General features: G+C 39.0%; 7 protein-coding genes across 9 annotated transcripts; 3 read left to right on the top strand and 4 right to left on the bottom strand.

Annotated features, from left to right (window-relative positions):
* Positions 1-2,147: 2,147 nt before the first annotated feature.
* LOC117290149 (uncharacterized protein K02A2.6-like) lies at positions 2,148-4,844 on the bottom strand. The gene has a single exon (XM_033771404.1). It carries the CDS (start codon positions 4,842-4,844, stop codon positions 2,148-2,150), a length of 2,697 nt encoding a protein of 898 aa, XP_033627295.1.
* A 1,939-nt stretch (positions 4,845-6,783) lies between these two features.
* Positions 6,784-11,835, top strand: LOC117290148 (monocarboxylate transporter 11-like). Its single transcript, XM_033771403.1, has 4 exons — positions 6,784-7,018; positions 10,803-10,946; positions 11,374-11,684; positions 11,800-11,835. The coding sequence occupies exons 1-4, from the start codon at positions 6,784-6,786 to the stop codon at positions 11,833-11,835; spliced, it is 726 nt and encodes a 241-aa protein (XP_033627294.1).
* Positions 11,836-16,293: 4,458 nt separating this feature from the next.
* LOC117290068 (tetratricopeptide repeat protein 22-like) lies at positions 16,294-21,221 on the bottom strand. The gene is made up of 2 exons (XM_033771315.1): positions 21,032-21,221; positions 16,294-19,231 (listed from the first exon to the last, which is right to left on the bottom strand). The coding sequence occupies exon 2, from the start codon at positions 19,177-19,179 to the stop codon at positions 16,558-16,560; it is 2,622 nt and encodes an 873-aa protein (XP_033627206.1). The 5' UTR covers positions 19,180-19,231; positions 21,032-21,221; the 3' UTR covers positions 16,294-16,557.
* A 4,631-nt stretch (positions 21,222-25,852) lies between these two features.
* On the bottom strand, positions 25,853-32,068 carry LOC117290069 (tetratricopeptide repeat protein 22-like). Its single transcript, XM_033771316.1, has 2 exons — positions 31,885-32,068; positions 25,853-28,824 (listed from the first exon to the last, which is right to left on the bottom strand). Exon 2 carries the CDS (start codon positions 28,804-28,806, stop codon positions 26,470-26,472), a length of 2,337 nt encoding a protein of 778 aa, XP_033627207.1. The 5' UTR covers positions 28,807-28,824; positions 31,885-32,068; the 3' UTR covers positions 25,853-26,469.
* A 1,802-nt stretch (positions 32,069-33,870) lies between these two features.
* LOC117290092 lies at positions 33,871-45,364 on the top strand. 3 transcript variants are annotated; one of them, XM_033771343.1, is made up of 5 exons: positions 33,871-33,938; positions 34,328-34,524; positions 34,971-35,033; positions 38,118-38,182; positions 41,431-45,364. In XM_033771343.1, exon 5 carries the CDS (start codon positions 41,439-41,441, stop codon positions 44,385-44,387), a length of 2,949 nt encoding a protein of 982 aa, XP_033627234.1. In that variant the 5' UTR covers positions 33,871-33,938; positions 34,328-34,524; positions 34,971-35,033; positions 38,118-38,182; positions 41,431-41,438; the 3' UTR covers positions 44,388-45,364. The 3 variants fall into 3 exon arrangements, with proteins under 3 accessions (XP_033627234.1, XP_033627232.1, XP_033627233.1); XM_033771341.1 differs by having other exon boundaries at positions 41,391-45,364; XM_033771342.1 differs by having other exon boundaries at positions 33,881-33,938; positions 34,331-34,524; positions 41,391-45,364.
* Positions 45,365-49,594: 4,230 nt separating this feature from the next.
* LOC117290654 (matrix metalloproteinase-24-like) lies at positions 49,595-78,494 on the bottom strand. Its single transcript, XM_033772172.1, has 10 exons — positions 77,884-78,494; positions 59,685-59,950; positions 58,414-58,548; positions 57,783-57,925; positions 57,223-57,381; positions 55,224-55,399; positions 53,327-53,468; positions 52,815-52,928; positions 51,899-52,045; positions 49,595-51,160 (listed from the first exon to the last, which is right to left on the bottom strand). The coding sequence occupies exons 1-10, from the start codon at positions 78,112-78,114 to the stop codon at positions 50,877-50,879; spliced, it is 1,797 nt and encodes a 598-aa protein (XP_033628063.1). The 5' UTR covers positions 78,115-78,494; the 3' UTR covers positions 49,595-50,876.
* A 3,315-nt stretch (positions 78,495-81,809) lies between these two features.
* Positions 81,810-141,859, top strand: LOC117290381 (leucine-zipper-like transcriptional regulator 1). Its single transcript, XM_033771749.1, has 21 exons — positions 81,810-82,019; positions 84,203-84,265; positions 85,073-85,132; positions 96,755-96,834; positions 104,140-104,248; positions 106,845-106,928; positions 107,959-108,013; positions 122,080-122,219; positions 123,298-123,444; positions 126,842-126,896; positions 129,293-129,403; positions 131,597-131,689; positions 132,145-132,246; positions 134,181-134,361; positions 135,054-135,118; positions 135,578-135,694; positions 136,963-137,131; positions 138,239-138,423; positions 139,592-139,689; positions 140,231-140,417; positions 141,487-141,859. The coding sequence occupies exons 1-21, from the start codon at positions 81,910-81,912 to the stop codon at positions 141,655-141,657; spliced, it is 2,382 nt and encodes a 793-aa protein (XP_033627640.1). The 5' UTR covers positions 81,810-81,909; the 3' UTR covers positions 141,658-141,859.
* The last annotated feature ends 2,320 nt before the right edge of the window (positions 141,860-144,179 follow it).

The following is a 144,179-nucleotide window of genomic DNA, read 5'->3' as shown; positions in this document are numbered from 1 at the left end:
AATTAATAATTTAAACAAAATTACGTTTAGAGTAAAGCTTATTTCAAAGCTTCAATTTTATATAAGATTTAACTCTTTTATCCTTATACTTTACACACCCCCCCCCCCTAAATTAAGAACTTTATATAGTACGTTTTTCGCTTTGGATTCAATTAATACGTGCCTCTCCGTTTATTACAAGGAAATATTTGTATATACTTTACCTAGCCTTTTATAAAACGAGTTGAGTGCGTCCCGGTCTGTGTTTGTCCATCACATTCATGATGCACATAATATGTGTTTTCCATCAAAACGGTTTTTGTGTGGTCATAATGTTCTCACCTCCGGGTCTGTTTACACAGGGCTACTTGTATGATTTCAGATTTCCCCTTACACACAAAACTATCGGTAGAGACTCTTGTTCAAAAACATTTCCCTTCACTGAATATAAATATTTGTATTTCCCCGGCATACACCATTTCCAGAAGACGACAACCAATTGTGGGACATAGATAACCCTTTCACACCCTCTCCTACCCATTTGTTATTATTATTATTATCTTTTTAGAAAGAGCTGATTAATTTGATGTTTGTTGCGTTCCCCCTTACATAGTTATAAAATGGTACTCTTCTACAAATGTTTGGCAAGTCAGTCAACCCGCTGGTGAGTGTTATTTATTCCTCCATGGTGGTGTGAACTAGAAAATAACAACAACTAATATCCACAATCTACACAATCATAGGTTTTGAAGTAGGCCTGCACCGACCGGACGCAAAATTCGGATATCCCAAAATCCCATCACCGGTTGCAAAATGTGACCGATTGCAAAAAGCCACCACCATTCCCTAAAGTTGACTGATTGCAAAAAGCCACCTCCGATCCCTTAAGTTGACCGATTGCAAAAAGCCATCACCGATCCCTAAAGTTGACCGATTGCAAAAAGCCACCACCGATCACTAAAGTTGACCGATCGCAAAAAGCCATCACCGATCCCTGAAGTTGACCGATTGCAAAAAGCCACCACCGATCACTAAAGTTGACCGATTGCAAAAAGCCACCACCGATCACTAAAGTTGACCACCGATTGCAAAAAGCCATCAACGGTCGTGAATATGCATGACCGATCGCTATATACCATCACCGATCATGAATATGCATGACCGATCGCTAAAATGGACCACCGATCGTGTTTTATCACCGCTCGCTAAAGTTGATCACCGATCGCACAGGACCACCACCGATGACAAATTTGATCACCGGTTGCAAAAGACCATCACCGATTATTAAATGCCTCTTTTGCGTTCCATAGTATATTGAGGTCGTTAAATAGGTAGACGAAGCCGTTTCTCACAATGTGTTTTGCTATCAACATCTCCCCATTACTCCTTACCAAGTAAGTTTTTGAGTAATGAACAATTTTACAGAGTTTCCACTACCTTTAACTGCTCTATTCCCATAACCGTATGTTTCCGTTAATTTATGATGGCCATATGTCAAAAGATGATCCAGACTACTTTGGGCCTGTTTTTATACTCGTCAATTGATGCTTTGCGATATTATGGCGCGCTTCATCCTGGGATTGTTCCGTTAATAACAACTGTAATGTGCTTCAGAGACCCGCCATGTTTGTGTATCAAACTGTGTCGATTTATTGATCAATCTGTAATCACATTAACATTCACATGAGGGCGCTATAACAAAACTGTATACTTATAGTATTCAATAGTACATGTAGTTGAATACATGACATCCCCCTTTTACAGAATAGTGTTAACATTGAAACTACTGTTAAGTAAATAAAATTACATTTTTGACTCTCCCTGTCCTTGGATGTGCTGTTAAAATATCTAGTGTCTTCAACAAGTTTCTAATTTCAAACACTTTAAATTTCAACAATCATAATAAACAATTGTTTATGCATTTAAACAACTGGCTATTGTAGTACCATACTGTTGATTCTCCTTACTGCAACTTTAATTTAGATTTTAACATTTCTCTTAAATGACAACTCAATTTTCAATTGTTTTATCTTAACATTTAACTTTTATAAATTTCTCAAAGCTGTGTACTCACTAACAGTTACCTTGAAATCAACTTTGTTGTTGCCCGAAATGTTAACTCTGGTTTTACATAGTAGACAAGTCTGGTTTACATGTTTACTTATTTCTTAGCATTCTTCTACATATCTTCTTGGTTGTCTGATCATTCTACCACTCCTGCTCTGTTGTACAACTGTTTGGGGATTTTCGTCCAGCTGTTGTGATCTTTTGTGTGACACATGATCTAGGTCTGGCGGTTCTAGATTGGGAGGATCTTCTTTGGTTTTAAGAAGATGTTTTCTGTTTCTTCTTAGTTCTCCCATGGGTGTTCTCACAATGTACGATCTAGGTTCTTGTGTTTTCTGTGTCACAACAGCTGGTTTCCAAGTTCCATCTTTTTGTTGTACTCTGACAGTATCACCTATGTTCAGATTTGGTAGTTTGCTGGAGTTTCTGTCATGGTACATTTTTTGTACTGTTTGCCTATTGATCAGTTGTTGTTGGATATCAGTCTGAACTTTTGGTTGCAACAGTTTGGCATGTGTAGGTAGAATGCTCCTCGTTCTCCTACTCATAAGCAACTGACATGGTGACCCAAGGTGTTGATCTATGGGTGTGTTTCTGTACTCCAATAGACTTAGATATGGATCTTGGTTGCTTTTGTTTGCTTTCTTTAGCATTTGTTTCACAGTTTGAATGGTTCTTTCTGCCATTCCATTGGACTGTGCATACCCAGGGCTAGACTTCACATGATTGAATTGCCATGTATGTGCAAATTCCCTGAACGCATTGCTACTGTACTGCGGTCCTCCATCTGAGATCACATGATCTGGAATTCCGTGACGAGCAAATGTGCTCTTTAGTACAGTTATGACACCTTTGCTGGTAGTGTCATCTAGCAACATTATTTCCGGAAATTTCGAATAGTAGTCCACTACTATCAAATATGTTCTTGAACCCAGATAAAATAGATCGGTTCCAACTTTGGACCATGCACGTTCTGGGGTCGTGTGCGGAATCATTGGTTCTTTCATGTTTGATTTTCTGTGTTCTAGACAGATTGCACACCTGCTGCACATGTCTTCTATTTGTTTTGACATCCCTGGCCAATATAGAGTATCTCGTGCCCTAGCTTTGCACTTGTTTATGCCCAAGTGACTACTGTGTATCTTGTTCAGCATTTCTTGCTGCAGTGCCTTAGGAACGATTAATTTGTCTCCCTTGAACAGTAACTCTTCAGCGACATGGATTTCTTCTCTAAAGTCCCAATTAGATCTTATCTCATCAGGCACTTCCTGTTTTGTGTCTGGCCAACCATTTAACACTGTGGTTGTGACCATCTGTAGTGTTTTGTCTTTCTTTGTTGTTTCTCTGAACTCACAACGTTTTACGTCACTCATTGGTAGGTTAGAGACTAGCATGTGTACCTGCATTTCTATTTCATTTTTGTCATCTCCAGTTTGTTCTGTTGGCAGGTATGCTCTTGATAGCGTATCAGCTATTATCATTTCTTTGCTTGTGCCAGGTTTATGCACAACTTTTATGTCATACTTCTGTACTGCTAACAGCAGTCTTTGGATGCGTGGTGGCGCTGTTGACAGAGGTTTCTTGGTAATTGCTTCCAAAGGTTTGTGATCACTTATTACGGTCACGTGCCTGCCATATATGTACTGGTGAAATTTTTGGCAGCCAAATGTAATGGCAAGCATTTCTTTTTCTATTTGTGCATAGCCTTTTTCCGCTTGTGTTAGTGCTTTGGAAGCATAGGCCACAGGATTGCCTTCTTGTGTCAACACAGCTCCCAACCCATCCTTACTGGCATCTACTGATAATTCTACTGGCGTATCTACATCAAAATACTTCAATGTAGGAGTCGATGTTGCAAGGTTTTTTAGTTTGTTGTAGGCATCTTCTTGTTCTTTTTCCCAGTGCCATTCTGTCTCCTTTTTCAACAGGATTCTGAGCGGAGCTGACATTGCGGATAGAGATGGGATGAACCTCCCTATGTACTGAATCATTCCCAGAAATCTTTCCAAGTCTTTTCTAGACTCGGGAGTTGGCATTTCCAGAATGGCCTTTACTTTGGCTTTGTCTGGTTTTATGCCTTCACGGGATAACTCACGTCCCAAGTACTGGATTTCTGTTTGTGCTATTTTGCACTTTGCTTTGTTCAGTTTTATATTTTTCGCTCTTGCTATTTCTAGAACCTGTTTCAACCTTGCATCATGTTCCTCCCTACTTTTCCCATACACAAGAATATCATCTATGTAGCATACTGCTCCATCAACATTCTCTAGTAATTCAGACATTCTCTTGTGAAATACTTCTGATGCACTATGGATACCGAATGGCAATCTCATAAACTTGTACCTTCCAAAAGGTGTGTTAAACGTACAGAGATCTGAGCTCTGTTTGTCTAATGGGACTTGCCAAAACCCATTGTTTGCATCCAGTATGGACAAATACTGTGCCTTGTCTAGTTTACTGACTAACTCTTCAATCACTGGTATGTGATAGTGCTCACGTCTTATTGCCTGATTCAACTCTTTGGGATCTAGACAAAGTCTGAGCTTGCCATTTGGTTTCTCTACAATTACCAATGAATTTACCCAGTCTGTAGGGTAATCAACTTTCTCTACAATGTTATGTTCAACCAATCTGTCCAGTTCTTCTTTGAGTCTGTCTCGTAGTGCGAACGGTACTCGTCGCGGTGGATGTACTACCGGAGTAGCATTCTCATCAAGCTTGATGTGATGACATCTCTCGAAATATCCCGTTCCGTCGAAAACATCTGCATATTCATTTGTGATGTCTGTTTTCTCCATGTTGTCTATACGCTTGATAAGCTGCATTTTAATTGCTGCATCCAGTCCGAGTAAGTTTTGTCCACTCTCGACCACTACGAACTCAAGTTTATGTGAGATTCCACGATGGCATACTTTGATTATACACTAGCCGACAACTGGTATTTTCTCACCACTATAGTTGATCAGTCTCACAGCAGTGTTTGTCACTTGCGGATTCCTTCTAATTTGCTTTAGGGTGTTCTGCGAGATGATGTTTGCTTGGGCTCCAGTGTCTATTTTCAGTTGTAGACGCTTGTGGTTCACCTTCAGATTTACGAACCAGTCTTTTGTCTTGTCTTCGTGTTTGTCTGTCTCTTCATGTGTACCCACAGGGCCTATGAAGAGTTCTTCCATCTGTTCTGAAGCCGCGTGTATAGCTGCAGTATTTGGCGTAGCCTTCCAACCACTGCGTGCCCTGCAGCATTTGGCATAGTGATTGGGTTTCTTGCACTTGTGACAGGTCTGTCCATAAGCTGGACAGCTTCTTGGAGGGTGTGATGTCCCACATCTGCCACATGTCCTTTTCTTTGTTTCTATTGTGCTTTGGGTTTTTGCCTCCTTCTTCTTTTGTTTGGGCCTAACTCCAACTTTATGCACAGCTGTTGCCGCATTATTTTCTCATGTATTGCTCAGGCTTTCTATCTGTGTTTTGCTTGCTTCTGCAGCACGGCATATCTCTATTGCTCTGGTCAAGTCTATCTTGCTTTCCCTAAGCATTCGCTCCCGAACAACATCACTGGTCACGCCACATATTATGTTGTCGCGTATGAGGCTTTCTGTCAATTCCCCAAATTCACAATCTTTGGCCAGTGTTTTTAGTTCAGTTACAAAGTGGTCGACTGTCTCACCTTGATGTTGACTTCGCTTGAAGAACTGATGTCTCAGGAACGCTTGTGATGTGTTTGACTTGCAGTGAGCCTCAAACCTTTCTTTGATTTTTACAAGCTTTTCTTTGTCGTCCGGTTGTTCCCACTTGAACGTGTTGTACAATCGCAGCGCGTCTTCTCCCGCTATGGTTAAAAAGAGTGCCGTTTTCTGATTGTCAGGCTTATTGGTCTTTCCGGTGGCGAGCATGTACATGTCAAATCGCTGCAAAAACCATTTGTAGTTGTCCGCTAGGTTTCCCTGCAATGACAACCCTTTCGGCAGCTCAATTTTGTCCATTTTTATGGACTTTTGAAGTGTTTCACTTCTGACACCATGTAATGTGCTTCAGAGACCCGCCATGTTTGTGTATCAAACTGTGTCGATTTATTGATCAATCTGTAATCACATTAACATTCACATGAGGGCGCTATAACAAAACTGTATACTTATAGTATTCAATAGTACATGTAGTTGAATACATGACAACAACCGATATAAAATGGAAAATAACGGCTAAAATATGACCTGCCGTCGATTTCACAAAACTCTTCCTAACTTAAGACTAATCTTAGGACTTAGGACGAGTCCCAACCCTGCACTGTAGCATGCAGACCTTAAGATTAATCCTAAGTTTTAACTCTTCCTAACTCGAGATAAGACGAGTCCTAACTCTTTGTGAAATCGACGGCAGAACAACTTTCTATACGGTATTCTGAAAATAAGGTGTTGTGTACTGCGAAGGTCGACACTATTGTAGTTTTTCTCAAGGTATTCGCTCCGAAAAGACGCCGCTGTAAACCCACCCGTATACCCTGTGCGTGGTGCGTGCGACACTATTGAATTTGTAGTGTCCTGTATTGTGTACCAAGTCACTGGAATGTGTCGGGCGATGTTTATACGCACAGTGAACACGGGTGGGTTTTTATACAGCGGCGGTCTTTTTTTGGAGTGAATAATTCGACTGCCTTGGTTTTTATACAGCGGCGGTCTTTTTTTGGAGTGAATAATTCGACTGCCTTGAGCAAGGCTAGTGTGTATGCGTCGTTTCAAAATGGATGACAGGAGCTGCTGTACACGCTTTTTCCACTCTTCAATGGACACCTTCCGAGATGGCGGTCTTCATGGTTGGATCACTGTGTTAGGTTTATTTACAATCAAGATAGCGTGGAATGTTATTTCAAAAGGTCTTGGTATGATGTTACCAACCTTACAAGAACAGTTCCTCACTTCGACTTGGTTAATTGGATGGATGTTTGCTTTGGTAGACGCAGGTATACAATTCTCAGGTTAGTTAGTATTATGCTTACTGGTGTTTACGGGCATTGTGCATCGAGACTTTTTTTAGGGGGTTGGGTTTCAAACCTACAGCCGAAACACCTTTTTCGTCCAGGGTGCTCAACCAAACGGGCAAAAAACCTCTTTAATGTCTTTTAAAAAATACTCTTTATTTTTCTTGTCACCTTAACCGCATCGATTTGGACACAAACTTTGCTTGACAGCAGGGAAACAAAAAAGGGTTTAGTTTGCTCTTCTTAAATTTGTGTTTCTTCTCTGGCGTTTCCCTCAGGAAACTCGGAAAAACTGAACCAAAATACGTCGACCCTATTATGATAAAACAGTTTGTATAAAGTATTTTGTCTTAAAGGCAGTGATGGACACTATTGGTAGTTACACAAAATAATTATTGGCATAAAACCTTACGAGTAATGGGGAGAGGTTGCTATAAAAAAAAAAACATTGTGAGAAACGGCTCCCTCTGAAGTGACGTAGTTTTCGAGAAAGAAGTAATTTTCCACGAATTTGATTTCGAGACCTCAGGTTTCGTTTGAGGTCTCGAAATCAAGCATCTGAAATCCCACAACTTCGTGTGACACAGGTGTTTTTTCTTTCATTATTATCTTGCAAATAGACGACCGACTGAGCTCAAATTTTCACAGGTTTGTTATTTTATGCATATGTCTATACACTAGTCTATGACAATTACCAATAGTGTCCACTGTCTTTAATAGATCTCAAGTGAGATCTTCACGATCAAGTTACAAATGTAGGTTGTCACCGAAAATCGTCACCGAAAATCAAAGCACCATCGAAAGCTAACGAAAAGTTATGCAGGGTTCAAGGCCGAGTTATAGTCGGTCGGTCGGGCGATGGAAATCTTAATAATAAAACACAGCATTTGTAAGGCGCACTTTCTCTGTATAAACGTTCATAGGCGCCGGTCCAGGTCATCTTGACGCACGATCATAAAAAACACAGTTTTTAGGCCTCAGCGATGACTATAAACTCAATTGGTCGTCGAAGTTGCGAGATATGAATGATATAAAAACACCCTTGTCACACGAAGTTGTGTGCTTTCAGATGCTTGATTTCGAGACCTCAAATTCTAAGTCTAAGGTCTCGAAATCAAATTCGTGAAAAATTACTTCTTTCTCAAAAACTACGTCACTTCAGAGGGAGCAGTTTCTCACGATATGTTATATTATCAACATCTCCCCATTACTCGTTACCAAGTAAGGTTCTATGCTAATAATTATTTTGAGTTTATTACCAATAGAGTCCACTGCCTTTAAACATTTGTGTAATTTCAATTTCATCTTGAAATAGTGTTGCTAATTTGGTCCCCAAGACGTTGTTTTCAAGGAGAATAAAATGAAATGTTTAATGAGATACTACTGCACAAACACTATTTCGTTACAGTGTCTTTAATCTTTATGAATTTCTTTTTTCTTCGCTCCAAACTTTTAAAGGAAGTTAGGATAACTCATGATGATCATATGGGTCAACCTCCTTCAAAGAAAGTTGTGAGATATCTTCCTCATCAGCCAAATTATTTATGTCAAAGGATCACAGAGCATGTTTTGGGAGTTAGTAGATGGCTTACTTTGATCACAGTTTGTTCCAGTAAAGCCTGTAGCGCATGTACAGACATAGCTACTGGTTCCAGTTTTTAAAACATGTTGCCCCATTCAGACATGGGCTTGAAAGACAAGGCGGTGTTGGGCTTGTCACTGTAAAGCAATATTTCTTGGTGACATGGAAATCAGTCAAGATTTCTATCGCGCGACCAGACATGGGACCCCAAAAATTACATATGACCATTAGGATATAAAAGTCAGTGCTGTGACACCACTAGTCGGGGCTGGTCAGCGCTGAACAATTTAAGCAAAACGACCAGCACTAGTGCATAGTTACAACTTTGCCGACCGGTACTTTTTTGTCAGACAGTGACAAACAAATCTGACGATCATTTATCATAGACCGATGTATCTTAGACATGGACCCAATAACTGATATTGACCATTAGTGATCGAAGTCAGTGTTTTGACTACATTGGTCGGGGCTGGTCAGCGCTGAACAATTACCCAACAAAAACGACCAGCATTCAGGCGTTCGTACAACTTGCCGACCAGTCTTTTTTTGCCAGATGTTTTCTATTCAATGTAATGGAAGCTCCAAACACTCTCCTGCCCTGCCGTGGGAAAAATGATAAACATTCCTATTGAGATCCTCTATATTAATCCGCACGTTGCTGCATATCTAGGTTTATTAAAACCATGGAGGTCGAAATAGTTCTACCTCCATGTTAAAACGCACTGTGCCCAAGGTCATAAATAATAGAGCTGCGTACGCACAAAAATTGCTTAGAGGCAGTGGACACATTGGTAATTTTTTTATGTCAAAGACCAGTAGACTCACTTGGTATATCTCAACATATGCATAAAATAACAAACCTGTGACAATTTGAGCTCAATTGGTCGTCGAAATTGAGAGATATGAATGATATAAAAAAAAAAACACCCTTGTCACACGAAGTTGTGTGCTTTCTGATGATTGATTTCGAGACCTCAAATTCTAAATCTGAGATCTCGAAATCAAATTCGTGAAAAATTACTTCTTTCTCAAAAACTACGTCACTTCAAAGGGATCAGTTTCTCACGATATGTTTAACATATCGTGAGAAACTATCAATATCTCCCCATTACTCGTTACCAAGTAAGGTTTTATGCTAGTAATTATTTTGAGTAATTACCAATAGTGTCCACTGCCTTTAAGCTAAAAAATCATTGCTTTTAGTAAATTTACCGGCCAAGACTCCACTCAATTGCTATAAAGTAAACAGCAGCTAAATATTAGTCACAACCAGTGTAGCCAGTATGTGTAGAATAAGCAATCTCTTTTGTGTTTAAGCAAAATATGCTGAATCAGCTTTACAAAATTGACCCCTTGACACTATTTGCTGTTGTACGTGGTCACGAGCAATGGAGAGCTGCTGATAGTGAAGTATTGTAGTTATTGATAAAGAGGTAATTTATCATTCAAATATTAAAATACTTGTTCCAGCCATTGCTCTCGACCAATAGGAATGAAGAAACTGTCTTATAATCACACTGGTGTTATATTATCCCCATGTGATGCCCTCTCGACCAATCATAATGGATAAACTGTTTTAGGTGTTTATAAATTGTTGTTGCATAAACAGGCACTCATTTTGCTTGCATGGGGCTATTAGTTCCTGTGATATCCACAGATTTTATTGTTGGAATTTGAACAATTTATTTTCATGTGTACAACAAAGCCGTTGACAGGGAAAACATAAATAGACTTGAATTAAACCAAAGTATAGTTCAGGGGTCAATGTAACAGGTGTTGTGGTTAAAAAATAACTTTAACAAATAAAAATAAAAAAGGGCCTCACTTCACTTGGTTGAAGTGAAAATTTAAAACCGATTCGAAACTTTAAAACCAAAAGGGCCGATGCCAACACTGATCAAATTGCATCAACTAAAAATAATACAAAATAATATACTCATGAACCACTCAGAACTCATTTACAATCTATCATCGGAAAGTTCTTCAAAAGTATTTGTGAAAACGAGTTGTCTTGGTACCAAAGGGGGTAAACTCGAGTGAATGGGTAGTGTCTGCAAGAAATTGAGTGGAATTTAACCAACGATGAATTGTAAAATTACTGGCTTAGATGTTTAACATCCCTTTTAATTATTTTGGGTACCACCTTATAGTGTCACGAATTCATTGAGTCTTATTACAAACGTTTTGTTCCCCCTAAAGGCATCCTAGCAACTCCACTAAAAGAGAGATTTGGCGCGAGAACCGTGGTGACAGTGAGTGGATTGGTCGCAGGTATCTCCATGATTGCTGCATCATTTCTACCCAGTTTATACGCCATTATCGTAATCCTTGCCGTATTAACAGGTAATTGAATCGATGCAGAATGATCTTGTGTACAAAACAAAATATTATGTTTAATAGTTTTGGGGAGACTTCATGAATACGAATACAAACAATCCAATGCTGGCACCAGCTGAAAACAAAATCGTAAAATGCAAATTAAGTGGGTCGATGAAACCATGTTTTATTTTTATTACAAAAGGAATAATCCTATCGTGAAACTTCATCTGTACTTGTAGTTGGATACAATTTTTTAGGTAAACTTCATGAACACCGAAGTGTCCGTCGAAAATTTCAGGTGTGAAAACAATCATCAGTGCTATGATCAAAAGTTTTTCCTAAATTGTAAGGAATAATCCTGTTTTATTTATTGATTTGTGAATTGACTGTGTTTTGCCTGTTCAACTTCTTTTACGATTAGTTGTTAAATACTGAGTGTTTTACTCTTCAGGACCGGCTGTCGGCATCTCGTTCATCGTAACGAAACATCTGGTTGGAGGCTACTTCAGTCAATCCATCACATTGGCCTATGGCATTGCGAGTTTGGGCGACTCATTTGCATTCGTGGCTGCTGTGCCTTTGATACAACTCTTTCTAGATATCTACGGCTGGAGGGGAACTATGCTACTACTTGGAGCTTTATTCTTGCACCTTGCTGTCTGTGGAGCTCTAGTTAAACCAACTGCTGCAAGTTGCAGTCATAATGGTTATGAGGCAGCTCACACGGACGAAGACCAAGAGGCCATTAAGAACGACAAAGTGGTACCAAGAAGTTGCTTTAGCTGTTCTTGTTTTACCACACTCAACTCATTTGCCAAAGATACATTCCGGCTTGGTTTATTATCATCGATATCTTTCTGGCTGGTTGTATTTATAGTCTGCGTTTGGACAATGGTTTATATGTCTTGGCTAATATACTATGTGCAGTACAGTACTGTGTATAAAGATTTCACACTGGAAGACGCATCGCATTTTATTGTCTCTTATGGAATTGGAAGAACGGTAGCTTGCATTGTGATTTGTCCACTGATTAATTCTGTGCAGGCTGTCAGCACTTACACGTGGCTTGCTATAGCTCAGCTTTCAGTTGCCATTTATTATGCTGTCGATCCATGGTTGACGTCCTATTGGGCGGTGATTGCGAATGCTTTCATGTTCGGGAACGCTTTCGCAATGAGTTCAATACTCATGGATGTTGCCACTAAGAAGGTATTCGGTAAAGAACAGATGGGGCATGCACTGGGATTGTTAGGAGTTGCATCTGGTTCGACATTACTCCTTCTTTTATATTTTCCAGGTGAGTTCATGTCCTTGTCTGCAGAGATAACACAAACAATACTGCAAGAAAGTTTTACAATTCTGCACATTATTCTGTTGAAACACAACTTTGATGTCTAACCTTCAAACCAAATATGTCCAGATGGTCCAGATCAAGTCCTGATGGTCGAATCTGACTTCCAGAGTCAAGATGGTCACATATAGGTCCAAAAACGAGTCCAAACAGGGGGAGGGCTAAAGGTCAGACAAGTCTAAGTCACAAGGCATACAACTCTGGACGAATGCACAATCCCCCAAAATAGTTCACATAGGGTATCTGCCCTCGACACTACTTATATATCTTATATGTGTATGTTTTCTTTATGCTTTTGTATCCACCAGGCTTGATTTATGATACTATTGGAGACTACAAAGTGGTTTTCGGTCTAATGGCTGGTGTACAATTACTGGCGGTTGCTGCTGCACTGTGGTTGCACTGGAGGCAGAAAAGTCAGCGCAGTTCATCTGAGGCACAACCATGATTGTCACATCAAAGAGGAATACTTTACGTATACCTCTTAATTGGGATCAAGGATTGGACATTCAGCCCCCTCCCCCTCCTTAATTTTATTCTGGTGAATTTGCAGTGAAACCGCCAACGACGAATGTGAGACTTTGGAACGCTAGGTGGCAGCAGACTTACCATATAAACTTCTATTGTTTACGTAGTTAACAGATTGCGCACATTACCGAGAACAATGGTTTTTACCTGGTAAGTCTGCTGCCACCTGGCGTCCCAAAAGATCAACATTGGTTCACTTAAGATTATCTAGGATCGAAAGTACCGTATTTTCCTGCGGATAAGACGCTCGGTGGACAAGACGCAGGACCCTAAAATGACCCCCAAATAATCAAACGTCAACAGACAAGGCCCTAGTAATGAGCGTACACCGTACACCGTAGACACCGTACACTGATCTAGTTGACTATAGAGGAGATTATTATCAGGAAAACATTTCAGGGTTTAAAAATAAACTATGTGGCGAGGTTGAGCTGCACGGTACGCGAGCAAACAAGTGAACATCAACAAATAAGTAGTGTTGATTCAGGGTGACGTCGCCACTTTGGCTTATTGGATGCTCACGTATGACGTCTGGCCGCACATATGAACCTGACGTAAAAAAATTGTAACTTCACGTATGCTAAAAAAATGTTAACGACACAATTTTCTGACGTTCACGTTACGCGGAACGTGCAGCTTAACCTCCCTAATATTGCTTTTTTTAAAGGAGGAACACATTGCCTTGGATCGGTCGAGTTGGTCTATAAAAAGCGTTTGTAACCGTTTGTTATCAAATGCATTGGTTAGAAAGATGATGTAAAAGTAGAATACAATGATCCACACAAACATGCCTCGAAATTGCACGGTTTTCCTTTTACCTCGTCGACTAACACGGTCAGCCATTTATGGGAGTCAAATTTTTGACTCCCATAAATGGCCGACCGTGTTAGTTCGCACAGTAAAAGGAAAACCACGCAATTTCGAGGCAAACTTGTGTGGATCATTGTATTATACTTTTAAAACATCTTTCCAACCATATGCATTTTATAAAAAACGGTTACAGACGTTTTTTATAGACCAACTCGTCTGATCCAAGGCAACGTGTTCCTTTAATATCTGCAGTAACGTTATTTGTTTAAAGCCATTATACACTTTCGGTAAACAGTATTTCCCAAGTCCCACACTTCGTGTATCACAACTTATATATAAAATAATAAACCTGTGAAAATTTACGCTCAATCGGACATCGGAGTCGGGAGAAAATAACGGGAAAACCCACTCTTGTTTCCGCACGTTTCGCCGTGCGTTTAAAATAAATCCGTCATTCTCGCGTACGAGAATTGATATTGTTTTAATGTTTTCTCAAAAAGTAAAGCATTTCATGGAGAAGTCTTTCACCATTACGTTCTGTAAACCCTGTAAATTAATTACAAACCTGTGATTTTTTTTCTTCTTTTCTATACCGAAAGTGTAAGGGCTTTAAACGTTTTCATCTTGACAACTACTTCTGTTTTGAAATGCATATTGTTTAGTATTAGATAATGCTGTGAAAACATTTGTTGATACTTTAGTTTCTCAATAATTTTCCCCAACAATAACTAAACCAACAAGAATAACTATAAATTGTGCTGCTTTAATTGACAACATTCTAACAAATGACTTAATGAATCATTCTGCCGGTGTTATGGAAACCGACATAAGTGACCATTTACCAGTATTTCTGATTGTTGGTAGCTCGAATAATAATGTGACAAACAGACAGAAATTTAAAAAGCGTCTAATTAACGGTTATAATACTCAACAATTTATCCAACAATTAAATACAACTGATTGGAAAACAATAATTTCTCAAAACAATATCAAACGATACGTATAATAATTTCTTAGACCAAATGAAATGCTGGTGCCCGTGACCATACGGCTCCATTATTTTGTAATCTTAGATTACTACAAATTGTTGACCTTTACCAACTAAATTCGGGTAAATTTATGTATAAAGCTATGAATAACGCATTGCCAAGTTGCATTAAGTCACTTTTCACACTAACTTCAAACATCCATTCTCACTATACTCGTAGCACTGCCAATAAAAACCTGTTCGTTTCCCGCCAGAGAACAGCATTATACCAAAATACGTGGCATTATGTTTTGGAATAATTTGAGTTACTAAATTAAATCTTCAATCACTCTTCCTGCATTCACAAGAAAATTTTTAAAAAAACTTCTTGATGCTTATTCGTAGGTTTGAAGTATATTGTTAACTTACTCACCATCTATTATATTGGCCTCTGTCGTGTATTCTGTTTGTCTAGTCTGTCTTGTGTTTTCTTTCTTCTGTATAGTATTTTATGTTGTTTGTCTGTCCATAGGTTAAGGCACAAAAGCCTCTGCTTCACCCTAACCTAATTGTTGTCCTACTTTAAAAGCTTCCTATGTAATATAAAACTATCTAAATCATTGTAAACTTTCATATCCTAAGATACTAAGTAATAGTGTAAACTACTCATAATTTGAATATATTTATAAAACTTGTAAAATGTGTAAGTAAGTGTAGATGTAGGGCAGCAATGGAATAAATGTGTGCCAATACAGTATTCATTGTTTATTAAAATACAACATTACAGCGGCTAAAAGCCGAAATGTACAGTTTACCAAAAAAACGTCAATATGGTTTTATGTTTTTATATTATTTATTTCGACCCAACTATACCTCATTAATACCTGTCCGAACCGGAAGTTCAACTGATTTGTAAATTGATATCACCGCATAAATGTCAAACCGGAAGTCCAACTGAACAATACATACATGTATATTGCCGTATACTACTTCATCATAAACAAAATTATCATAAAGTTATAATATTTTACTAAATTTAAGTTTTATTATTTTTCTGCTAACGACAAAACCCGAAACATAGTTTGTGTGCTATTAAACTAAACAATCAGAATGACTATTTGTCTTCTACCGAAGAATGCTGTAAGCTCCAAAGGACTACCTCTCACAAATTGGAAGGCTAATAATTTATGCGCAAACTAATATTCTTACCCTTTACAAAAGTGAGCAGTGCTCACCCAAGCATGAATTATTTTCGGACTTTTAGGTGTCATTAAGTTGAGTCCATGGGCTATCCATACATCTAAACCTTTTCCCCAAGAATCATATATTTTTTATTCGGCAGCCATTTCAAAAGCGTAAATATTTTTTAGACACCCTGAGCACTGGCATCAAAACGTTTAAAGGAACATTACAGAATTGTTTTTTTTCTAACAAAACAGTTGCTGGCAGTGTAAGCACTTTATGTAATCCACCATATACATAAACTGACAAACCTGTAGAAGTTTGAGATCGATCGGGCGTCTGGGTCACGAGAAAATAGTGAAAAACCGGTCACACATTTTGCATGACATTGATGCAAAAAAAAATGAATAAAACGCTCACTGAGCGATAAACTCCAAACGCAAAGTTAAATTATTGATTTCTCATCAAATATGACATTTTAGGCAGAAATATTTCAAGGGATGTTTTCTATTATCATCATCATTAGACCGTGTAAGTTTGATGTAAATCTATGATCTTCACGATTTTGTTTTCTTACCAATTCTGTAATATTCCTTTAAAGACACTCGTTTCTATGGTTACCACCAATCAAATATCTATTTGAATAATGTTCAAGCCAAATTCCTGTACATGTTTCAGTATCTTTTGGATCAAATCTTCAAAATCTTCCACATAGGGGAACAAAATACAGGCACACTCACTGCTTCTTGTGTTCCAGTTTACCACACAACCGGTATATCCTAACTTTCTCAGGGGCATCATTGTTTCAGTCCTTGTCCCATATTATAGCTAGGGGCACCCTTCGTGTTTTTAATGGACTGCGCCAGTCTATTCCAATCTACTCTCTTAGCACTGGCATTAAAACTTGTCATGACGCTTAGTTCATCAGGTACCGATAATCCATCCCTTTCTATTGGAATAACATTCATACCACATTCCTTTTTTAATTTGAGTGTCTGTTGCACTAAGTACTGCTCATCTTTAAAATCTTCCCCATAGAGGACCAAGATACAGGCACACTGCTTCATCAGATCAAGTTTACCCGAATATACCCAAGACCCCAGGGTTGCATCTTTTTTATACGTGCATCCCTTTAAGTCTCGCATAATCGTTAACTCATGGAGAATGGTGTCCTCAACCCATTTTTCGTCACTCTCTCCGTGTGCAACATAGAAATCAAACAAGAACTTTTGATCTTTGTCAGGACTCACCGCGCCTGATGGAGACCCAGCAGGTGGCTGAGATTGTGCTCCTGGTTCTTGGACATCCTGACCTGATGGGACGCTGAACTCCATGCCCCCAAATCTACTCACCAGTGGCGCTATACCTTCCTCCTCCTCCTCATGGGTGTCTGACCCTTCAAACTGGGAAGCTGCCAACCTTACATCACTTCTGCTGCCGGGAGGCTCCTGATCTGATGACTGTTTGACATTCGTGCACCTGATTCCACTCAGTGGCGCTATACCTTCATCTTCATCCGTGGTGTTTGTTCCTCCAACCACTGCCGTCGACCCCACATCACTCCTGTTTCCACGAAGCTCTGGTTTCTCTGAAAGTGGCTTGAACCGATCCATTAGGTTCACCTTCAATGAAGCTTTTGGCCGATGTGGTTGGGTTGGATTTGCCCATACGTGCTCAATGGTTCCTTGCTGACTCGGTGGTGTGTTTAACCATACTTTCTCAAGGGTTCCACCTTGTCTTTTCGGTGGTGTTAACGGAGATGGAGGCTCCTTGGACTCCAGTACGTACAAAATTCCCTTATTGTCGACAATCTTCTCACAAAACTCTGTGAATAACCGTAATTCATTTATGTACTCATTTCGCAAGCGGCCAAAACAATGGGTTATTAGCTTACCCCCTCCGTATTTATTTATCGCTTTCCTCAAAGAATCTGCCATCTCATGAAAAATGTCATCTTCTTGTTTGCTCTTCATTAGACAAAGGTAGCTACGAAACAGCTCATGGTAGTAACCTGTGAAAGTAGTGACAGCAGGCTCAAGATCTACCGCCATTTGGTGGCAACGTATTGCCTGCCGATACTCGCCTACGTCAAAGAAGATCCGACCGCGGGACCGGCTGACATTTTTGAGGACCTTCTTTTGATCGTTACATTCCTGGGCTCGGGCGAGTAAATCGAAAGCCTTTTCGATACACTTACGCTGTGATGGATCCCCCGATGGATAATGTTTCACTTTGTGGCAACAGACATCAGCTAAGTCCATCAGATTCCACGAAGTGTTGCGAAATTCTATCGCTCTCTCCAGGTCAGCACTTGCCATTTCCAGGAGCTCAAGTTTCGGCGGGGTACATCGTGTGCTGTCTTCCTCTGACTTCCTAAGTTTCCACTGGTAGGTTTTCAAACGAATCGTTGCCCTCGTGCTGAAAGCGTAGAAATTGTAGTCGCTGTCATCCAGGCTGATTGATCTATCCAGCAAATCGAGCGCCCTCTTGGTACATGTGTCTCTTTTCAAAGAGTACACAAAGTTTGCATAGCGGGCAAGAAGTCTTGGGTTATCGGGACTTATCTCCATTGCTTTCTTCATACATTCCTCTGGATCAGACTCGATGTAATGTCTCAATTCTTTCAATTGATCAAGGCTGTGGCTCAGAAGTTTTGTTAGGTTTATCCGACGAAATATGTCGGCCATGTTACGCCAGCTTTCCCACTGATACTCGGGGTCGCCAGGACTCCTTTGAGTTAATCCGTAAAATAGTTGCACAGATTCTTCCAAGTAGTCTTGAGTCTTTTTCCGATCCTCCTTATATGTGAAGGAAGTAAAGAGTTTGTTGGCGTTTTTAGCGATCATAAACTCCCAGAAATCTCGTTCCGGTGTGTCAACAGCTTCACCTGCACATACGAGTGCCTGCTTGAAGATCTGATTGGATTGCTGGTATCTCTCGTTACTAGCATCATCTGTGTGAATGTCAGCTGCAGCGAACATGTAACCCTGCTCAGCTAGACATCTCGACCTTGCTTTAATAACGGTTTGATCTGCTGGGTCTAAAACCTGGGCACTGGCGGCGCCCTCCGCAGCGTGAGCATTCCAACCTTCAAGTTGACTTTGGAAGGTCTTGGCTTCGTTCATTCTGTAAAGTTTAGTCAACACGTGTTGCATATTGGCCATCGCGTTCAGATTATCTGGGTCCTTTTGAAGAACAGCGCGGAAGTCTTCCAGTGCATCGCCGAAACGTTTGAGACTGAACTTGAACACACCAAGGAGGTTTAGTATGGCGAGCTCTTCAGGTCTGTCTAGCCGTGATTTCAAGTCATGTTCGACATCCAGAAGTTTCCTTTGAACAGCACCTTTGTCGATGTTCTTGTCATTGATTGGAAGAGGCAAGTCAAAAAGTCCCGGAGAAACTTCTGCGTGAACTTCCATGATTTGGTCGAGATGACAAGATTCAAGATGGATTGAATACGGGCACACAAGTCTGGATAGACAACAAATAGAAATAAACGATTAGACCCTAAGGTTTAGTTTGTCACACGAAAAAATAAGTATGTTGTTAAAAGGGGGGGGGTGGGTATGTAAGTGAAGGAGAAACAATTACTATATTGCTTGCTGAAGCAACATGTATTCTTTTCCGACGCAACATGTTCAAGATTTGTATTGTCGAAGACCAGTATCCACACTTGATGTGATCCAAAGTGCATCACATCATGTACCTGACATAACAAACAGTAAATTAATGCAGCTTGTAAGGGGAAAATAATTAGAGTTTTCAAACATCGATGTTTGGTCTTGCAAGATCAAAGTAAATAATAGTTTTATTTGTTATTATTAAGAAAAACAAGATATCGGTTTTAAAGGCAGTGGACACTATTGGTAATTACTCAAAATAATTATTAGCATAAAACCTTTCTTGGTGACGAGTAAGTGGGAGAGGTGGATGGTATACAACATTGTGAGAAAAGTGCCATAGTTTTCGAGAAAGAAGTAATTTTCCACGAATTTGATTTCGAGACCTCATAACTTGAGGTCTCGAAATCAACCATCTAACGCACACAACTTCGTGTGACAAGGGTGTTTCTTCTTTCATTATTATCTTGCAACTTTGATGACCGATTGAGCTCAAATTTTCACAGGTTTGTTATTTTATGCATATTATGTTGAGATACACCAAGTGACAAGACTGGTCTTTGACAATTACCAATAGTGTCCACTGTCTTTAAGGTACAGCCGATTTTCATGAAACTTTCAACGACTAGTTTTCTTTTTATTCAAAATCTACTCGATACAAATATCAAACAAAATCAATTGTGAAGTGAGTACATTTTAGTGTTCTTTTTTCCCCCGAAAATGATCAAACAATTTTTAAAATTAACAAATATGTTTATGTCACCAAGCATTAATTAAAAAAAAAAAAAATTCTTAGGACACCGTTGAAGACACTTTTTAAAAAGACATTAAAATTTCCCAGACAAAATATCGATCCATATTAGGCACTGTGACGACGACATTAAAAAAATCCTTGGCCTGCCAAGGGAAAAGGAGTAACATTATCTAAACTACACATTGATATTTCACCAAATCGCCATGAAATTCCTTCAAATGTTTCTTTTACAATTAATAGTCTCACCTGGAACAGCTAGATACTGATGTAAGGTTCCAGTGACGACACCAAGTTCGAACATAATAGTTTGTAATAAAGTTTCCGAAATGTCACAAATTTCTATTTATTGGAACATGAAAATTAAAAGACTGTATTTGTCATTGTTTTTATTATTGGTTCTTTTTAGCCATTGGTAAAAGAAAAATACATAGACATGTGGTCAAATAAAAGATAAACTGTGTTGCGAAGCAATTCACCGTTGAAAGGCGCCCTCATGCGGTCAAAAATACGTTCAATTATTTATTTATTAAGCAGATTGATTTTTCTTGTTCTATTAAAATATGTCTTCAAGCAGCAACACTCAAAGACATGAACTTAATTTTGCCAATTTCACACTTTATTCGTTAATAATAATTGCAATTAATCCTGTTTACTTGTTATCTAGGTAATCGTGAGCCTGAACTTGGTTGTGCATCTTCATTTTCACTGTACATCCCAAACTACACCACAACCCATAAACCACAAAATTGAAACTATAGATCGAGTATCGACTGTTATGAGATGACACAAACTCAATGGATTTAAAATTTAATTTAGGCCAAATGGGCCGTAGTGTAGCGCTAGTGGTCCCAAACAATTACAACACTAAACAAACAACGAGATTGTGAACATTTTTACCTAGCAGAACACACTTGCCTCTGCGTGTAGAATATCCAACCACTGTCCTCCTGACTGTCCAATCTTCTCAAAAATCAACTGCTTATGGGGACTAGCCTCACCAATTTGGCACTATCCTGCTGTAATACACACAACGAACCGACTGGTTTTTCCGGAAGTAGAACCGCAATATCCAAAAATTAAAAGTGTTAGAGTGGGAATTTATGATTACATCATGAGCTATTTTCGTATCAACTGCACAACTTGTCAAAGTCTCTCAATGCAATGTGTGCAACACGTTCACCCAGTACGTATAATACCAAGTTCATGAAGCGTGTAAACCAGAACATCTGACGTCACACTTCGAGGCTCGTGAATGAAAAGAGAGTGGCCTCGAGCCTGCGTCAATGCTCTGATGGTCATGAGGTGGTACGGGACGGGAATGTATCGCCGTTGAACATGATCATGCATTTATTTTGCAGTCAAATTCTACATAATACCCGTTTACATAATGGATGTTTAAATGTCTCTAAGGAATAGCACTGGGCTACTTGTCATCTCGCCTTGCTCTCTACCAACTGCCACGCTCAAGCTTGCGATCAGCTTCTGACAACACGCGCCTAACCGAAAACCCTAAGAACACTCTCATCTGCACACAACCGGACTTTCTCCTTTATTGCTCGAGGAATATGGAACAACCTCTCAGTATACGCATCAGAAATTGTAACCCTTTACCATTATTAAAAAAATCTATCAAAACGCACTTGTATCAGATGTAATTATTTTGTTGTATTTATAGTTCCATTGGTCTTTCTCTTTTCAGCGCTTTGATCGTGATGTAAAGGCGCTTTATAAATATTGAGTTGTATGTATGTATGTATATACATGTTGTATCCGATGATATCATTGGTTCTTTACAACCAATACCTGTTCTGGAGGGACCAGTCTCGACGCGTGTAAGTATGTACGGTTTCTACTGTCGTAGTGCCCATTGTCAGACCAGACTCGCTTGTTTGAATCTACGTTAATTGTTGTAACAATGCCTCGTTGTACAGCGCCCTTATAGGCAGAATCTGTATTTTCATAATCACTGCTTTCAAATACATGCAGTTTGTAAACAGATAAGTGAGGTAAATGCACCTTTTTACCAGATTATACATTTTGCTAAAGTAAATCATGTTTCTGCTATTACAGTGAACAGTTATCTGCTTAGTAAAGCCAGGCCAATCGCTTATCGGTCTTTCTGTGAATATTTTTCGCGCCTGAGTCTGGAAGTACCGAAAATAAAGTGCCGACACACTTTGTGCAAGGGTAAAACCAAAATTTAATATACTTTATCCCGGATGCAAATTTTATATCTATGAATTCATATTATTGTATACTCAGAGTTCGGGTGGTTTTTCTGGTTTTATTTGTACTAGAAAAACTTTATATATATAGTAATAATATTGCTTTAGTTTGCTCGTTTTATTACATTATATTTATTCATATTATAGGTTTTCCCAGTAAATTTCAATAAAAATCCATTCATTTTAACTCCTGGCTCATTCAATTTCGTTTTGAAAATGAATGCACTTTGAATCAGCATTCAAGAGTCAAAAAGAGTTATTAAATTTCAACAGTTAAGCATTCACTGGTCAAATAAAATCACTCAATTTCGTTGGGCCGCAAGACTCATTCAATTTCGTTAAAGCCAGCAGCAAGAGCTGGTCAACCATTCAATTTCATTAATGGGCAAAACATTTTCAAATGTTTGCATTCAAATTCAAATTATATGTTATGTGCTTATACTCTTTCGTTGCTGCCTACTATAAAGGCAGATACTTTCAGGGAAAACTCATTTCTACACTGGTTTGACGTTTAACCCCAACGGTTTTGAATGAAAAATGGCTGCCCGTGGTCGGTACAGAGCAAGACAACATTAAGAACCCCCTAATATAATTCTAAGCTTTTTGTTTCCTTAAAGCCATTGGACCCTTTCGGTAAACAGTATTGTCCAAGGCCCACACTTCGTGTATTACAAATCATATATAAAATAACAAACCTGTGAAAATTTGGGCTTAATCGGTCATCGGAGTCGGGAGAAATAACGGGAAAACCCACCCTTGTATCCGTGCGTTTCGCCGTGTCATGACATGTGTTTAAAATAAATCTGTAATTCTCGTTAACGAGGATTGATATTGTTTTACTGTTTTCTCAAAAAGTAAAGCATTTCATGGAATAATATTTCAAGAGAAGTATTTCACCACTACCTTCTGTAAACCCTGTAAGTTATTTGTAAATCTGTGAACTTTTGTTTTTTTCTGTACCGAAAGGGTCCAATGGCTTTAACAAAACTTGTTAGTTTTCTAATTTTACATGTTCCGACATTAGCAGAAACAAAGACAACAACATAAATACCAGTGGAACAAAATGTCAAGGCTAAAAGCAAAAGATTTAGTTTGTATTTCAAAGTTATCGGATATAGGCTTTAACTTTAAGGGTAACAAAGCAAAAGCAACAATTATTTCAATTAAGAAATACAAATGATGTAAATATAATAAAAAGTACATGGAAACACCTCTTACAAAGGACAACTTGTGTGTTCGAAAAGCAGCTTTAATTTCCAGTTTACTCATAAAGCCATAACTCATCTTTAATTTGAATGCAAAGAAGTTGAAATTCGTTGCACATAAATGCAAAAGAAAACTCAAACTCGCAGCAAAATCACGTTCGCTTCGGTGTGTCCTAAAAATGCGTGAATTTGAATGCATGTCAATGAAATTGAATGATTTTTTGCTGATATTGGCCGGGAAAACCTATATCTACCTACTTACTACTTTTTGGGTGGCGCATAAGGGAAATTGACATTTTTAAAACGAATAATTCGTTGAAAAATTTCGAAAAAAACAACAAATAATATTAAAGAAAATAGTTCAAACAGTGGAATGTAAACCTTATGCAATGTTAATTTTCCTTTTGATTAAAACCATTATCTTCAAAGCCCCCTTATCTCACTCAAAGGTAATGGTAATTAAATCAAATTAATTGTAATTAAAAGTTCATTGCTTCCCTACTTACTTACAGGTATTAATCAGTCTATCAAATTGGGAATGTGTTCGTTGAAGCAAAAATTAATATAAAAATCAACGCATACTCCATGCAATAAATCTCCTGTAACTATAGTTTACTTCTTACACGATAATAGTTACGAGTAGCACATTTACAGGCAAAGCAATAATTATTTTCAAAGAACACAGAAATGTGAAGCAAACAGCTCTTTGTTGCAGGCACTTTGTGAACATTCCTTGTTCTGTACAAAAAGGAAACACATAAAACACTGTGTGGACGTGTCGAAGTCCACATAGTGGTTTAAAGGCAGTGGACACTATTGGTAACTACTCAAAACAATTATTAGCATAAAACCTTAATTTTTTTTATTTTTTTTTTTTTTTTTTTTTTTATATAATCCCAGGGATTCTCATTTATTTTCCTCACTTTCTCACGAGTAATGGGGAGAGGTTGATAGTATAAAACATCTTGAGAAACGGCTCCCTCTGAAGTGACGTAGTTTTCGAGAAAGAAGTAATTTTCCACGAATTTGATTTCGAGACCTCAGAATTAGATAGCGAGGTCTCGAAGTCAACCATAAACGCACACAACTTCGTGTGACAAGGGTGTTTTTCTGTCATTGTTATCTCGCAACTTCAACGACCGATTAATCTCATATTTCCACAGGTTTGTTATTTTATTCATATGTTGATATACACCAGTGAGAAGTGAGAAGACTGGTCTTTGACAATTATCAATAGTGTCCAGTGTCTTTAAGTCCCTACGTGTGGACCTTTGTTTTGTTCTAAGGTACACACGTACAGCGATAAAGCTTTGCTAAAGCTACGTACAGCGATAAAACAGGAGCATCAAATGTACAAACCTTAATAGGCCTAATCAATCTGGGCTCTATAAAGTGTGCAAGAAAATGTGTATAGAAAATTGCACCTGAATGCTGAGGGCACATTTGGTATCCTACATTATTATTATACTAATTGTTTTTCTTCTTTCAGTTTTTCAATTAGAAATTGTCACTGATATCGGTCCGTAAAGGATCACACTTCCGGTGAAAGGTTTGTTCTTTGAGAACACGGTGTTTGAATATAAAAAAAATATGCTCTTCCAACCAACGAATAGCTGTCAAATCGACACAGACTAAAACATAGCAAGGACACAGTTTCAAATTTCTAGAAATAAAATAACGGAACTAACATACTCACCAGTGGTGATTATTACGTATAATAGCCCGATATAAAAAATGTATAACGCCCCAGCCACACTCACGAACACAAACCGGGTTATACATGTATTGTACATACAGGTTTGGGGCAACATTTGGGTCTGGGTACATTGAGTAACAGAGTTTTTGCTTGGAAAAATAATATATCGGTTTTGTTACCTTAGCTTACAACATAACACAACATAAGTTCTGCAGTTTATGTTTTCCCAAACATTTAATTTACAAACAGTTTTATTTCAAGGCACTGCACACTTTTGGTAAAGCACGGAACAGTGTAAGCTTGGTTTTCTTTCATTATTATCTTGCAACTTCGACGACCAATTGAACTCAAATTTTCACAGGTTTGTTATTTTATAGGCATATGTTGAGAGACACCAAGTTACCAATACCAATAGTGTACAGCGTCTTTAAACGAATTGGACACCTTTATTATTCCTTGTCAAAGAGCAGTATTCTCACTAATTTGTATTATTCATAAATAACAAATCTTTGAAAATGTTGACTAAATTGGTCATCGAAGTTGCAAGAATGACAGAAAACACCCTTGTTGCACAATTATTATTTGTGTGCTTTTAGATACCTTAAAATGCATCAGGCCTGTGTGCTTTTAGATACCTTAAAATGCATCAGGCCTGAAGTATTTTGTTAAGTGAGAAGTTTCCTCATTCTCAAAATTTTCCGTATTTCAGAGAGAGCTAATTCTCATACATGTAAATACCATCAACACCTCTCCTTTGCTTGTTTTATACAAAGTACGTTGTTATGCTAACCATTACTTTGAGATACCAATCGTGTTGGAAAGGGAATATACAAAATAACGATCCACACCAAACATGCCTAGAGTTCCTGTGACTTTCCTCTTACTTTGCAATTTTGTGGGATCCAATTTGTTGTTAAATAAATTGCGGACCTTGTTAGTTTAGAACTTAAAAGGAAAACCACACTATGATGAGGCATAATGGTGTCGATCAATATATTCTACTTTTAAAACATATTTCCAACCAAACTCATTTCACCACAAGCGTTTTTTATCGGTCAAAGCGCCAAATCCAGGACAACATCTCCCTCCTATGTTCAAGGACAACAAGTCAATCATATCAAATCCAAGATTATCTATAGTCCACCTGTTCAACTTTATTCCAGAAAGTCATTTTATTTTGGTCATCTATAATTACTCTGTGCGTCTGTTTCATGCGTAAACCTGCTGTTCGATGGCATTTGCCAGTTTATCCCAGTCAACTGCACCGATCGCGTCGAATGTGTTGAAGATATTAACCTCAACCGGAACCTTAGAGTTATCTCGTAGGATCGGTATTATGTATCGAGGATTCTCCCGGTCCTTTCTCATCTCCAGTGCGTAAATCATTGAGTGCTTACACTCCTTTTGAAAGTCCTTGTTGATGACCAACAATATGCTGGCACATTTAGTCATCATTTCGATTTCATTAGAGATCTTAAATGTTCCGGGAACAGAATTCCTGTCTTGAATATAACCTTTCAATTTTCTTACAGCTTCCAGTTCGTTTAATAGATCGTAAAATACCCATTCTTTTTGGTTTTCCGGGTATATCACGCAGAAGTCGTTTTCAAACTGTTGGATTCTTGCCTCGTCTGGTGCCTTCCTGATGGGCTGTTTTTGCTCTTGTGGTTGCTCTTCGAAGCTCATGCGTGCTACCTTGCTTTCGAGAGACTTCACTTCTTTCTCTGACCCGGTGTCCTCTGCACCAGCAGGGACACTAACAGCACCACCTTCAGCAGCAGCTGCAGCAGTTGTGGCAGCAGCACCATCAGCAGCAATGCCAGCAGCAGACGCTTCCGCTTGCTCGACACGCCATGCTCTGGAAGATGGAAGTGTCCTGACCCAAGCCTGGTGGAGTTTGCTCTCTTTTCTTGTGTCAGTAGATACAGTCGTTCCAGATACAGTCCTTGCCTGAAGTAAACGAAAAACATCATTGTATTCATTCTTGTACTTCGTGCAGTACTCTTCAATTAAAAAAAGCTCTCTTTTGTGATGTTGCCCCAGCTTTCCAATGCAGAACCTGCCCATATTATTGCGCCCGTATTTGACAAGAGCTTCTTTCAAGAAAAAGGCTGTCTCCGCAATAATAGAACGATCATCAAGCTCTTCATCCTGTAGCATATTCAGGTATACATCAAACAGCTCATTGAAATTGCCAGTGTATTTGCTGTTTGAAGGTTCACAGTCAATCGCTTGTTTGAAGCAAGCTATCGCAGAGCGTTTCTCACCAATGTCAAAAAGACAGCGACCTCTGATACTGTACAGTTCCTTTTGCATATATCCATCTTGACAATCTGATGCCCTTGTCAACTGCAGGAGAGCCTTCTCAACTAGGTTTCTAATCTCATTGTCCTGTTGGGTGTGGTTCCGTGCAAGGAGGTAGTATACTTCTCCGAGATGCATCAAGTCCCAAGGAGTGACATGCATGGACATTGCTTTCTTTAAGTCACTTTTAGCAACTTGGAGGGTGTTCCTCAAGAAGGCCAACTCTGCACTGTCTTGCGTCTTAGGCTTCTGCTGTGACATACGATGCTTGTAGAATTTTTTACTGATCATGGCCCGTGTAGTAAATGCATAAAAGTTAAACTCTGTACTATCTAAATTTATAGACTGCTCCAACAACTCAAGTGGCTTCTGAATTTCCCTATTTAGTGAGTACAGGAAGTTAGCGTAGCGGGCAAGTAGTCTTGGGTTATTGGGTGTGATCTCCATTGCCTTCTGCATACATTTCTCTGGGTTCTCCTGAAACTCCTCAAGGCTTGGAGGTATCTGTGTTTTGGAAATTTTTCTGATTTTCAATGCCCTAAAAATGGCTGCTAAATGACGCCAACTGTCCCATTGAAGTTCTGGGTCTTCTGGAATCATCCGAGTTATTTTGAAGAAAGATTTTACGGCATCATCAATGTACCCACCTGCCTCAGGGTCGTTTTCATACCACAGCCGATCAAAAAGTGTATGCTGAGCAATCGCCATATTGAAAATCCAGTCATGATACTCTGCTGGCTTCACATCATCACCGGCCAGCGTCAGTGCCTCGCGGTAAAGTTTGTTTGATTGTTTGTACCTTTTCGCGCCCTTGGTATCGCTGTGGACATCGAAGGCATAAGCATACGCATGTTCAGCCAAACATCGGGCTTTCAGGCAGTTAAGGGCCTCAGGATCTTTGGAGTGAATAAGTCGAGTCCACTCATCCTTGGAATCCTGTGCCTCGGACAATCGGAAAAGCTTCTCCAACACGTACTGTAGATTAGCCAAGGCGTTGAGATTCTCTGGGTCTTTGTTGAGAACCTGGTGAAAGTACACTAGAGAATCCTCGTAGCGTCGAAGCCTTGTGGTTAGAATACCCTGTAGGTTGAGGATGGCTAGCTCCTCGGGGCGGCCAACTCTGACTTTCTGGAATTGACTGAGGACTCTGATCTTCGTCTCTACAGCTGCTTTGTCGATGTTGATGTCTTTATTGATGGGAAGTGGGAGCATAAAATGCCCCGGAATAATTACCGACGCCATAACGGACACCAAACTAACCTGCCGATGAAATAGAAAAATAAAGATAAGACAACACTGACATTGTCTTTGTCAAACCATCGCCCCAAAAATTAGGTTTAAAATGTAAACAAAAACCACATTTCAGTTATCACAAAATGTCACAACATTTCATCCACTCTATTAAAATGATGTGGAATGATATTGTAAAATCTATTTTTGACAGATATTTGAACAATGCGCGATAATTAATGTTCGATATTGTGTCCTTCCTACGAAAACTCATATTGGTCTCAACGTCACTAATGATCGGAATTCCAAATGTGGAGACCACCTGTTTCGCAAACCACAATCAAAAAAATATATCTGGCAACCATCCAGATATTCAACGGACAACGTATATGAATATACTACAGACAATGTTATAAATCATACCGCACCACAATAGATCATTTGATGGGTGGAACCCGCGTCACGTGTCATACTTCATTTGTTTTATTGGCATCTGCCGCGCGCAACGCGCACGAGTGACGCTCACAAAATTAATATAGGAGTTATTTATTGGTAATTATAGGATGCCCATGACAATTCACAGCGATTCTGAATTTCCCCGCCCGACAAAACTTTACCACAATGGTCAAGGTTCGTGTAGGAGTCAGCTACGTTTTTGTCTGGTTGTTTGCGGAGTGGCAAGTTTCTGTTTCTGTTTCGTGTTGACAGGGGAAAAAAAATCAAATGACAATGATTTACATGTTGGTATAAAACAAACGTTGATTGCATTTCGTTCATGCACAATTATCGTATAGAATGATATTATGTGAAATATGGGCTATTCCATTTCTCTCGGCTTCGCCTCGTAAAATTGAATAGTCTAGATTTTATCACGTGAATCTTATTATGTGACAATTCACTCACCACATGCAACCCCCGTATTTTTGTTGTTTTGGTAATCGTCAAAAGAGCATTATCGAGGTGTCCCGGGCGCAATTTTCTTTGAATCGATTTCGAAGACAAGATTCCCCAATGACAGCACCACAACAAGGGCAATTATGATGTACAAAAAACAATATTGCTGCCAGGCGAAAGAAATTTGGTATGAGCTGAGACGTGCCTTCCCCTTCCATGCAATTTGAATCCCAAAAATGACGGATCATCGAAGAGATTGTCATTCTCTTCCCGTCCACAATTTCTTTTTTCGGTATCAAAATTGCCATCCTCAAATATTTTCCTGGCCTAACAGCAAAAAGTGAAAAATATGAACAAAGTATATTGAAAGCAAACACAAGAAATACAAGATGAAGAGATGCACAAAGATTCTAAACCCTCTATAAACATAAAAGGGGCCTCTTGGACGCCGACAGACCAAGACACCATGTGCCCGGAAACTATGGTAGATTCGGTTATCACAGGCCTACAACAATGTACATGTACATGTAGTTACAAAACAATGTATTTTCACAAGGACGTGGTCCAAATCCCTTCACGTCAAGCAAGGGACAGCGGTACCAACCGACACGCTGGCCGAGCACCGAAAAACGCTAAGCACCCTCAGAAATGCTGAGAAACGATCAGCTAAGCACCCTCAGAAATGCTGAGAAACGATTAGCTAAGCACCCTCAGAAATGCTGAGAAACGATTAGCTAAGCACCCTCAGAAATGCTGAGAAACGATCAGCTAAGCACCCTCAGAAATGCTGAGAAACGATTCCTGCATCTGCATGTCTTGTTCTCTGATTCATGTCAATATTTTAGGGGTGAAACATTTTAAGAATGGCTTTACAATGGATTGTCGTATATAAAGGAAAGATCGGACATATTATTTATATGCAAATGAAGTCGACCCTTACAAAAAAGTTCTATAGAACTCTATAGAAGGGTCTATAGAGCTCTATAGAGCTCTATAGAAATCCTGAAAATCTATAGAAAGGCAAAAATAAATCTATAGAATAATTATTTTCTATAGATGTCTATAGAAATGTGAAGGCAAAATCTCTATAGAGAAAATTCTCTATAGAATTCTCTGTAGTGATATTGCAGTAAAGAAAATGTTCTGTAGAATTCTCTGTAGTGCTATTGCAGTAAAGAAAATTTTCTATAGAATTCTCTGTAGTGATATTGCAGTAAAGAAAATGTTCTGTAGAATTCTCTGTAGTGCTATTGCAGTAAAGAAAATTTTCTATAGAATTATCTGTAGTGCTATTGCAGTAAAGACATTAATGTTCTATAGAATTCTCTGTAGTGCTATATTGCAGTAAAGAAAATGTCCTATAGAATTCTACAAAGCGCTGAATTTCTCTAAAGAGAAAGTCTTCTTTAATAGATTTTGTACTGATTTTTGAACTAACTGAGCGAATTGACTCTATACACTGCCCTATAGAACTCTATACACTGCCCTATAGAACTCTATACACTGCCCTATAGAACTCTATACACTGCCCTATAGAACTCTATACATATCTATATACATTTCTATTAAACATTCTATAGAGGTTGCTATAGATGTCTATAGAAATTGTATAGAAAAGTGGCCCAATTTTCTAAAGAAACTCTATAGGTTGTATAGAATTTCTTTAGAAATTGTATAGAAATTGTATAGATTTTGTATAGATATGTGTATAGATATTGTATATATTCTGTATAGAAATTTTATAGAAATTATTTACAAGGGTTCTATACCCTTTTCTATAGAAATTTGTATAGAATTTCTATAGTTTTTTTTTTATAGAATTCTATAGAGTTTTTTTGTAAGGGGACTGGGGTGTAAACCATGGGTAGGCCTATATTATGGCTATATTACATTATATCACATTCCAAACAAGAATGACGCCTACTACTATACACCGTTGGCTCGACGAACATAACACATAAGTCACAAACGGGACACCAAATGCCAAGCCAGGGTGTGTATCTTGGGATATCGAATGTCCAGAGCGTTCTCGTGTAATGTTTAGCCTTGGACAAAAAACAATGGTAGGGATGTTATTCCTAACTCGCTTACGCATGTAAACAAACGTGAGACGGAGTGTGTCACAGTGAATGGGGTCCTGATCACCTGTCCCAGTGGAAAAAACAAGCGGGAATATAGGGCCGATATAACACTCACCTCTTTCTCTAGAACCCAAACCACGAACAGGACGAATATTCAGGCTCCGTAAATCTGTTGAAATCCACCTCCATGAAAGATCAACACATATTTGGTACTGAAATGATCGCTTCGTGTGCATGAAAGCAGTACATAACCATGCACCCAGCCAGTAGTTAATAGTTGCTCATTCCTGGGATTTCCCACTTCGTCGTACACACACCATGGCGCGCGCGCCTAGCCTCCCTATAGATTGAATGACCTTTGTACCCATAGTCTTTCTCCTCGTGTCTACACAAAATAAATATAATATGTTTCACGTAACCCGACTGCGCTATAAAACAATCGAGCAGAACATCAAATTTATTTCGATTGAAAACTATACCTCTCAAATAGGATGTCTAAAGGTATATAACAGTGCATTATGTACCGATATAATGTGGACATGGGATAATGTATGTGCCCCCTCCCCCCACAACAACCCAACCCAACCAAGAACCAACCCAAACCCAAGTATTTACGCACATCAAAATGCACCCGCGCGCACTTCCAACTGATCGACTTTAACAAGTCTACCCGACCACACCGGGAAATTCCCCGATGAGAAATCCACGCTATGGAGGCCTTTAAAAGACATGAAACATATGTATTTGTGAATAGTGGTGAATTTCGGCAAAAACATTAAAAGGTAGGTACAAATTTCGTTTGATGTATTTTCAGGGCGAACATACAACAATACACAACGCCCACCTGTCGTCACACCATAGAGTAAGGACAGAATCGACACGGCAAATTGTGTACACTGCTTCCGGACTACGGTACAAACATGTACATGTAATCAGTACATGTATGTACCGTTCCTCCATGCATGTACATACCATACCAGTGTGGTGTTGTGCACAAAACATGGATTCCTGTTTATGCGCCGCTTCAATGTTGGGATCATGCAGGCAATATAATTGTTCATCATGTTTACGATTCATTTTATTACATTCTGATGATGACATCAGGGACCATAATTAGGAAAAGTTTCCGCATGGCGCCACCACTTTTTCATTCGATATGAAATAATATAGTATCTAATTTACCTCATTGATATATCCCTTTTTGTAAAAATGAGTGAAAAAGTGGTGGCGTCATACGGAAAGTTATCCCATAATTAATAATAATATAAAGTTCTGAACAGGAAGGTAGGTTTGTTAAATCATAAATCAACGTTGCTTTTTTTATGAAGGTTTTAATACAATAAGTTATCCCAATAACAGTTAGGGCCTATGTTAGTGTTTGCTTTTACTTCATACTTACCCTATATTTTTATACTTTGTGTTTTGTTAGTTAATCCTACCTCTAGCCAATCCATGGTACTTCTAAGTTCTACAAACAATAAGGCTCCTCACAAATCACAGGGAAGCCTTTATTCATTAATTTCTAGTAGAAGTATAACTATTGTTTGCACTCTCTGCATCAACTATGGTAAACTTAAAAAATAATGGAGGCCTCCTAGCGGCCGTGTTGAAGACTATGGATTATGGTGGGATAGTGAGTGAGCGAACTTTGCAGTTTAACGAAGGAGCCAGCCAGAGATTAAGCCTAGGTCATGTAGGTGTGCTCCTAGAACTATTTCGGTTTCGTCCGGCTATCGTCTCTTACGGGAGACGATAGCCGGTCGAAACCAAAATAGTTCTAGGAGTAATGTAGGTGTAGCTGGCTCTACACTTTAACAGGAGTCAAAATTAAGTGTATTTTCATGGTAGCCAGCAAGGGGGGGGGGGGCTAGTAACCAAGAGTTTGTAGCAGCCCTGATTAGATTTTAGTAGCCCGACAAACACATTATGTCTTGAGACACAGCACAAACTTTACAATACACCATCAGCACAGTTCAGTTCATTGCTGTTCGTAACATTGATTTTTGCATTATTTTCCCACTAGCTCGTCGGGCTATCAAACTGGAAAAATGAGTAGCCTGGCTGTAAATCTGGTAGTTCCGGGCTAGTGGGAATTTCGACCCCTGCTCTAACTTTTGTACACAGAGGAAAAGCATGAATTGTTGTGTTGCCTACAAATTATTAGACCCAGTAAGTAATATGGTAATAATAGTAGTAGGTATTTATAAAGCGCCTTTACAATTAGATCAAAGCCTTAGATCAAAGGGCTGTCATATTCCATTTAGAAAAAAAGGACATCTGTTGAATAAGGGCAGTACTGTAGCGGTACTGCCGGTATGCGCCCCAACTTTACCCTTACGGGGCCCTGTAACCCAATGTTTGTTGGTACAGTATCTGTAAGAATACGAACCGCAGACGTCAACTTTTTGCTTAAGGAGGTCAGCGGAACTCGGGGCCCCAGTTACTGGGTCTTACTTAGTCCAAATGAATGTCTGGACTTCCGTTTACAATTGTTTTGTTATACTGTGTTGAAAACACAGAAACACTACAACTATGATTTTTTTTTCTGCTTGTATCAGTAGGAAGGTTGTTTGAACATGCAGACATTAGCTGGCAAGCCATCTCACAGAAGCAACAGTAACGTGGATCCCGCTCCTACATCCTCACTGCAGTAAATTGTTTACTCACACAATCAGGGACTGGAACTTCTTGGAGACGGACCCAGCCCATCTCACCGTCCCTGAATGCTTCCAAGAATGTACTGAGAGTTTTTCAGGTCAGTTTTACCTTGCACCTGGGCTATACTTTTAATTGTAGATTCTTAATGGTTTCAAAATTATGTGATTTCATTCACGGTGCTGTATTTTGTAGTGTAGTCTTCATTTGTGAGCAGCACTTCCAAGAAAGAAGAGTAAGGATAAAGGATGGAGGTGTGTTAACAGTTTAGTTGACTGGATGTAGACCAAGTGAATATTTTCTGTATAACTGGCTAAACCCAGAGCACTGATTGGTTAAAAGTTTTATTACATAATGTCAACTGTTGCAACAACAACATCCCGAAATGCTCTGCCAAGGGAGGGTGTTGCATATTTATTATAAAGCATTGAAACTCCAATATTCATATTTTATGTTACATTTTTTTTTAGTCTTTGCATTTCCTATATTTTTTAGTGTTCCTCCCTCATCAAAATTAAACAGTTCTTCATCATCTTCTCTACACAGGTATCTTCAGGCGTAGTTGTTTTTGAGTTGGTTTCATATTCCCAAGTCAAGAGGAAAAATAAAGTAAGTTTTGATTTATTCACATTTAATTTGTTCAGCATAAACATGCATTGTACATTACACCCATAAAATGTGCTTCATTAAATCATTGGTCAAAGCATTGAGCTCACTCAATGATAGCTGATATAATAGATGTTAAATTTGCATCGGGGATAAAGAATATTAATTTGGGTTTTTACCCATACACCGATGTGTGTTAGCACTGAGTACTCAGTACTTTCCTGAGTCCTGTGAAAAAAATATCACAGCCATGTTACTCGGGTGGGATTCGAACCCATGGCCCATGCAATTCTAGAGCAGTGTCTTACCACTGCAATTCTAGAGCATTGTCTTACCAACTAGACTACCGAGGTTGCCCGGTAGCTAGAGGCAGTTCGAATCCTATGTTTGATAGCTGAGTTAGACCGTGCACACAGTCTTGGTTATTCTTTAGACGCAGCATTAATTCATTCATTTTGCAGTTGTTCATTTCAGAAAGTTTTGCTGGTCGATATTGCATTATCCACATGGCAAACTTTGCTATAGGCCTACATACATGTACATCTAGTCTTGCTCAAGGCAGTCGAATTATTCACTCCGAAAAAAGACCGCCGCTGTATAAAAACCCACCCGTATTCACTGTGCGTAATATCGCACGACACGATGCTCCCGTACACTATATGCATGCGTCGGCCGTCAGGCCGACAGCCTTGTAGGGTCTGTGTTGAAGCCACTGACCTCATTACTATAATAAGCGAAGAGTTCCCACGGTCAGCTCATTACCATAATGCCCGCGAAAGACGAGACATGTCTACATCACACACCCTCACCACGGACGCTCAGTGAGCATGACGTGCGTGATTGGACGTCAAAATGAATAATTCATTTGCCTCACATCCTGTGTTGTCTGATAGGTCAGACGAAAGATATACATATTCATGGACTGCATACTAGCATATCTGAGAGCCCCCCCAATTTTTTCCACTTGTGGAAATTTTTCAATACAACACAATAAACCCGGAAGTTACAGACCCAACAAGGCTGTCGGCCTGACGGCATCCGCATGCGGTTAGTGGTACGAGTGCGGATGACTTGTGTGCACAGTAGCCGTACGATGTGACGGTGTGTATAAGGGTGGGTCATGCGGTGTGATCGCACGCACCACTGACAGGGTATACGGGTGGGTTTAAAGCGGCGTCTTTTCGGAGCGAATAATGCGACTGCCTTGAGCAAAGCTAACATACATCAAATAATATGGCATATAAATCAATTGTCGCAAGCATTCATAAAATGGTCTTACAATTTAAACCTGCGAATAGTAACAGACATATGTCCAATTTAGTGACTAAAGCTATGACTGTTGCTAAGGGTTTTGCAATGGATGCCCTATATACTTCAATGTATGATGCACGGTGAGTCAGCCATAGCCGTAGCCTAACGTCCGTCGATATATCGAAAATACTCAAAAACTCGATATTTTTTTGACATCGAAATCGCCGATGTCACTTTTATAATCATATCGTAATATCGGATTTTCGATATATATCGAAAATTTCCATGTTTTGAAAATTTCGATGTTCTTAAATGATATCGAAAATACCAAAAGAGTGTCCGATTATTTAAAAGAAATCTGTGTTTGAGTTGCCCTATTAAACAAAATACGTTTTACAACCAAGTATGTCTGCATGTTCTTTGTGTTTTCGCCATCAGCCGCCGGCCCGCCGCAGAAGTTCACGACCCCGCGGCGAGCGCACGGTAAAACCTCAGAAGAAACCGCCGCTGCTGCCCCAGCCTATCGGCTGTTTAAGATGCAACTTCCCATTGTGCATGTGATCAAAATCAATGCGTCTTCATCACAGCATTATTGACTTTGCAAAAATACCCCGCAAAAACTTCCCCGAATCAACAAGACAAAACAAAACAAGGAAGAAAACAATCTTACGTTATACAGTAAAATAATCTTTCTATAAATCCAAGGTATCGTAATGGCGTCATTTTGGTCAAATAAAGCCTACACGTTGTGTTGTTTTCGGTAAACAAGCTAACATTTCCGAGGTATGCTTCGCAGACCACGCTGTCGGTGGCTATTGCGTGCGTACCAGCGAAGACTATGCTGTTGTACGGTTTAAGCGTGCACACCAGCGTGTATGGTTATTGCAATTCGGGGGGAAAACCCGTTTGCCCAAGCATGCGCAGACACATGCAGTCTTTGGTCAAGGCGGTATCGCGTGATGCACTGTGTTATTTCGACAATAGAGGGCGTTCTAGCATTCAATGTTTCTTGCCTTTGTTATAGAATGCAAAGTAAAAAGACTACGAGCCTTTATTGGAGACTATGTGACTGCATGCTGCGTGCGTTGTATATTGTGATCGCTGAGTGGTAGGTCTGTGTTTTGCGGGACTTTCTAGTGATTTTTGTTTCGATGATTATCTCAACCATTTTCAACCGTAAAGGTAGTCCGCGCGCCCTTTGGACAACTTGATTGACACTTCTACGTCAATGCATCGGCAACTGACACCTTAATGTCGGCGAGTCACGCAACTCACAAAGGCTCTGTGTCATTTTGAGACGGCCAATCATGGCCAATCACGAATCGAGAATTGTGGTGAGCGTTCACCAATTGGCCAAGCCAGCGGTAGCGGCGATCATACTTTGTTGTAAAACCAGAAATAATCGGGGTGGGACTACGCAATCTGAAATTGTTTGGACTACAAACAAGTTCGGGGGATCAGACAAAAACAGGTTGAAATGTAACCCTATTAAACTGTCAGTCTATGGTATATATATTTCTACCTCCATGAGTATACCAAGTGCTGTTTTAGGCTTCCATCTTGCGCGCGGGAAATACTCGATATATCGAGTATACTCGATATTAAATTTTCGATATATCGGTAATGGGAAAAAACCGACATCGACGGACGTTACCGTAGCCATTGCTGTAAATCAGACACAGCCATTGGGTAGGCCTATTTATAACATGTTAACAGCCAAAATCAAGTTCTGACATGTCTGATGGTAGCATCATTGGAGTGTGTTGTCAATTCCTAGTCATGACACTTGTGTTCTTGAGTAAAGCATTTTAACCATAGTTGCTTCTCTTAACCCAGGTGTATAAAATTGGAGCCTCTGACCTGAGGGATGAGATGCTATTGCATTGGATAAACTCGTAAGGGTAAGTGCTATAATAAGCAACTTCAGGGTGGCTTTGGTGGTGAAATGCATAAAAACACTCGCCTCTCACCAATGTAGCCCTGGTTGGATTCCTAGCTTAGACCTAAGTGAGTATGAGTTGTGCGTTATGGTTTCTCTCTGTGGCTTTGCTCCATGTTCAAATATAGGTTGATGTGGCTGGCTGCCTAAAGCACCCTCGCATGCCAGCAGCTAGTCTTGGTGCAAGACGTTTCACGTTTCCCTTTCACGCAAACCGCAGCCAATTCACCGACAGCTTTGCACCGACTCACCTGACTTAGTCCACTCACCGCCCCGAAGAAACGTCTTGGTCCGTTTGCATGTTTGAGTTTATGACCTCACATACATATTCAACGTGTGGGTCAACAAAATACTACGCACGCGCACAACTGGAAACAGACAAGCGGGCCAGCCTGGTAACTTGCATGCTCCCGTGTCGAGTAAAAGCCTCACTGCATCATGCGGCGGGAACCCGGGGAAATACACACCATGTGCGTTTTGTTGCGCATGCAAATCACTGATCTTTATGTTATTATTTATTAGAGATCAGCGGTTGCGATCGATTGTTGAAGGGAAGAAATTGTTAGTCAATGAAAAGTTACTATAACAATTGCTGACCACACGGCAAGACTCGAGGAGTCGAGTGTTTTATTTGCAGATGAGAGAACTTGTAACTTGTATGGGTATATTTGCACATTATTTCAAAAATAAAGAAAGATATCCTGCATGGCTATCGGCACTTAACTATAAAGCACAGTTTTGGGAGAAGAGATCACAATCGTTCGCCAAAATTGTCCTCCATGAATACCTTGTGAACAATGTCACGTCTAATTGTGGCCAAGTGCGTAGGCAAAGGATGTCTGACATGTACATGTACCTTCTTGTACACATGCACACAGTACACAACCGAATGACAACGTGGTGTTGTGGCTGGGCTTCTTATCTTCGCGACGACGTGTCAAATTACTCATAGGCTTAGATATTTAATGGTATTCGACCACCGGTTGATTTTGACCAAGCTGTGTGAGTATGATACGGAAGTTTTGTATGTACATTGTGTTAGTTTTTTCTGCATAAAAATTACTTTCAGGCACTGCGACCCTATAATTAGTTTTACCTACAAAGTTACCCTTTGGACTAAGACTAAAGATCCCAGAAAATCCCATGTTCGTGTACATCGATCTATTTTTGTTAGCTCGCTAAACATCCTCGCTCATAACATTTTAGATTCCATTCCCCTCAATTAATTGAAACTTACAAAAATTCTCAAAATCTTCCCCAAAAACGTATTTTAGGGCAAACTAAAATTGGCACATCGTTCAGCAGCAATTATGTTTACAAAAATTAAAAGACGAAGGTAAATATACAAGCCCTACACACCAACTAACATACGAGGAAGCCTGCCTGTTTCTGGTTGCGTTGCACCGGAGATGTACAGATACCAGACTGTGGGAAATTATACTGATACTGCTACGTCAGAGCAGGCCCAGCGCAGCACGGCATGGTTGGTGTTGCCGCTAGTTTAGTTTTTTGGCTCGAACGCAAGAGGGCGGGCATGCAGCAGAAAAATGGAGACAGATATGCGTCGCTGAATCAAAGCTGGATTAGAAAGGTTAGATTTTGTTGCTAAACAGAGATTTGTTTGTAGGCAAATTTGATTGGATATTAAGGAAGGGACATGTATACGAGATCTTAACTGATTGCAGAGTGAGTCTTCGGTGGAATTAACTGCGTAACAGCCATTTTGGTTTTGTACTTTTTGGTCGAACCTAGATTGTTGTTTGGAACGTTTCATCTCGTTTGATATTATAACATATAGCACGACATTGTGATTGACACCAACTACACGTTCAAAAATAAATCGTGATGTATACATGGATTGTGCATTGTGATGCACTGGATGAGAAGCGATAAATAAAGGGCATTAAATGTACATGAGCAAAGGAATCGGCAAAATAGTCACAAGCAGTGGTTATTGTGTTTAACGTGTTGCAGTTAAAATCCGCCGTTACAGTTGGAATGTGCTCAGAATTTCCCGAGCGATCAGCAAACGGACCAAGACGTTTCTCCGGGGCGGTGAGTGGACTAAGTCAGGTGAGTCGGTGCGGTTGGTGAATTGGCCGCGGTGTGCGTGAAAGGGAAAAGTGAAACGTCTTGCACCAAGACTAGCCAGCAGCTCGAACGTAGCAGGGTCCTTGGCCTCGCCATTCAACTTCTCAGCTGCAACTCTCCTGGGAGTTGAGAAAAGTTGAGGATTGCTCTATAAACATCCGATGAATATTTGATAAAGCACCTTGATCTGGCTGCTAGTTATTTGCTGCTAGAATATAAATGCTTCAAAAGTAGCTTGTTTTTTATATGCTTTATTTGGGTTTGAAAATAAAATGACTGGAGTGGGACTTGAACCAACGACCCTCCGGGTTAACATACCGGCGCTAAATCAACTGAACTATCCATCCCTATGTTGGCAGGCTCCCTATTATTTAGTCAATATCTTTATTCGAGCGTGCCAGTCAGAAGCAATTCAACCGTTAGCTGCCATGTATAGCCAGTGATCTCACCCAAGTTTACAATACAACCTGGGACTGGGACTGGGACAAGACCTTTAATCATGGTGTGACTATCTTTTGCAAATATAGAAACAATGATAGTTCTTTTTTGCATATCTGAGGCAAATTGGAAGAAAAGGAAGTTCCGACTAGTCCTGTCATTTCATCTTCGATATCCCAGGGCCATTTTCATTTTGCAAAGGGCACTTGGATTGTAAAATCTTTAAGTCATTTTGAAACTTTTGAAGGGGCACCAAGGCCAAGACATGGGGCAACAGAGGCAATGGCCTCCTGTGCTTGTGGTCGGCGTGTCATTCCAGGCCTATCCCACTCATCTTCAACCGATTTCTTGATCGTACCATGTTATTTTATGTTGTCTGTACATTTTTCATTTCCTAAACATATGGCATTCCTGTTCCAACTTTTAGTTTTTCACTTCTTGTGTGTCTGCTAGGTGTCTCAACATTCAACCATATTCAACATACTGGTTTCTCATTTTCGACCAATTTTTTGATCCAACCCTGTTTTTTTATGTTGTCTGCACATTTTTGATCCAACCCTGTTTTTTTATGTTGTCTGCACATTTCTCGTTTCCTTTACCTGTTCCAACTTTTAGTTTTTCACTTCTTGTGTGTCTGCTAGGCAGTGTCCCAACATTCAACAAGTATTTGTTTCTCATCAGAGATCGACATGGAGAATGTAGACGTTATTCCGGGACTCTTTAAACTTGAGCTCCCAATCACTGACAAGAACATCAACCAAGATTCTGTGAAGAGAAAACTTCTTGACATAGAGCAAGACTTGAGAACAAGGTTAGGTAGGCCAGAAGAACTTGCTATCCTCAATCTCCTTGGTCTTCTTAAATTTGCTCTCAAACGCTACGATGAATCCCAGGAACACTTTCTCGCGGTCCTTGAAAAGGATCCCGATAACCTCAACGCATTGGCTGATATGCAACATGTATTACAGGCACTATACAGGAAGAAGGATGCTAGATGCTACCAAGATAAGTGGGAAGGTTTAATTGACCAGGATGCAAGACAGAAACGCATCATCAAGGCTCGAGCAAGATGTCTTGCTGAACAGGCTTATGTGTATGCTGTTGATATGCATACAGATGAGAACTGTAACAAGAGGTACGAACAATCCAATGTCATCTTTAGAAAAGCCCTCCGATGTGCAGGGGAAATGGTGGACACATCAGAAACGGATTTCTGGGAGTTTTTCATTGCCAAAAACTTGCATAAGCTTTTCACTGGGCTGAGATACAGAGATAACTACTCCAAAGCTAATAAACTAATGGAAAGGGTTGTCGGTTTGTTCTTTAAGATAGCAAATAGGAACCCGGGTGATTCTGAATATCAGTGGGAAAGCTGGCGGCATTTAGCTGATATAGCAAGAATGATAAAGACTATAAAACATTTCACTTACAGTCATTTTCAGCCTCAACTGTTAAAGGACTGTATAAATGATCCTGTGATGTGTATGGAAAGAGCAATGATAATCAGTCCAGATAACCCAAGGCTTCTTGCTCGTTATGCAAACTTTGTGTATTCGCTAAAGAGAGAAAATTGCTATAAAAAGGCACTTGAAATGCTATATACATCAATCCGTCTTGATGACAGCTGCTATAACTTTTACGCTTTCAGCACAAGGGGCATGATTTATGTAAAAAGCTATCAGTGGCAAATGCGAAAGTACAAAGAAGGCGGTGGACGATTTTTTCTGCCACACCCTAACATGCTGGAAAATGCCAAGGCTGACCTTGAGAAAGCAATTGAATTTCGCAATACAGCATGGGATTTGCTAAATTTGGCCACTGTTTATCACCATCTCGCTAAATGTGATACAGTGGTATCCCCAGATAAACAACGACAGTATCTTGTACTAGAGTTAGAGACCCTAAAGCGATGCGAGGATTGCGGTGATCACAGTGAAAGACGACAAAAGTTGCAACAGACCTTTGGGAGATGCTTCTTTGATTTGGGTGAATACCGTGAGTCTATTGATTGCTTTAAAAAGGCTGTGGTTTTGGAGTCAGCAGGGACACAATATTCAGGATATTTTCGAGAAATGTTTTGCAGTTACCTTTCACTGCTGAGAAGTGAAGACAGAGATGAAAATGCTCAGCCTATTCTAGAGGACATGGTTCAGTCCATGAGGAAGGCCATGACAAAGTACGGATCCGGCAGTTTGACTAGATATTGCTTTACTCTTAATCTAAATGAGGAATATGATCATGAACTGCAGATGCTGTATAATTACTGTAAGAAGATTGACGATAATATGGATATTTTGGTTTTACTGAGACCAGCTGAGATGTCACCACAATTTGCACCTGTTGGACCCGGTGGTACTCTCAAGGGGCCATGGGAAAAGCCGATCCCACAATCAACATTGGATAATTTGGCTAGAGAGTCTAGAACACAAGCATCTGATGCTGTGACCAAGAAGAATGCAGGTGGTTCACTGGGTTTAGGATCAGACACTCAGGGGGGTGGAAGAGGTTTAGAGACACTTGTGAGTGGAGTTGAGGGTATGAAGGTCAGAAATTTATCGGGTCAAGTGCTTCCTGGCTACAGAAGTGATGTCACCAGATTGGCAGCTTCCCAGTTTGAAAAGTCAGACACCCTGAAGGAGGATGAAGGTATAGGGCCACTTATGAGTGGAATCGGGGGCACGAAGGTCAGAAATTCATCAGGTCAGAAGCTTTCTGGCAGCAGAAGTGATGTCACCAGATTGACAGCTTCCCAGTTTAAGGGGTCAGACACCCTGAAGGAGGATGAAGGTATAGGGCCACTTATGAGTGGAATCGGGGGCACGAAGGTCAGAAATTCATCAGGTCAGAAGCTTTCTGGCAGCAGAAGTGATGTCACCAGATTGACAGCTTCCCAGTTTAAGGGGTCAGACACCCTGAAGGAGGATGAAGGTATAAGCCCACTTATGAGTGGAATCGGGGGCACGCAGGTCAGAAATTCATCAGGTCAGGAGCCCCCTAGTGGAAACATGAGATTGGCAGCTTCCCAGTCATGCCAGTTTGAAGGGTCAGACACCCAGGAGGAGGAGCAAGGTATTGGGCCACTGGTGAGTGGAGTCGGGGGCATGAAGATCAGGGTCCAATCAGGTCAGGATGTCCAAGAACCAGGAGCACAATCTCAGCCACCTGCTGGGTCTCCATCGGGCGCATTGAGTCCTGACAAAGATCAAAAGTTCTTGTATGATTTCTATGTTGCACACGGAGAGAGTGACGAAAAATGGGTAGAGGACACCATTCTCCATGAGTTAATGAAGGGGCGAAACTTAAAGGGATGCACGTATAAAAAAGATGCAGACCTGGGGTCTTATGTATATTCGGGTAAACTCGATCTGATGAAGCAGTGTGCCTGTATTTTGGTCCTCCATGGGGAAGATTTTAAAGATGGGCAGTACTTAGTGCAACAGACACTCAAATTAAAAAAGGAATATGGTATAAATGTTATTCCAATAGAAAGGGATGGATTATCGGTACCTGATGAACTAAGCGTCATGACAAGTTTTAATGCCAGTGCTGAGAGAGTAGATTGGAATAGACTGGCGCAGTCCATTAAAAACACGAAGGGGGCCCCTAGCTATAATATGGGACAAGGACTGAAACAATGATGCTCCTGAGAAAGTTAGGATATACCGGTTGTGTGGTAAACTGGAACACAAGAAGCAGTGAGTGTGCCTGTATTTTGGTCCTCCCTGGGGAAGAATTTGAAGAGGAAGAGTACTTAGAGCATCAAACACTGATACATCGAAAGAAATGTGGCTGGACTATTATTCCAATAGAAAAGGATGGATCGGTGGTATCCAAAGAAATGGGTGTCTTTAGAAGTTTTGATGCCAGAGGTGGGAGAGGAAATTGGGATTCACTGGCAAAAACCATTCAAAACAAAAGGGGTGCCCCTAGTTACACTGAAACAAAGGAAGCATACAATGGTTGAAACAAGAGATTATGGTCGTATCACCCAGTAAAGGTTGATCTTTGTAGCTACTTAGTTGTGGATAAGTAGCAGTGGTGTAACCAGAGGGCAGGGTGAGCCCCCTCCCCCAGTAACCCGCTCAATCAAAGTACTTCTGTTTAATATTATTTGTTTTATCTATCTATACACTAATCATCTTGAACATGTGACCTACTGTACGACTTAACGTCCTATCCAAAGGTTGAAGCAAATGTTTAATTGTTTTGCTAAATGACGCAAGTGTCAAGACCAGGACTCGAACCTACACAATGGTGATCACAAACACAAGAGCTTGAGTCCAGAGTGCTTGATGACCACTCAACTATGTCAAGAATGGAAATTTGTAAATGGCTATATCAGTAATTGGCTAAATAGAAGCCTCATTTTATGTTCACCTACATTGCAAGGAACGCTTTTGTTTTTAATTGTTTGGGTGTACCACCCTCACTGGAGGTTGCTCAGTACTTTGCTTAGAGGCACTGGACATCTTTGGTAATTGTCAAAGACCAGTATTCTCACTTGGTGTATCCCAACGTTATGCATAACTCAAAAAGTCTGTGACATTTGGACTCAATTGGTCATCGAATTTGCAAGAAAATAATGAAAGAAAAATACCCTTTTTGCACAAAATGTGGGTGCTTTTAGTTAAAGGCTTCAGGCCTGAAGTCTTTTATTACTTGAGTGAAAAATTATCTCTTTCTCAGAAATTATGCTACATCAGAGGGAGTAGTTTTCACATTGTTTTATACAATCGACAGCTCTCCATTACTCGTTAGTATGTATTATGCTAACTGCCAATAGTGTCCATGCTTTAAATATTTGTACATTGTTGTATTGTTTTTGTTCTTGTACCATAGATTCTTTCAGTGTGCAGTTTTGTTTTATGTTGCTGGCCAATAAAAAGAAATACAAATTATACAGTTATTATTGTTATGTACCACATGGATAACAAAGGCAAATCAACTATATAAGAAATATGACACTTGACTCATGTAATTGAATTTGTAAGCACTGCTGGCAATATTATTTTTTATAACATTTTAAAATTTCACTTTTATTGTACAATAATGTGGTTAAAATCATTATACACAGTTTTACTTACTACTTATTCCAGGATTTTGAAAACTATTTAAAATCATCGCCTAGAAATGGATCTGTGGGAGAACCACCAAAATAGTTTCGAATTATTGTAAATATACCCTATACATTGTATGGTCTCAATCATGTAGGTTACATACATGTAAATGTAGGTGTGCTTTAAATAGGGCTTTGGGATAGCTGTGTAATCGCACGTGGCACTAATGCTGAAAATAGAAGCCACAGTAAAGTATAGCCTACCCGGGTCTCGGACATTGTGTCAAATTTCGCTAATGTACGCAAGCTATTCTCACGTGTACCTACTGTACTACTGCAGATGCAGTGATCCTGTTAGGGTTAGTGGTAGAATTTTGTGTTCTGGATGTTTTGATGTCAATATAGTGCTATATACTTTTTGCTTGAAGCCAAAATGGCCGCCTGCATGAAATCCTCCAACAGTTTAATTTAACTTGCACTGAAACTTGCACTGAAACTTGCACAGCTACTGGTTGTGAAGCATTCATTGTCTATAGGTTCCATAGATGCCACAAAACAAGTTATTTATACACTATTGTTATTAAGCTATTTAAAAGTTACATATTGAATTATTTCTGGTACAGTCTCACTTGGTCACAAATGAATGCTTGTTGTGAAATTCCTTCAGACAATTCTGATGTTATTATTTCACATGGATCACTGGGAAAGCCTTTGCTTGTGTCGAACTTCACGATGAAGTAACACTATTTGTCGGCGACTTATCAAAAAGGAATTAACAATTAAGTAGTTCATGTATATTGCAAATTCCAGATGTTGAAATGTACTGAACAGAGTAAATTACTAAAACAAAATACACAGACAAAAGTTCTTTTTAAAACATTGGCAGTTGCCAAACACGGAGATAAAAGATTTAAAGATTTAAAAAAAGTATCACTGCTGAAAGAAAAATGATTATGTAAGCTTGCATGTATTTTGGTAAGTAGTTTGATGAATTCAACTACATGTGAGCATTCACCAGTGACCAGGCAAAGACCCTGTACCAGTACTTTTTCCAAACTTTAACTCGCAAATGGTGTCAACCGTTTCTTTGAAGCTACTATATTATGAAAAGACAAAAACTGTCTTATATCTCAAATGTTATAACTATGTGCAAAGAATTATCAATCTCATCAATATGACTGTATGTTTTATTTGTACTTAATTAACTTAAAATGTACTATTAAAGTACTGTCACAACCTGCCCCGCAGTTTGTGTGAAGTATGAATTTAAACTAATTTAAAGCTAAATTAAATGCCTGCTTTTAATTTAAGTAGGGCGCCACCAGCAGACCCGAGATATATTTTGTTCAATCCTTTATTGAAAAACGTATTGAATGTGTAGGATGTGTTACTTAAAAGTACCATTTGTCTGTAATAGTGGAAATGAAATCATGAAATTTTTAACTCTCTGATATGAAAGACCAAAGAAGAAGAAAAAAAAAACAGAAATAAGGTCAAAGCTATCTGTGAAATATATTGTGCCTGCATGTATACATAGATCAGATTTGGTTTTTGAATATAATATTATATTCCAAAACAAAATCTTATAAAATGTAATTTTTTTTTAAAGAAGATCACAGTTCAAGCATAGGGCAATTGTTCAAGTACTACCATGTGAGTAGTTTAAAAACATTTCAAACAAGCAATTAAAACAATGCATAAAGTTAGACATTCCAAAGTATCAAGTACTAATTCAGGTGGAAGGAGCGAGTTATACAAATACTTTATTCAGCCCAATTTCCCTTAATGTTTAGATAGGGCCGAGGACCAATCAAACTTTACTCCAAGTCATTGTTAGTGGTCCGGCTGGCTAGTCCAGTGTTGATCGATGAAAAGCTACTCTGTTTCAATGATTGGAAATATGGACTTATGAAAAAGCTGAGGGACTAGTGAAATAACTCGCTAGCTTTTCCTGCTAGCTGGTCACTGAAAATGGATAAGGGCAAACCCAGTTACATGTACTACATTGAAAATGTTTACCAAAATACTACAGGGTTGATAATTCATAAAGGCATTGGACCCCATGCCCCTGAGCATTGCATTGGGCTCTATGCCCTTTGTTAATGTTCATCCTAGAGATGCCCTTACAAAAACAAAGTATCAGCCGTCGATTTCACAAAACTCTTCCTAACTTAAGACTAATCTTAGGACTTAGGACGAGTCCCAAGCCTGCACTGTAGCATGCAGACCTTGAGATTAATCCTAAGTTAAGACGAGTTACTCGTCCTAACTCGAGATAAGACGAGTCCTAACTCTTTGTAAAAACAACCCCTTGTCTCCCACTATATGATGACCCCCAACCTGGTGGCGCCCATGGTTTTGTGACTTACGCATTACTCTAATTAATAAATATTTATTTAATTATACTGTAGATATCCAAGATTTCTAGCTGAAGAATTTACATGCATGATTGCTACGCAGCCTTACTCCTAGTTGTACACCTTAAAATGCATAAAAACTTTATACAATACACTCATATTTTTATGAGCTATTTTGTTAAACATCACACAATATGAAATTATATTCGTAAATCTTTCAGTTGTTGAAACGGAAAAAATATAACTTATCAAACTAATTACAATAGTTACATGTGCTTAAAACAGTCTGTACAAATATTAAACAAAATGGTTCAAATCAATTGATTGAGTTGATTTCATTATAAATACTTCTTCAGTTAATTCAAGTAGCTGAATGGTGAGACAAAGTTGACTGATACCCAAAGCTAGACACCTCTCCCTGTATCTGCAAAAAGTTCCCTGAAAATAAACCAATCTTTCCATGTTCTAATGAACAAAATTGAAAATCTCCTTGATTGTTGAAACTGTTTCCCTCTAAATGTAATTCCAAATATCTCCCAGATATTTGCACAGAATCTCCCCGACTTCAGGATGCAAAAGTTGACAGTTCTGTGATTAATTTTTTTGAAAAATAGATTGGTCAAAGTCAGTTTTATGATCCAGTTCTTTGTTTGAATAGTTAGAATCCTTATGACATTGAATATTATTACAATGTTCGTGTAGTTCCTCAATTACTCTTGTCAGTCAATGTTAGACTTATAAGTCACAATCTGATTTCAGCCAAGTCTTTAGGTTAGACCAATCCTGTACCTCTACCTTACAAACACGTACTTTATTTAGCACAGTGCCTGATATCTGGCAGAAGTTGATCCCACCCACCAAATAAAAATTGTATAAATAAATAAAACAAGTGCGCATACTTTGACACAATCCTTTCCTCTTTACAAAAGTACCCCCCTAAAATCCTGTAAAGATTCCCAAGACACAATAAAGACAGAACAGGAGGGGGTACACCATGCCACATATTGTGCACCAATAGAATATTGTTATCATAAATCCATTAATAGCACCACACTACTGATACACAACGGTATTAAATACCCACATTGAATACATCAATCACATTAAGAACTTGTACACCCTCTCCTTGCTTTACTTGTTGAAAGGCAGGCTTTTCTTTTGTTAAATAATCATTGTGTGGCCTGCCAACAGGTGTTCATTTCTTAGTAGGGCCTATGTCCATTTAAAGCCATCTTCTTTCAGTCTCACTACAATGGGCTGTGCAATACATTGATATCTTTTTGTTTTTACCCATAACAGCGATGTGTGTTAGCACTGTATACTCATAGGCATATTACTCGGGTGGGATTCGAACCAACGACCTTTGCAATTCTAGAGCAGTGTCTTACCAACTAGACCACCGAGATTGCCTGGTGGCTAGAGGCAGTTCGAATCCTATGTTTTAGCAGCAGGTACTGCAAACGATTTAATAGATGTTAAATTTACATCAGGGGATAAAGAATACCTCTCGATACCTCTCGTTCCTTACCCCTGGAAGGGAATCAATTAACCATGGTGATTTTGCTAACCTGAAAAGACTGCTCAGAGGGCTCCCTTCTTTAAAACTTATTTTGGTCCAATCCACTTCAAATGCATCATGTTTTTACATCGTCACCCTACACTGCATATAGTTAGAAATGAAACAAGATCTATATCAAAGAGGAATGAGAGAGGACCAGTTGCTCTTTGGCACGATGCCTGTTTGATTGATCGCTCTGTGTATGTCACAGAATCGATCAAGCACAGGAAGATATTTTAAACCAATTTATTTGGATATTTCAAAAGTGCTTCTCTGTGGCATGTTTGTATAAATATTCACACCAAGTTTTCATATTTTTTCAAAAGGAAAATATTTGGCCAAAATGCCCCTGATAAACAATTTATTTTAAAACAGACACTACCAAATGTAATGCACAAAAATCTTGAAATTTCTAGGTTTGCAAAATGTCAAGTGAGGTTTGTGGAGGCACCATGTACAGAACCATCGCAGCTCGTACATGGTGTCTCCGCAAAACTCAACTGATTGAATATCCCCCTTGCAAAGTTTCAAAAATGTAATTCAAGTTTCTTTAACTCTATTCTCTTTCAGGTTTGGTTAGAAGGTAATGAACCATAATATGGAAAGCCACTGACAAATGGCTGGGCATTTAAAATGTTCAAAATAAAAATCAACACTTTTTTATAATTTGTTTAAAAAGAAGTCTGCTAAAATTGAAGATTTTTATTCAGTGATTCCACGGGACAGTTTTACTTTTTGCTGCACAAAATCTGAAAGGAACATTACACAATTGGTTTTTGCTAACAAAACAGTTGCTGGCAGTGTAGGCACTTTATGTTATACACCATACACATAAACTGACAAACCTGTATAAGTTTGGGAACGATCGATAGAATAATAAATTATTATATACAAAGCTTGTTGTCCATCCACTTTTTGCAAAAACAGAAAAAGTGAAATAATTGGCACTATATTTGTGTGTACAAAGTTAGAAATAAAAGTGTTAAACCATTCCTCACTACCCTGTACTCTCCATCACATGTTATTATTTGTTATTTTTAACACACACCAAGTATTGGAGACTCTGCAGCATTCATTTGCTATTAAGCGAATTAACACACATGTTTACGTACGAATCATGGACAAAAGTTTTTTTGTTAAATTGTCACTGACGTCATCAAATCACACACCACGACAGTAGAACCACCAGTGAGATATGAACTCCACAGGCAACAGCTCGGGTTGCATGTGAACCCGGGCTCACTACAGCATCTGTTTTGGGTGGTTCGATTACTGGCTCATCCTCTTCACTGGTCTCGACAAGATTTTCTGGATTGATGCATCCCATCCAGTCCTCGCTGAAAGATCGTGGGTATCCTTTGTCCACCTTGCCTCTGCTCTCGTCAAAGCGCCAATATTTCTTACTTCTCACAAAATATGTGTACCAAGTTTTTGTTTCAACTGTTGAAAAATCAAATAAAAGTCACCTTGGTAAATATTAAAAGTTTCCAAATTTTTTACATCTTGTTTCATTTTCCTGAACACCTAAGGTTTTTTACGTCTAATTGTATTTTAAATAAACACCGATGATCTAAAAAAAAAAATTACAACACAAAGAGAAAGGTTCATAATTACCTAGCAAGTACATACCAAGTTCTTTTTTACCAGACTTTATGAAGCTTTTTGGTCAATAGAGGGCGCTACCTAAGAGGGACTGTAAAAACTTCAAGTGTGTTTATAACCCCACATCTGTGGCCTAAGTTTTTGACCACAGAGTGGAGCTATAATAGTACCAAGCTACTTTGTCGGTGTCAAAGGTGTTGTAATTGACTTCTTACTTTAATAATATAAGAATCACAGATGGTATATATGATTTACAGTTTAAGTAATCAGAACCACCAAAGCTTGCGTCGGTTTGGTGCTTCACCACTTGGCCTCGAAAGGCCGTTGTACAATCTTCAGCAAGATTTCAAATATATTACTTATATGAAATTGGGCACAGGTAGCCATGATCTACCTTCCAGTGTTGTTGACTCGATTCGGTGACTTAGATTTGAGTCAGGCTTGAGTTACCAATTTCAATGACCTGCGACTTAACTTGACTTTGGGGAAGAATTACTTGCCACTTGACTTGAGGGAAAATGACTTGTGACTTTATTTGAAAACAAAATGACTTGGTTATACAACACTGCTACCTACCATCTATAAACCTAAAGGCAGTGTCCATATTGCTGGGGACGGCAGAATCCCAATTATCGGCAACTTTTTTAGGATATCCACTGTCCACCTCTTTCTTTATCTCGTCATACCTCCAGTAAAGGTCACCCTTGAAGAAATATGTCTTCCCTGAAACAACAGGAACAAAATTATCTTAATAAAAGTCAGGAACTGAAAACCGAGAAATAAAAAGATAATTGAAACATTTGATGAAAATATTTAGGATTTTACGAAACTTCCCAAAAAGAGGGAAATTTTCCAATACCAACTTGAAGATAAGAATCAACCCTGTCAAAATGTGAAGTGATTAGGTAAATTTATTTTCTCTAGAAACACTACTGCCTCTTTATCAAGAAAAGCATCTGCTTAACTCATTCTTAAATTGCAGACGGCAGAGGAACAAGGATTTTTTTTCTTAGTCCCCTCGGTGTTTGAGTGTCGTCTTCTTCTTATCGTGTCCACACACACAGAGATATATATTGTGTTTCAGCTAGAACTGATCACAGTTCCTAGCACTATCATTGTACTCTGCAAGGTCCTCAGTTCTGCATTCTTGCTCCAGTAGGGGGCATCTCAGGAGGAGCTCCTTAGTTTGTGGCTCTGTCTTACATATGCAGGTCATGTCTTCAGAGTCTAGATATCCCCACTTCTTGAGAGACTTCTTGAGTGTAAAACATGATTTTGTTCATGTTTTCCAATGTCTGGCAAATAACAATGTTTCAAAAGGATCATGTCCACAGAAATAGATCTAAACATTCACAGGCATTCTCCTCACCTCCCCAATCTTTTTTAACATTTCCTAAAAATAAACTTCCTTTTTGCGGAGGGGTGGAGGGTCGGAATGTCCCCAATTTTTTCTAGCAAAGCAAGAGAATAATTACGGGGTGTTTTTGCTTACCAGTGTCTCCCCAAGGCAAAGCAGCATCAATGTCGTCTGGTAGACCAAGCTCCCTAATAGGATGAGGGAAGGAAGGGTCGCGGTTTGTGGAAAAGTACTCCCAGTAACTTGAACCTGGAAGGATATAAGACGTTATGCATCAAGACGCCGCCTAAATCTGTAATTTTTTTAAAGCAACTTTCTTGTGAGGATGATTATTAAATAAAGCACAACTCAGTTTTCAAGTTCTACAGTAATGCCATTTCTTGAGAATTACTGAAATCTCACTTTGAACAATTTAGTTAAGGTTTATAGTTTTGCCAGAGAGTATAATTATAGTCATATCAAGTATAATGTATGACATTGAGTTAGTTTCATTACCATAGTTTTGGGGCCATTTGATGTATTATATCAAGCCATTTATTTGTACTTTTTTTAAATCTATGTGGGTGGAAAGGGGGAAAGGGCTCTGTGAGGGGGTCGAGACTCCCGCCCCTTGCCCCAAGCTATTCTCAACACAAAACAAATCTTACCTTTAAAGAATAATATTTTGTCATCAATTCGTTCATATGCAGCATCCAGTTTAACGGGCAGCTGATCCCAAAATCTGGATGTGTCTATTGGATAGCCCTCCAGAGGTTCTCCTTTCATATTCATCCTCCAAAAACTCTTACCCTGTTTACAAAAAGTATATAAAAATTAACAACTTAACATTCTTCCTAACAAAGTACAGTATCTTTGGTTGGATTAATACGATTTGAGGTTTTGCAGGCCCCTATTGTTGGAATAGGTTGGTACAAACCTGGATTGGGATCAGCTGAGGTTGGGGTGTATGCGAGGGACAACTTTATGTATAGAGCTGTTTAAGCACTATAACCAGCTAAGCACCAAACTGTTGTGCTCACCACAAAAAAAATATCAGCTAAGTTATAATGTCATGATATACAGACTAATTTTACTTAGCAGAAGGTTGGTATTTTCACCTTTTGATTTGACAACCCCTGGGGTTATAGAAGTTTGCACTTTTGGAAACTTCAGTGTTATGGCGTTGGAGAAGAAGATCAATGAACATGGTTTGTTGTTGTCTGGACAAAATGAAACAATTTGTTTGACCAGGCAACATAAAAAGCCCAAACATCAGATAAAGGTCTGCAATATGCAGAGTTTCTGTCGTCGGTTCACTCAACTAAAAAATGTACCAAAACAGTATCTAGGGAATCCTCGTAAGGTTATTGAGTTTAACGTTTCCTTGTAAACTTGAGCTTGTGGGTTCAATCCTGGGTCTCAACTGACTTGCCCTTATCGCTGAGTCAAAGGAAATAATTACTTTCATGGGAAATTTCTTTCAAACAGTTCGGGAAGAGGTAATAAATCAGGCTTTGTAATTCGGTGAATGGTTGGGAAATGTTTCAACCGGAAAGTACCAATCACCTTGTTTCATTTTTTTTCAAATTATACATTTTTATTACTTTGTTAATTTTGTGGCGTTGAATTTTATATTGATGTAGTTCTATGTTTAGCTACTAACTGTATTTTAGATGGTGAGTATTTACTTCTAGTGCGCAAAATTAAAAAATTTAACTTAGTTTCAAGGAGTAAGAAGAAGAAAGATTGTGGACTACTGAGGCACAAAATAACAAATTTTTGACACAATTGGCTATCAAAGTTGCAAGAAAATAATTAAAGAAAAAACACCCTTGTTGTATAGAATTGTGTGCTTTCAGATTCCTGAGAAAGGCTTCATGCCTTAATCTTTTAATCAGATTAGATTGGTATGGTGAAAAATGACCTGCTCTTTCTCTAAATCTGTTATTCTAAAGGGTGTAAATTCTAAAAATGTTGTTTAGTAGCAACAGCTCTCAAGTGCCCTTTACCAAATAACAATTTGGGGTGATCAATTTATGGAGTAATTACCAAAGGTCTACCCTCCTTTAAACTGTCAAGGAATTACCACTTAATATGAACCTATTTGTACAAAAAAAACAATGAAACTTAAAGGCAGTGTACACTATTGGTAATTGTCAAAGACTAGCCTTCACAGTTGGTGTATCTCAACATATGCAAAAAATAACAAACCTGTGATAATTTGAGCTCAATCGGTCGTCGAACTTGCGAGATAACAATGAAAGAAAAAAACACCCCTGTCACACGAAGTTGTGAGCGTTTAGATGGTTGATTTTGAGACCTCAAGTTCTAAATCTGAGGTCTCTAAATCAAATTCGTGGAAAATTACTTCTTTCTCGAAAACTATGGCACTTCAGGAGGGAGCCGTTTCTCACAATGTTTTATACCATCAACCTCTCCCCATTACTCGTCACCAAGAAAGGTTCTACGCCAATAAATATTTTGAGTAATTACCGATAGTGTCCACTGCCTTTAAAGAGAGAGCAAGAACTTCTCCAAAAACTTATTCTCAAAATATGAGTTTACCTTAAATAACATAAGTTCTCCTCTTATTTTGGCTATAGCATTGTAGGAGTTTGCACAATGTGGATCTGGGCCAGGCTCCGGGGTGTTAGGGACAGGGAGATCGGGCCTTGGTGGTCCAGGGGGAGCTCCTGCTATAGGCACATCGGGTAGAGATGGTATTGATCCTTGGCGGGCACCTGAAAACAAAAGACGGGTGTATGATGAAGTATTCTTCTTTCATTGGCTTTAATATACAGGGACAATTTGATCACATGAAGGGCTTTATCTGTTTTTGCCATGGAGGATGTTTTTTCCTTCATATACAGAAGAAAACAACAAAAGACTTTTGTACACAAACTCTTGGAATCAGAAAACCCTGGCAAAAAATTCAAAATCCTTCAATCGCTGTTGCTTATTTTAATGTTAGCAATCGAAAAAAGCAGCTATTTTGAAGTCTTTGAGAAAACATTTTTGGTTTCATCAAAACATAACACCTGATTTAATTAAATTTCCTCAGGATTAATTGTGTATTTACTGAAAGCATTTGAGGATTAGAACAAATTGACTCTTCCAAAAACAAATGAAGTTATCTCCCCTAGAGCGATAACAAATTAAACACGTAACAGGTGTTCTCTTCATCAAACCCATCTCCTCTCTGTCAACTGCTGGGTACAGGTTTGTTAAAGCTTCTTCCATAGCGTGTGTGACCCTTTCCTTATTCCATGGATCTCCAGACACCAGTCTGGCAAAGCCATCAATCATTCATACTCAGATGTTTGCTCAGGAAAGGATTCATAAAGGATGAATTTGAAAGCTTGAATGGAATCTTCATGGAAAGCTCATTACAAGCCTGTATGCTTCGTTTTTTAAAGGGCAAGGGCACCAAGGCATTTTCTCCTTGGTACAGGGCACACAATGAGAAAATTGTAAATTTCTACTTGAGCATTTCAAGGGCACCAAGGCAATGACCAGGGGACACGGAGGCTATTGCCTTTGTTGCCTCCGTGAAGTATCAGGCCTGCAAGCTTGCAGGCCTGTCATCTAATAATTTGTAAGAGTGCGTCCAGGAGGTCAAATTAATCTATCACGATTACGGAAACGTTTGTAAATATTTATTTCTCTTAAACTAAGTGAAGTAGAAGATGTCAGTGATGGCATTTATACTTGGGGTGAGTTTTTGTGGGTCAGTCAATGCTGCGTATAATTTTTTATCTTCCTAAATATCATTTCCCTTAAATCGTTTGTTTGTTTTAACTTTTGTTTTGTTTACTTCATCTCATCAAGTTTACAGATCATAGGAATGCAGACGACAAGCAATGTTTGAGAAGAGTTAAATCTGAACTGCCTTAAACATTAAAGCCAGGAGTGGAAATATGCCAGAAGTCTTGGCCACGGTGCCCTTTCAATAAGTTTTCCATAGACTTCAAGATTTGTTAATGGAATTCGTGCCAAATGCAAAATGAAAATGGCCTGCCCTTGCTTTCTCAAATAGATGAAATTCCAGGCCTATATAAAGGGAATGTATGTGTTTTCTGGAAGAGTAAATTCATTCCCATCCTCTTGTTTTCAATAAACACACAATATCATCAAATTCCACAGACATGTTAAAGGCAGTGGACACTATTGGTAAATACTCAAAATAATTATCATCTCAAAACCTTTCTTGATTACGAGTAATGGGGAGAGGTTGATAGTATAAAACATTGTGAGAAACAGCCACCTCTGAAGTGACGTAGTTTTCGAGAAAGAAGTAATTTTCCACGAATTTGATTTCGAGACCTCAAGTTTAGAATTTGAAGTCTCAAAATCAAGCATCTGAAAGCACACAAATTCGTGTGACAAGGGTGTTTTTTCTCTTATTATTATCTCGCAACTTCGACGACCGATTGAGCTCAAATTTTCACAGGCTGGTTATTTTATGTATATGTTGAGATACACCAAAAGAGAAGACTTGTGTTTGACAATTACCAATAGTGTCCACTGTCTTTAACACGATGATTTAGCATAAGTGATGCATTACCATAGAGGCTTTGTATTCCCACGTGGTCATCGTAAGGTAGCTCGTAGTTAGGTTTGTAACCTTGGTAGAATGCCGCCATTAGGGAAGTAATTTCCGACGAGTGTCCCAAACCCAGGCTGTGGCCAAACTCGTGCGCAGCAACGATAAAGAGATTGGTACCTGTAAGATAAATATTTGTAAAAATGGAGAATTTGAGGCTGGGCATGATGGGGAAAAAATCTTTGTGGCATACATGTGGTGCAAGTAGGAAAAAACACCTGAGAAAGCGTTATGTGTAGTTATCTGTGTGTAGTCTTTTTGATCTTTGGGTTTTGTTTGTCGTCCTTGATTTTAAAACCCTTCAATAATCCATGAAAGGGTTAAGGTGTCATCCTATTTAGATCTTCCGTAGCATTGGAGGCAACATACCCTTGTAAGTTTTAATCTCAAAGGTCCAGAATTGGGAGGGGTCGAACATCAATTAGTGGTGAGAAGTTCATGCCCCTAGCTGTGCACCCAAAACAAAATCAGCAAAAAAAAATTTTTTTAGGACGCATCCAGAAGTCAGTGTGACAGTATACCTTCATATGCATTGACAGTGAATTGCTCATCATCATCAAAATGAGCATCGCCTCCGAGATCGTCTCCAGGAAAGAAAGCATGAGCCAACGTTCCTCCAGGGCCATCAAAGGGATAGTCGTCCTGATGGAGTCCCACAGAGAAACTGAAAAAAAGGAAGTCAAGTTTAACATAATGAGTTATTGCAAAAACTGTTAATGTCCTCATGTATCGACAGTTGCATTTAGGTATGTTGAGAGGTCATTCAAGGATTGATTGGAGTAATGAAAAATTAGAATGTGTTCAGGTGAATGGTGTCAAAATGTTTTGTCACCTCGCTGGAAAAATTGATGTGACCAACAGTAGGAGGGGTAATACTAAGAATAATAAGCGTATGGTATCTGGACGTTCACTCTAGGTATTGCATGGCTACTTCTCACTGCCTCACAACCAGCATTTTTTTTTACAAACTTGTTTAACTTTCAAACAATGTTATTTCAGGCAGTGGCTGCCAATAATGTATTTGTTTTTAACAACAAACCAGGATAATAATGATAATCATAATAACTAAAATAACTTTAAGAAATTTTGATACACACATTTTAAAATCATGCTGCTGTTTTTATTAAGAATAATTTATTTTTAAAAACCCACCTGATTTCAATGTCTGCACTGCCAACGTGGACTCTCCTAAATGTGTTTGGTATGGCATCACCCCAGATTTGCAATGCATTCCTTAATGCATCAATTATTTCCGAGGTTGTTAAATCGGGCGAATAGTTCCTAATTCTGTTGATATAAAAAATATTATAAATGAGCAATTTATCAATAAGGGTATACAGAATTTGTAAAGGTGTACTCTATCATATGGTTTAACTTTAGTTTGAAAACTTACTGATCCCTTGTGAATTATTTCCCATTGAAATGTATTACCATAGGCCTACTGTAAAACACAATAAAAACTGGTCTACAGGGAAGCATTCAATTAACAGAATTATTTAACAGGCTGAAATGAGCTGTTTGCAAAGATAAAAAGTGTGAATTTTATCGAGTTAAATATTAAACAGGGGACATGTTAAAAAAAAAAGATTTAGGTTAAGAAAATCCATAATGAAATGTGAAAAGAAAGGGGCAAGGGAAAGTAAAGCGAGGGCATATGGGGAGGGAAAGAGGGTGTTTGGAAGGGCTTAAATAGTAAAAGGGTAGAGAGTTACAGAGGAAAAGAGAAGGGATCAGGAGGGTAAGGGGAGAATAAAAAGGAATAAAACAAGGGGATGGGAAGTCATAATTGAGAAGACTGTATCTTAAAAAAAAACGCAACAGCTTTTTGGGTTGTTCACTAACTTCACATACTTTATGGAGGTAAAACAATACAATGCTTGAAAAAATTGTGGCAACAACAATTTGCCTGCCAAAGAAAACAATACCGCCCTCTATTGAATTTTGAGTTGTTGCCGTGTCCGAATTTGCGGCTACATGTACAGCTACGGCTACGACTGTTTCCAAAGGTGTATGTCCTACACCTCAACACACGATGAAGCGGCAATCTAGCCGTAGCTGTAGCCGCCAATTCGGAAACTACCTGCCTCGAGCTCGGTCCTAGGTTTGAACCAAGATTATAGAGCGCCAAAGGCGCAAGATGCGGAACTCTGGCTGAAATTTGAAATCCCACTGGACGCCACTCTATAATCTTTGGTTGGAACCCCTACTTGTACTTTTCGAAGTCCCACACCGAAAAGTGTTACGTTTCCAAAATGACGGCGGATTAAAGTTGGTGGCATGTAGCGGAAAATAATTGGCATCGAAAAGAGCAATTTGCGGACGGGTTTTGAACTTTACACTTACAGTGAAAGAGCTAGTGGCAAAATTTTCACCCAGATCGAGTGTTCAACAAAAGTTGTACTTAAAGCGCCATGATAACTTACTTCCATGTAATTTCTCGACGATCCCATTTAGCCCCTGTGTGAGCGTATCTCCTCTTTCTGGTGCCATCTTCATCGGGCATGATATCGGGTAGACCACACCGTGGTAACTCCATCAATGATGAAGTCGACTGATCTAAAACACCCGTGACAGGAAGACGGTAAAACTCCTGAAATGCTCGGATGCCTTCGTTGAACTCTTCATGAGATAGTAGGCTCCCTGCCAATGGGTTGGGCTTCGGTAAGAACCCGTATTTTGTAAGGTAGTTCTGTGATTAAAACGATAACAAGAGAGAGAGGTAATGATGAGTTTTTAGCCAAAAATTAAAGATGGGAAAATGTTTGACTCACAGGAATTGGGAAAGTACCGAGGCCCATTACTGACACAATGTTTTCATTGGAGTATGAATAAAATCATATCCTTATCCGATGCAAATTTATTACATATTATTCAAATCATATCGTTGACTTATCTCATCCTTACAGTACCAAAGGTGTACCATACATTTTCGTGTAAAGCGGAGGCCAATACATAATTTGTGGGAATTTAATATGAAACCAATCAAATTGTGCGTAACTATTTTTAACTATTCTAAGTAATTTTTTTTTTCTTCGGGGGGGGGGGGTCTGTGGTTTAGCCATTGATTTGGTATCACCATGTTTTTGACACCATAATGCCATTTTAATTTCTGTGCAACCAATCCATGCGAGACTGGAGAGGTTTGAATTCCCATAAACTCTTTGATCGCTTGTAAAATTTAGTTTGGTCCAGCTTTTGTTTGGTCAAAATCTAGATAAGTCATCAAGAATGATTAATGGGTTGAGACCTGAAGGCGACACCCTATGAAGAAACCCTAGACACCCTATGAAGGCACCCCGGTCTGATTCCCTGTGCTTGCCCATCATTACAATCATCACTTATTTTGACAAGAGGTAATGAGGAACAGTCAAAGCGCTAAACTTCAACACACATGACCTACTTTAAAGGTGGAACATTGACAGTATTCTTAGGGACATTTGTAAGGAGATATCATCGTGTGCCCGGGAAAACTTGCAAATTGTTTGTCTGAGAAAACAGAGCGTGAAAGTTCGATCAGTTTTCTGCCATTCATAAGTCATTCAAGTAAGATTAAATTCTGCATGGGAATTGTAGAACACTTGCCTTTGGTGTAATTCTAGCAACAACAGAAACTTAACTGTATAGGCTAATGCAATTTGTTTTTCTTGGTCAGAATACATTTGCAGCTAATTTGCAAAGCGTTCATGTTGATATTAAATTGTGTCTCAAGAAAACAGACCGTTAAAGTTTGATTAGTTTTCTGCCATATAGTCTATGTCCAGATTTTACCAGAGAAGATCATTTATTTCTCAAAAAGACTCTAAATTTTTACTCTGAATGTTTGAATCTACCGAGCGTGGTATACTTTTCAGTCGTAGAATCGCGATCGTGAGTTTATTCTACGCCGAACACGTGGATCGCTGGGCTACGGCCCAAGATGTTGAATATCAGGGGTGACGTCCGGTCAAAAGACTCTAAGTTGACTCTGAATGTTTGAAAATTAAAGAGCGTGGTATAATTTTCAGTCGTAGAATCGCGATCGTGAGTTTATTCTACGCCGAACACGTGGAACGCTGGTCTGCGGCCCAAGATGTTGAATATCAGGGGTGACGTCCGGTCAATATAGGGCAAGCTTGCGCCAGCAATTCGAAGCATTTTAACATTATGTGAACTTTTTAAATGCTCAATGTTTATTCCAGACCCATGCCCTAGTTGGGTTTCACTTTTGTCACAGTGTCTATACAATAAGACTTTCTGAACCTAAAAAAATTACTGAAGTCCATGCCTTTCCCTTTCCTTTTATTTAGAGATAATCATCCAAAATTAGTAACCTGTAATATTAAAATAAGATAAAACAAGAAAACATATGGGTAAAGATCAATGCTTATTGGTTTTACCATATAAAAACACCTTTTGGGTAAGCTTACAATTATGTAATGTATAAATATGTTTTGCATAGTTAGGCCTACACCCAAGTGTTCCCATTTTGGGCCATTATAATAATGAGTGTGTGATATATAACAAAAAAAACTTCCATAATTTGAATTTATTTCAAATGAAAATAAGGTGAACTTGGCATCGTTAAGTCTAAACTGTGGACATCGTTTTTAAACACAGTAATAGCTCCATGGTTTAAAATACCCACAACCAACGGTCACGCAAAATGAGTCACCAACATTGCACGCTTTACTCTGTGATTGAATTAGGCAATACCGCCTCGAGAACAGCTAGTTATTCTTTGATCGCCCCGTGGGGAAACATTGTTTTACAAAAACCTCCCTTTGCAAATCAAGCGCATTCTAATCGCGTAGATGCACTCACTGTGAATGACGTAAAGCTGTGATTTTTGGTTTCCATTCTGTTAAAGAGGTAATTTTTAGCGAAGGGGAGGAAGGGGGTAAGAGAGTGGGTTGATTTAAAGTGGACACTCTTGGTAAAATTACTCAAAATAGTTATTAACATAAAACCTTACTTGGTAACGAGTAATGGGGAGAGGTTGATAGTATAAAACATTGTGTGAAACGGCTCCCTCTAAAGTGAGTAGTTTTCGTGAAAGAAGTCATTTTCCACGAATTTGATTTCGATACCTCAAGTTTAGAATTTGAGGTCTCGAAATCAAGCATCTGAAAGCACACAACTTCGTGTGACCAGGGTGTTTTTTCTTTCATTGTTATCTCGCAGCTCCAATGACCAATTGAGCTCAAATTTTCACAGGTTGGTTATTTTCTGCATATGTTGAGATACATCAAGTGTCTTGAGAAGACTGGTCTTTGACAATTACCAATAGTGTCCAGTGTCTTTAAGAACGGCGTTAAAGTAAAGTAGCAAAGGCGGCAATCGCGTCTGAGACATTGGCACTGTGTGTTGCAGGTGCAAGTTTTGCATGCACGGATGGATGTGAACCCTACACAAATATAGGCCTACATGAATGATTGTTGGGGTGTATAAGAATTGGGACAAGTGGTGTTCGAGGCACATGTAAGTTAGTTGAACATAAGGCAGCGTCCCGCACTTCTAAGTCCCCTTCTAAACCCCAGTCCGCATCCAGCACAAAACTTCCAAGGGACTTCTGAGCCTTCATAGACTGAACAACAATTAAAACTGTTTTTAATTGAAGTTTTCCGCACAAGTTCAAATTCCTAAAATATGAGCACGTACATGTTTTTTTTTGTTTTTGTCTTTCTTTAATTTTATTTACGCAATACCTTTTGCAGGTCTCAACACAACCGGAATACTCATATGACTCTGACTGTCTTTCCGTTCACTATTTCCTCCGGCTACCCTCGATTTAATTAATGATACATACAAGCTTTGAAAATCCATAAAAACTGGGTTTTCCAACGGTATCGCCATTGTCATAATATGGCGTCACTTGTAAATCTGAAAATATAAAACGTTTAGCGATGGTTTGCTTAAATTATCGTATGTTTGGGCTTCGTTTTGTTTTAGTAACGCCACATTTATATAGTTTTTGTACACGAAAGCGAAGGCGACGACTTCCTCCCCCTGTCAAAACACCCGGATCCCTTTTGCCAATTCCTCGGTTTCAATACAAACACCCAGGTGTTGTAGTCACTCTGTGAACATTCCTTTGTTCTGTACAAACCCTATTCTTCAATACTGCAAAAAACACTGTGTGGACGAGTGTAAGTCCACATTGTGTTTCAATTCCCTGCATGCGATCTCTTTTTCTTTTCAGGTCAACACTTCGTATGTAAAACATGTGTTAATGCTGTGAATCTAGATTGACTTTACACAAATAGTGCAAGTCTTTAGATGAAAGGACACCATGGGAAGTTTTCCTTTTGTCGAATTTGTCAGTTAGGGCAACACGAAATCACTATCTGGTCGATTAGCAATTTGAAAAAAAGAAACGCTTCAAGTGCACACATGCATACAACCCGGAAGTTATTGAAAGTACATTAGAGTGAGACCAAATAAAACACTACTGTGTCTATCTGATAGGCCTGCTATCTGATTACACTGTATAAAGGATTTATAGTCCAGCAATTCCAGAAAGAGAATTTTTAATAATATTTGTTGAAATATGTCAGCTGTGTAATCAGATTAAAGCGCGTGACTCATGTTCCCTAAATATAAATAAACACATGTCCATTGTTAACCTACAAAAGTGAGAAACAATTGTTCATCTTTGTGAGTTATTATAAAAAGGTTAACCTTGCTGAATCGGGTTGTTGATTACGTCAGCTGGTGTACACATGACTCATGCCAACAACTGTCTAAAAAGACTACACACTGTGAGCGATGAGGTAAAACATGATTGGAGAGACTGTTCAGTTCACTCATGGTGCTGTACACAGGGCTTCCTCTATGTGTTCTTGCACCCTAGCACTACTGGAGTCGATTTGGTTAACAAAGAGTTAGGACAAGATAATATATTAAAAACTTAAGGCTATAGTCCTAAGTTAGAGTCCTAACTCGAGATAAGACAAGTCCTAACTCTTTGTGAAATGCAGCCCAGGACACATTTGGTTGTCAAATACAAGTGTTCTCACAGTGTGTATCTCAACATAACAAACCTGTGAAAATTTGAACTCAATTGGTCGTCGAAGTTGCGAGAGAATAATGGAAGAAAAACACGCTTCTTGTTGCACAATGTGTGTGCTTTCAGATGCATATTAAATTTGTTATTAAAAGGTACAGGCCTGAAGGTTTTTTGTTTATATTTGAGGAAAACATTACCTCGTTCTCAAAAACTACGTTACTTTTCACAGGGAGCCGTTTCTCACAATGTTTTATACTTTCAACAGCTCTCCATTGCTCGTTACCACGTAAGTTTTTGCTTACAATTATTTGGAGTAATTACCAATAGTGTCCAGTGCCTTTAACAGCACACAGGGCTTCTTCCACGTTGGCACCCTAGAGGTACATTGTATAGCTTTAACCATGGAGACCTCCATGCTTTAACCTAGTCAGTGTTAAAGAGTTCATCCAGGTACCCGCGGTTGTCCCGAAACCGACCCATGACTCACTCCCTCAACATTCTGAGGGGAACACCATCGGCATTGTCTGGCGCAATGCCAGGGACTCTTCTTGCCCCTAACTTCATTTATGTACGGATCTATAAGTCTAAAAATAAACGAACTATCAAAGAAATATCAAGTCTGTCACCAACAATCGACTACGATTTACTAAGTAGGAATTAGGGATATCATTGGTTGAGTTCAGTTCGAGATATCATCGGCTTTGGATTAGCTGATTCAAGTTTGTAAACTTGGATTAAGTTTGGATCAAATTACTTATTGGCTAAAATTATCATTTTTTCATAATATTTGGTAATTGAATCATTTAACCTCGGTATACGAGGGGGTAGGGGCACGTGTCCCCAACACAAACAAGTTTCAAGTGCCCCCAGGTGCCTCCCACAAAATACAAGATACAATCAAAGTGCCATTAAAAAAGATCCTGTACAAAAGTGCCTGCCCCCCCCCCCCCCCCCACCTGCTTAAGAGAAAAGTCCTGGCTTCACCGCTGGTCTGACGTTCGTCATAAATTTTAGTTTGGATCAGCAACAATTTGGATTAATGTCACGCCACTTGACTTTGCTACAAACTCTTCGATTTGATTTGTATAATGCTATATCACTCGATGCAATCAAAGAGAAACACAAGCATTTGCGTTACAATTTTTTTTGTGTGTATATCACTAGTCCTCGTTGAGTTATCTCCAGGGTTTAGTCTAGACACGCCTAGTCCTGGCCTTACGTGTCCCGCTAATCCTTCCTGGTGCTAGTGTATAGGGTGAATTCTGTGGAGATGATTGCGCGCCCGTTCCCTGCCCCTTACACAAGACGAGCTAATTCAAAACCCCAGCAAATTCCCGGGAATGTTAACCCCCATCGCTATCCCATGATAATTTCACACCTTGTTTCAATCTCCAATTCCTGGCAGTCGATCAGAAATAACCTCTTCCATGACTTGGCAAGGGTTTACAAAAAAGACCAACCAAACACTCCCGGAAGTTTCACAAGAAATTCTTCCCTACGTGTGAAATGGTTACCTTGGTGCCCCATTCCAAGGGTCCATGGTGCTTGAAATATTACTTCACGAGGTTTGGCTCGAGAGTCGAGTTGAGGGTCTGTAAGTACAAATATTTCCTAAGTGGATTTCCGATTTCAGGAAATATTAGAGAGCGTAAAGCCAAACAACCAAACGCCTTTTGCTATTTTAAGTACTGACCCTTTGGCTGTTTAGGGAACGGTAAATTGATAAGAGCATTTCTTGGAGTAGAATTTACCCTACTGGTAGAATAGAAAGTTTATTTAGATCATGGAGGCAAAAAAGAGGAAGTCTTGTTAACTCACGTATCGCTGTGCCTTGTTCTAAGGTTACCCTATTTATTTGTTCAGTTGATTGTACATTTTGAGTGCCATCGATATGTTTAAAATCCCCGTCTTTTTTATTACAAGTTTAAAAACTAACACGAAAGCACTTTGATGGCCCCTATATGAAACCATTTAAAAGAAAAAGGTTTCGTTTAATGTAAAATCATGACTGACTTCCAAGAACAGGTTTCGTTTAATGTAAAATCATGACTGACTTCCAAGAACTGTCTGTGCGAGATATCATCGTGGTCAACCACACGGCAATATCGATGCATTGCATGGTGCCGAATGTATCAAGCGTGGTCTATATGGTTAATTATAAAATAATTTGTGGCAAGTCCAAGACATAACCTCGAAATCATTAGCAGGCCTATTACATGTACATTACAACGTAGGCATTGCAATTAATTATATGAGTCAGTTTGGACGACCCGTTAGAACTGGAAATTAAAACCCAGATCGTTCTGAAATATTATAATCACTAGCACACCTTCAAGATCTTGTTGAGTTCTTTGCTAAAAAAATATGCATCAACCTCTCAGCAAAATACAGATATATAGGCCTACAATATTTTTTTAGTTGGTTGGTTGTGCAATAGCAATAGAACGAAGATCGGGTGCCGCCATGCATGTATAAAAAGTATATCATGTTTCATGAAACATTATAATTTGCGTGCAATGACAATAAGTAAATTTAGTATGACTCGCATATTTAAATATTTATTTTCTCCCACATTTTTCAGTGGTATTTCTAATTGACTCGGTTATTAAAGATGAAGTGTACGTGTTCAGTCAATGTCGTGATAGTGATACCGTGTGGACCTAGATATGAAGTACAGTTGGTAATTGGTTCCGTGCGTTAAAGGGTTTTGGTACCTTTTGTAGATCAAGTTTTTGGCCATGACATGAATCCCTGCTCACTGTGCATGAAGATGTAATGTAATTTTCTTGTAGAACTTTGAGCTTCATTAGTCGTCACGTTTTTGAGAAAATAAGTGAATACCACAGAGCAATGTTTTCAGGAGAGTTGCGTAAATCCGATGCAAATGCTAAAATAAATTAGGTCTCATGACGAAAACAATGGATGAATTTGTTGTTACTCATTTTTATTTTTTTATTTTTTATACAGCACCACAGCAAGTAATGTTTTCAGGGAAGCTTTCTCCCATCATTTAAAGTCAGTGGACACTATTGGTAATTACTCAAAATAATTATTAACATTTTCACAGGTTTGTTATTTTATGCATATATGTTGAGATACACCAAGTGAGAAGACTGGTCTTTCACAATAGTGTCAAGTGTGTTTAAACCATGTGGACTTTTATGTCGTTCAAAAACTACCCAACCCTTTAACTTCATGGTTGGTGAGAGAGCGCAGTGCATCTTCCAAGAGTCAAGCAGTATACCAAACCACCAATAATGACAAGCAGACTTTTTAGATTAGATTAGATTTTTATTCGTCATGCCCAGCATGAAAATCACTTTCTCGATTTGCGCATTAAAGACAGTGGACAGTATTGGTAATTGTCACAGACTAGTCTTCACAGTTGGTGTATCTCAACATATGCATAAAATAACAAACCAGTGAAAATTTGATCCCCAATCGGTCGTCAAAGTTGCGAGATAATAATGAAAGAAAAAACACCCATGTCACACGAAGTTGTGTGCTCTCTGATGCTTGATTTCGAGACCTCAAATTCTAAACTTGAGGTCTCGAAATCAAATTCGTGGAAAATTACTTCTTTCTCGAAAACTATGTACTCACTTCAGAGGGAGCTGTTTCTCACAATGTTTTATACCATCAACCTCTCCCCATTACTCGTCAACAAGTAGGGTTTTATGATGATAATTATTTTGAGTAATAACCAATAGTGTCCACTGCCTTTAAAAATACAGTTATTAAAAATAGCACAAAACATACGTGAACCGTAGACATTAAAACAGCAACAATATAATAAAAATATCACAGACTGGGATGCTTATGATAATTAGTGTCTATAATTATGGTGTATTTTTACAAATACGTAACAGCCGTTGACAAGGGCATTGCCAGGGATTGGGGAACATTGAAGGACAAAGATAATCCTTGCAGATCTTTAAACCAGAATAAAGTAATTTCAGCATGTGATGAAAAGGTCATAGGCATGTTCATGATTTACGTATAAAATAAACGTTTCAGTGTGTGGCAATGGCTTATTTATACACATTGATCAATTTTACAAACAACAAAGCAGATTTTATTAGACATAATTGATTGTTGCATACCAAATTATACCAAAACAAAGCAGATTTCACTATAAATGTGTAAGGACCTAATATAGACCCAAAATCCTCTTCAGGAAGTAATTGTCTGATAGCGAAGGTTTTAGGACCGGTAGTAAAACAAAAGCTTATCATTTGGGCCAGGCATTCCAATCTTATTGAAATCCAAACAATTTATGTTGAGACAGAACAGTATATAGAGTGGAGGATAATGGAGTATTTAGGGGCGTAGGGGGGCATGGGTCGATTAGGTCTTTAATGTTAATTGAAGATCCCATTACACGCACGTCCATTTAGGCAATATTTCCGACAGATATGTTTCAAATTTTAAAATGTTCCTATATAAGAAGTAGTCAGACATTGTTTGTAATTTTCAAATCTTCTCTTTTTCTTGCAATGCAAATGTTGCACTGTAGGCCTTACTTAAAGGAATACGTTGCCTTGGATCGGACGAGTTGGTCTACAAAAAAGCGTTTGTAACCGTTTTGTTTTTAAATGCATATGGCTCGAAAGATGTTTTAAAAGTAGAATACAATGATCCACACAAATTTGCCTCGGAATTGCGTGGTTTTCCATTTACTCTGCGAACAAACACGGTCGGCCATTTATGGGAGTCAACAATATTGACTCGATAAATGGCCGAGCATGCTAGTCGACGAGGTAAAAGGAAAACCGTGCAATTTAGAGGCATGTTTGTGTGGATCATTGTATTCTACTTTTACAACATCTTTCTACCCATATGCATTTTATAACAAACGGTTACAAACGCTTTTCAAAGACCAACTCGACCGATCCAAGGCAACGTATTCCTTTAAAAATGCATTGAATAGAGCGCCTTGGTGTGTTATACCATAGAGAAAGGACAAGTGCACGTTGCCTATTATCAATATGTCTTTGCCCCCAAGGGTTGATGCCCAAAAATATGTGTGCACTGAGAATGTAAACATTCTGCTCATTAGAGTAACATAAATAAGGTGTTATCTCGTCATCTGCTAGGCCAGCCCATGTGTTTGAGAATATTGAGCAACATCCCTCATAGGCTACATGTATACACGGTCTGCACTTCTTCCGCTGCGGTCAAAATGCAAGATGTAGATACCATGTCTTATTTGATAGACTGTGCAAGTCTCGCTCGTGGTATTTGAAGTTCAGTGTCATGTCCTAACATCATCCATGCCCCCCCCCCACACCACAATTGAAAAAACAAACAGGTGAAATCTTAATTCCATAAACTGGCGGCGTAACAATTTTTCACCGATGGATATTCACTTTGATTTTACCTAACAAGTCACTTTTTAAATGCATGGGTAGATCATCACAACACAGGGAAAGTATCATCTTAAAGGCAGTGGACACTATTGGTAATTACTCAAAATAATTATAAGCATAAAACTTTTCTTGGTGACGAGTAATGGGGAGCTGTTGATGGTATAAAACATTGTGAGAATCGGCTCCCTCTGAAGTGCCATAGTTTTCGAGAAAGAAGTAATTTTCCATGAATTTGATTTCGAGACCTCAGGTTTAATAGAACTTGAGGTCTCGAAATCAACCATCCAAACGCATACAAGTTGTATTAGAACTTCGTGTGACAAGGTTGTTTTTTCTTTCATTCATATCTCGCAAGTTCGATGACCGATTGAGCTCAAATTTTCACAGGTTTGTTATTTTATGCATATGTTGAGATACACAAACTGTGAAGGCTACTCTTTGACAATTACCAATAGTGTCCACTGCCTTTAATGACAATAATGATTAAAATTTAATAATAATCTAGCCAGTCCACTCATCACATCTCGGACCCTTCCGAACTAACTTGCTGATTTTGCTTTTTCGATAATGGACATTTTTGGTCATTCGCATGTTTGTACAGTGAATGTATAATGATATGTCGGACCTTGGAGGAAGGGTCGGACATTCGCTGTACAAACCTATGTGAATGTCCAATGTCCAATATTAATCTATCCTACGTCAGAATACATTATTGGAAATACTTTATTGTCTTGAGAACGTTGTAATAGCGTTCATGTAAGCATGGAGGAATGAGAACCCCCATGAGGAGCCAGGCCGCCTATTGTGAATCCACTTCTTATATAGACACCGCGGTAAGTTGACTGTCTCTCCTTCAAACAAAGTAGTATTTTAATTTGATAAGCTAAAGCATCCATCAACCCCTCTCTCAGACGTCTTCTCACAAGCTCAGCGAACTCGCATCGGTCAACTCGGTATTATTTTCTAGGTTCTTAAGTCGGTTTGGTTTAGTAATAGCCGTAATTTCTGTGCCTGGATTACCCATAAAGCTGAAGTTCATTCCAAGACGGAGGGGAATTTTGTCCGAGATATGACCTGAGAGAATATAGGATGCGTGCTCCTCATGATGAAAGCCATGTAAATCATCACCTTGATTACAAAAACAGCTGGGTGATTACGCCTAGACTTCATCCAAGTCCTTCAGCCAGGTCATCACGCTTAACTCAACGAGACGAGACAGACATTATTTATGAACAATGGCTCTATTTATGCCGTTCATAATGCCATACAATGTTCAAACATGATATGCCATTATGCTACATGGGTGGGCCGCTGGCAGACATGGTTGACCATGGGATGGGAAGGTGAATGCGTGGACGCCGGATAATATTCATTTATGATTCTTTTAGTTTTACTCAACAAACGAGTGCCAAGTCACCCGTGTATAATTTACACCTATGTAATGTAGCCTAGATAGAGTAATGACATCGTTCCTGCTAATTTAGACTTAGTAGTATACGGTGATCAGTGGAGGGAGTCGTTTGCATTCACGGGTATCCCGATTGAGGCCATTGCATCCTCATTGGTAGATGAGGGTTCAAATAAAGGTGAAAGTATGCCCCGATTGGGGTAGTAATTGAAGCATGGAGTAGAACATTAAACGTTTTAGTCTGACAGTTTACTGATAATGAAGTTCATTATACTATAGAACAATAATTTGTAGAGTAAAATAATTCCCTAATCCATATTCTGTATGAAAACCTTTTTAAAAAATGCACAGCGTATTTCAGGTTTTTTTAAATCATGAACAAGGACAACGTGTTTACATGCTGAAATTATGACGGTGTTCCTAATTTTGTCCTGACTCATCACACAACAGATTCAGCCAAGAAATGTTCACAGATTTGTTATTTCATGGATTGTATGCTATATGGTTGATTTAAAGACACTGGATACTATTGGTAAGTGTCAAAGACCAGGCTTCTCACTTGCTGTATCTCAACGTAATACACAAAATAACAAACCTGTGTACACTTGAGCTCATTTGGCCGTCGAAGTTGCGAGATAATAATGAAAGAAAAAAACACCCTTGTCACACGACACTGCGTCACTTCAGATGGAGCGGTTTCTCACAATGGTTTATACTACCAACCTCTCCCTATTTAATACTCGTAAGCAAGTAAGGTTTTATGCTAATAATTATTTTGAGTAGTTACAAATAGTGTCCACTGCCTTTAATACAAAACATGAATACTGTCTGTGTCTATTTTATCAGCTCTACATGTATATACCAGTCATGTGTAGGCCTATGTGTAATACCTTTAACGTTTATCCTAAACTAAAATCGGAACTTTATTAATATCCCAAATGAACGAAGGAAGATTCCAAGTTGGGTGAGAGATAATGAATTATAATCTTCTATGGCCGAACCGACACCTGCATAAACACAGAGGAAGGTTTTCATTAATTCATAATCAGCGGTTCCAAACGCGTTACTTCCACGCATGATTTGCAAATTTACTTACACCTGCAACAAAACAACGAAAATGCTGTACCATTCCAAAGCTTGCAGTGAATAACTTGACCACTTGGCTGTGACGAAGAATGCCACAAAATCGTTTGCTTCCGAACAAAAAAGATTGGAAACTGGTGAACGTGAAGTTAGGAAAAGGGAGGGTACAGGTTTGGTAACAAATCCTGAAATGAATTGAATGAATGTCCATAAAGCTAACTTGATAATAATAGAAGTAGGGGCATACAACAGCTTTCGATATAGTATAAAAGCATTTTGAGAATAATTTCACTTTTAAGTATCGTGGTTGTGGAAAATATATCAGTTCTCATCTTCCAAAGTTTGAATTTGAGAAACGTTGTCAGAAAAGTTTATCAGATTGTGCATTCCAATTACGATATAGGAACTATTGTTCCTGCGTGGATTAAAAAACCGCTCCTGGTTTTCATCGATATCTCAGAAACGTTACTACCTTTTGAAACGAAAGTTTCACAGGTTATTTGTTATACACATTTATTTAGGATTTAAAGAATCGCAAGGTTCTCAGTACATTTCCTTTAAAACCGCAGCACAAAACGACCAATATGAATAGGTCAACACCAAGTAATATGTTGAACAACCCGGACCACGATGAGTGAAGGGGTAGGCCCGTATTTTGACTAACCGGTGATAAATATTGCTCCAAGGCATTCACATGGGAGTCTAGATCTTTACGTCACCACTTTGTGTCTGACATTACGAACAGAAATATCCTATAGTATAAGTAGTATTACGCCGTCTACATCTTGCAGTCATCATAATATAAATCGACATAACATTGATAGAGAACGGAGGCAACGAAGACGATTGCCTCCATGCCCCCCCCCCCCGGTCATTGCCTTGGTGCCCTTAAAGACAGTGGACACTGTTGGTAATTGTCAAAGACCAGTCTTCGCACTTGGTGTATCTCAACATATGCATAAAATAACAAACCGGTGAAAATTTGAGCTCGATTAGTCGTCGGAGTTGTGAGATAACTATGAAAGAAAAAAACACCCTTGTGACACGAAGTTGTGTGCTTTCAGATGCTTGATTTCGAGACCTCATGTTCTAAACTTGAGGTCTCGAAATAATATTCGTGGAAAATTACTTCTTTCTCGAAAACTATGTTTCTTCTGAGGGAGCCGTTTCTCACAATGTTTTATACCATCAACCTCTGCCCATTACTCGTTACCAAATGAGGTTTTATGCTAAAAATTATTTTGAGTAATTACCAATAGTGTCCACTGCCTTTAAAATGCTCCAGTAGAAATTAAGAATTTTCTCATAGGGTGCCCTTTACCAAGGAGAAAATGCCTTGGTGCCTCTGCCCTTTCAAAACGAAGCCTTCAAGCTTGAGGTTGTTACTTGGAATGGGTCAAAACAAATTAGAAAAGGCTACAAAAATTTGATTTCTTATTCAAGCAATAATACGAACCAGATATGCAACGATAAAAATTATTTTGGGATTGTTTTGGTGAAGATAGTTGAAGGTTTGTGTTAAAAGTTATGCTAGATTTTGCGCTCAACATTTTTTTAAAGCAGTTCGCTGAAATTGGGCCATTGTCTGTTAAATGTGAAGGGTTGCACTTCACGAGTCGTTATAATTCCACCATCTCCATATTTTGGTGTCTGTAATCAGGAAATCTCGGAAGTTTATATACATGACTCCCAGCGGACTGATATATGCCCCTTCGCTCTCTGATTTGTCATCCTTCGACTTGGACTGACCTCAAAGTTCGAGGTCTCCAACTTGACTTAGGGTAAGGCCCGGGGCTTTTAAGGAACCATGATTGACGACTGTCGGACAGTGCCTCCATTGTGTCATAATATTTAAGACGGTGACTTTGAATGAAACAAAGTGGGAAAACTCGAAATTGCCAACTAAAGTGGTGTCAACGAAAAGACTTTTTCGGAAGTGACCCTGTCTGGAATTTTAAGTGCATGAGTTTGGTTATTGTTGTAACAATAATAATGGGCATGTCACTTTTCAGCATCACATTGTCGAGGGAAGAAAGTAAACATAAAAGTGATTAATTGTCCCATTAAACGACAAGCGTCTCAATCAATACCACCTCTCGACGCCATTTTAAATTATAGTTTAAACAAAATAATTTTGTCAACAACTTTTAAAAGGGAGGGTAGTTTTGTTGTCCCTTCCTCTTATCGCTGCGGTGTTTTGGTGTGCATGGGTGTAGTTTTTTTGTTTTCAATAGTCTGGTTTTGCTTGTGTTTTAATGTTTTCTTTTGTGTGATTTTTAAATGTTTCAGTGCAATCACCTTTTATATTGTATAATTATATTATTATCGTTGGCAGGGGTCTGGTTTTACACATCTTTTGATGACAGTTTTTATACTTTTGTTTTAACCTTGACAGCCCCTGTACAACTTGTAACTATTGTGTATGTCTAAAGATTTAAAATAAATAAATAAATAAATAAATAACTACTCCAAAAATTAATGACCATAAATAAACCTTTTGGTAAAAAGCACTGCATGTTCACACAGCAATTCAAGCCACGATTCATGTCAAAAGAATGTGGTTCTATAGAGAAAGATTTTCAAAAACATTTCAATCTGAGAAACGTTTCTGCAATCTGCATGCCATTTCTCAGATTGTGTTTTCCATTTACGGAATTATTATTCCTGCGTGGACATAACCAAAACCGTTCCACATTTTCGGCAATATTACACAATTAATTACAGAACAACCCTTTGAAATGAATTTTTAACAGGTAAGTTATTAGGATCGTCCTAAAATCCTATTTATAGGATCGTTCCCAAATTAGGAAGAGTTTTGTGAAATTGAGCCCACGCAGGCCCCTCATCAATAGGACGTTTGGTATGAGACAAGGTGGAGTTTTATTTTGTGAAACCCTTCTAAAGGTAGCAATCTCCCAACATCATCGCTCTTTCCGTTGTGGAATAAATGCCACATGGCAGACAAAATAAAAGCAAATGTTGTCTTGAAAAGCGGATGTGATCGACGCTTTCGGTGAAGTACCGGTTGTTCGTGACATACCAGGTCTGGTATTTCATGTTTAAAAGAGCAAGGCCATTATCATTTTGCGAAGGGCACTTCCATTGGAAATTCTTATAAGTCAATGGGAAACTTTCGAATATGGGCATCAAGGCCAAGACCGGAGGCAATGGAGGCATTGGCCTCTTCCATGCCTGGACTACATCCAGGTTTTACAAAAAAAACAAGTTATAATGGGGCAGTATACTTTCCAATATCTGTAAATAGACAGCAGACAGTTGGTAGACGATCCGTGACCTGACTGTGATAGGCATCTGTTTCATGGTAAGTTTGTTTGGATCGCTTTTATGAAGACAGACATAGCATACTGCTCGAAACGTCAATACAAATCGTCATGACAATGTCTTCACATGGTCTTCCCAACCACTCAATCAATACTGAACTCCTTCAACTTCCGTTTCGTCCCATTTAAAAAACTCAAATATATTTACGAAAAATCCTGAAGACAGACAGAGCCCGTTGTGCGAAACGTCGAGTAGCGACATAAGTAAGGCTTACAAAGAGGAAGAAAAAACCTGACGTCGATTTCACCAAACTCTTCCTAACTTGGATTACTCTTATAGGACTTAGGACGAGTTCAGTTCCGTATCCGAAACCGTTATAGGACGCAATGAACCCATCCTAAGTTAGGACTATAGATAGGCTACTCGTCCTAACCCGAGATAGGATTAATACTATAGCTTTTCGTGAAATCGGCTGCTGATCACTGAAACTAGTAACAGTAGAAGTCAATAATGAAATAAAACAGAATGGCACCAATTAACTGAGTAAAAAATTATTTTTAAATGCATGCTGAAAACAGACCGAGACCGCTGCTCGAATCGTCACGTCAATTTACAAACCAGCATTCGAAATCGCACAATGTTACCCCCCCCCCCCCCTTTATCCTATGCACTTTGAAAACTCAAATCTGTTCAATCTACTAACTCGGCACCCAATTAAATAGTTTGTCTCGACATAAAATTGGCGGCAAAATAATCGAAACTTCAGCTTTATACATCGAACTTTACACCCCCTCCGGGAGTCGAGATAAATTGAAAGAACGGGCGTCAAAACGCAACATCTGAATTTGGGGACAGCAAAGGTTCAGAACCTCATGGCCTACTGGTGAAACAGCCATTAATTTCCCAGGCCATAATAATATGTTAAAGGCAGTGGACACTATTGGTAATTACTCAAAATAATTATTAGCATAAAACCTTACTTGGTGGGGAGAGGTTGGTAGTGTAAAACATTGTGAGAAACGGCTCCCTCTGAAGTGGAGTAGTTTTCGAGAAACAAGTAATTTTCCACAAATTTTAAAATTTGAGGTCTCGAAATCAAGCATCTGAAAGCACCCAACTTCGTGTGACAAGGGTAATTTTTCTTTCATAATTATCTCGCAACTCCGACGACCAATCGAGCTCAAATTTTCACAGGTTTATTTTATGCATATGTTGAGATACAGCAAGTGAGAAGACTGGTCGTTGACATTTACCAATAGTGTCCACTAGCTTTAAGTCATACAAAAAAGTTGTGTGTTGGGAGGGGTGGCAGATCTGAAAGGGGGCAAATATAATTAAAGAGCTATGTTTATCCAACGGAGGAAATTCCACTTAAGAAAAAAATGCCCCTTGACTTGGAGCAACAATGTGCGGATTAGTCTACATGTATAGCTGCTACGATACCGGGTATAGTACCCTGGTGTAGAATTAGTGCGAATTCAACTTTAGAGGTTCATGGTTCATTCGGGCAGTGTTAGGAAGCTTCTTAACCAATCACGTCTACCGGCTGAAGGAAATTTAAATTTCCACGTTGGGTATCTTGAACCTTATTTAGATACAAGTTTAATACGTACAATATGTGATAGCAAGGGTGTAACTTTGCCGTCGTTTACATTTCAATCATGCAACTGTGAGACCATGGAGCTAAATGGTGAGACAGACAAAGTTCCCTGACGCAAAGATCGGGTGCTATAAGTCTAATGTGTCCTTAAATTGGTTCATGTAATTTGGTACACCTTCTTGTGGTATCATGGAGGTCCATGTAGCACACGTTGTGACCTCGGAAGTGTGGTCATCTGACACTGTGTGTATCCGATGAGCAAAGTGCTTCTAAATCTCATCATGATCTCATTGATAACATCACAAGGATAGGTTGTCACTCAGCAACAGAAAAATGCTGAGGCCGGTTATTGAACACAATTTCAGTAAGAAGTTTGTTCATCAACTTATGACAATAATATGAAGTAACAGTTCTCCTGCTGCACGTCTAAATAGTTCCGTGATGTTATTATTTGCTCATTTTAGTTTTATTAGGCTCTGAAAGGGGAGAGCAGGAATGGAATCGCAACAAGTACATGTAGGCTATTGTAACGGTGTCCGATATACAAACAAACTACCATAAATGGCTGGTGTCGATTTGTGACTGAACAGAGATAGACATGCCAGTCAGATAAACACTATCATGACATTGGGGCTTATCAGGAGATAAACCTCGCAATCTGTATGTACATGTACTGTAGTACCCTATAAAGATTTCACAATAAAGACAACTTTTTCCGTACTGCGTTGTTTTTTTGTTATGAAGGAACTCTTCGTATTGGCCACCACCTTTACACTAATTTTTACAAAAAGGAATATCGCATCTGTTTTGAGTAAATGAAATACTTTTTTTTTTTCATAACGAATGAAAAAAATGGTAGGATACAGAAACTTTTAGAATTTTTTTTTAAACTTACATATCCGCTTCTTAGCTGTACCGGAGTGACCAGATTTGCCGGTGAAGCCGCATCTTCGTCCCCGGGTTCATTAGTGCTCGTCGCAGGTGCAGTGTCTGTGCAAGTTCCTAATAACAAAACAAGTCCTAATACAACTCCCAATCGTAAATAAGTCCATGTATGGCTGTGTCGTCGTATACAACCGGAAGCCTGTTCCCCCTTCTCTGTACTGTGTTGTTGATGTCCTTCCATGGTTGTTATCTCCCTTACCACACCGTAGCGAGCTGAGACACTCCGCGGGCGTAAAGGCTCTTCGGTCCCGTTGAATATCCGCTTGAAACACGGTGCATGAAAAATCCCTTCGATGTGGTTACACGAGCAGTGTGTATCATCTAAATACTTCAGTGAACGTGATGTGAGTGTTTATCGCTGACAGTGACTCCATCTTGTAATACACCGGGTTGGGATTTTGGTTTATGGTTGACGAGTGGGTGTTCCTTTTCATATAAAAGAATGGATGTATTGTGTTAAGTTATAGGACAGCCTAAATTGCACCCATAACGCACCCACATTGCTGGCCACAGACCCTACACACAACCACCCTCTGTATAGTTGGTACGTTGTGTGACCGCAACACATCATGTAACGTGTACAATTTCTCCATTATGACGCATAAGCATACGAACATGATTAGTCATCCCCTAAAATCCAATGTGGGGTACCCTAATTCGTGTTGCTCAAACAGTGAAGCATAACAGTGGTAAGGTCCGTTCACTCGTCAGCAAGGGTGAATGATTTATAAAGGGGGTGAATAGAGGACACCGTTTTCTGTTGGCATCTCTAAGAAGAACGTTTGCTCCTTTTTTCTCAAGAAAACGATGGTCTTGTGACCTTCAGTTTTGAGTCACCGAGTTTGAAACCCTACCCATGGAGCTACTTCCCTTTATAGAGAGCAATAAGCGGCGGAGGCTTTATTTTAGTGCAGATCGCGTACTTTGGGAGTACCTTACGCCTGGCAGGCCATCCCAGTATATGAGTTTAGCAAAGAGTTTGAGGCCTGAGGATACCTGAAGTTTGTTGAAATAATTAAAGGTTTCATGTTAGAAGGGGTCCACGACAAGTTAATATTTTGTTGTGTGTTTTTCCATTCAACTAATTAATAAAAGTCCGTTACAATAATATCATAACACAAACTCTTCTCCGGCAAGAACAGGAAAGGGTGCTCTACATCGTTAAAGGCAGTTGACACTATTGGTATATTACTCAAAATAATTATTAGCACAAAAACCTTACTTGGTAACGAGTAATGGAGAGCTGTTGGTAGTATAAAACATTGTGAGAAACGGCTCCCTCTGAAGTAACGTAGTTTTCGAGAAAGAAGTAATTTTCCACGAATTTGATTTCAAGAAATCAAGGATTTTTCGAAATCAAGGATCTGAAAGCACGATAGGGGTGGGGTTTTTTCCCATTATGATCTCGCAACTTCAACGACCAACTGAGCTCAAACTTTCACAGGTTTGTTATTTTATGCGTATGTTGAGATACATCAAATGAGAAGACTGGTCTTTGACAATTACCAATAGACTGTCCAGTGTCCTTAAGGCATAGCGTAACGAGTTGCCGTTCAACGCCAAGTTAAAGGTGTTGCATCCTTGCAAGTGAGCGAGTTTGTCAATTAGTATCAAAATGTTGTCAAACGGACAACACCATCATTCAGACGTGACCGGAACTTATGTCCCGCAAAGTGTCCTTAATACGGGTTTAGCATAAACAAATTACTTGTAACGAGCAATGAAGAGCTGTTGGAAATACGGGTCTTTTAAAAAGTGGAGTAGTTTTCTAGAAAGAAGTAGTTTTCCACGAATTTGATATCGAGACCTCAGATTTAGAATTTGAGGTCTCGAAATCAAGCATCTGAAAGTGTACAACTTCGTGTGACAAGGGTGTTTTTTCTTTTATTAATATCTCGCAACTTCGAAGACCAGTTGAGCTCAAATTTTCACAGGTTTGTTATACTTTATGCATATGTTGAGATACATCAAGTGAGAAGACTGGTCTTTGACAATTACCAATAGTGTCCAGTGTCTTTAAGATGAATATCATTTCCTACTCAGCTCCCCTGAGTTAATAGTTTCATCTTTATTCTTTTCCTCTTGATAGCCCCTCAAGTTTGGGTCCAAGTTTGGGTCAAACTTGGCCTCAATATTATTGTTCTACTTTGTAATTTCTTCGCTATCATCAATCATGGGGGTATCCTGGGTGGGTCATTGGTGTCCTCAAGGGCTGAGGAGCACATCTCCAGTCAAGGCTTGGGTGACAATATGACCCTGTGATGAGGTCACAATTAACACTTGCGGCATGCAGAGTGAGTGACTAGAAGATTTGAAGTGGTTTAGAGAAGCTGATTATGGGGCGAAGGACAAGTCTCCTTATTTTGAGGAATCGACGAGTGTCACGTATAAGTAAAAGAGTTTAGATAATAATAATGGGGAAGACGAAAAGTTGTCATCTGCTCTTCTGGTATCAAAGTAGCAGAAAAGCAGATGTGGGGCTATGGTTTTTTATGTGCATTTTTCTACTTTTCTACTTTTCTGTTACCAGAAGAGCAGGTTTTATTTTATCTCTTATGCTGGCGGACGAAAAATGACCATTTGCTTTTAAGACAGAATAGCAGAAAAGCAGATCAAACGTCTTATGAAACAATGCAATTTCTCTGCTCTAAAAAGCAGGTTTTACCCTGGCGGCCGAAAAATGGCCATCATGATCTCTTTTCTCCTGTAAGATACAGGAAAATCAAGTTTTACCAGGCGGCCGAAAAGTAGCCATTTGCTTTTTTTTGCTTTCAAAGGACTTCCTGGGAAGGGGTTAGGCCTATCTAGAAGTCAATCAATCAATCCACCAATCAATCAATCAAGCAATCAACCAACGCAAACAAAACAATTAATATGCGCTTCAGTGTATGTAAAGTCTCTTTGATTAAAATAAATTAGAGATAATACATACACGCAAAATGCATTTCAGAACGAAAAAATAGTTTTGATTCTATTTTTAAAAGTTCACTTTATGTTAAAATTTTGGGTTCAAGTGTTGTCATCGTAAACAATCGGCATCAGTAGTTTTTTATTTTATTTTTTGCAATTAAACGCGGGACCATCTTCCTATTAGTAACAAATAAGTGGTTACGATAGCCATGCCATGGGAGGAAAGGAACTATTTATTTTACCATGGCATGGAGATGAGCCTCATACAATTTACAACCAAAGACCACAGTGTCTTGCCGGGGTCACAGTGCACAAAATTAACAAGAGCTGGGTTGTTGCCCGAAGAAGGGCCAAGGGCCAGGTCAGGCGAACCGAAGGTGATCCCTTTTAGGACCTTGAGATGTTCCTAATTGGACAACTAAACGGAGTGTAAACGATAAGAAACAATGCTGATTGTTCCACAACTTTTGCCAGTGGTGGTTGATACTGCTGGGACGTGATGGGACGCCGAATGAGGACGTCAATCAAAGTGAAACAGTTCAACAACATAAAAGAAATATACCATCTTTTAAAAGTCACATGGGAAAAACCTCATTGTTCATGTTATATCCGATGATTTCCGTTTAAATGTTCTTGTTATATTAGCCCTTTGTTTTTTGAAAAGATGGCCTAAGTTTGTTTGGTGAGCATGCAGCGGGCCCAATATTTGTCAGTTGGAAGCAGGAACATCTTTGCTAAGCACTTACAATTAGCCAAAATTCCACCAAGTTTACATTGTTAGTGTAACTTTTGCCTCACTAATATTTGTTGCTTAGCAAAGAAATTTGCTAAGCAATATTATGTTCTGCTTTAAACAGCTTTAGGAAGTCAAATTCAGCGGTAACCTTTATTAAAACTCGAAGTACTTATGCGCGAGTCTAATGTTGATCTTTTTGCGGCAGGCATGCGCAGTCACTCAAACAACATGGCAGCTTCCGTATGACAGGAAAAACAGAGCTCAAAAAGTGAACTTATCAAATTTTAAGGAATTTCTATAGATTTAGGCACAAGTTTCTGAACACAAACCATGGCAAGCAGTAGTCATACTTGGCAAGAAGTATCCATCGATACTGGGCCGTTTGAGACCGTCCACCGATGGAGACGAATGCCGGATTGTGATGAGTTTGTTGGTGCACGGTACGTAAATTTATCATCACTCTATGTCAGTATGTGATGTCTATATTTTATTTATTTTCCGGCCTCCCTGACCTTTGCTTTTCTTAATTATGCCATAGCGCAGGCTACGCTTGTGTGGCAAGCAAGGATTCAGCGTGGCCACACATCCCATGTGGGGCTAGTTAAGTTACTGTTACTTTAGTATGATGTTTGGTTTTCCATTTTGTGTTGCTGTTGTTAAATTTCATTCATTGATTGCTTGCTGTGTGAACAAATGGTTGACATGTTTGTTTACTTTTTCCTTACTCAACTAAGAACTAGCTAGTGTGAGTGTGAATAAATAGATAATCAGTAAGGCTCAGTCAGAAGATAAAGATAGAATATTTTACGAAGTGTTGGTTGGTGTTTAGGGTAAACTTCCGTAAACTACACTCACACTGTATGCAGAATGTTAGACATTTTATTTGGTTGTTCTTGTCATTGACTAGCCCCACTAGTCTTGTCAACGACTAGCCCCACTTGTGTGGCCAAGTAGCTGATCAGCTAGCCTTGGCCACACAAGTGGGGCTAGTCGTTGACAAGACTAGATAGAGGTTGATGTTGACAAGAAGACAAGACAGGGTTTGTTGTTGTTTGTTTTTTGTTCTGTTTTTCATTCTGTGTACTTTCTTTCCATAAGAGGAATTGTGGAATTTGTTTTGTTTTCATTTGATTGTCTTTGAAGTTTTCTTTTGTTAATTAAAGCACAATCATGTGATAAATTTGAATCAAACTTCCACTTATACTCATTTAGTAATTGCTATCGACTATATGGCCACAATTGTTTATTTGGGTTGTTGCTCCATGGTTATTGTGAGATTGTGTTCATCAACATAGTTGCGATAACATAACCCTCCTCCCGACGGCAGAGGGCTACATTAACGCAACTATCAGTATCAGTGATTGAAAAAGTGGCAGTCTTAATTCTTTAAATCTTTTCCTATTTTTGCCATTACTAAAAAGTAGTACTTGTCAACTTTTGATTTGTTGTTCACTAAAATAAAGTAACAAATATTCTCTTGATTTTATCATCAAGTTGTTTTGTTTTAAGAGCTCAGTTTTGAGAGTTTTGCAAAGTGGGTGAACCATTTTTCTTTGGCCACGTGGTTGCTAGACTCCATTTTGGAAACAAATATAGCACAACCATAGAGTTATATATAAGAACTAGAAGGCACACGAGTGATGCTTCGTGCACAAACGCCACGGGACCGCAAGATGACAAGCGTGTCATTCTGCACGCGCGTTGAATATGAAATACACGCTTGAGTTTTTTTTTATTGAATGCTCACACGATGCTGTTTGTTCAACTTACAAAATGGCCGCACAAACACACGCTGTGAGTTGCCAGTTTTATCAACTTAGAAAATGGCCGCCTGCGCGCATGCCGGAGCATGTATATAGGCCAGTGCGCCCACTAGTTCTTATATATAACTCTATGAGCACAACCCAATGGGCAGTCGAGTATGACAGCCTATGTGATCACATGCATTGCTACCAGTTTTTTCTTCTCCCAAAAATGACTTCTCATCACAAAACACTCTCTTAATACACTGGACTTAATGAATAAAAAACTGGCTGTCGGATTCAACTTCTCTCCTGAATAGTATTGCTGTTGTAGTTTCTCAGTTTGGTGTGCCATTGCAAAAATGAAAAACACAGTACAAAGTATTCAACTTTCCTCTTTTGTTTTTGGGGGACAAACTGTAGTGGCATGCTTGAACACTGAAGTACTCACAAATATTTTTAAGAACTTGTTTAAAGGAACACGTTGCCTTGGATAGGGAGAGTTGGTCTATAAAAAAGTCTTTGAAATTGTTTGTTATGAAAAAATTATATGGTTGGAAAGATGTTTAAAAGTAAAACTTTGGGAACTTACACAGTCAGCCATTTTTTAGTCAAGTTTTAGACTCCATGAAATGGCTGACCCTGTTAGATAGCAAAGTAAAAACGGAAAACCACGCACTTTTGAGGCATAATTGTGTGGATCATTGTATTCTACTTTTAAAACATGTTTTTAACCATATCAATTTCACAACAAACGGTTTCAAAGGCTTTTCATGGACCAACTCGACCGATCCAAGGCAATGTGTTCCTTTAAACTGGCATAGTATTTCACAGTTAATGCATTTGATTCAATGTTGGTTTTGATTTTGTTTCATCTACAGGCGAAGTAAACATACAGCAGTTGCCTACAAAGATGCTATTTATGTATTCGGTGGTGACAATGGGTGAGTCTGTTCTAAGCAAGTGGACAATAGTTTGGTTGCAACACTGCATTCTATTAGTTATTTCCAAGAAGAGATCAGGTTAATTACAGAATAAGAAACACTACAAAAAACAACAAGCCTTTTGTGTACCATTGAAACATTTTAGCTATGTACTGAGGTTATTGTTCTCTGCCAAAAGGTAGAGTCACTGATTGGTTTTTGTTAACGTACTGCATACAATAGGCAACATTGTCGAGAGAGACACATTAAGTATGAAAGTTTCAGCTCAACACAGTGTCTTTACTTGTTGACACCCACAAGCAAAGATAATGAAGAAGAAGAAAAAAAACAGGTAGACTGCCTACACTAGGGCTAAATAGCTCATTTGGTAAGGGGACTGTGGAGTGGAGGCATGTTAATCCAGAGGTCATAAATCCCATCGGCTGGGTGAAACCTACATTGTATTTCTGGTAACCAAAATTGTTGTGTGCTAAGCTAGCCCTCTTTTTCCCTAAAGCAGCTCTGTGAAACTTGGGCCCAATGGTTTACACATTTTAAATCCCAGCCAGCAATCTCAGGACGTTTCCTTAATTTCTCCTTGAGCCTTTTCACTTTTGTGAAAGAAGTATAAAGCAATCACATGGACAAAACTTGTCACCTTTTAATCTCTTAATCTGTAGTTGTGTATTTTTGGTGATGCACACTCGTTCTTTAAACCCCCTGAATGATGTTGGTCTGGGATGTTTTGAGTTTAATGGGAAATCCTGACATAGGTGCATGTGTATTCCATCTTTAAATTTTGTTTTTTGCATTGTTTTGAATCTACAGGAGGAAGAACATGTTGAATGATGTGCTACGCTTTGATGTCAAAGAATGCTCATGGGGAAGGTATTTATCCAGTGTTTTGTTTTAACGAAGGGTATCCAAGCTCAAAATAAGTTTTGTGATTCACTAATTTTCCATTAGAAAGAGTCCTTATTCCTTTGGCATAAAATTCGACACACAATTCAATTATAGCAATTGGGAAAATATTACCAGTCTCTAAACAGTGTAAAGCTACACTGTGTTTGATACATGTACCCTTCCAGTGCAATTTTTGTCCAAAACCCCATACAACCAGAGACATCCCATTTAAAAAACATAGTCAGTACATTTGTGTATTTGTACTGAGCTGTTTTATTTCATTCCCGAATTGTGATGATATTCAATCGAAATGGCATTGAATTTGACCTTCGACTGAGTGCAGAAATTCCTCTTTAGAATGGAAAGACCCATTTGTTTTTGATGTTCCATATATAGCGTCATGTTTAAAACTTTCATTTCGAAAGAGTATAAAAAAATTACTCTTTACAACAGTTTAACTTGAAGAAAGTCGTTTGTATTTTGTTAACTAAGATGACAACTCTAATTGGAAAACAAGTGCATCACATGTGTAATTTGACCCTGGAGCCTCTCTTTAACATGGATTTCTTTCCAAATGACTAAAATAGGTAAAAAGGTAAAAAAATACCTTGCGCATACATTGTATGACGCCACTTTAGTAGGGTGCCCCCTGGCTAAAGGTCAAAAAGAAGGTTACTCATTGGTCCATTTTTCTTCCCAAGATGCATTGCGGCATAATATTTGCCACAGGCTCAATAGTAAAATTCATGCTGAAATGAGTGTCATGGCCGAGTGGTTAAGAGCATCGAATTCAAGTTCTGGTGCTAAGTCACCTGAGTGTGGGTTCGAATCCTGGTCTTGATGCTTTGTCCTTGAGCAAGATACTTTACTATAATTGCTTCTCTTCACCCAGGGGTATAAATGGGTACCGGCGAGGGTAGAGGTTGATATTGTGTATGGAAAAAATCAATCAGAGCACCATGGTAGCTCGGGCTGTACATGTATGTACCCTGGGTGCTGAGAAACATTAAAGGGATGTTATTGGGCCTACGTTTGTACAGCGCATTGATTCGGTTATATTGTGAAATGCGCTATAAGAATGTGTTATTATTATTATTATTGAGAAAATAGAATTAGCTGTTGCAAACAACTTACCAACCAAATGGACCGAGAGTATAAATGCAAAAAATAGTTAATGGCCTGACGTTTCGACCCTAGCAGAGTCTTTCTCGAAGGCTAAATGACAACACAACAAACATGAACAGGTAACTAAGTGAAACATAAGCAGTGAAGTGGAAATACATGAATGGGGTTAGAAAGCATACATAAAAAGCAGGGGGTAAACAATGAATAGGGGGACAAACAAGGGGGGGTGAAGGGAAGGGGCTGGCTTGACCACAAGCAAGAATATGGAAACACAAAGGACAACATCAAGGGTGGTGAGGTTGGGTAAAAAGTAATTTATATTAGTGAATGAGGCTCAGGCTAAAAGGCTATGGGAAAAAAAAGGAGACGGCAAAACAAAAGGTTTATTAGTCGTTTCCTTCTTGGATGTTCAGACCATGGGGTTGAATGGTCTGGAGGCGTCTAATTATTATTATTATTATTATTATTATTGAAGTAGTCCCGACTCGACTAAGCAATCAATAGTCGCGAGTACGAGACTAGTCGCCCAGTCTTAGTCTCATGTACCATTTGTGACTGGTATCCTGCTCATTTCTGCTTAGCAGAAAATAGTTAAGCATTATTTTCTGCGAAAGCAACTCTTTGAAATTGAGCCATGGTGGTGATTATCTTGAAATTTAAGCGAAATTGAGCCATGGTGGTGATTATCTTGAAATTTAAGCACTCGTAAGCAATGGAGGGTGATGAAGCAAAAGTCTGTGTGAGATGTGGAAGGAAACTTGTGTGCAAAATCATTGCCGGATTGAGTGACAGCAAAGACTCCCAACATTGATTGAATGGGTTTCCCTAGAGTCCCCCAACAAGGAAATGATTGCAAGATACATGAACTACCCTCATGCTCTTGATGTGTTTATTTTCTTTAGGACATTTTTTTGGGGGGAATTCTCACTTTTGTAATTCCATAAACTGAGTGGTGCAACTTGTTTTCAAATATGGTTCTGGTCACGAGGAGCTTACTTTCGTTGATTTTTTAGTAAAAATGCCTTTAAAAAAAACCACTTTGAAACAGAAATTTTGTTTTGTTAATGGAAATAGGAAGTTGACATGAGAAATATTGGGAAAAAGTCAATTCTAGACATTGATCACTTTTACTGTGGCCCTTTCCTTTGAAAGAGAGTAGATCAATTCATGCGGGCATTTGAATTTTGGGCAAAGCCGCTTGCGGATGTACATGTTTGGTCTCTTAAGGGTTGAACGTTGGACATTTTCTTTTTAAAGCAGTGGACACTATTGGTAATTACTCAAAATATCTATTATCATAAAACCTTTCTTGATCACGAGTAATGGGGAGAGGTTGATAGTATAAAACATTGTGAGAGACTGCTCCTTCTGAAGTGACGTAGTTTTCGAGAAAGAAGTAATCATCCATCCACGAATTTGATTCCGAAACCTCAGACTTAGAATATGAGGTCTCGAAATCAACCATCTGAAAGCACACAACTTTTTATGACAAGGGTGTTTTTTCTTTCATTATTATATCACAACTTAGGCGACCAACAGAGCTCAAATTTTTACAGGTTTGTTATTTTCTGCATATGTTGAGATACACAAAGTGAGAAGACTGGTCTTTGACAATTACTAATAGTTTCCAGTGTCTTTAAATCTGCCACTTTCATTTACTATTTTCTCAAATAAGACCGCCATACCAAGCACCAAAGTAAAATACTTTCAGTCAATGTTTACACAGGATTCAATCAATTTCCTGCTCAGTGTTTTAATTCTGTTTTAAGTCATGTTGGTTAATGTTTTTCAGCCTTCAAGAAAAGAAAAAAACTCTGCTAGGGTAACATTTTCACAAAAGAAGTACATTAAAGATGCTATGTCAGATTTTTGGCCGATTTGACCCAAAAATTTTGATTTAAAATTCAATAGGTATTTTGATGGGGGTCGAGAAAGTTACAAGCTTTCATTTGAGCCATTGCTAGAAAAAGTCCGCCAATTATTAGTAGCAGTGAAATAAAGCGCTCAAAATTAGTTTTTGTTGGGATCCCAACAATTTATCACGTGACCAATTCTTATGTGTTTTATAAGAAACGTTTTTAAAAAATTTCATTGTTCCTGACCATTTAAAGTAAAAGTTAAACTTTTTTTCATTAGAGCGGGTGATACTCTTTTAAATACCATTCACTCAAAAAAATCTGTTTTTTAATGTTTGGGGCCAAAAATATGACATAGCATCTTTAAAGGGAAATGACACGTTTGGTAATTGTCAAAGACCAGTATTCTCACTTGGTGTATCCCAACATAAGCATAAAATAACAAGCCTGTGAAAATTTGAGCTAAATTGGTCATCGAAGTTGCGAGAAAATGATGAGAGAAAAAACACCCTTGTTGGGCGAATTTGTGTGCTTTCAGATAGGAATAAAAAACTTCTGGCTAGAAGTCTTTTATTATTTTAGTGAGAAATTACCTCTTTCTCAAAATCTATGCTACTTCAGAGGGAGCCGTTTCTCACAATGTTTTACTATCAACAGCTCTCCAATGCTCATTACCAAGTCAGTTTTTAAGTTAATATTTGTTTTGAGTAATTACCAAACCTGTACCTTCTCTTATAGGAACATGTGAAGTTCTCCCATTTTCCTGTAGTTGGTATACTAAGATCCTGGGTTTATGGTTTAACATCCACATAGCAGGTTGTGGTTGTATTGTTCATTATACACCAACTCTCTGAACAGGCCAGTGTTATGTGTTCAGGTGAATAAGTGGGGCTTACACTTAAGTGTGACAGCTTGGTATAAGAATGCAAAGTGTCCTCAAGTGTTTCTCGTTTTTCTGTTGCATTATGATGTTAAAACCTTTAGACCTTACATGCAACAGCTGAAATCCTAAAAGCCATCAAAGCTCATTTTACCTAAAATAAACATGGTACTTTGTCAATCAATGACCCCTCCTGAAAAAGGGGCACTGAGCTAACTATTATGATGGCTTCGGTCAAAGTAGATTCACTATTGCAAATCTGCATACATTCTAATGGCCTATCTTATATTTGGTATGTTTTTACCCTTTAAAGGCAGTGGACACTATTGGTAATTACTCAAAATAATTATTGGCAAAAAAACTTACTCAGTGATGACTAATGGGGAGAGGTTGATGGTATAAAACATTGTGAGGAACGGCTTCCTCTGAAGTGACGTAGTTTTCGAGAAAGAAGTAATTTTCCATCAATTTGATTTCAAGACCTCAGATTTAGAATTTGAGGTCTCGAAATCAACCATCTAAACGCACACAACTTCGAGTGACAAGGGTGTTTTTTCTTTCATTATTATCTTGCAATTTCGACGACCAATGAGCTCAAATTTTCACAAGTTTGTTAGGCCTATTTTATGCATATACATGTATGTTGAGATACACCAAGTGAGAAGACTGGTCTTTGACAATTACCAATAGTGTCTAGTGTCTTTAACTGATGTGTATGAAACACTCTTAAGTAAGCTTGGGCGATACCGCGATTTTATCGAATATCGCGATACTAATATGGAAACTATTTCGATATCGGATCGATTTGGTTTTAATCGAAATATCGATATCGCAATATCGATTAAGTATCGCAATATCGCGATGTATTTCCTAGCTGAGACATGTTGCACCCCATAGGTTTGGTGTAAAACCAGAAGAATAGGTCATTAGAACACCTCTCTCATGCTATGACTGTCTCTTCTACAACTTTCACAGGGAGTTTGAAGACTGATGATGTCAAATTTAATTAATCGCGATTATATCGAATATCGCGATATATTGTCGGCGATATTAGTGATTAAAGTAAATCGATATCGCCCAAGCTTACTCTAAAGTACTTTCCTAAGCTTGAGTCTAGAGAACTAGACCGCTCGGCCACAACACACCCAGCATACAAGTACGTACAGTGTATGCTAAAATGATGTGTCAGTGTGCAGTGTGTGGAGTAGTTTTCTTTTTCTTTCTCATTTTGATTCTGGTCCAGTAAGAATTTCATGCCGTTAAATATTTGTCACCCAAATTTGCGTGCTATGGTAATTAATATTCAAAACATCTGAAATATTTGAAAGCACAAAATTATTCAAGGTGTTCCCTGATTGTCATTGTTTCAATTGCTCCATTTAGAAACTTTGAATAAATTTCCCTTTGAATGTATTCTATAATCAATAATTCCTGGTCAAATTACATTGGAATTCAATTGGTATTATTGTTACTATTGATTTATAGCACATTTAATCGCAGTTTAGTTTGAGTTCATGGCCCAAATGTACCTGGAATCCTGGATTTCATTGTTTAGTTGTTGTTATCGATCAATTAAACCCAAACAAGGATGTTGTTTGTCTGCTTCAAAACAAAAATATAAAATACATTTTTAGTACTCCTGTTTTTGTAGTATGCTTTAAAAGGGTTAGTTTAAACTTGTTGGGGCTTTTAAGTCAGCTAAGCAGCAACCAGGAACAAGTTTACTGCCAAATTAAAGAGACCGTCAACATAGGGCTTGGTATCTTAGTTGGTGGAGTGTTCGCACGATAATCTAGAGGTTGCAGGTTCAAGTCTTGCTCTAGTAAATTTTTCTCAAATGTTCAACCCAAAAATATTTAAAATTTACTCAGTCAGTATCCTTTGTGCCATTATCTTTTAAAAATAAAAACCAAGGAAGTGCCAAGTCTAGATCCCTGAAGTTGGCAACTGAAATACTTGAGAATTTAAGAAAACAAACACACAGTGGGATAGGGGAAATGTTTGGGGGACTTTGTGCATTTGATGTTATACAAACATGGAATCTGGCACACAGTTAGGGAAAAACATTTTTGGCAACACTTGACAATCCTGTAGGCCATATACACTACAAGTATGGTTCTTGAATCCAATGTTTGGATTTATTCTAAGACCAAGTTTACTGACAACCTTAGAGAGAGAGAGAGAGAGAGACGGAGAGAGGGTGTTAAAGTATTGCATATGACCCTTTGACCTATGACCTTCGTTCTCAACATGTTGACCTTGCCTGGTACCCAGAATGTCCTTAACAACATACCCTCTCAATCTAGCTAATGCATGGTATTCATCAATGACAGTAATGCAACCATTTTGAATCAAATACACCCTTAAAACCAACTTTAAAAACCTTGTAAATTATTCCCCCTCCCCCAAGGCTCTGATTGGGGTCACGACCCTTCCCATAATTCCAATTATCAGAGCACTTTTGAAAGTGTACAAGGTCAAAGATCACCTAAGACTCCTTAATGAAATCTTGTTTGTATTCCTGTGGTGTCCATCTAACCTAGCCTGCCACCTTGACCCCCAGGAAAATGGAAGTTTTAAAGGGATGCAGCAGATTCGCATTCGGAACAATTTTACCATGAATCTTTCTAGTGACCTGTTAAAAATCTTATCTTAAATGAAAACTGTTTCTGGTACTGATCACCTTTAGAATATATTATTTTTACTGAAAATCAACCATACTTTTTTTAAAGGAAATTCTGACTGTACTATATAAAGACTGAACAATTTACCTTGAGGTATTTATCTTATGAAAAAATATAACCTGATTGTGTTTCTTGTAAATGAAAACCCTGCCCTCCTGCTATGTCGTTAGATGGAAGTTTTCAAGGTTTCTGAGAAATTGGAAAATGGGCCAAGCACCACCCAGGCAGGACTTAGAAGTTTGCATTGGACCACAGGCCCAAGGCCAGTAATTTTATCTTCGGGCCAGTATCAGTCTTTTGTTTTTCAATTGATAAAATCTGAAAATATTGACTTTAAAAAAAGACATTCGTTGCACTGTGTAGATTTAGTTTTTTTTTTTTTTTTTTTTTTTTCCTTTTTTTTTTTTAACAATAATTTGAATTACATTAAGATAAAAGAAGCCCTGGGGTATTGTGGATTTTCTAGTTCACCTTTTATAGGATTAAACAATTGAACAGTTCCAAAAACCAAAGGTATAGACGTTCCCTAAAACACCCTTGGAATTTAAAAAGCAAACATGTGGAAGAATAAACATAACCCTTTAGTGACATTTTTACCAAAGGTGTTTGATTCCTTTAATAACCTGAGCCGAAGCCGGCAGTTAACTGCATTAATTTGACATCACATGGAATATTCATCATGGCCGCTGTCTGTGACAAAATAGTGAACCTGAACTCTGGTCTGACCTTTGTCAATAGCTTTTCCTTCTGTATGAAAAGTGAAAAAAATTCCCAGGTAAAACATAATTTTGTTCTGTGGTGGTTCAAGCCTGATGCTTCATGGAGGTGATTGCCTCCCTTGCCCCTAGACATTGCCTTGGTGCCCTTGAAATGTTCCAGTAGAAACTTACAAATTCATCATAGAAATGCTCCAATGGTTACAATATATGAGGAATTTGTAAATTTCTATTGGAGCATTTCTAGGGCACGTTGTCAGCGAGGAGAAAATGCCTCGGTGCCCTTGCCCTTTTCAAAACAAGCATACAGACTTTTGGGTTATTTCAGTATGCTCAGTGTCACCCTTTTGGTGTATGGTTTCTCGTATGTCGTGGTCAAGCTGTTCAGAGCACGGAACATGAGGAATAGATAGAAATAAAACAAAAGACAGGCCTGGAATTTCCAGGAGGCCATGGAGGCCACAGCCTTCATTGTCTAGGCCTTGGTGCCCCTTCAAAAGTTCCCTCTACATACATGTAGACTTTAAGATTGTCAAAGTGGAAGTGCTCTTTGCAAAATGAAAATGACCTTGCCCTCTCAAAGATAGCATTCCAGGCCTGAACAAAAATTTGAATGGACGTCAAGGAAATGGAGGTGTACGGTGTACCTGACTCTGCTCACACTTGACACTTCAAAGACTACATTTTCTCTCCTCCCCCTCATATGAAGCAGTAGCATTAAGGAAATGCCAACCCACCCCCATCCCGTGGTAACATTTCTGCCTGCCCACTTTCCGTCATAATAAAAAAAAAGTTGTTTGCCAGAATGTATGTAATTGTAACTGATTGCCAACTTGAGGCATTTTCCTGGTGTGGCTGTTTTTTTTTCCAGCGCATTATATTGAAGCAAAAAGTCAAAATGGACGTCAAGTGCAAATTTTCATGACCGAGGCTTAATGCACCATAGAAGCAATGGAAACCCCAAAAGTTGGCAAGTTAAGTCCCTTTAGTGCATTCTGCTCTACCAGCCATGCTCCTAGTTGATGATACTCATGCATACATCTTTACTGACTGTTAAGGGGGTAAAGGAACATGTCTATCAGGCTTCCATTTTGTGTAAAAAAAAGCTTATTGTACAGATATACATGCTTTTTTTGTATACAGATATTCTGGCCAAGTGGTATATTTTGCCAAGGATCACTTTTATCAAAGGAGAATGCTGAGTGTCATAATGAAGGCAGTTGTAAAGCCAAGTAAAAATAAAAATGTTTAGCATCCTGTCCTTTTGAAATAAGGAAGGAGGAGGGCCTTCAAATGGCTGGCCGACATGTTTAAGGACAACTATTTTTTTCATTTTTTTTTTTTTCATTTGAGATCGTTAAATATATATATATATTTTTTTGTAGAGGGGGCCTCTAAAAAGGAAGCGGGTGGGGACGCTAAACTTTTCTCTTTTATTTGGGGGCCTAATAGTCATATTGTGACAGTGACGGTAGTGGCAATGATAATCCAAAGAGGATTTGATGCTTTGCATGGCAGGGTACAACTACAAACTAAGGAAGTTTTGCAGCAGAGAACCGTGGAAATGTCTTGAGGCAAATCCTGGTTAGACTTACGCATCAGATGCCCTTTTCACAAAAATGAGAGGTGATGATCACACATGTTTCATCAGCAGTTCAAAATATCGCAAAGTTTGAAGACCCTTTGCTGGGTACAAACAAAATGCAATGTTTTGCTCCAACTCTTTAACCCTTTGGAGGCCATTCATTTCTGTATCATCACAAAATGCGACATTGCTAATATTACTAATCAATTTTTTTCAACAAATATGAAACAGACAACTTAGTTTTGTGTTTAACAGTTTAGATATAGAGTGTAGTAAACATTATACATTGGAATAACACTTTGGACCGAAAGCTTCTTTCAAGAACAAATAAGAAAACATGTTAAAAGCCATTCCTGGGCAGAATTTTATTTTCTGATAACAACTTATGAATGGCAGAAAACTTAAATTTGCATCGGGGATAAAGAATATTAACTTTTGTTCTTTTACCTATACACCAAATGTGTGTTAGCACTGTATACTCAGTACTTTTCCGAGTCCTGTGAAAAAATAGCACTGGCATGTTACTACTGGGCAACCTCGGTAGTCTAGTTGGTAAGACGTCGCTCTAGAATTGCAAGGGTCGGGGGTTCGAATCCCACCCAAGTAACATGCATGTGATATTTTTGCACAGGACTCGGGAAAGTACTGAGTATACAGTGCTAACACACATCGGTGTATGGGTAGAAAAAACAAAAATTAATAGGCAGAAAACTTCTCACACGCCATCGCAGGAAGTATGAACCGGCCTTTAATAGCAGTGGGCTACTTTCCCAAAGCTTGCGCAAGGCTTGTCAATGTAGCCTGAGTGATGGTGGAATTGCCTTCAAATAATGAATGTTGCATTGGGTGACATAACTGCAGGTGGGCTCTGATATTTTATAATTTACGGGGAAGAAAATTTAAACTTACGTCAGGGACAGAGGAAAAAAACTTTTCAATGGGTACGGGGGCTCCTCCAGGACATCCCTCATGGGGCAGGGGAAGGATGTACCTTGCTCAAGACCTCCCAATGCGATGCAATCCTCTTGGGATAGCTTGATTCAGGATGTCCTCTTGTAATTGACATTCAAAGAGAATTTGCAACATTTAAAAGAACACGTTGCCTTGGATCGGACGAGTTGGTCTATAAAAAGCGTTTGTAACCATTTATTGCGTGGTTTTCCTTTTACTGTGAGAACTAACACGGTCGGCCATTTATGGGAGTCAAAAATTTGACTCCCATAATTGGCCGACCGTGTTAGTCAACGAGGTAAAAGGAAAACCGTGCAATTTCGAGGCATGTTTGTGTGGATCATTGTATTCTACTTTTACAACATCTTTCTACCCATATGCATTTTATAAAAAACGATTACAAACGCTTTTCAAAGACCAACTCGACCGATCCAAGGCAACGTGTTCCTTTAAGGCTACAGTAAAATGTAAAATACAGGCACTGACAAGAAGATACTTTCAAAAAGTAAAGCCTTTATAAGAATACTGAAGAATTAAATGTTACATAAATAAATCTGTAGTCTTCTTGGTGCCATCAATATGTCAAATGACTAATGGTTTGTGTCTGTCAATCAGCACATGCTCAGTAAAATTTGTCCTGATACACTGAGGTCATGACCTCTACAGTGCCTCTGTGATGAAAAGTATAATGTGCAGAGAACAGAGGATTGTTGAGGGATGGGCAACATGTTTTATCAATTACGGACATACTGAGTAAAAGTCTCTGCAGTGCTTTTACACATAGATGTTATCTACAGCTTTATCAATCCTTCACAATCAATCAATATGAGGGCTGTGGGGTATTTATTTATTTATTTATTTATTTTTTTTTTTTTTTTGGGGGGGGTCTGTTCTTCATTAACTAATTTGGGTATTTTAGGATCCATACTCCCTCAATCCTTCTACTGCCACCAATAAGAAATTGTCAAACATGCACCAATCCTTCAAAATCAACCAAAATTAGTTAATAGAGCTGCAGGCCTGCTACCTCAATATTAAACAGGCCTGGAATTTCATATTTGAGAGGGCAAGGCCATTTTCATTTTGAAAAGGGCACTTCCATTTGAAAATCTTAAAGTCTATGGGAATTTTTGACTCTTAGGCAAAGACAAGGGCCAACGGAGGCCATGGCCTCCGTGGCCTCCTTGAAATTCCAGGCCTGCTTCAATTTCAAATTAAGAGGAGATTTTGTAAGATTCCTACTGCCACCAATAGGAGATTGTCAAACATGCACCAATTTCAGAAATGCGATTTCTTCATCTTTAAACCGAAAGTTCATAAGAAAAAACACAAGGAATGCCCCAGATTACAGCGTAGGGCTCTCAAATCAAAGATATGTATATAAGCGGGCTTCGCACATGGAAGCTTTCACACTCCCAAGCTTTCACACTTTGCACTCATTGCTCAGGATTTTTTTCAACAACCTACAATGTATCACATCCCTGCAGTCCTTCAAAATCAACCAAGAATGAGTTTTTTATGCTTCATTCCTCGCCAGTTCTTCAAAATCAACCAAAGATAATTCTTGGTAGGATCCTAAAGCCGTATCTGAATGGCGGGTACAGCCACAGTTATAACGGTTGCTAAGGGTGTTGCCAAGGGTGTGATGATTAGGCGGTCAAGCCTAATGTACATGTAGCTGCCAGAATTCAGGAACGACCTTACTTCTTCAATCCTTCAAAATCACCTGATATGAGTCTTGTAGTATCCCTAATAACACTGCCTAATAATAAGCACATTTTCATTGAGTGTATTTGTTCTTTTCATACAGGGCGTTTACAACCGGAACCCCACCAGCCCCACGCTATCATCACTCAGCTGTGGTGTACAATGGAAGCATGTTCATCTTTGGTAAAAATACAACTTTGTTTTAAAGTCAATCTGTTGGTAGCACAATCATAGATCGCTTGCATAAGCCACCATCTTTGCTTGGTGGCAGCAGACTTCTCGGTCATGTGCGCATGCCCAGAACTACGTAAACAATGGAAATTTACCTGCTAGGTCTGCTGCCACCTAGCGTCTCACAGTCTCCCATTGGCTGAGAGTCATGCGCTGTGCATACACGTCTGCACGTTTCCACTGTTTTATATCAAAGATGGTGGTCAGTGACAGCTAGTGCAATACAAGGATACTCAGTGTAAAATCTTTTAGTACACAATTTTTAAGCGTAGCTGGGAAGCATCCCAAGTGTCCTATATTTATCAATATAGGACTCCCAATTAATTTTGGAGTGTCTGAACAAAATACAGTGTGACACATGCCTGTTTCACCATAAAATAATGACCAGACTCTATGCATACATGTATGTGTCTCAGATTAAGCTACAATTAGATGAAACAATAGGTGTCAATCAATACCATTGTGTGGCCAGACTGTCCTTTAGCTCCTTAAGGGACAGCTCCCCAGGGCAACTGTGATAAGTGCAGTCACTGTAAGTACGGTGTATAATATTAGTTCTTGTACAGGTGTATGTGTTGTTGTGGTTTGAAAGTGTTGGTCTGATCCAGGAGCTTCAGTGGAACATCACATATCAATGTGGTTCAATGTAAAACCCCATGAATGGACACAATGAATTGAATTACCTCACAAGGTTATACGGGAAATGATGTTCAATTATTAACGCCCCAGCTGTATACTCACTGTCTCATATTCCTCAACACCCTCCAACAGTGAGCGTGGCAGGCGTATTTTTATATTCTCGGACCCTGGATGAATGCGTTGTTCCTTACCCATGGGGGGTATACAAAGCGGAAGGATGACTCGCTATAAACCCATCACCCGATTCTATGATAACGGAAAGATACATCTAAACGGCTTCCCATTTCCCATCCTCTGAGGAAAATGATTAAAGGGTTGGACTCCACATGGAGTGGATCCGCTGAGACAGTGTGGAGTCGGGCTGTGTCTGGCTGTAGCCTCATCTTCTGACGTAACTTAATGCCCCTCAGGGCTTGAAGTATTGTATCTTGTCTTGGAAGCGGAAGTGTACGTGAATAGCTGCGGTTAGGAAGATTCACAGATACTGATGTTAGAGGGGGATATGTAGGGCAATAGGGTCAGGGGGTAATTGGGTCAGAGGGCAATAGGGAAAAGTTCCCCCTTGACGTTTAGATTTTCCAATGGAAGTGCCCTTTGCAAAATGAAAACGGCTCTTTCTTCTAAGGTGAAATTGAAGGCCAGGGACCTACAATGCAAGTGACTTGACCTGGTTTCTATTCACTTTATAAGTATTCACAATGGTAAAGAAAGAGCAGAGTTAGGGGCCAAGCAGTCTCACGCATGTGCACTGGACTCAAGTTTTGTGTTATCAGAAAGGTGTGGGCTCAGGTCCAGGGGCCAATATTATAAAGATGCCTAATCATCAAACTGTTTTTAAGAACATCAGTCATCAAGTGTATAATTCCAATTGTATATGGATGGTGTTGTTGAAAGGAAAGTTTGAATATTATACTGTTCATGGTTTTTTAGAGGGGGGGGGGGGGGGGTGGTGGGAAGACTTTAAAGTTGACTTTGTTTCCATTTTCTAACAGGGTACATTTAATGGTACATTTTATGACATTTTTAGTTGTCATTTTAATATTCATGTTATGCTCGACATCATTCATTTCCTTTTGAGTGAGGGGGCCTTTTCTGTGTTCATGTCCAACATTATCTTTACCGTCTTGAAGGTATTTCTACATTTCCCTTCTCTCCCCCATCTCCTCATTCCAATCATGTTCCTGCCTCATCCTCAATAAATCCACGCCTCCATCAACCTCTTGAACCTCTTCCAGAAGATTGGAAACAGGTTTCACTTTTCAATCATCCACAGTCACCAGACATTTTATTTTAGCCAAGACTTTAAGGAGAAAACTAATTTCACGGGAGGCCTTTTCCAAAAACCTTATTCCCTGGTTGCAGCTCTTAGGTTTCTGGACCTATTTGGTATGCATCTTGGATGGATGAGCTAGAGTTGGAGCTGGACTCAGACACAAGGTTTGGAAAATACCTGAGCAATTCATCATCCTGATGCTTTGCTATCAAATGTCATGGATTCTGAAAACACTGACCTTTTAAGCAAAACGGCAACCACTAAGATTTTTATAGAGAGACTGTCTGTCGACCGCGTTAGGTTCTATTTGTTGGGTAAAAACCCTAGGGATTTTAAATCTTTTCTTTCAATACCTGATATAATGGGAAGGAGAGAGAATAATAAATTAGCACACTTCCCATCCGTCGTACCCCCCCCAACACTCCCCCGCCTTGTTTTGGTTTAAGGAGAGCAGTCGCAGTTTTTTAACTGTTCTCCCAGCATCAGGGGCAATTCAGAACAATCAATGTTTTGGGTTTGTTTAAATTGTGGGTGATGGGTGGGTCATAAGAAATTTAAACTGCACTTTGAAATAAATATTAATCAAATTAAAAGAAAATTATAAAATAATAGAAGAAGGAAAAAACATTTAAGAGGAAAAAATGCCTGCATTGTAGAAGCCTCTTCGAGATCGTCTGTCATGTTTGTCATGTCTTTGCTGTTCCATATCGGTCAATCTCAAAACCTTGTTTCAATATCTGACCTCCGCGCATGTAGGCCTGGCCGAATAATTTGAATATCCGGTTAATGGCGAATAGTTTTTCCTAACCGTAACCATGTATACCGTTTTTTGACCTAACTGGATATTCGCAAGGGGTGCATGATGCATATATTAACTTGTCTTATTTGACGACTAAGTTAAATTATGGAAGCAAGAAAAAGCCAAGACTCTCTTTAAAGTGAACTTAATCACTATACGACTAGCCATGAGCCAATAAACCCAAAGAGCGAAGACAAGGAAGGAAGTTTCAGTTTTAGATGTGGGAGGAAAACCCCAGAGATTTTTTCCATTGAGGGGAAAACCCACGCAGTCAAGTAGAGGCTAAAAACCCAATCCACATAGTGCCCCCCCCCCCCCCCCCCGATGTGACTTGAACCAGGGTCCTTGAGATGGAACGCAAGTAAAGCTACCACTACGCCAACCTGACCACCCTGAAAACTGATCCTGAACTCCTGAGCTGAGAGAGCATTGATCTCAAATATCCTCTTCGTTTGAGGCATGAATTTATTCTTCACTTCAATGTAACTAAATACCGGTAGTCAACCACAAGGGAAACTGACTGGATAAATTTTGTTTATGATTTTGGGCTGAGCAAAAAAAAGTTGACTAGACATGCTAGAATGGGACTTTACCAACTGAGCTTTCCAGACCCATTTTTGCACTATCCCGAATTTGTCGATATCTTTGTTCTCTGTAGGCCAATCAGAAGCCACACAACGTTATACTGTGTACCGAGGGATCACACAAAATTTACGATACAACTTGAGAAGTGGCAGCCAAAGGATCACTTTAATAAGGGGGTGCGACTTAGCTATCTGGAAAGATTTGGTTAAATTTCATAGTGGTGGGATTTGCAAGTTAATCTGTCTGGATCAGAATAAAGCGGACTTTAAATCTGCACATTGATTTGGTTTTATCCGAAGAGTTGGTTTTCCAATCTTAACTAAGGGAAGTTGAGGGAACAAACCACAAGGGGTGGGAATCAATCCATGCGCTCAGCGGAGATAACTTTTTTAACCAAACTCTTTGATGGGGGGAAGTTGATCGTTCCACAAAAACAAGCTCCGTAATGGTAAACCCAAATGCAAAGGATGTTTTCATTGGTGGACAGAATTGTCCAGTCACCGTTGGGTTAAAGGCACTGAACAACTTTGGTAAATTTGTTGTCAAAGACCAGTATTCTCACTTGGCTTGGTGTATACAAACATGCAAAAAATAACAAATCTGTGAAATTTTTTTGGATTCAATTGGTCATCAAAGTTTCAAGAGAATATGAAAGAAAAAACACCCTTGTTGCACAAATGTGGGTGCTTTCAGATGCACTATAAAAGGCCTCAGGCCTAAAGTCTTTTATTATTATTTGAATCAGAAATACTTCAGAGGGAGGCGTTTCTCACAATAATTTATTCTATCAACAGCTCTCCATTACTTGTTAGAAAAGGAAGAGGAAAAAATTATATAAGTTGGGTTGAGCAGGCAGCATACTGTATAATGTAGGAATTAAACCTGAAACATGACAAACGATAACCTTTAATTGTAACCACAGGACACATGCTTTTTACATTTTGGGTGTGTATAACAACATGTGTTCGCGTTGAAAACCCACATGTCGTCAGCTTGGCAAAAAAAAACCCGTTATTATTAGGGTAAAAATTTGGCTGAGGTAACTCGGACAGGGGAATGGAATGAATGTGGCCGGGGGTTTGGAACAAAATACCTCCGGAATCCCCTAATATCCTGCATCGTTTTTTTTACCAGGTTTAATGGCACCGTTTACCTGTGGGAAAAGTTGGAACCTAATGCAAGGCACATGGCCGTATTGGGAGCGTAAATCATCTGTGTTTAGAAGTCCCACCTGGGCAGTTGACAGAATTTGTCGGCACCGCCTTGAGAATTTGTCGTAAACGTTTTTTTACTCCCATGATTAAGACATTTCAAAGTACATCTAACTTTTCTGAAAAGAAAAACAATCTTTTAACTTGATACCTCTTTTAAAATAACACTTATCTTGCACAAGAGATTGAGCAAACTATTTTAAAGGCGCTTGACACTATTTTTAATTACTCAAAATAATATTTAGCATAACAACTTACTTGGTTGGAGAGCTGTTTATAGTACACGTATAAAACATTGTAAGAAACAGTTCCCTCTGAAGTAACGTAGTTTTTGAGAAAGAGGTAATTTCTCACTTTAATTAATATTCATAAATACCTCAAACAGTTTCGCTATTCCTATTGGTGGAGAGCGCGTCATGTGGGTGTGTATAAACCTTTGTTTATGACCAGTAAAAAGTGTTGAAACATGGGCGTGACAAGCGAGCTTGCACCTGTTCTTATAAGACAGTTTCTTCATTCCTATTGGTGGAGAGCAACTGCTGAAACAGTTGTGCCACGTCACGCGATACACGTGACGCGCACAGCATAAGGAGTTGTTTACCCGAGGGCGGCAGAGGGCTTTACCATTTCATAGCTGGAGGGGTTTTGTGTTATAATTTTTGCATTTATTTTACTTTTTGACCAAAAAGTGTTGATGTTTTTGACTGAAAAGGTATTTATGAATGGGAATCAAAGTGTATTGATCGGTTTTTCAACTAGTGGGTTAAACCAGCTGAGGCCTGGTTCTTGATAATTTACCCAGACTTCCTCTTGATAAAATTATCAAGAACTAGGCCTCGTTGGGATTAAACCACTAGTTGGAAACCTCTTCACCACACATTGATTCCCTTATTAAAAGACTTCAGGCCTGAAGCCTTCTTTTTTTAGGCATCTGAAAACGCATAAATTTGTGTATTTTCAAGGGTGTTTTTTCTTCCATTATTGTCTTGCACCTCTGATGACCAATCGAGTCCAAACTTTCACAGAAATTTGATATTTTCATGCATAGGCTGGGATACACCAACTGAAAACACTGGTCTTTGACAATTACCAAAGGTGCCCAGTGCCAAAAAGTATTTGCATATTTCCACAATTTGTGAGTATCTCCTTGCAGTTTGGCCTGCCGACGACCAGATATGCTGCAGGTATAGAGAACACAGGTAACGAGCCGTGCCAGTTAAGGATCTATAAAATTGAAACGGTTTCTTGCTAATCGCTAAATCCTCTCTGCTAATGTAGCCGTCGATACATTACCTCATGCGTATCATCAGTGAGTCAGCTGTGATGAGGTGTCTTATTGCGGCGCTGCCGATCTACCGGACTAGACATCACCATGAATGCTAATATTGAACCAGACCTTAACACATGCCATCTGTAGTCGGATTCAATTAATATAGTAACCCGTTAAAGTGTTATTTCATCTGTCTTGCTTATTTTTAGTTACGACTCGTACTAGGAATGTCTTGTTTTATCAGTGGTTAAGGAAAGTATTTCTTTCTGCTGATGACCAACGGACTAACTTGAATGAGATTTGAACGTGGTTGGCGAAATGTCAGTAATTTGTACATGTAGATGCATCCATATTTAGCAATGATCAAGACAAGACATGGAAGAAGGAAAGGAACAGAATTGATGTTGTGAGTTTTGAAGGCTTTTGGCCATTGTCACTGAAACTAACCAGATTGGGTATGTATACATTGTACCCTGACTGGAATTCCCTTTTCCGGTTGAGAATATCAACCAAGACAACACTGTGAGAGATTCACAATGTGCGAAATTCATTATGTTTAAATCCAGATTTGTTTTCTTCTTTTTCCCCCAGAAATATTCTGTAAATTATGTTTACCATGCCCGTGTTGCAGAGAAAATTGTTTCCCCTTCCCTTGACACACAAGTTTCCTCTTTTACAGAAGTACCCCCCCCAAAAAACCCTTTAAAGAATTACTGAGATTCCCAAGTACCCAATGAAGACACAATAGAGAGGGTATGCAACTTTTTTCCCCCCAATTGTTATAAACCATAAGGGAAACTAACTGGGCAATTTTCTTTAGTAAATTGGGGTTGACCAAAGAGTAATTAACTAGAGCAGGACTTGCACCTATAGGACCTCCAGATTACCGTGTCAGCACTCTACTACCTGAGCTATCAAGCCCTATGTTGGTGTTTTCCGTATTTTTGTTGATAACTTTGTTCGTCCTGCCAGTCAGAAGCCGTTCAACCTGAATAATAATAATAATAATTCGTTTTTATATAGCGCTTTTCACACCCGGAGGGCATCCCAAAGCGCTTCACATTATTACCCCTGGTCACTGGGGCTTAAATTGCTCCTTAAACCATCTCATGCTCCCTGGTGGTGAGTATGCAGCATGTGCAACATCAATATGCGCTACTCGGCTAAATCAATCACAAGAACCATCTCTGCCCTCACAGGTACCCATTTACACCTGGTTGGAGAGAAGCAATTATAGTTAAGTGTCTTGCACAGGAACACAAGTGTCACGACCGGGATTCGAACCCACTCTCTGCTGAACAGAAGCACCAAAGCTTGAGTTCGGTGCTCTTATCCACTCGGCCACGACAACCTTAAAGTGTTGTATTATGTACAATGTATGGTCATTAGACTGATGGAACAATCGTATTCAATTCACATCCAGTTAATGACAGGTTCAAATTTTCAACTTTTAATAACATGTAATTTTTGTTTCTCTAAGGTGGCTATACAGGGGACATCTATTCCAATTCCAATCTACAAAACAAGAATGACTTGTTTGAGTACAAGTTACCCAATGGACAGTGGGTAGAATGGAAATTTGAAGGCAGGTGAGTAGAAGGCATTTTTGAGACTTAAATAAAAGGGACACGTTGCCTTGGATCGGGCGAGTTGGTCTATGAAAGGCGTTTGTTAGCCGTTTGTTATAAAAAGGCATATGGTTAAAGATGTTTTGAAAGTAGAATATAGTAATCCACACAAATATGCCTCGAAATTGCACGGTTTTCCTTTTGCGTCATGAACTAACACGGCACTCTAATTTGTGAAATGGCCGACCGTGTAAGTAAAAGAGAACCTTGCAATTTTGAGGCATATTTATCATTCAACCCTAGCATGGCCCTGTGTCAAAATAATGCCATGCATTTTAAGCTGTAAGGCTATGCCAAACAGTGACTGCATGCAGTCAAACCATACACTTGTGAGCTCAAAGCTTGACTTTCCCAACTTTATTTTGGCCACAACTTGAACTTTCCTGTTGGTAATTTTAAGGTCACATGGTTTGTTTTATCCAACCCAATTTAACCAGCCCTTCCAACACACAGCCCCGAAATTGGGCCGATTTATTCAGTCCGGGACACACTGCTTGGCTTAAATGCAGAGGCTTTGCTCTAAGTACCCAAGTGACAACCTGGAATCAGTGGTTATGGTTAGTAGTTTGCCGGATGGAGAAAGTGAGTTTTCTTTTTCCTGAAGACGATCAGCGAAACGTCAAGACCAAACTGGCTCTTTTCAGAGACAACACTTCCCTTACAAGTTATTTATAATGAGGTTGTACCCACAAGTTTACCATTATTTATAGTTTATTCTGAGCAAGTTCAAATTTTGGGTAGAACCCAATTGTTTGAAGTGCTGCTTTTGCACAACCATACAGAGTGGAGTACTACGGGGGCCTCATTGGGGTCGACTTCTCCTTTGCGTCTTACCCTCTTATAACGAGAAAACAAGGTACATCCTTGCCATCATAAAACACTGCCCTCAAACTTAGCCCTCAGGACTGGTGTTGGTTTCCTAAATTAAAACAAAGATGTTGCCAAAAATGTCAATGGTTTTTTCATCTGTTTTATTCTATGGAGACGTAGATGTTTTGTTTTTTGTGTCCTTGTTGAGTGTTGGGGTGGGGATAGGGAAGTGGGTGATGAGAGATTTTAAAAAGGCCGAGTCACACTGCAGCGATAACGAAAACAATAACGATAACGACGCAAAGAAAACGCATTCTATTGGTTGAATTGCTCTACGCAGAATACGCCCATGCTTATTAAACCAATCGAGGGCTAGCATTTTTATCGTTCTCATTTTACTTTCTCGGGGCCTGTGTGACCGGGCCTTCAGTCTCTGATGTGATGAAGGTTCTGATTTAGTACAAGTGGTGTTTCTGAACCTTTGAAGTTATTCCCCGACCAGACATTGTTATTGATTGCCACCAGTTCCTGTGAGTTTGCAGTTCTGGAGTCAGATGGAGTCATTTAGTTCATTTATCTTCCTCAAGTCACTCAAGAAACTAGCTGCTGTCATTCACACAAATTACACAAATTTCAGCAAAGATAAGACTTATTAACAGAGTTGACACAGGCTTGTGCGTTTCGTGGAACATAATTCACAAAGTCATGCTTGCTTTATACATGTACATGATACATGTACAATGTAGTAACAACATTTTTGCATCTGACAAGGTGTTTCTTTCTGAAGTAGTTTGTTTTTGTCAGCCCACCTGATTCTCTGCAATGTTCTTTGTAGCATTACACATCTACCCAAGATACATAATTATATTACATTCATTAATACCTCAGACAGTTTCGCTATTCCTATTGGTGGAGAGCGCGTCACCTGGGTGTGTATAAACCTTTGTTTATGACCAGTAAAAAGTGTTGAAACATGGGCGTGACACACGAGCTTGCACTTGTTCTTATAAGACAGTTTCTTCATTCCTATTGGTCGAGAGCAACGGCTGAAACAGTTGTGCCACATCACGTGATACTCGTGACGCGCACAGCATTCCCTTATAAGGAGTTGTTTACCGAAGGGTGGCGGAGGGCTTTACCATTTCATAGCTGGAGGGGTGTTGTGTTGAAAGAAATCATTGAACAACTATAATTTTTGCAGTTATTTTACTTTTTGACCAATTAGTGTTGATGATTTTAGACCAAAAAAAGGTATTTATGAATGGTAATCAAAGTGTGTTGAATCGGTTTTCAACTAGTGGTTTAAACCCGCCGAGGCCTGGTTCTTGATAATTTACCTCGACTTCGTCTCGGTAAAATTATCAAGAACCAGGCCTCGTTGGGATTAAACCACTAGTTGAAAACCTCTTCACCAAACATTGATTCCCTTATGAATATCACCCTTCACAATGCTAAAAACAGAAGCTCAGTACCCGGATCCCTGGATCCCCAGATCCAAGTCTTATAGAAACACATGTAAAAGCTGAAATCTAGAAGTTCATAAGACATTTTTTCAATTTTAATTCAAAGTTTGAACAAGATAAGTTAAATATTTCCGCATTAAGTCTTGAATTCTAATGAGCACTTCGGACAAGAATAATCAGCTAAAGATACAGAAACCCTTGTCATAAAATCAATTAGCTCGCAGCTTCAGCCTGTTGTTTTTTGCAATTATCTTACGTGTTATTTTATGTGATTCTTTCCTCAGACTTCCTCCAGCCAGATCTGCACATGGTGCTGCAGTCTACGATGGTAAACTCTGGATCTTTGCTGGATATGATGGCAATGCAAGGTACTAATAAAAAGCCATTTGATAGCTTCAGATCGGGGCCCAATTTCAAGGCACTGCTTACCCTAGCAAAGAATGGATGCTCACGGAAGCAGGGAATTCCGTGCTTACACGTTAGCAGGGAATTCCGTGCTTACACGTTAGCTGGGAACTTTTGCTTGGGCGAGTGCATGGGTTCTAAACCTTACTAGACATTCTTTGCTTCCAGCGCTAGTACAGAAATAAGGCGGTTGCCCTTCAAGCAGAGAGTGGTGATTGCAAGCACTAAATTCTGTGGTTAGCAGAGCCATGAAGTTGAGCCCAGGTTGACTCAGTGGTATTTTGACCTGCCTTTCACCTCTGTTGTCTCTGGAGCAAATCCCACCTCTGACTGGAATCATGCGTGTGGATTGTGTTTTCATTCCGTACCTGGGCCCAATTTCATAAAGTCTGTAAGCATAAAAACTTTCTCAGCACAGAAAAACTATGCTGAACAGAAACTGACTATCAACCAAAATTCCATAAAGTTTACCATGTTGCAAGTGGTGCCCCACCTATTTTATTGCTCAGCAAAGAAATTGCCTTATCAATATTTCCTGATTAAGAGTTTTTCTCCCACACCTAAAACAGAGCAGTTCTTCAACATCTCCTCAACACAGGCCCACTGGTTAGCATGTTTGTCACGTTTGTGGGTCCCTTGGATTCATAACAGAAAGGTTTAAATGTGAAATGAATCCAGTAAGATATTTTGGCCTTACTTGGAATCTGTTGACAGCATTTTAAACTGAAAATGTTACATATCTTCCGAGAGCCCAAAGCAAGTGCTTCACTTTACAAACCCAACAGTGCCCTTTAGGAAACACACGTACAACAATGACGAAAGCGGACTTCCCTAACTTTGGTTAGTTCAACATCTGAATTTTTACGAAAGGTCATTTTAAGGACTCAATGCAAATGCACTCAATGCAAATGCGTCATAGCCCTGGAAATTGGTCTATTTATTTCTGTGAAATTAGAGTAACCACATAATTGTTGAATTACTGTTTTATTACAGGCTGAATGACATGTGGTGTGTATCCCTCAATGGTGACTGCAAGAGCTGGGAGGAGGTAAATTAAATTAATTAATCAATAGGAGACTCTAGAGGGCAGTAGACATATTAGACTTGTGGAAAAGATGTTAAATTTCTGTTGCAGTGATAGCGCTCCGGCTCTCTCTGCGATTCACGCGACACTGGTGATATTCTCGCGAGGTGAGACTGCTTGCCCCCCGAGGGCTATTGCTCTCGCGCCGTTGGATGTGTGTTAATGTGGGAGTAGTCAGCAGCTTCGTGCGAGAGCAGTATTCAATCGCGGAGACCTGAATCATTATGCCGCCACCACGACTCTACTATCACTGCGACAAACCATCAATGCTTATCCACAGGTCTATAGACATATCGGTCCTTACGCTTTCATAAATAGTGGATGTTGGATCATCCCTGACTTCAAACTTCTTTTTATCCTTGTGACTTATATCTAGTGATATTTTATCACACTTCTTATGCATATCTTGTCCACCTGAAAGTGGGCCCAGCAGCCAATTTCACGAAACGCTAGGATTAACCCTATCTTGAGTTAGGACTAGTAACTCGTCCTACCTCAAGTAGGGTTCAATGCGTCTTAACGTCTATGGATACCAAGCTTAACTTGTCCTACATGTAAGTCCTAAGATTAATCCTAAGTTAGGAAGAGTTTGATGAAATCGACAGCAGGACTCTGACAAATTGACCACAGCTTGTAACTTTTTAAGGTTATTGATCCAGAAATATTCGAACCAGACAAGGTCCAGCCAAATTCAAGCAGTTTTATTTGATACGAGGATTCACAGGAAGAAGGAATAAATCTATTGGTTCCTTCCTACATCCATTGTGTATGTTCTGACATTTGAGCGTTCTTTTGGTTTATGAATGACACCCAAGAAGCCAGGTGTGGTCATCAGGGATAGGTTTTTCACTCTCCCGATTCTGCAGGAAGTTCTCTGTCAGCTGAAAATAAATCAATCTTTCCATGTTCTGACGCTCACACAAATTTGAACATCTTGCAGGCCTGATACTTCACGGCGGCAACAAATAGGTTTGCTTCCAAATTTGCCCCATATGCCCCCTGGACAATGCTTTGATGCCCTTGAAATGCTCCAGTATAAATTAACAATTTCCTCATAGGGTGCCCTTTTCTTTACCAATGAGAAAATGCCTTCGTCCCCTTGCCCTTTCGAAAATGAAGCATACAGGCCTGGTCTTCTCTCTACTATGTTAAATTTTATCCTAAATGTTTACCGGATTGAAAATCTCCCTGATTGCAAGATGCAAATGTTAGCTTCTCTGCTGTAGCACAGTCGTCCAACGAACTTCCACACTTCTAAGTTGTCTGTCCAAATTACTTTTCAAAGTTGTAAAGAAATCAATGATTTACAGCACTGTACTCCACCATTTATGTCCCATCCGAAGGACATAGCAACAATAGTTAAGTGTCTTGCTTAAGAACTCTAATCTAAATTCAGACTTTTTATGTCTGCCTGGTGAAAATAAAATGGCAGTTATTTCCCCAATAAAAATATTCTGCTCTTTGGTCCCCTTCTCTTGCAGTGAGGAATTTCCTTTTGCTTCCCCCAACAAATCCTTGGTTATCATAATGTAGAATTGCCATCATTTCTGCATACTTCCTAATCATAACTATCCTAGTTTAAGACCTTCTTTGGCCATGACATGAGGACAGAAGTAGACCTTGTGATAAATATTATTTTTTTGATGTTTGATATTCAGTCTTTTACTCTTGATTTTCCGCCCAGTTGATTGTCCGTTTGCTGGAAACTCAAAATGATGGAACTTACAATCATTCATTGTTTACTATTTTTGCAGTCACTCTATTTTGGTAGCATATCCTTTGGGAGTAAGGGCTGGCAATGTTAGGCTTCACACCCTGATCCAACTTAAGTCTTTGCTTCCAAGACGGGCCTTAGATAGGGCTGAGATGGTCTTCATGACCTTGGATTTGGAAGCATGTTGAGTGAGCTTTAACTTGTAACATTGCCATGTGTTTGTGTATGTTGCTTACAGATAGGTAGAGCTGTCTATCATGGGTTGCAGTCAGGGCACTGTGTTTTTAATTGATTAGACTATCGTACTACAACTTGGAAAAACTTGGAAGGACGCAGCGCTTCTTAATTAACCCTGACATCCCAAAGTCAAAACATTGGATGTTGGTTTGCCATAGCTGGATTTTTCTGCAGATCCTTTAAACTATTACAAATCTTGATTGAACTTTAATAGTAAATAGTAATAATGGACATTTGTGTACCGCATATTGCAAAATGCCTCTAAGCGCTTAAACATGAAACGACATTAACAAAACTAAATAATGGTAACTACTAAAATTTAAGGCCTTTAAAAGCATTTACAATTATTCAATTCAGTTGTTTGAAGTCTTAAAAAATTGATGTATTATTTAATGAATTTGTCTTATTATTGGTATAAAAAAAAAGAATTACGCTAGATATTGAAAACAAAATGATATAAAGTTTAAGTGGGTATAGTTGATTCCCCTGGTATTTTCACTTATTTTTTATCTTAAATTTTGTCCAAGGTAGCATTAAAATGGTCTTTAAAGGTCTTAAAATTTGACATGTTACAGTGTGCAGATACCCTGCAACGTGTATGGAGTACTTTTAAGGGATTAAGGGATGTCTTTAGCCAAAGACACACAGGGATTGTGACTAACTTAATCTCCTAGAATCCAACAATTTGATTACACGGGCATAAACACCAGAGCACAAATTCATAGAGCTGCTTACCTGGCTAAAGCATAAAATGTAGCTAAGCATAACGAAGATGAGCTAACCATAACAAACCATGTCACTTGTACCATCTCTGATGGTATCCTGCTTATTTTTGCTTAGCAGAATTTCTTGTAAGCACCCTTGTCTACTTCAACAGCTTATTGAACTTGGGGCCCATTGTCTCTTGGATGAATCGGTATTCTTACATGACTTAAGCTAAACACAGTTTACCAGAACAAACCCTGTTAAGTGTACCATCTCTGACTTATTTTTTTCTTAGCACTTTTGTCTGCTTCAAGGGCTCATTGAATTTGGGGCAACTGTGTATTGGATGATATGTGGTATGCCTTGCTCATGGCATGAAGTAGTTTAAAAAAGGGAATAAAGGGTAGTGACGAGTTCTTACACGGGCGTTTAAAGCCGGCAGGGTCGAATTGCCCTTAGCCGAAGGCGAGGGCCTTTAGCGCACGGCGACGGCCCTGCAAGGTTTTAAACGGACGGTTAAGAACGAGTCACTACTCTTTTATTCCCATTCATAAATAACCTTTTGTTAAAAAAATGTTTAAAAAATACAATTTTTGACAGTTTAAAATTCAAGATTTGAAATATATTTTTTCAAACTTTGTGAAGAGTCTGTTGCGCTTGGGTTGTGTGTACGCGCGCACTTAGAAATATATTATGCGCGCGCGCGCGCGTGCGTGCTTAGATATAGATTACGCACACGCTTAGAAGCAGATTACGCGCTGTTACTAATTGCTATGAATTGCGTTCCGCGTGATAATCTTGCGCACCTGACATGCGGAAGCCAGCCGGTTATAAACACAGTAGAGAACCTGTCTGGGGTATTTATGAATTCAGAATAAAGTCTGATAACTTTATTAGTAATGAACCACTTCATGCTACATGAAGTGGTTTTAACAGATGTTGTCCAGCGGGATTTGTGTTGCCACATTTATTGACCTAAATAATCCTTGATGCTTCAACTTGTTCAATGTACTACACTCTAGCAGAGAGATAAGAATAGCGCCCTCACAGTACACGCGCCCTCTTGTGCCAATACTTCAAACATGATGCAAATCAGAAACCGTGTCTCTAGGTAATTTTATTATAGAAAAGGAAGTCCCTTTTATTCATGCAAAGGAAATTCAAATCATTCCTTTTCATTTTCTTTTTGGACAATATTTTCCCCGAGTTGGCTCCAAGTCCCGAAAATGATTGATACGGTTTTTGATTTCTTGGGAAGTCTTAACGTTTTAGGAGGAGGAGGAGTTTTTTTAGTGAGACGAAACGCGTTTTGGGCTGATTGTGTGTGTTTTGCCATCACCTGTCATTTTGGATTAATAGAAGATCACTGCCATGATTTAATTGGGCTGAGTCATCAATTGGGCTGAGTCAGAATATCATGGCTGTCCCTTGCTCTCTCTCTGGTCAGTATTTTTGGTCCCCTTTTTTATTTACAGGGTTTTGATACCTTTTGTAGATCAAGTTCTTCGCCATGACATGAATCCCTATAAATAAAGATGTATACAATTTACCTGTGGAAGTTTCAGCTGCATTAGTCGTCAAGGTTTTAGACAACAGTGAAAATCACAGAGCACTGTTTTCAGGAGAGTCGAAAATTTTCATCGACAAATAGTAGGGACTTTCAGGAACACTGTCAAAATATTTGGGCTTTTTCTCATCGGACTGTCTGACATGTTTAAAGTGAAATGATCCGTCCAGTCTGCATTGAGGGCGTTTCTGCCTGGAATGAATTGAAAATGTCGAAGGTGAAGTGCCAGTGTGATAAAGTTCTCGTATGAGTTGTTAAAAAACCCATCTTGAAGCTGGAAACATTAATTTAAAAAGCGGCCTCCTAAGAAATGTCATTTACCCACTCCCAATTACTTAGTATCGGTAAATGTTCCCCGAGATTATTATTTATGCCCGAGGTCAGGAAAGCCAACTTTTGAAACTTCAGTCTTTTTTTCTTTTTTTCAGTTTTTTTTTTTTTTGTTTTTTTTGTTTTTTTCTAATATCTTCTCTCTGAACATTTTGTATCTTTTCTTTCGGGTTATGAATGACTTTCCCGCGGGCTTTCTTTGCCTTCGGGACAGGAAATTCATATTTGATTGAACATGGATGGCAAGGAAGATGCAGTTGGCTTTGGGACGGAAACTCACCCACTTGATCAGGATATAGCCTCTCAATTTAAGACTTTTTTCGGGGAGAAAAATCACTGTTAATAAAAATGTTGGATCTGTTAAAGGCACTGGACACTATTAGTAATTACTCAAAGTAATTGTTAGCACAAAATCTTACTTTTTAAGGAGCAATGGAGAGCTGTTGATAGTATAAAACATTGTAACACCGTTTTTTAGAAAGAGATCATTTCCCAAAAGAAAAAAAAAAAGAGTTCAGGCCTGAAACCTTTTAGTATGTGATGAAAGCACACAAAATTATGCAACAAGAGTGTTTTTCTTTCATTATTTTCTTGCAAAGTAGATGGCCAATTGAGCCAAAATGTTCACAGGTTTGTTATTTTGAGATACATGTACACCAAGTGAGAATACTGGTCTTTGACAATTACCAAACGTGTCCAGTGCCTTTAAACAGTTGCATTATGCCGTCGGTGTCATCGTAACAGCTGGGATGTAACGGAAGTAACATGCAATGCTTTTCTGTCTGTAAACGTAATGGTTTTTTGATGTGACATGTTTCATACACTGTTTAGCCGGATTTGTTGATTATAAGTGATGGTTTTATTTTTTTGTAACAGCTAGGCTTTTACTTCTTACATGTTTGATCTGACACAGAAGTTACTTAAAGAGGGGCGCGAAGGTTGTGTTGAGTTTTGTGATGCACTCATTTTCCAATAGAGAGTCCTCCTTAAGGTTGGAGAAAACTGCAAGTCTCAAACCTCGCTTTAAAATGGTGTAAAATGTCAGTTTATTTTTATTCCTTCGGAGAGGAATTGGAAACATGATGTCATCATTGTGGCTTGTCTTGGGGGAGCATTCTTGTTCACTGGACCCAAGCTCTGGTATTACATGTATCAGCAGCAGAGTGTGGGTTCAAATCCCGGTTACAACACCTGTACCCTTTTGCGAGACACTTAATCATAACTGCTTCGTAACGAGTTGGGAAGGTATCAGGGGTGACCCTGGTCCCCTGTTCAATGTGCCCCTGGTGGCAGTTGATTTTGATTTGATAGCCCAAATCAGTCAATTGTAGACCTCACCTTGAAGTGTCTGTCTGATCTTGTGATTTAAGGCGATTTCTCATAAAATATCAAATAAAACAGAAATGAATCTGCTTTAAATCATGTCAAGTTTTTTCTTGATTCTTATCTAGGGCAAAAACCTTCCTCCAATTTTTAAGGACACCGCTTTTGTGCCAAGAAACTGGCTTGACCTCAATATCACACAAGTAAAATTAATATGACCTAGATTTTTTTGTTGGTTGATAAGGCGTTGAGAAAATTCAAACCAGTCGGAGAGCGTGACTGTTCCCATTCTTTGTTAGACCGACCGTCTACCACGCCGGGGGAAAAGTAAAACTTTCATTTTTACTTTCAGGAAAAGCCGAAGGGGGGAACAGCACGCCAATTAATTTCATTAGAGGTGGTTTAAGTCATGTTTATTCTTAGTCTGAACACCTTGATACTGTACATTGAACAGTTGACAAATCAGTCTTTTAAAACAGACTCTCTTCTTGATTGTTAATAGATTTGGTAACTTGGAAATAAGTGGTGAAAGAAATTGTTGTGCATAGTTTTGTTAGTTTTTTAAGAAAAGGGAAAACAAGGTGAACTTAAAGTTGCTTCGGGGTTAGAAATACATAGAAAAATTTACTAAAGCTGGATTTAAACCAATAACCTCCAGAAACGTGCCAGCGCTCTACCAACTGAGCTTTCTAGTCCCATGTTGGCGGTCTCTCTATTTGTCAATATCTTTGTTTCGGGGGGGGGGGGGGGGGGGGATACTAGCCCGCAAATTAGCAGAAATGCTAAAAAGGTTCTGAATCCTTACAGTTCTTCACAAGAACTGTTACAGGCACCCCAAAGATTTTGGATATGGAAGCTGGAATATACTACAGCACCCCTACTTTACAAGCATTAAAAAATGATTTCCCACCTTTTCCGGCAATGTCTAACTTCCATGGCTTCAGCTCAAGCCAGTGCTAAATGGCTCCATCACTTTAATGAATTTTCTTACAAGCCTACTAAAGTATGTATGTCAAGGGTTTATCTCTATATCAAGCCCCTCCCCATCCCTCTACCATCTTAACTAACGCCCTAAGTAACGCACAAACAAACACAAAAACTTTTAAAAAGAAGACCTTGGTTTCATTGAGTATCAGTGTAGACATTAGATCGAGGACGAGTTCATAAGGAAATGTCTGTTGGAACATTTCAATTTACACCAAGACACCATACACACCGAAGTGTGAGGAGAATACACTACCATGACTACCCCTGCACACCATGTGTATCTTAAAGGCACATGGTCATGCACAACCTTCATGCTCCACCCACATGTTTTAAATGCGCACAAACACGCACATGCTACAGACTATTTTGGATGAAGGATGAGTCTTGGTTCCAAGTGGATTCTAAGGTGGCACCCATCTTCACCACCCCACCCCACCCCACCTGCTCACAATTAAAACTTATTGCCTGCTTATTTGATAGCATGATTCTAGTCTTAGCCCCCTAAGTTTAAAACACTTCTTACATCACCTCTTCAGTTGGAAAGCTTCAATGCAGTACAAAGAATGCCAGGTAGAAACATCTCAAGTACTTATAGCCTTAAGCCACTGTGGTGCACCACACTCACAGGCCGTATTGTGGTACTTCTCTATCAACAAGATCACTAAATTGGACAAACTTTTCTGCCTAAATCTCTGTGATTGATGTAACTCGCTTTCCTAGTAGCTTGATTTCCTGACAGTGTTTCCTCTCGTGAAGGGGATGTGATGAGGCAGGAAATGAAAACGTGGAAGTCAGTCACGTAGACAGATTCAGCTGGCAATCAAATACTCGAGTGTGTTTCTCCCTGTTGTCAAAATCCTATGTGCAGCAGCGTACCTAGGGTTTCACCAAGGGGGAGGGGGCCTCTGTCAAAAGTCAAGATCCTGTGTGCAGTGACAGACCCAGGGTTTGACCAAGGGGGAGGGGGCCTCTGTCAAAAGTCAAGATCCTGTGTGCAGTGACAGACCCAGGGTTTGACCAATGGGGAGGGGGCCTCTGTCAAAAGTCAAGATCCTGTGTGCAGTGACAGACCCAGGGTTTGACCAATGGGGAGGGGGCCTCTGTCAAAAGTCAAGATCCTGTGTGCAGTGACAGACCCAGGGTTTGACCAATGGGGAGGGGGGCCTCTGTCAAAAGTCAAGATCCTGTGTGCAGTGACAGACCCAGGGTTTGACCAATGGGGAGGGGGGCCTCTGTCAAAAGTCAAGATCCTGTGTGCAGTGACAGACCCAGGGTTTGACCAATGGGGAGGGGGCCTCTGTCAAAAGTCAAGATCCTGTGTGCAGTGACAGACCCAGGGTTTGACCAATGGGGAGGGGGGGCCTCTGTCAAAGTTCTTGTAGTATTCCTTGTACATGTCATATTTGGTGACAGGTTGGTAGAAATACGAGTGATGCCATTTTAAAAGAGGAGAATGAATTTTTACAAGGAGTGCAAAGGGAACAATGCAAACTAGCTTTATTAGACCATGCTAACTAATGTGTTCATTTGTTATTTACATAAATGAAAAGTACCAGCATCTTTTAAGTGCCATAAGCTCTAAAGGTGTTATTAAGCTCTAAGGCACCTTGTAAGATGGTGAGGAAAAAGCATCCTGTCAGTTCTTCTGCATTATCACATAGCAATAAGAGTGGGATATTAAACCTGTATTGCATGGCCCATATTAAACCTTGTTTTTTTTGCTCTCTTGGTATTGTGCTATTTTAAAGCTCTGCGTCATGATTGATCGCATTTAAATTCATTATTACTTGCACCCTCTGCGTCACATACATGTATATCCAACTGCCTTCTGCCTCTTTGATGAGAAGCACCTTGTTTTAATGTACTCCTTTCGCGCTTGGTTGATAACTAATCCTAGACCCATTGTAATTTAAATTAGCTCCATGTACCCCTTCATACCCTTTAAACTCTTGTCAGAGGGCCCATCCTGTATTGTTCCACCTCGGGGCAATCACTTAGGCCCTGAGGAAATCAAGGTAGACTTTACCAGGATTCCGGTGGGCTAACCTGGGATCCCGGTGGGTATCCCAGGGATCCTATCTCTGCTGGCATACTGTCGGCCTTTTGCCCTCACCTCATGACCTACTGCCATACTCAGAGCCTCGAGCCTGGTTGGTTGGACAGGTAGAGGGGAGCGCTGAGGAGGGAGGAGGGGGTGATTTTGACCCCCCCTCTCTGGGGAGGGATGTGTCTGGATACTGTCTGGGATGCAACTTAATGGTGAATTGTCGCTTGGTCTTCCTACGTGGGTCTTACCTGGATAACCGTGTGGCTCTGTTATTAAAGGAACACGTTGCCTTGGATTGGTCGAGTTGGTCTTTGAAAAGCGTTTGTAACCGTTTCTTATAAATTGCATTTGGGTAGAAAGATGTTGTAAAAGTAGAATACAATGATCCACAAAAACATGCCTCTAAATTGCACGGGTTTCCTTTTACCTGGTCCACTAACACGGTCGGCCATTAATGGGAGTCAAATTTTGGACTCCCATAAATGGCCGACCGTGTTAGTTCGCAAAGTAAAAGGAAAACCAAGCAATTTCGAGGCAAATTTGTGTGGATCATTGTAATCTACTTTTAAAACATCTTTCCAACCATATGCATTTTATAGAAAACGGTTACAAATGCTTTGTATAGACCAACTCGTCCGATCCAAGGCAACGTGTTCCTTTAAGAGCAGGGTAGTTTATAGAAGCTTGGATTAGCTGGATTAGGTTGGGTGTTAATCCCACCTATATCTCAGTTGTAGTTAGCAGATGGACTGCGATAGTAGTATGTGATTTCCAAAGGTTGGCCTGAGGCACAACTTGGGTTATATCCCAAATCTGTTTGGCATAAACCTTTATCACTCTTGGTTTTTGTTTGTGCTTTTCAATGGGTTTTTTCCCTTCATCTTTAAAGGCACTGGATGTGTTTGGTGTAATTGCCAGCCAGTATTCTCACATGGTGTTTCCCAACGTATGCATAAAATAATGAAACCTGTGAAAATTGTACTCAATTGGTCAACCGCTCCCTCTGAAGTGTCATAGTTTTTTGAGAAAGAGGTAATTTTTCACTAAAATATTAAAATACTTCAGGCCTGAAGCCCTTTTTTAGGCATCTGAAAGCACACAAATTTGTACCACTACAGGATGGGTTTTTCTTTAATTATCCTCTTTGATGAGGAAGTGGGTCCTTATTTTCACAGATTTGTTATTTTATGCATAGGTGTTGGGATACACCAAGTGAGAAGACTGGCCTTTGACAATTACCACAGGTGTTCATCCAGTGCCTTGAAGTAACTATGATGTGTATTTTGCTCCCTCGTCAGTCATCAGATATTTCACGCATTATGAGGGCATCCCTGAAGGACCCTCTTTACACTCAATCCGCTTCCGTTTTACAGATGTACATGGTCTAAGAATCCCTGTGACCTCCCTCCCCCTCCCCCTCCCTCCCTCCCCACTCCCAATCCCGGTGAGGTTTTTATCAGATGAAAAACAAATATACATGTAGTGTGAATCACAACCAGTGTTGTACATGTAGCTACATTGTAGACCAATTTTTTAGTGGTCAGCTCTAAATCCAATTTAGTCCACCAAGGGGGAGCGGTTCAACAAAATTATTCTTATTCAAGTGTCATCTGGGGGAAATCCTAGCGAGACACTGGGGAGCACTGTGTATTTTGCTTAGAGTGCTGGGCGAAATTTGTTAGTTCTGGCAGGCTGTGGGCGAAATATGATAGTTCTGGGCAGGTTCGCCCAGCACCGCCCACCATGGCTACAACACTGATCACAACATGCATAATTCAGCCTCACAGGGGAGGGGGGATTACGGGAACCAGGGGAGGTTGGGCCCCCTTGATGAGGCCACCAGCGAACCCCCCTACCCCCTCCTCATGAGGAACGTTGTCATTTCCTGCGTTTATGGTTTGGATTCAGATTAAGTATTTATGACAACTCTGAAGGGGAAAGGAATTAGCCTCTGAGCCACTGCATGGGGATCATAAATGCACTCTTGGGTCAAAGGTGCCGAAAAGGGTGGTTCCTTTTACAGACGTTAAAGCTTGCCTCGGCAAAGTTTCATCGAGCTTCTGGTCACCAACTTCGAAGTAGAGGAACCTTGCAGATCTAATGATTGGATTAATGAAAGCTTAAAGAGTTCCATAATATTGATTAGGAAAAGCTTGTAGGAATAGGAAAGGAAGATGGGGGCCAGAATGCTGATCGCTTTTAAAAGTTAAGATTGGGGAATGCTTAAATTGGGCATATAGTTGCGTAAATCTGTAATTTACATGTGCTAGAATAATTTTTATCTGACTGCATGCATTGAACCGAAAAATAATGTTGGTGAAAATGTTTTACTCATTTGTCAAAAACTGCAGCAACTCAGCTAGTGATATTTTAAGGAAAACTTTCTATGTTCTACCATCATTATCTTTCAACCGTGTAAATCAGTGGACGTTTGTGTTTTGTGTTGTCCAACAAGTACCCTTGGAAACCCTTTAAGATGTAAGATGCAACTTTCATAGATTCAGTTTGACATCACGTGTACACACAAGTGTAGTTTCTCTTCTAGTTGTGATGAGTGTCCCAGACATTGTAAAAGACATGAAAGATGTCTGAGAGATTAGGATTTATCACTCAGTACTTAATCATGTGCCATGTGCACCGGTATGCTCTTGTCGGTGAAACATATTGGCCTTAAAGCCATTGGACACTTTCGGAACATTAAACAAAATAAAAGTTCACAGATTTACAAATAACTTACAGGGTTTACAGAAGGTAGTGGTGAAAGACATCTCTTGAAGTATTATTCCATGAAATGCTTTACTTTTTTTAGAAAACATTAAAACAACATCAATTCTCGATATCGAGAATTACGGATTTATTTTAAACACATGTCATGACCAGGCGAAACGTGCGGAAACAAGGGTGGGTTTTCCCGTTATTTTCTCCCGACTCCGATTACCAATTGAGCCTAAATTTTCACAGGTTTGTTATTTTATATATAAGTTGTGATACACGGAGTGTGGGCCTTTGACAATACTGTTTACCGAAAGTGTCCAATGGCTTTAAGCCAAGTCATGTCTCTATAAGTAAACACACGTTATAAATAATTCTGATTGTAGTTACTCATCACACCACAGGGCTTGAATTTTACACTGGACCCCAGGCCGGAGGCCAGTGATTTTGGTGGTGGGCTTGTTAACTCATGATTCAATTCCATATTTTGTATAAGTATGTGTATTTTTTCTGTTATTTATGTTTATATTTCTGTTGTAATTGTAATTTGTTGTTTTGTAAAGCGCATAGAGATGTTAATTCATATTATGCGCTATATAAATGTAATTTATTATTATTATTATTAACTGGATTCAAGTCCAGTGGTCTTATGTTTTCAAATGAGTTTTTAGATGACTTCGACTGTGAATATATTTTTGGTTTGCGGTAACATCATGTAACTATCAACCTGCCAGGTAGATTATGTTCTTTTAGAGAACTTGTCTTGCTGTATATTCTACTACTGCAGAGTAGTTTTTTTGATTTATTCTGGAGACTTCTTAGTTCTGAAAAGAACTGTCCTACTTATAAACTACTAACCTGAGTGGGAGATAGAAAGTCTGCTGGGAGTACTACTGTCATACTGTAGCTTTAGTTATGAACTTCACTACCGCGAAGTGACTTCTTTATTACATGTAGTCTCATCGTCAGGAGACTGAAGTTGTAAACAAAAACAATGTACAGAGCTTTTTTACAATGTATTCTAGTTAGGTTTGTGGTAGGACCATGGACATGAAATCTACATTTGAGTTGTGGTGATTCTGTTAAAAACGTACATGACGTAATGATTGAAATGCCATGTTGTTTCAGATTCATCACAACTCAAAAGAGATATTTTATGTACGTACAATTAGACTGTATCTAGTTGAGAAATGAGTTGTGCCAACTCTGTCAAAGAGGGCACTGTTCTGTTTTAGAGGCCGTGAGTTTTACTAATATATCTGGGGGGGGTTCAAAACTTACATGTAACATGTTTGCCTTTTACTGTTGCTTTATTGATAAGACAATTGTAGGAGCTAGAAATACCGATTCTGACCTACAAGTGGTTTCCCAAACCCATGCAGGCCTGGAATTACATGGAGGCCATTGCCTCCGTTGCCCCTGTCTTGGCCTTGGTGACCCTTCAAAAGTTTCCCATTGACTTTTAAGATTTCCCAATGAAAGCGCTCTTTTCAAAATGAAAACGACCTTGCCCTTTCCAAGATGAAACTCCAGGTCTGCAAATCTTTCACCACCTTGACCTCGATGACATCATAACTGGTATGTGACATCATACTAGATAAAGTCATGTACATGTAGTAACAGGGTTTTTTCCTGATCGGGCTCCTTTGATTTTTGCACTTTCATGACGTGGTGCCAGTAAGCCGTGCCGACGCACAGGTGGCTTCTACAATCTTTCACCACTCTGACCTGGATTTTAAGACCTAATGTTATGATTTCATCATCAGTTGAATATTATGGTTACAAAGTCGGGGGGAAAAAACCCAATACAAAACAAGCCACCCTTGATGCCGTAATTGGAAATGTTGTCTCTCGCTGCTGTGCTAAGAATTAGTCATAAACAGACGCGTGTCTCAAGACGAGTTGATGAAAATCACCCGGCTATCGGAGTCTGGCTGGGATTATAGATGTCAGTGACCCGGCCTTATTCCCTGTCTTCACTCACAGCAGATTGCATGCTAAGATACTCCATGGGCCAGACTAAGGTCTTCATTGCCTGCTTAATAAACTCGGCAAACAGAGGCCGTACAATGATAATTGTCTTCCCTTGATGACCTTAAATGACCTTTGATAAGGTCAGCTGTATAGTCTCAAAGGGTCACTCTGTGTGGATTGGGGAAAAGTGCAGCGTAGGATGACCTAACAGATAAATGTATGCTTTGTCTGAGCATATGCCTCGAAGAGTATTGAGCCATCAAACACATTTCAAAAGGTTATAAGCATGCGGACTTGTTTTTAGAAACAAAAGTCACAGTCGGATTCTCCCACATGTTTACCCTTGTATGACAGCTGCACTGGGAATGAGTCTTTTTTTTTTTTGTGTGACGATTTCATTCCCAATTGTAATTCTTTTTTTTTTTGCCATTTAGATTCAGCAGGAAGGTGATAACCCGCCGACCTGTTGCAACTTCCCTGTGGCTGTGGCCAGGGACAGCATGTTCGTCTTCTCCGGACAGAGTGGCGCCAAGATCACCAATGACCTATACAGGTTCTGTTTCATGGAGAAGAGGTGAGGTACTATCTTTTATAAGCTTGATTGGAAATGAGTGATTTGGTGTGTTTTTTATTGCTAACCGATACACTTATCAGTTCACGCTTATCAGTTCTGCAGGGTTTTTTGCTGGAAAGTTTATTTTATTGTTGTGCTCAGCTACATGTATACTTGGCCCATGGTCGCAGATTGTGGATTTGCAGCAGTTCCCTAACGGTCACGTTCATGTAATAGAAAAGGGAGAACTCATTTGAATCATTTGATGAATATTACAAACCGAGAACTTCTATATTTCACAGCTTAAAAGTTGAGTCAGAATTATTGAGGAAGTCAAGCACAGTACTCATCAGATATTTTTGGCTCTGTGTCATTTCATTTATATAGGATTCAAACTGCCTCTAGCCGCTGGGCTTGCTCGATGGTCTAGTGGTAATACTACTGCTATTGCAAATGCAAAGGTCGTGGGCTCGAATCCCACCCAAGTGATTTTTCTGTAGTTTTTTTTTCTCAGAACTTGTACAAGTATAACTCATTATTCAACAATATTCCTATTGTTGGAGAGCATGTCACATAGGGGTGTTTAAGACCAGCTAGCTTGTTTGGCGCGCAAACTCATGTCTGCTAATTTACTTTCACAGAACGCAATATATAATAGCCACCCAATGCGCACAAAACAGCATTTTTAAACACTTTTTGAAAATGTTTGACCTCAAAAATTCGCTAATGAAACAGATTGTCACAGATTGTCTGTAATTGTGATATTTTTTTTGCTTTTTCATTTAACAAAAGAGCGTTTATGAATGGGAATTAAAGATTAGTGACCCTTTCTTAAACGGCTCTTGAAGAACTCGTCGCCACTCTTTAATCCCAAATCTCTGACAAGTCACTACTTATTCCAGCTTCAAAACCCATTTGAAAATTTATTTTTGTGCTTAACTATGTAATTCATTGCAATCTTGCTTCTGCATCTCTCCTGCGCCAGGAGTGTCTTTTAAACAGACATGGTGAATTGTAAATTGCCACTATTATTATTATTTGTTATGTTATTTTATTCCCTTATTCAATCTACAACTTTATTTTATGTTTTTCACTTCAGGTGGAGAAAGATTCAGTCAGACCATGTCTTGAAGGGTACCCCACCACCGCCCCAGCGTCGTTACGGTCACACTATGGTGGCCCATGAACGCCATCTGTATGTTTTTGGAGGAGCAGCAGATAACACGCTGCCAAGTGACCAATACTTGTAAGTTATGAAAACCCTTTGGGGGATGTTAATGTTTATATTTATGAGACGCCTTTCCCAAAGGTTGCAGTTATTTTATTCTCAAGCATATTTATCCTTTTATTTTCATATTTGACAAACTGTAACTGATGAATTCCGATAAATGAATTTTCACATGAATTTTCTCAGTGAAGAAGTGCACAGGGCCCAATTTCATAAAGCCTGTAAGCACAAAAATTTGCTCAGCATGAAATTTCTTCCTTGATAAAACCAAGATTACCAACCAAATTTCCATTTGTTGCATATTGCTTGTTACTGGTATTCAGCTGTTGCTTGCTTATCTTGAAAACCACGTGGAAATTTGGTTGGTAGTCCTGTTTTTATCAAGGAAGAAATTTCATGCTGAACAAATTTGTTGTGCTTACAGGCTTTATGAAATTGGGCCCAGATACAACAGGCGATTTTGTGCTTACTTGGCGAGTTTCCATTTCATTGCACTGCTATTTGTACGCACACAAAAAGCATATTAACCTTCTGCTTACTGCACAATAAAGATTAACACAGACTTCACAATGCGAATCCATGGTGAACGCGCAAGATGACTGCCTAATTTTGTTGCTCACCTGTGAAATATGCTTACACCTAAGCTAACAGTTCTGCTACAGTGCAGTTACCGAAAGCAGCTCTATGAAATTGGGCCCTTGTTTTCATTGCTATGGGGTTTATGGTTCCTCTGTGTTAGTCTGTTACCAAATAAGAATTGTTGGATGTGGTTTTTACTATCAATTACATTGGTCTCTAGATATTAGCCAGCCTTTGGCCATATTGGCAGCTCTAAACCTCACAACAACAAAAGCAATTTTATAAATACCTATAATGATTCTTAGGCCGTGTCCGAAATAGCTGCTACAGCTAGATTTCTGGGTCCTCAATGAGTTGAGGTATAGGACGTCCTTAGCAACAGCGTTCTAGCCAGGCATTAAATAGCGTGCCGGGCCAACACGCTATCGAAAAGTTCTGACACTCTTTCGATCAGCCGATGCACTATCGATACGCTATAATAAAAATACACATTGTAATCATTAAAATTGTTTTTCTTTGTTTTTTTAACTTGTGAGAAAATTTCTGGTGTGTTTTTCTGTTATTTTTCTGTTTTTTTTGTAATCCAAAATATTTTTGCGACGCACATTCACAGCGTTGCTTACCGTCTCGCTGTGACAACAGCGTCGAAAAAGCATTCAAAAGTTGCCACATGACATCGTCATCAATAGCAGCATGCAGCATGAACTCCACGCACGCATGGTATGAAAGCGGCAAATTCGCACGTGTTTTTGTTCATAATATATTTAGGTACCAATCTCGTCCTACAAGGTCATAAACCATCGCACTCAGGATTCGCCTACATGATGTCACTGTTGGCAACCTTATACTGCATACATTCTACAGTTGCTTTGTAGAAATTGGTTTGGCAGCTTTTCTATGGCTTCACGTGTGTGTTGCAGCGGCAAGCGGCAAACATTCGCCGATGTGATGATTTTTTTTCTGCAAGGTAAGCGATGTTGTTTAAACATTGCGATCGCCGTAATGGCGTCGCGCTACGCGCTCGCAATTTAAGACTTTTTGTAATGCCCCTGCCCTATAATTTTTTTCTGGCTAGAACACTGCTTAGCAACACCATTAGCAACAGCCTAAGCTGTAGACGCTAATTCAGATACGGCCTAAGGCTGTGTCTTAATGGACTGATCCATTAGGCTCTCGCCCACGGTGCATGTATGTATGAGCAAGAAAACTTAAGCCTCTCCATTGCCATTCAGCACAACTCTGCCGCGCGCGCCAAGCATATGCACACGCATGTCGGACTTTATATTGTCGCACTTTTTGGTTGCGCATTAGGTTGTGATTGGTCAATATGCAACGGGGCGGAGCTTCATGGATCGGTCTATTGGTGGCTAGGGCTACATTAAAGACTACAGCTGGAACACCGCATCATTGCGGCATGGTATGGCTTTTCGTCTCTCACCAAGGTGATCCCAGTTCGATTCCCGGTCAGGGCCATATGTGAGTTGAGTTGTGCGTTGGTTCTCTGCTGTGCCACGAGGGTTTTCCAGACCACCTGCTTTTACTCCCTCAGGAAAAATCAAACACTTTCGATCTTGGCTGTGCTCCGTGGTCATAATGTGTTGATGTGGCTGGGCCCTTGCATGCATGCTTCTCGAACACGTCATAGCCGCCGCGCCGCGTCCTTCGCAATTCAGCTCTTAGCTGCTGTCACATAACCAGCTCCTGCAATATGTGTGACCTCCCTGATAGCAGATCTTGGAATGACCAACCACACCCTAAACTAAGGCTGCAAGGAATTCTTAAACTCACCCAACCATGGCACCCACTCTACAGAACAATAGTCACCTCTCAATGTACACACATACACCCTACATGTACATCAGCCCACTCATGTCTTCCCAAATAAGGACTTGTTCACTCAACTGTAGTTCACTGACTGCATCACAGAACTAAATGAATATTCATTGGATCTCTAAACTCTTGACCAATAAAATAAATGAGGGAAATATAAAAAATACACATGGGTTATTTACAGTACTAGATCACTTGTGACAGCTGCGAGTAAGTATGATTAGCCCCCCAAATTATTATTATTATTATTATTATTATTATCATTATGCGTTAAAATATTGGACATCCTTAGCAACACCATTAGCAACAGTTGTGCGAAGCCCTAGCCATAGACGCCAATTTTGGCATGACCTTATTAGGCCCTGTTTGAAACCACAGCTTTGGCTTCAGCTTCGATTTAGGCTCCATCTGTCTGTTTGAAACCTTGTATCAAAAGGGAATGTTTTTCAAATAACTAACAGTGCCTAAGCTCAAACAGTGGTTTGGTATTGGTTTGGTATTGGTTTATTGTCATGCCATTTGTGGCCACTGACCAAATTGCTAGAATGTTACAATGGTATTAAAAAGCATTTAATCTTAAAAATGGTACAAGAGCTACATGCAAAATAATAAATAATGCAATCAATAACTAGAATAGAAAAGGTAAAACAATGGTGTTCAAGCCACAATAAATGCCCACTGATTTTTTTTTTTTTAAGGGGAGCAAAAAAGACACCAAGAATTACAAAAAATACTACATGTATATACATACAAACAAACCTTTAAAACCAATAGTTCAGCCATCTTAGAAAAATAACAAGGTTTTGTGGTTTCCAAAGAGGGCCTTCCACTCATCCAATCCATCATCAAACCATGACTTACATATCTGGTCTCTTTAAGAGTGATTGAATTCAGGATTGGATGAGAGTGGTGACATACGATTACAGGTATCGTGACTCAGTTTCGTTTTTCTTTGCGGAATTGTTCCGGAATAATAAAGCTTGTTTGTTCTTCTTGATTTCCGCAGCTATGATTTGGATGCTGAAGAGTGGCAAGTGATCAAGGTTTCCTCAGACAGTCAGGTAAAGTTGAACCTCAGAAAAACGCAGGAAAAAAAAGACTATATTAGAAGGCAGTGGACACTATTGGTAATTACTCAAAATAATTATTAGCATAAAACCTTACTTTGTAACAAGTAATGGGGAGCTATTGATAGTATAATACACTGTGTGAAACAGCTCCCTCTGAAGTAACATAGTTTCCGAGAAAGAAGTAATTTTCCACGAATTTGATTTCGAGACCTCAGATACTAGAATTTGAGGTCTCAAAATCAGGCATCTGAACGCACACAACTTCCTGTGACAAGGGTGTCTTTTCTTTCATTATCTTGCAACTTCGACGACCGATTGAGCTCAAATTTTCACAGGTTTGTTATTTTATGCATATGTTGAGATACAGCAAGTGAGAAGACTGGTCTTTGACAATTACCATTAGTGTCCAGTGTCTTTAATAAATCGCTAATAAATGTAACAGCATATTTCTCACTGTCTCCAAACCATCTTCAATCTGTGTGCATTTGAATTTCAGTGTTATCTATAACGGGATCAACTTGGCTCAGTGGTTTTTTTGTACCTGCCTTTCACCTTTGTGGACCCAATTTCGATTCCCATCTGTTGAGCCTTGCATGTGGGTTTGGTTTTCAGTCCTTACCAGGGCCCAACTTCATGGCTCTGCTTACCACCGAATTCTGCACTTACAATCACTCATTCTCCACAAAAATGCTTACACCTAAGCTAATATTTCTGCTACAGTGCAGTTACCGAAAGCAGCTCTATGAAATTGGGCCCTTGTTTTCATTGCTATGGGGTTTATGGTTCCTCTGTGTTAGTCTGTAGAGCCATAGAGCCACAAAAGAGACGCTTGGGACATAATTACTAATATAGTCTGGTTCTCAGGATGTGTTAATTTGATCTATAATGATCCTAGTCGTGCCTTCAGGGAGCATGACCAAGAAGTCTACCGTTGAATGTGTAATAATATTGTATTACAGCAGGTTGTTACAGTTTCAAAGATTGCTTTGCGGACAAATGTTTTACAGTTGCCTTTATAATTATGACAAGGCTGTGAAAAGGCATTGGAGGAAGTGTCACATTTGTCAATCTCATTCCTGAATCTAATTTTAGTAAGTGAAAATGTAACTACCGGTAGTAGCTATGAAAGCAGCTCTTTACTGGGCCCAATTTCATGGCTATAACCACAGAATTCTGTTTCATAAAGCTGTAAAGCAGAAAACACTGCTAAAAAAAATATCTTTGCTAAGCAAAAATTGAGTCGGGCACCAGCAACAAGATAAATTTAATGTAATTTGTGCTTGTAACCTGTTTCTGCTAAGCAATACTATTCTTTGCTATGCAAGTTTTTGTGCTTACAGGCTTTATGAAATTGGGCCCAGGTGTCATGCCTTACCTGTAATCTTATATGGCTGGTATCTATAGCCAGCATGCATTGTTTTGAATAAGCACCTGAGCACCGGCTTCCTTATGATGAAAACAACATCAACTTGACCAATGAAATTCATTTCATGGTGAACCCAAAGCCTTATCATGACGATCATTAGACAAGTCAAGCTTGAATAACGCTTGGTGCGATATTTCAGGTTCCTTTAAAGAAAGCTGCCTGTCAGTTGGAATGTGTTCATTCTCAGACTTCTTAGTTTGGCTCCCCGTTCACCAGTGGGATTCCAGCACTCATAATCGACATATCAAAGGTACCTGCAGGCAGTCGTTCTCTTTCTGTTCTAACTTTGTCAAAACCAATTTTTTTGCATTAAAGAAAATCCGAATGAGAATAGAATGAAAACAATGATGGGGGTTTTCATTGTAAACCGCAATTCATAGTGCATCCAGGACTCTCTAATTCCTAAAGCAGAGTCCATATGTTAGTAATTATCCATCCCGGCTCGGTTTAGAATCCCTTATGTGTATATAGCTACCCAAGAGACACTTCTGAGACAATGCAATAAGTCTGTAACGGCGAAAAAGAGGAAGTCTACGTCTAGGCAACACTTTCGGAACACACCTACCAGGGCCCAATTTCATAGAGCTGCTTAGCACAAAAATTGCTTAGCATGAAATTTCTGCCTTGATAAAACAGGATTACCAACCGAAATATCCCTGTGATTTTCAGGATTATAAGCAAACTACAGCTGAATACCCCATGCAACAAGAAGAAATTTGGTTGGTAATCCTGTTTTTATTAAGGAAGAAATTTCACGCTAAGCAAATTTGTGTGCTTAGCAGCTCTATGAAATTGGCGCCAGACGAGCAGCAATCTGCTAGATATCAAGTTGATAAGGGTTTATACCCACCCCTCCCTTGAACTGAAGGCAGGGATAGGTGTAGCAATGTCACGTGGCGGAAAGTGGAAAATGAAGCCTGGTTTCTTTACTCTTTTTGTTCTTTTGTTTCTGTTCACTCAGAGTCCAACAGGTAGACTGTTCCATGCCGCAGCTGTCATCTGTGATGCGATGTTTATCTTTGGCGGAGCAGTCGACAACAACGTCCGAAGCTCAGAGATGTATAGATTCCAGGTAGGATTTTATCTTTTGTTTCAAAGGCATGGTCGTAGTTTCATGGTCTTACTTTTATGGTTGTATATTATCCAAAATGAAAAGTTGCCGTCTAAGTTTATTTTATTTCAATTTCTATTGTTTTATATCTTACTGGAGTATTTTAATCCAGGGCTCAATTTCATTGACCTCCTTCAACAGAAAATACTGCTTGACAATTTTCTGCTAAGCACAATTGAGCAGGATACCAGCCATAAATGGTACTTGAGACCATGGTAATTTGGCTGGAAAAATTATTCTGGGAAGCAAAATGTTGTAAATTTTTTGTTTTTTTACCCAAATACACCGTTGTGTGTTAGCTACTTATTCGGCTTAAGCAGCTCTAAAGTCGACCCTGTGGCCCGGATTCATAGAGGTGCTTCAGCAGAAAATGTTGCTTACCAATTGTCTGCTTAGCAGAAATATACTTGTGACATGGTATTTAAGCTGATTTCATGAAGTCTCATACACGTTCCTTGTTCTGGTGAACAAAATCTCCATTATAAAGATCCTTTTCATCCCTGACTGTTGTACACGCAATCTTCCTGATTGCTAAACAAAATCCACCTGATTGATAGCTGCTAATGTTAGCGGGCATGATATTCTTTCTTGTCTAGTTTGATTACTGATTTCTTTTTGGCCGCTTAAAAAAATCAAAAGATGTGTGATTAAATAGCCTGAAACAGAGTAGTAAAGCCTATGCCATGCAACTGAATAGGTCGGCCTTGTACTCTATAAAATGCTTCTAGTTTTCAGACCTAGAATGACACGCAGGCAACGGAAGCCACAGCTGTCAATGTCACCTTTTCTTGGCCTTGGTGCCCATTCAAAAATTCCCTGTAGAAGTTAAGCTTTTCCAACGGAAGTGCCCTTGCAAAATGAAAACGACCTTGTCCTTTTAAAGATGAAATTCCAGGCCTGACATTTATCTATAGGACCAACTATCATTTAGATTAAATTCTCTTGAATCATCGAAATGACATCTGTTTAAAATATAAAACCACAAGAGATGTTCCTTTAGGGTCTTGAAGGGGGACTAGTGTACTCCCATTCTCCACAGCATTCTTTCCTGTCGTCCCAATTTCTGTATACTACAATGTTCCTACTTTTTTTCCCAAGGACGAAATATAATTTAGATTAAATTCTCTTGAATCATCAAATAACATCTCTTTAAAAGATAAAACCACAAGAGATGTTCCTTTAGGGTCTTGAAGGGGGACTAGTGTACTCCCATTCTCCACAACGTTCTTTCCTGTCGTCCTAATTCTGGCGACTGTTCATCAGTCAGTTGGTCATTTGTCACGGAGGAAGTTACCTCATATATTTGTCACGGTTATTTCAGGTAACCCCGTCCTTCAGCTTCTAAGCAAACTTAAATCTGGTCTCCTTTTTCGTTTTTCCACTGACAGCTGGCCCTCAATGCCCTGTCGGAATCCACAAAACGGCCTAGTTTCAAAGAGCTGCTTAGGCAGACAATACTGCTTTACAGTTTTCTGCTAAGTAGAAATGAGCAGGATACCAGTCACAAGTTGTACACATGACATGGTAGTTTGGCCGATAACCTTATTCTGCTTTAAAAAGTTTTGTTGCGCTTAGCTATTTTTTGTGCTTAAAAGCTGCTCTACTAAATTGGGCCCTGATCAACTTCACTTTGAGAAGGAAAAAAACCCAGTTCCAATTTGTAACACACGCAACAAAGAATAATGTTTTTACTTCATTATTCTTTTCCAGTAGATTAGTTCCAAAGAAATTCTGTAATTTCCATAATAATGATAATATTTAATGAGATTTTGTATATCGTTCGACCATGAAACATGCTCCTGGACAATTTTTAAATTTATATCAATCCATAAACTTTAGCCTGTTATTGTTTTATTAAAACCAGCAAAACCAGTTGACTGAGAGAAATATTGAGTTTTGTACATTGCTTGTGGCTGGTACTGAGCTTAGCAAATAAATTTGTCAGGAAAAGTTATTTTCTGCTTAGTGCTCCTAAACTGCAATTAATTGAAATGTATAATATTAAAAATTAAAAATATTTGTAAGGTGCTTATAGAGCGCACAAGAGGGGAACCACACACAGTAAAGGAAAATTAGACATACATGTAGAACAATTACAGTAAGCAACATTAAACAAGGTGGATATGTAAGTGGTTGATTTTATTTCTTCTCCAGTTTGCATCATACCCAAGATGTACCCTGAAGGATGACTTTGGACGTCTTCTGCTGAGTCAGCAATTTACTGATGTGGAATTCCTTGTGGGCGAGGTGAGTTAACCCTTTCATTACAGAAGACTATTGCCAATTAAGAGCTCACACATAAAACCACTCGATTCAATTCAATAATTGTCCATAAAATGGAAATTTGCTATGTCGATGCTCATAACAGTAAAGATATTTTTTGTTTAATTACTGAATAACAAACTATTCTTAAGTAGAACAAACATTTACACTATGAAACTTGAAACTGTACTTACTCGAGGGCATGCAAAAATTTACTTCATAACAGACAAAAAAGAACAAAAAAAAAAGTTACTGGCTGCTGTTTTGTTAGGCTGGGCTATTTTTCAAATAATGTTTTTTTTTCCTGAGATCGTTGAAATGTATCCTTTTTTTTTCATTAAAAGAAAAAAAAGGAGGCTTAACTTATCATCCATATTAAACTAATAATTTATTATTTTGTTTTGTGTCACTTATAATTATTTCCTCTTTGATTCTTTTAGAATAGTACAGTAGTTCCTGGACATGCAGCCATCATTGTTCCAAGATGTCGCTACCTCAGGAACAAAATATCCCAAGCTAAAGAGAGACAAGCGGCAGAACAGGTCAGTTAAATAACAGCTTCCTCCTGACATAAACCTTTTGAAGATCAATAATATACAGTCATTTAAAATTAGACAAATACACTGTTTTAGAAGCTTTTAAACAGTTGATCAGTGAATCTTTGCATTGTCTTTGGATGGTTGATGTATACAAATTTTTGATACTTGTTAGAGACCCGATTTGACCAGGCTTTTTGCCAAAACCAAAATATAAAGCTCTTTTTAACATGAAATGTAAAGCTCTTTGTTTAATGTTTTCATGTTCATACTTGCATGCTTGTTTTTCATAACTTTCAACTTGTGTAGAGTATGGTGTCATGGCAAAGTTGTTTAAAGCATCAAATTCAAGTTCTGGTGGTTTAAACAGCCAATAAAGGATGATCTCAAATATATAGTTATTACAGTTTTCTAACAGCTGCAGTCCATCCAGGAAACATAAAAAATATAACGAGTCTCTTACCTCACGTTAAAACATGGTAAAAATGGGTATTCTCCAGAACGCTCTGAGCCAAATTTTTGAAAAACGTGGGGTCAAACAAACCCGCGCGACAAAGGAATCGTGACGTCAGTGGCGGCTATTTGGTGTGGAAATGCCAAAGCTGGAGAACTGTGTTCAAAACCAATAGCGGAAATTCGTCACTGGCGTCCAGGGTCATTATAATAGATAAGCCATTTTTGACTCTCGGCTGAAAAAGCCATGCGGCCAGGTGCTTTTTTGACTCGAGATATTTATTACTCAATGCAAATTTTGATAGTAAAATGGTTATTAACCGGTATCTGCGATGTCTATTTGGCCATAAAAAGGTAATAGTTGACATATTGAGATCATCCTTTATTGGCTTTTTAAGTCATCAGAGTGTGGGTTTGAATCCCGGTTATGACACTTGTGTCCTTCAGCAAGAATTGCTTCTCTTCACCCAGGAGTATAAATGGGTACCTGCGAGGGTAGAGATGGTTCTTGTGATCAAGCACCGTGCACTATTACCACCCCTGTTACAAAGAGTTGTTCATGCACAAAACACCTACAGTGTGCAGTAATTATGCAGTAGTAGTCAGAGATGCGGTTGGTACACGCTGTCACCTCGCAAAACTTGGATGGATTTGACGTTCTTATGAAAATACCATCACATTTTTTTGCTGTTTTCTCAGCAATGATGCACTGTATTCAGCGGAGACTTTCACATGTAACTTTTCTTGCATCTTTCTTTATAACTGTGTCTATACATGTAAATCATCCGGACTTGCATTCTGGTGTTCAGTGTCAAACTGTGGATTTGGGTCTCGTTCATGACACCTTCTGGCTTTAAGCAAGACACTTAAGCATAATTGCTTTCTTCCTTCGGATAGGACCATAAAGCCATCAAGTCGTTATGAGAAGGGGGTTCGCCATTGGCTGCAATCTGCAGCCAACCATAAAAAACTTTAATAGGTGCCTTATAAACGGGTCTTAAGCATAGCCTAGTGTACCTGCAGTAAGTGTATAATGGGTGCTTTTTGAGAACTGGGTGCATGAATATTACAATGCTGACACTCTGTGTGATTTATTAGAGATGGTTTTGACTTTAACCATGTCAACTGTGTTTGGTCATCTGAAAATTTTTAATAGCCTGCTCTAATCGAATATTCAAATAATAAATCACAGGGGAACTGACTAGATGAGTTTTTAAATGATTTGGGGTAGAACCAAGACAAAGTGACTAGAGCAGAATTTGAACCAACAATCTCTGGATTAACATTCCAGCGCTCTACCAACTGAGGTATTAAGCCCTGTGTTGGCGATCTCCCTGTGTTGTTAATATATTTGTTTAGGGGGTGCCAGTCAAAAGCTATAAAACCGTTAACTGCTGTGTAGCCACAACCAAGTTTATAATACAACCTGGGATGTGGCAGCCAGGGGATCACCTTTTTCTGAAAACAATTTTTGTTTTCTTTTTCAGGGTGAAAGTGCTCCAGATGAGAGTATTTCAAGTCCAGAAAGAGATGAAGAAGTCCGCAAGGGCAAAAACTTGAAGAAATCTCTGCAGATTCCCATCAAGAATACAAGGCCGGAAGCATTCCAGTTGTTACTATGGTTTGTGTATACAGACAAAGCAGATCACAGACCACAAGGCATACAAAGTAAGAATCCATCATCTGGATCACAGAACCTCTGATCAGAAATCCCTGATGAAAGGATCTCGATGAAGGGGTCCAATCTTTTTATAACATGTTTGGAATCCCGTTTCCTTATCATTAATCCTTGATAAGAACTAATTGTGATTAAGTCAGCATTTAACCAGACTATATACATTGTAGGCTGTGTAAATTTTGCTCATATTCAAACTTCCGGACCAAGTTGGTCCCAACCATATTGATTTTTTTAATACTGTACGTATGACCCTACCTTTAAAGGCAGTGGACACTATTGGTAATTGTCAAAGACTAGCCTTCACAGTTGGTGTACAGTGTGTATCTCAACATATGCATAAAATAACAAACTTGTGAAAATTTGAGCTCAATCGGTCATCAAAGTTGCGAGATATTAATGAAAGAAAAAACACCCTTGATACACCATGGTCACATGTGTGCTTTCAGATGCTTGATTTCGAGACCTCAAATTCTAAATCTGGAAAACTGCTTCTTTCTCAAAAACTATGTCACTTCAGAGGGAGCTTTTTCTCACAATGTTTTATACTATTAACCTCTCCCTATTACTCGTTACCAAGTAAGGTTTTATGCTAACTATTATTTTGAGTATTTACCAATAGTGTCCACTGCCTTTAAGCCAGATTGAAATATTTCTATTTGTTTCTCGTTGTTTTATTTTGCAGACTCTTCAGACAAGACCACAGAATTCCTGCTCCTTCTCATGGATGTTTACAAACTCGCTCTGGAGGTAAATACCTATCTAACACTTGTAACAAATTCTCTCATTATAATTTGGTGAACAAAGACAAATTTACTAAAGTGGGACTTGAACCTGCAACGTCCTGCTTATTGGTCCAATTTGACTTGAAAATTTAGATTGAAATTTTTAAATAGCTATTTTAATAGATTTGAGAAAGTTTTAAGCTTTTAATTAAGTAAGTGAACCAATCGATAAGTGTTAGTTAATTTAAAACTAAAAGTCTATCATTGTCAGGAGCCCAACCTTAAATCACTTCCACTACCATCAGCAATAATATAAAAACAATTATTTGTTATCATTATTTATTTTGTGCATTGTCTATGGCATACAGGTTTTGTATGTTTCTTAAGCAGCATTGTATGGAAGGAATCTTTCAGAGAACAACATTTTTATAAAATTTATTTTAGTGAATAACGGGCAATACAATTTTTAATGTTTGTAACACAGTTCTCAATGAGCCGTCTAGAGCACATGTGTATTCACTACCTATCAGTTTCAATCACACACTGCAACGTGCTGCAAGTTTTACAAGGAGCAAGCAAACTCAAGCTGGACTTAATAAAGGTAATTTTAAGTGGAGATACGACAGGTCGTTCAGTGTTTGCATGGGACCTATTCTCCTAGTCACTATTTATGCCATAGAGTTATATATAAGAACTAGAGGGCGCACTGGCCTATATACGCGCTCCGGCATGTGCGCAGGCGGCCATTTTCTAAGTTGACAAAACTGGCATCTCACAGCGTGTGTTTGTGCGGCCATTTTGTAAGTTGAACAAACAGCATCGCGAGAGCGTTCAATAAAAAAAATCTCAAACGTGTATTTCATATTCAATGCGCGTGCAGAATGATGCGCTTGTCATCTTGCGGTCCCGTGGCGTTTGTGCACGAAGCATCACTCGTGCGCCCTCTAGTTCTTATATATAACTCTATGATTTATGCATACTTTCAAGCACCAGACTATAGATTTGAAAATTAACGCCACCAATAGTAAAAAAATACTTTGGTTGGTGTTGAGCTTTATGCTTTGTATTAGTTTGTATGCATTGCATTACCTGATTACTTTGGTTTCATGCGTGTGTCCACTCTGGATATGCCCCTAGGAGTGTGATAAAGTGCGACATAAGAATCCAGTATTAGTTAAAGGGTTTTGATACCTTCTTTAAGTTTTTAGCCACGACATTAATCCATACTCACTGTTGAAGACTGTTGAAGTTTCAGCCTCATTTGTTCGCAATTTTTTTAGAGAAAAAAAAAGAAGAAATCACAGAGCAATGTGTTCAGGAGAGTCACGTAAATCCGTTGAACATAAATAGTTTACGTCTCACTGGCGCAAAAACTATTTTGTGAGATTGTTTTTCTAATTTCTCAAAAACTATAGCACCTCAGCAAGCAATATTTTAAGGGAAGCTTTCTATCATCATTATCTTTAAAGATTTATATAAATCTGTAGATGTTTTGTGTTTTGTGTTGTACAAAAATTACCCAAACCCTTTAATAATGGATACCCTTCGACAAATCTCTCGATTAAGTAGGATTTGAAACTTTGCATGGTCGAAATACGATATGGAAAGGTTTGCGGTAACACCATGTAATGACTATGTCTAATGAGTTGGGGTGGTTTTGAAAAGATTTTTTGGTTCAACTCTTTGTTTCGATCAGTATGCTCTGATTGTCTTCTTTCTCCAGATGACAATCAGAGCATACTGATCGAAACGTCTAGTTGAAACCAACGGTTCTTTTTAGAACAACCCCAACTCATTAAGAGATAGTCATTACACGGTGTTACCGCAAACCTTTCCAATCTCTCATTGTTGTGATGATGTCTTCGGCAGGAATTCTGCATGAACTTTGTAGTGAAAGAGAGCAACTACAGCACCATCGTGATGAGTAAAGAGTTTGAATGTCTGAGTCAACCACTCATGGTAGAGGTAGTCCGAAGGAGGCAGCTAGCATCAGGAAGGCCTTACCAGCATGAGAAGATGCCTGATTTTAATAAATCATGTGAGTGATTGGGGGTAAGGGGTGGGGAGTAGGGGCTGCTCAGTGGGTCGAGCACCTTGTAAACCATTAAGGTGCTGCATAAATCGGTCTCATAAATCATTATAACTTCTTTAAAAAAGTGTCTTTCTCTGTTCAAGCATCTTGAGCACCTTTGGTGGATACATGCGCTATTATACAAATATTGATTGCTTCGAGCGCTATGGTTAAAACTACGACCCCGAGGTGATCCCCGGAGCCTTCTATTTTCCCGAGGCGCAGTCGAGGGAAAATGGAACGGTCCGGAGATCACCCAGGGAGTCGTAGTTTTAACCATAGCATGAGTTAAAGCAGTCAATACTTGTTTTATAACACCCCAACAGACTATTTATCATTTTCGTACACGTACTGTTCGTACGCGCGATTCAGAGACACAGATGCATAACTGATTGGTTCAAGTTGGGTAAAAAGACGTCTGGGTACTGCACGCTGTGTGATAGTTGTCGGACTATCACACGGCAAACGATGCACTATCACACGTCCGCCATCTAGTTAAACTAAGACATATCATGTGACGTGCTCTAAACCAATGAAAAGGCAGAATATTTGTAAGGGGTGTTTTAAACAAGTCTACATTATTACTGTTATTGGAAAATGGTTATTGGCAGGGTCCAGTTTCAGAGCAAATGGAAAAAGACTAAGATATTTAAGCTCCACATGTTAAAGGCAGTGGACACTATTGGTAATTACTCAAAATAATTGTTACCTTAAAAACTTACTTGGTAACAAGCAATGGAGAGCTGTTTGTAGTATAAAACATTGTGAGTAACAGGTCTATCTGAAATAACGTAGTTTTCGTGAAAGAAGTAATTTTCCACGAATTTGATTTTGAGACCTCAGAATTAGATTTTGAGGTCCCGAAATCAAGCATCTGAAAGCACACAACTTCGTGTGACAGTTTTTCTTACATTATTATCTTGCAACTTCAACGACCAATTGAGTTCAAATTTTCACAGGTTTTTTATTATATGCATATGTTGAGATACACCAAGTGAGAATACTGGTCTTTGACAATTACCAATAGTGTCCAGTGCCTTTAAATGATATTTTCTTCTTCCATCCTGTTTTCAGTTGAGACGTCTCTAGAGCAAGACATGGAGTCTTTCTTAAAGGGTAAACTCGGACAGGAGTATGCAGACATCACCCTGATGCTGGATGGCAAACCGATACCGGCCCACAAAGCTGTACTCGCAGCTAGAAGCAGCTTCTTTGAGGCAATGTTTAGATCCTTTATGACGGAAGATGACACTGTGAATGTAAGAATAATGGCTGTATCCTACAAACAAAAGAGTTCAGTTTACTGTGGTCTATTCCTTTTTCCCCTTCATTTTTGTGTGTGTTTTTAAGTTAACAGTTTTTTAGATAGTTGATTACAAAGTAGACTTAAATTGACAACCACAGTGCTAGTAATACGTTCATCAAATATTAAAAAAAAATAATTGTAACTTCATCAAATATTAAAACAACATTTTTTAAACATTTGATAGAAAAGCCTAAAGCCTGTATTTATCTTCAAGTTTAAAAGACTTAAAACAGTTAGCAAGATAGCCTTGGTATACATCTTACAAGAATTGTTGTAGAAAATTGAAAGATACTGTAAAACATTTGGTATGGTCAGCAATTTCCTCTTTTTTTGTACAAGGTTGCATGTCTGATGGCCTCATCTGTTCTACCATCTTTTCGCTAATATTATTAGGCCGAGTAAAAAAGAAAACATGTTTCACGTCCGGGTTTTTCAAAAAAAGGAGGAAGAGGGGCTTTTTATTTTTTTATTTTTATTTCAAGATGGCCGCCATTCTTTGTTAAAATGTCAAATATCCATTGTTTTTTCTACTGCTGAAATACACAAAACATAAATGAAACAATTTTGTCGAGGCATTCACTGAGATCATTTAAAATAACCCTATTTAAAAAAAAAAAAAATAAAAAAAAATGTGCATAAAAAAAATTAAATAAAAAATAAAATAAAAAAGGAGGCGTCCTGTAAAAAGGAAGCGGGCGGGGACGCGAAACATGTTTTTTTTTTTACTTGGCCTTATGTCTGCTGTTAACTTCATGTGTTAAAGGGAAGGTACACGTTTGGTAATTACTCAAAACACATATTAACTAAAAAACTGACTTGGTGTTGAGCATTGGAGAGCTGTTAATAGTATAAAACATTGTGGGAAACGACTCCCTCTGAAGTTACATCGTTTTTGAGAAAGAGGTAATTTCTCACTAAAATAATAAAAGACTTCTAGCTAAAAGTCTTTTATTCCTATCTGAAAGCACACAAATTCGTCCAACAAGGGTGTTTTTTCTTTCATCATTTTCTCGCAACTTCAATGACCGATTGAGCCCAAGTTTTCATTTATTTTATGCTTATGATGAGATACAAACATGTTCAGTTCCTTTAACTGAGACATATTTATTGTCTCTCTACAGATCAGCATTGGTGATATGATCCCATCCAGGCAGGCGTTTGATTCTCTACTGCAGTACATCTACTACGGTGCTGTCTCTATGCCACCAGAGGACTCTCTGTATCCTTTGCATTGTATCAGAAAAATGCTTCCACATAACCAGCAAATTTATCGATTTATGTATTTATTTCAATCTGTGAAGATTTTGTGGCCGATCTATCAAGGTGTCACTTGCAACTGCCTCACAAAGATACACGCTGGTAACACAGTGGTCAAGCGGTTATACGGCAGGACTTGCAATCACACGGATGTAGATTTAATTCCTACCAAGCCATTCCCTGATTTCGAAAGTACTAGAATAAGTATTCCTGTCTAGTTTCTGAATCACACCTTCTTGACTTGTCACTTCATTATAATAGCCGTCAAACCAATGTTTGTACGAGAGAGACTGGCTGTTGTAAGCTTGGCATTTATATCCCCTTGTTGGAGTTTGCGGAGACCATCTAAACAAATACCATGCAAGGCTGGATTACCACCGAGTATCAGCCAGGCTTGTCATACCATCATTCTGGTCGCATATAAACAAAGTGATCACAAACTATTTAGATTTTGCAAACCAAGATGGAATTCATTTGATGTTCCTTGACAAATCTCCTCCCAGATATCTCTTCTCGGCACCAGACTACTACAGTTTTTGTAACAACCGCCTGCAGGCGTTCTGCAAAGAGAACCTTGAGATCAATATATCTGTGCAGAATGTAGTACAGATCCTAGACGCTGCTGATAGAGTTGGAGCGAAGGATATGAAAGACCACGCCTTGAAGATCATCGTTAGGAACTTCACCAAGGTATTTATGCAGTTAGTGCAGATGTTTTTGGTTCCATAAAGGCACTGGCCACTATTGGTAAATACTCAAAGTAATTGTTAGCATAACAATTTATTTGGTAACAAGCAATGAGAGAGCTGTTGATACTATAAAACATTGTGAGAATTGGCTCCCTCTGAATTAACATAGTTTTTGAGAAAGAGGTAGTTTCTCATTCGTATATTGAAAGATAGTCAGTACTAGAGCCTTTTATTAGGCATCTGAAAGTACACAAATTTGTGCAACAAGGGTGTTTTTTTTTTCATTATTCTTTCACAACTTCGATGACCAATTGAGTAAAAATTTTCACAGAATTGTTTTTTATGCATGTTGGGATGGGCCAAGTGAGAATACTGGTCTTTAGGTATGGGTTGTTTTTTTAAAGGGGCTGGGTTTTTTTGAGAAATGAGTAACACAATTTCAAGAAAATATTTGTTGTGTTTTATTTAGCACGCTGTAAAAGAGATTTGCAGGACTCTCCTGAAAACATTACTCTTTGATTTTAATTTTTTGTTTTGTTAACTTGACGACTTATAAGCTGAAACTTCTACAGGTTAATTGTGTTACGTACATCTTCATTCACAATGCGTAGGGATTAAAGGCAGTGAACACTTTTGGTAATTACTCAAAATAATTATTAGCATAAAACCTTTATGGTAATGAGTAATGGGGAGAGGTTGATAGTATAAAACATTGTGAGAAATTTTTACAAACTTGATTTCGAGACCTCAGATTTAGAATTTGAGGTCGCGAAATCAAGCATCTGAAACCACACAACTTCGTGTGACAAGGGTGTTTTTTCTTTCATTATTGTCTCGCAACTTCGACGACTGATTGAGCTCAAAATTTCACAGGTTTGTTATTTTTTGTATATGTTGAGCTACATGTACACCAAGTGAGAAGACTAGTCTTTGACAATTACCAATAGTGTCCTGTGTCTTTAATGTCATTGTAAATGGCCAAAAACTTGGTCTATAAAAGGAATCAAAACCCTTCAACTATACGTTAACTTTGAACTGGAAATAATTATATTTATTTGCTAATTTACCAGGTGGCAGAGAATCCACGCATGAAGAGCTTGAGTCATAATCTACTCTTTGAGATAATTATGGCGCTGGCATCAAGACTTCAGAAGGTTAACCAGAAGCAACAAGCCATTGAAGAACCATCTCATGCGCTGTGGGCGTGCACGCCAGACAAATACGGACCAGAAAACTGGTAAACAATCTACAAGGTACCAGGAGATTCTCAACAGTAAGCAACAAGCCATTGAGGAACCATCCCATGCACTGTGGGCGTGCACGTCAGACAAATACGGGCCAGAAAAATGGTAAACACCCTACAAGGTACCTGCCGTCGATTTCACCAAACTCTTCATAACTTCAGGATTAATCTTAGGACTTAGGATGAGTTCAGTTCCATATCCAAAGACGTAGGACGCATTAAACCCATCCTAAGTTTGGACGGGTTACTTATCCTAACTCGAGTTAGGATTAATCCTAGCGTTTCGTGAAATCGACTGCAGGAGATTCCCAACAGTAAGAAGCACGCTGGGTTAGAAAGATATGATGGTAAAGTTTGCGGAGACGTTACATGAAGGAACAGGGTTAAACATACCAGTGAGATTTCCGCTTGTCCCCATTGCTTTTACCAAAGCGCTGAGATGGGCTGACGTATCAGCATGCTCATTAATTAATTTCTTGTGACCTAAGTACCAGTTACAAAAAACTTGACCTATATCAATAATAATTTGATGTGTATGTAGACACAGTGAAGTACGTGTGATGTTATTCAATTGAAAAACATAAGACCGTCAGGGCAAGTTTACTGGCCCATGACAAAAAACTGGGGCCTGCTGTCCAGTGTAAAATTCGAGCCCTGTCCTAATATTGCTTCTAGTATTTATTCAACAAAGTTTCTGAAGGTCAAAAAATAAACTTAGGTTGTTATCAGCTCAAACGGCTTGATGAACAGAAATTAATTTTTGAAAACTTGTTAGTTGTGAGGAGGAATTTCTGCTTGGTTTGAGTATCTCAAAGAGAAATTTCTGGTGAAATAATAAATTAAGCCAAATAGATCTTGCCTTTATTTAATTTAACTTGTCCATAATACAGAAATCTATAGGCTGTGTCTGAGTACACCTCTCTTAATATTTATGCATGACGTCATAATTCTTACCCAAAATGAGGCTATGGGCGCACGTCCCCAATCGCTTGCAGTGGCTGGGCCCATCGCCTCGTTTTGGATTAGCTTTGTGACGTACCTCATGCATAAATGTTAAGAAAGGCGTAAAGTGATTAGCACTCTGCACTAAAGCTTTTTAAAAAAAGCAATATAAAGCACTCAAAACTCAAGACAAACCTGTCAAATTTCAGTGACATTCGCGCGTACAAGTCTAAGTTCTACTGTTTATTCATGTGTACTGATTATACTGCTAGTACAGTTTAAAGCGTTGATGATGTTGGGGTGATCATGTAAGTGGTTGAATAATTGTATGACAATTAGGTATTTTGAACAAAATTTACATCATTGACAGTGTGGAGTGCTGTGGGTACCCGGATGCGACCCTGGCTGTCACTAAAGCAGCAGTGGAGTTGTGCACAGAAAGTGTGATGCCACAACACTTTCAAGTAAAGTTTATCTTCAAGTAAAAGCATGTATACTAAATGACCACTAAACCTTGAACTTCATGTAGGGTCATGTGTACACACAGCTGAATGGGGAAAACAAAACCTTCATTTGAAGATTAGTATGATTTTGATCAGCTTATGATAGGTTGCAAAATGTTATAAATCTGGCATTATGGGGCAATTTATGAACACACAGTCATGCCTTCTGCATCAGAGCAGCATTTACATGTAGCGCACACACATTATTATCACAAAAATTCATTTCTTGATTGGTTGGTGAACAATGCGGCTGCGAAAATAATTTGAGAAATTTGATGATGCACCTGCAAGCCAAAATGCAATTTGCCCATAAAGATGGCCTCTATTCGGAATACCTATGTGTGTTATTTTACAATACTTCTTTTTTTATTTTGAAATTGTGATTCCAAATAGACCTTAAGCACGGTGTGGTCATCTTGATTTTGCTCCATTCCAACTCATTGTAGCCAAACTGAGGCTGGACGAAAAATTAGTCTGGTGCCATGTTTTGCGCAATGCATGTTAGCATTCGATACTGTTATGGAAACAGGAAACGTGACAAAGATGGTGACCGCGTGATAAAGGTCTATTATAAGGAAAACCTTCACATCTGAACATTGTTATATTTTGCCGTCAAGGATTCGTCCTGTATTTATCAAGATCTTTCTTATTTGTAAACAAGCTTTTTTAGTCTATTGATGCTGAAATTTTAAACTTTAAAGCTGGAGTTGCCTAATCATGTCCACTACAAAGATTATACAGAATTAATTTTTTAACATTCTGAGGTATTTAATTTTATTTTGTAAATAAGTATATTGAGAACTTGCATGTAAGAAATGTATTTATGTGTACATTAACTATTAGAGTAAATAAAATATTTTTTAAGTATTTGTCTTTGTCAGAAAATGTTGAATTTATTTTGATATTGGTCGTCAAACTATGACACGTTGAAAACTTGTTATGGTGGGATACACTTTTATCACGTTGCCTTTTTTGTCGTATTCCCCATAGGCCTACATAAGATTGCTTTCCTGTTTCTTTAGAAACAGGGTCTGAATGTTTCCAAAAAGTAATTTTTTTTCAATGGGAGGGAAAG

The sequence above is a fragment of the Asterias rubens genome, chromosome 5, assembly GCF_902459465.1.
Source record: "Asterias rubens chromosome 5, eAstRub1.3, whole genome shotgun sequence".
Lineage (NCBI taxonomy): Eukaryota > Metazoa > Echinodermata > Asteroidea > Forcipulatida > Asteriidae > Asterias > Asterias rubens.
Note: the sequence above shows the minus strand (reverse complement) of the source record. Positions and strands in the feature narration are given on the sequence as shown.

Bases quoted from the DNA above. Each gene is read 5' to 3' on its own strand.
- LOC117290149 (XM_033771404.1), bottom strand. From the start codon at position 4,844: ATGGAGAAAACAGACATCACAAATGAATATGCAGATGTTTTCGACGGA.
- LOC117290148 (XM_033771403.1), top strand. From the start codon at position 6,784: ATGGATGACAGGAGCTGCTGTACACGCTTTTTCCACTCTTCAATGGAC. The intron at 7,019-10,802 runs GTTAGTTAGTAT...TTCCCCCTAAAG, and splicing joins CGCAGGTATACAATTCTCAG to GCATCCTAGCAACTCCACTA. The intron at 11,685-11,799 runs GTACCAAGAAGT...TTGTATTTATAG, and splicing joins CCATTAAGAACGACAAAGTG to TCTGCGTTTGGACAATGGTT.
- LOC117290068 (XM_033771315.1), bottom strand. From the start codon at position 19,179: ATGGAAGTTCACGCAGAAGTTTCTCCGGGACTTTTTGACTTGCCTCTT.
- LOC117290069 (XM_033771316.1), bottom strand. From the start codon at position 28,806: ATGGCGTCGGTAATTATTCCGGGGCATTTTATGCTCCCACTTCCCATC.
- LOC117290092 (XM_033771343.1), top strand. From the start codon at position 41,439: ATGGAGAATGTAGACGTTATTCCGGGACTCTTTAAACTTGAGCTCCCA.
- LOC117290654 (XM_033772172.1), bottom strand. From the start codon at position 78,114: ATGGAAGGACATCAACAACACAGTACAGAGAAGGGGGAACAGGCTTCC. The intron at 59,951-77,883 runs GTAAGTTTAAAA...TTTTAATCACAG, and splicing joins TACAGCTAAGAAGCGGATAT to AACTACCTTACAAAATACGG. The intron at 52,046-52,814 runs GTAAGCAAAAAC...CTGTTGTTTCAG, and splicing joins TTTGCCTTGGGGAGACACTG to GGAAGACATATTTCTTCAAG.
- LOC117290381 (XM_033771749.1), top strand. From the start codon at position 81,910: ATGGCAAGCAGTAGTCATACTTGGCAAGAAGTATCCATCGATACTGGG. The intron at 122,220-123,297 runs GTGAGGTACTAT...TTTTCACTTCAG, and splicing joins TTCTGTTTCATGGAGAAGAG to GTGGAGAAAGATTCAGTCAG. The intron at 123,445-126,841 runs GTAAGTTATGAA...TGATTTCCGCAG, and splicing joins CTGCCAAGTGACCAATACTT to CTATGATTTGGATGCTGAAG.